At 46.4% G+C, this 136485-nt stretch overlaps 2 protein-coding genes across 7 annotated transcripts; both read right to left on the bottom strand.

Annotated features, from left to right (window-relative positions):
• Positions 1–1714: 1714 nt before the first annotated feature.
• Positions 1715–2107, bottom strand: LOC129469963 (large ribosomal subunit protein eL31-like). Its single transcript, XM_055257201.2, has one exon. It carries the CDS (start codon positions 2087–2089, stop codon positions 1715–1717), a length of 375 nt encoding a protein of 124 aa, XP_055113176.2. The 5' UTR covers positions 2090–2107.
• Positions 2108–15562: 13455 nt separating this feature from the next.
• Positions 15563–107438, bottom strand: PECAM1 (platelet and endothelial cell adhesion molecule 1). Of its 6 annotated transcripts, XM_063629351.1 has the most exons (18): positions 107340–107435; positions 92175–92386; positions 82811–82972; positions 82698–82724; positions 70023–70316; positions 67125–67430; positions 61609–61884; positions 58093–58341; positions 55078–55353; positions 51055–51342; positions 49881–49988; positions 48439–48466; positions 47335–47408; positions 45322–45375; positions 43203–43265; positions 35039–35095; positions 23066–23088; positions 15563–16901 (listed from the first exon to the last, which is right to left on the bottom strand). In XM_063629351.1, exons 3-18 carry the CDS (start codon positions 82872–82874, stop codon positions 16872–16874), a joined length of 2217 nt encoding a protein of 738 aa, XP_063485421.1. In that variant the 5' UTR covers positions 82875–82972; positions 92175–92386; positions 107340–107435; the 3' UTR covers positions 15563–16871. The 6 variants fall into 6 exon arrangements, with proteins under 6 accessions (XP_063485421.1, XP_055113172.2, XP_063485423.1 ...); XM_055257197.2 differs by lacking the exon at positions 92175–92386 and having other exon boundaries at positions 107340–107438; XM_063629353.1 differs by lacking the exons at positions 55078–55353; positions 92175–92386 and having other exon boundaries at positions 107340–107416.
• Positions 107439–136485: the final 29047 nt, after the last annotated feature.

Consider the following 136485-nt stretch of genomic DNA (forward strand, 5'->3'; position numbering starts at 1 on the left):
AGACAGAGTCTCTCTCTGTCGCCCAGGCTGGAGTGCAGTGGCAAGATCTTGGCTCATTGCAACCTCTGCCTCCCAGGTTCAAAAGCTTCTCCCGCCTCAGCCTCCCGAGTAGCTGTGATTACAGGCACTTGTCACCATGCCCGGCTAATTTTTGTATTTTTAGTAGAGATGGGGTTTCACCATGTTGGCCAGGCTGGTCTCGAACTCCTGACCTCAGGTGATCCACCCACCTCGGCTGCCTGAAGTGCTGGGATTACAGACATGAGCCACCGTGCCTGCCCTTGAATAGCTTTTTGAACAGATTGCATTTAGCGGTTCAGACCCTTTGGTCTCTTTTAATCTAGAGCAGTTTTTCAGACCATTTTGATCTTTTCTGACATGGATATTTTTGAAAAGTCCAAGCCAATTGTGTTAAAACTATAATTGCTTTATGCTATTTGAATTCTACACGTGATCTTGGTCCTAGAGATGTAAATTTTATCTATGCTGCCACCAGGTGGCGCACTTGGTAGGTCCTGGTCCTCAAAAACCCTTGTGAAACAGCAACTTGAGGCAAGCAAACTTGTTTCGTCTCAATCAACTAAGGCTGTTATTTGGTAAAATATATGATGTTGGCAGTGACCATATATTTATAAAGGCATGTGGTGTCTCTTCCATAACCTGGGGATCTTGCTAATTAGGATTATAGTTTGGTAGACCTGTAATGGGTCCCAAGATTCTACCTTTTTTTTTTTGAGACAGGGTCTCACTCTGCCACCCAGGCTGGAGTGCTGTGGCGTGATCACGGCTGACTGCAGCCTCAAACTCCTGCGCTCAAGCGATCCTCCCACCTCAGCCTCCCAAAGTGCTGGTATTACAGGCATGAGCCATTGTCCTGGCCAAGGTTCTGCATTTCTAACAATGGCCAAGTGATTGTGATGCTGCTGATTTGAAGACCATGCTTTGAGTAGCAGGGGTTTAGAACAAACCTATGAAGAACTATAATCTATTTACAATTAGTGGCTTCTATTCTTGAGACAAAGTCTCACTCTGTTGCCCAGGCTGGAGTGCAGTGGAGCCATTACGGCTCACTGCAGCCTTGACCCCTGAGGCTCAGGTGATCCTCCTGCTTCAGCCTCCTGATGAGTAGCTGGGACCACAAGCATGCACCACTACGCCTGACTAATTTAAAACATTTTTTTAAAGACAGGATCTCTGTATATTCCCCAGGCTGGTCTCGAACTCCTGGGCTCAAGGGATCCTCCCATCTTGACCTCCTAAAGTGCGTCGACCTCCCAAAGCGCTGGGATTACAGGCATGAGCCATCATGCCTGGCCACTATTTTATATATATATATATATATATATATTTAAACAATTTTGGCCCCCACAGTGGCTCATGCCTGTAATCCCAGCGCTTTGGGAGGTCAAGGCGGACAGATCACTTGAGGTCAGGAGTTTGAGGCCAGCCTGGCCAACGTGGCGAAACCCCATTTGTACTAAAAATACCAAAATTAGCTGGGCGTGGTGGTGCATGCCTGTAGTCTCAGCTACCAGGGAGGCTGAGGTAGGAGAATTGCTTGAACCCGGGAAGTGGGGGCTGCAGTGAGCCGAAATCACGCCACTGTGGTCCAGCCTGGGCGACAGAGGAAGATTCCATCTCAGAAAAACAAAAAAACAAAAAAACAACCGAAAACAATTTTATAACTTTATTTGGTATATTCGATGATTAGCAGTTAGTTCTCATTCACACCAACTGTAGATTTTTTTAAAGTGGTAACAGGTACACAGGCAACCGAAGTATAGAGCTTGTTTGGTAAATCTTTCTGTTCATTACATTTTCTGGACAACCGAACGTGGATACAGTATGAGACTTTCCTCATTCCTTTGGCCCAGACAGCTTTGTTGAGCCTGGTATCAAAGTGTGCATCTGAAGTTCCCATCTCCTTCATGGCAAGTTTCCAGAGCTCTTTGAGTGCCTGAGGGGCACGCTTCTTGAAGCCCACTCCATGAATGCATTTGTGAATGTCGATGGGGTATTCTTGGGTCACCATCTCGTTGATAGCAGAATGGCCCTTCTTCTTCTCATCACCCTTCTTTGCAGGAGCCATTCTGCCGGGCCCAAGTTGGAAAGGAAACTGGCCACTATTCTTATATCATAATCAGTAGTAAAGCTGGTGTCATCTTCCACTACTTCCCCTCTTCCTCTCTCTACTCCAGCCCCTTGGGCTTGCTTCTTTCCCAGAGGGCCTCGACCCTAGCTTCCCCTCTGCCTCGCATGCCATTCCCCCAGATATCCTTCTGCTTGACTAATTTCCTTGTCTCCTGCAGGTTCTTAGCTCAAATCTTTCTTTTTTGTTTGTTTTTTTGTTTTTGAAACAGGGTCTTGCTCTGTCGCCCAGGCTGGCATACAGTGGCGTGATCATGGCTCACTATAGCCTCGACCTCCTGGGCTCATTTGATCCTCCCAAGCCTCCATAGTAGCTGGGACTACAGGCATGCATCACCATGCCCAGCTAATTTTTGTAATTTTTGTAGAGACGGGGTTTCGCCATGTTGCCCAGGCTGATTTCGAACTCCTGAGCTTAAGCGATCCACCCACCTTGGCCTCTCAAAATGAAACTTCACTTTCTTGATGAGGCTCACCCAGACCTTGTTATTAAACGCTGCTGCCTCCCCCACCCCCTCACACCCTCCCTTAACTTGCTTGATTCTTTGTTTCCTCCAGCCTTCTCCACCTTCTCACATATCATATAATCTATCTCTTGCGTTTATTATGTATTTCTGTCTCCCCCTGCTAGAATCTAACTTCCACGAGGGAAGGGATCTTTGTCTGTCTGTTGTCTTCACTGATATATTCTGAGCACCTAGAACAGTGTCTGCACATAGTAGGTGCATAAGAAATACTTGCTGAATGAATGAAGCTTAATAGGACCTTCGAGATAACAGAGTCCAATCCCCTCATTTCATTGATGAAGAAAGGAGCCTTAGGTCTTTGGTCAAGATGAAGATTTGCCCAGGGTCACATAGACTGTGGGAATATTCTTCCTATTCTTCTAAATGAATATAATCTAAAAGCCGGACTTGTTTCTATCAGTTAATTTTCTAAGCTCTAATTTTATTTTATTTTTTAATTTGTGTTAGGTATTTTCCCCAAAGGATCTGAAGCAGTGGGCAAGATGAGAGGTAATATAGAATGGAACAGTTACGAGTCCAAATGGAAGAGATACCATCTAAAGGAAGAGGGAGTCAGCCTAACAGGCACTAGATCGTAGTTAATTACTCTAATGGGGGCAGAATTTGGCTCTGCGTCCTCTGGCAGCTGAGGTTAAACGGGAAGCACGTGGGACTCCACAACGTTCCTTGTCTGAGCTAAGGAAGACTGAGTGCTCCGCAGGGACTCACATCCAGGAGGAACCTGGTCCTGGAGAACCCTGTGTAATATCCCTTTGGCCCCACATTGGACAATGTTTACCAAAAAAACCCAAAGTCATGGTTGAAGAACATAGCGTTTTATCTGCAAAGACTAAGAGTATAATATTAAATCACATTATAGGCTGGGCATGGTGGCTCATGCCTGTAATCTCAGCACTTTGGGAAGCCAAGGCAGGTGGATCACTTGAGACCAGCCTGGCCAACATGGTGAAACCCTTCTCAGCTAAAATTACAAAAATTAGCCAGGCCTGGTGGCATGAGCCTGTAATCCCAGCTACCTGGGAGGCTGAGGCATGAGAATCGCTCGAATCCAGGAGGCGGACGTTGCAATGAGCCAAGATCACACCACTGAACCCTAGCCCGGGCGACAGAACGAGACCCTGTCACAAACAAACAAACAAACAAAACAAAACAAACAAACAAAAAAACACATTATAGTTCTTGTGGTTCAGGTGAATTATATTGTGATGATCCAACTGAAAATGAAGATGAAAACTAAAGAATCTAGAATAAACATGTCCAGGAATAACTTCTATAATTATCCACCAATGTCCCAAATCTTTGATAAACATTAAACCACAGGCAGCTCATGGTTTGGATTTGTTGACTACATCAACAAATGTTTATTGAGTTTCTACTATAAACCTTCTCCTCTTTCCTTTGCCGACTCTCTGCCTGGAACTCCCCAGGCCCAGCTATCTCTAAGGCAGAGGGGAAGAGCACAGAGACCAGATGGGAAGCCAGCTCTGTTTCTTCAAGTTACATAAAGTCTTTTTTGTGTTTCTGAGATAGAGTCTCGCTCTGTCACCCAGGCTAGAGTGCAGTGGCGTCATCTCGGCTCACTGCAACCTCTGCCTCCCGGGTTCAAGCGATTCTCCCCCTCTCAGCCTCCTGAGTAGCTGGGATTACAGGCGTGCACCATCACGCCCAGCTAATTTTTGTATTTTTAGTAGAGACGGGGTTTTGCCATGTGGGCCAAGCTGGTCTCAAACTCCTGACCTTAAGTGATCTGCCTGCCTTGGCCTCCCAAAGTGCTGGGATTACAGGCGTGAGCCACCATGCCCAGCCAAGTTGCATAAAGTCTTTGCCAGAGTTTATCATTAAACTCTGACTGCACATCCAGCAAATCCACCTTTTCTGGCCACTAGGATGTTGTCCTCCACTGCAGAGCAGGGACAACTACTGACTTCTACTGATGCCTTTTCAAAAACCTAGTTCTTTTACAGAGCCTCAGAACATCCTATGAATATTAACTAATATATTTTAATAAATGTCAATACAATTTTTCTTTTAGACCCTTTGTCTTTTATTATTATTATTTTTTCAATTTAAAGATTTTCTAGGGCATGTTTTTCTGTCTGGTACACCTGTTACAAGTAGAGGTCACCGTGGTCATCTTCAACTGTCACTCCCCACCAACCCCTCCACCCCACCTCACCTTGCCAAGTTCTGCCTCTGTCTGTCACATATGTGGCACACACATGAAATATTTTTTCTCCACCTGGCATTGGTTCTGCCACTTTGACAATCCTTGGCTGTGACAGGGCCCAGGGGCTTGAAGCTGCAACATATCAAGTGGCCTCAGCTACCAACTGAGAAACTTCCCCCTTGACAGGCATGACTAGAAAACCTGACTTCTCTGGGCAAAGCCTTGCACGCTCCAGGGACCATGTCTGTCTGGTTCTCTGATGTATCCCCTGTATTTAGCCTAGGATCTAGACCCTTCATAGGCACTTAAGAATTTCTTGCAAACAGGCCAGGTGCAGTGGCTCATGTCTGTGATCCCAGCACTTTGGGAGGCTGAAGCAGGTGGATCACTTGAGGTCAGGAGTTGGAGACTAGCCTGGCCAACACGGCGAAACCCTGTCTCTACTAAAAATACAAAAATTAGCTGGGCATGGTAGTGCATGCCTGTAATCCCAGGCTGGGTTCTGCTCCAGTCAAATCCCAGGCTTTTGCCTGAATGGCCTGGATTAGTCTGTTTCAACCACATGGATCAGTTGGTTCCATCTTGAAAAAAGGGACTGGACTGGGGCTGCCATGATCCTGCTGTGTGCAAAGCACTGTGGGAAGGGCTGCCATCTTTGAGGCCTGGGTAGGCTTATGGTAGGCTTTGCAGAAGAACTTTTAGTCTGTATCAGTTCTTTGGGGTATCTGCTTGCCTGGCATCTTCCACACAGCCATGGAATTGCAGAGCTTAGCATAAACCAGACACTTGCTGTTTGTTGAATAAACTCTGATAAGCAAAGGCGGCGTGTTCAACTATGTGGAGTCATGCTGTCTTAATTTTCACTTTTTGATTCAGCTATCACAGCCCATATGCCAACACCTCCACAAAACAGAGAGAAGCACCTGTGTTAGTCTTGGCACAAGATCGCTGCAAGGGCAGGATGGGGGCATCCTTGTTCTCCAGTGTGCTGTGCACATACGTGTGTGCATGTGTCTGACTGCATGGACATGTGTGTTTATGCACATGTCTACTTGTGTATACTCGGGGACTAAGGTCTTCACAGTCACATAACCTTAAGATGGTGATGTGAGGCCAGGCGTGGTGGCTCATGCCTATAATCCCAGCACTTTGGGAGGCCGAGGTGGGTGGATCATGAAGTCATGAGTTCAAGACCAGCCTGGCTAACATGGTAAAACCCCATCTCTACTAAAAATACAAAAATTAGCTGGGTGTGGTGGTGCGCACCTGTAATCCCAGCTGCTCAGGGGGCTGAGGCAGGAGAATCACTTGAACCTGGGAGGTGGAGCTTGCAGTGAGCCAAGATTGTGCCACTGCACTCCAGCCTGGGTGACAGAATGAGACTCCATCTTAAAAAACAAATAAACAAAAAAACTATTGCAAAGACCCTCGCAAAAGGACAAAAGTGTCCTTTTAGCACTGTAAGTTGGTAAAGAATATGCTCTCATGCCCTTGAGGACCTTTTGCAATGACTACAGGGTCTTCTAGATGTTGGATCCGCTTCCTGGGTAGATCTGTAACACTGGAAGGGGAAGCCTCCTATAAACATCTCACAGTCTAGCAACTTTCCCCTTGAGAGGCATGACCGGAAAACCTGACTTCTCTGAGCAAAGCCTTGCGAGCTCCAGGGACCACGTCTGTCTGGTTCTCTGATGTATCCCCTGTACATAGCATAGGATCTAGACCCTTAATAGGCACTTAAGAATTTCTTGCAAACAGGCCGGGCGTGGTGGCTCATGTCCGTAATCCCAGCACTCTGGGAGGCTGAAGCAGGTGGATCACAAGGTCAGGAGTTTGAGACCAGCCTGGCCAACATGGTGAAACGCTGTCTCTACTAAAAATACAAAAATTAGCTGGGTATGGTGGTGCATGCCTGTAATCCCAGCTACTCGGGAGGCTGAGGCAGGAGTAATCGCTTGAACCCGAGAGGCAGAGGTTGCAGTGAGCTGAGATTGCACTGCTGCACTCCAGCCTGGGCGACAGAGCGAGACTCTGTCAAACAACAAAACAAAAATTCTTGCAAATATACTCAATAAGGTGAGGCCACTGAGTGGCTGGTTAGGCTCACTCACCAGCTATGCTATCCATTCCTGCTTGCCAGCCTCAAAGAATATGATTAAAAGTTTTATATAGAGGGCATGACTTATCAACTCCAAACTTGGTTTTGCAACAAACATCACATTACGTCATTGTCATTAAATGAAAGAGAATCTGCCTCTGAGCTCCCCTTCTGCCAGACTGTTGGGAAAGTTAACGTTTGCCTCAACTGGAAAATCCCTTCTTCCTTCTAGGGTGGCACAAGAATCTGGAAGACTCCTGTGGTTCCTAGAAAACAGAGGAAGGGGAAGGGACTCTGGTTATGGTCACTGCTCAAGCTCCTTGAAGTCCAGGCTTCCAAGGTCCACAGAAGGCAGGCGGTCCACTGGCTCCTGGCCACATGAGGTGCATGGGATCTCTGCCAAGGCTGTAAGACCCAGGGCCTGGGGTCCAGCGTACCTGGGTACCCCAGGGCCTGTAGTCTAGCCTTCCTGGGTGCCCCAGGCATCAGCCATTTCCCTAAGAGACTCTCCATCACCTGGAGGCAGAGAGTGGATCCCTGCAGCTTTCTCCTTCTAGTTTTGGGGACACTTTATTATCTGCTGCTCCACCTCTGCCCCTTCCTGCTCTACAACCTCTCTTGGGGTGAGAACCACACAAACTGGGATTTCTAGAGGTGTGTGTGGCAGCAGGGACAGGAAGGAGCCCAGGGAGATTAAACAAATTAATTCTGCAAATGGCCCTGCCACAGGGGCCCAATGGAAGGACAGCCTGCCTCAAATCTAAATCATTGTGGTCATTCTCTAAATAATCAAAACCTCAAGTGTTTAATCTGCAAATGCCAAGGGTCTATTGAAATGACTGTAGTCAAGAGCTTCCTGATGAAAAGAACTTTTTATTTTTTTATTTTTATTTTTATTTTTTTTGAGACGGAGTCTTGCTCTGTTGCCCAGGCTGGAGTGCAGTGGTGCGATCTGGGCTCACTGCAACCTTCGCCTCCTGTGTTGAAGCGATTCTCCTGCCTCAGCTTCCTGAGTAGCTGGGATTACAGGTTCGCACCACCGTGCCTGGCTAATTTTTGTATTTTTAGTAGAGACAGGGTTTTACCATGTTGGTCAGACTGGTCTCAAACTCCTGACCTTGTGATCTGCCTGCCTTGGCCTCTCAAAGTGCTAGGATTACAGGCATGAGCCACCATGCCCAGCCTCTTTTTTATTTTTATTTTTTTGAGACAGAGTCTCACTCTGTTGCCCAGCCTGGAATGCAGTGGCGCCATCTTAACTCACTGCAACCTCCACCTCCTGGGTTCCAGCGATTCTCCTGCCTCAGCCCCCTAAGTAGCTATTACAGGCGTGCGCAACCACACCCCAGCTAATTTTTTTTATTTATTTTATTTTTTATTTTTAGTAGAGACAGGGTTTCACTATGTTGGTCAGGCTGGTCTCGAACTCCTGACTTCAAATGATCTGCCCGCCTCAGCCTCCCAAAGTGCTTTATTACAGGTGTGAGCCACCGTGCCCAGCCGAAAAGAACTTTTAAAATTTGCTATCTTTTTCATCTTAAACTAACCCTGCCAGAGACACCATCTGCAAACTGAGCTCGTCTTGGCCCAGGGACACACACTTTTAATCAATGGCTGGCGGTGTGATGGGCTTCTAGAGATGGTGTTAGGTTCCACTTTAAGGTCTGTCATTGAAAGGCACTGAAATCCACTCTTTTTCCTTTCCTAGAATCCAGTCCCAGACTCTGTAGAAGTCTTGGGAGGAGACTGGGAGATTTCCTCATGCTGCAAATTCTGGCCCAAACAACCCAGTCCCTGAGGAGGGTATGTTGGTGTACCAGAAACTGATGGAACAGCACCCGGCACCACGCCAGACCCTCCTGTGCCAAGAGGTTCCAGGAAAATGAGCATATCCCAGGATTGGGAGGAAGTAAGGCAGCAACTGGGGACTTTTTCCTAATGAGTCCAATAAATCCTTGGAAAAATAATCCACCAAGGGTCAAATATACATAGAAAACAACTTTGAAGGCTTTTGGATGCTTTTTTCCCTAAAAAGAGAGAAAAGTAAAAAATATTCCAGGCATTGGCTTTCAAAAACAAACAAAACACAAAACAAAACAAAACAAAAACCAAAAAACAAACAAACAAAACGAAGAACAACCCTGGGAATATAAAATTCTTCAAGATATGCAAGAAACATATAAACTTCAGGCCAGGTGCTGTGACACGCACTTGTAGTCCCAGCTGCTCAAGACGATTGTTTGAGCCCAGGAGTTTGAGGCTGTAGTGTGCTATGATCACACATATGAAGGGCTACTGCACTCCAGCCTGGGCAACAAAGTGAGACCTCGTCTCTAAAATAAATACAACTAAATTTTAAAAAGAGAAGTTTATACATTTTAGTTATGTATTCTGGCCAATTAATGGGAGGAAGACAAAGAGAAAAACTGAAATAGAGGAGAAAAAGAAGGGAAAGGAGGAAGCAGAGAAACAATGAGAGAGGAGAGTGAGGGAGAACTTTGAAGAAGGCCAGAGAAAGAAAACAACAGGCTGGGTGCGGTGACTCACGCCTGTAGTCCCGGCACTTTGTGAGGCTGAGGCGAGAGGATCACCTGAGGTCAGGAGTTCTAGACCAGCCTGGCCAATATGGCGAAACCCCATCTCTACTAAAATTAGCCACGCGTGGTGGCACACGCCTATAATCCCAGCTACTTGGGAGGCTGAGGCATGAGAATCACTTGAACCTGGGAGGCAGAGGTTGCAGTGAGCCGAGGTCGCGCTACTGCCCTCCAGCCTGGGAAACAGAGCAAGACTGTGTCTCAAAAAAATTTTTAAAAAAGGCCAGGCATGGTGGCTCATGCCTGTAATCCCAGCACGTTGGGAGGCTGAGGCAGTAGGATTGCTTGAGCTCAGGAGCTTGATACCAGCCTGGGCAACATAGTGAGACCTTATTTTCATATAATAAATAAATAAAATAGAAAAGAAAACAATAATATTTCAGAGATGCCGAGACACAAAGCACAAGAGAGCAGAGCACAGTGAGAGAACACTGGCCTGAGAAGGCTCAAAAGATGATGCTGAGAAGATGATGTTATCTGAAGGCAAATCACCATCTTTCTGCCTTCCGATTTACATGAGCATCTTAGAAACCTGGAAAGTCAGACTTACAAGGACCTGAGCTCGTCTAGTCCAATCCTTTCTGTACTGGGTTGAGTAGTGTCACCCCAAAATCATATCGGCTGGAACTTCAGAATGTGAGTTTATTTGGAGACGAGGTCTTTGTAGATAATGTTAGTGAAGATGGGGTTGCATTGGATTCGGGTAGGCCCTAAATCTGATAACTAGTGTCCTTTTTTTTTTTTTTTTTTTTTTTTGGAGACAGAGTCTCGCTCTATCCCCGAGGCTGGAGTGTGCAGTGGTGCAATCTTGGCTCACTGCAACCTCCACTTCCTGGGTTCAAGTGATTCCCCTGCCTCAGCCTCCTGAGTAGCTGGGATTACAGGTGTGTGCCACTACATCTGGCTAATTTTTTGTATTTTTAGTAGAGATGGGATTTCACCATGTTGGCCAGACTGGTCTTGAACTCCTGACTACAGGTGATCCACCTGCCTCAGCCTCCCAAAGTGCTAGGATTACAGGTGTGAGCCACCACACCCAGCTCTAGTGTCCTTCTCAGAAGGCCATGTGAAGGCACAGACACACATGTGAAAGAATGCCCTGTGATGACAGAGGCAGTGACTGGAGTAGTGTAGCTGCAACCCAGAAAATCTCAAGAATTGCCAGGAACCATCAGAGGCCAGGAGAGGCAGAGAAAGGGTCTTTCCTAGAGCCTTTAGAGGAGCATGGCATTGCTAACACCTTGATTTTGGACTTCAGGTGTCCAGAACTGTGCAACAATAGATTTCTGCTGTTTTTAGCCAGCTGGTTTGTGGTAATTTGTTATGGCATCCCTGGGAGATGACGAATACATTTTCTTTTGCAGGAGAGAAGCCCTAGGATGTGTGACACATCCAAGGTCATGTAATCGACTGGTGGCCAATCCCCTATTCCAATTTAGCTTTTATTTTTCTTTAAGAATTGTATTTGTGGCCGGGTGTGGTGGCTCATGCCTGTAATCCCAGCACTTTGGAAGGCCAGGGCGGGTGGACCACTTGAGGTTAGGAGTTTGACCAGCCTGACAAATATGGTGAAACCCCATCTCCACTAAAAAAATACAAAATTAGCTGGGTGTGGTGTCACAGGCCTGTAATCCTAGCTACTTGGGAGGCTGAGGCAGGAGAATTGCTTGAACCCGGGAGGCGGAGGTTGCAGTGAGCCAAGATGGTGCCACTGCACTCCAACCTGGGCAACAAGAGTGAAACTCAAAAACTAAACAAACAAAAAAGTTTATTTACTTTCCAGCATTATCATCCTTTCTGAATGTGGAAATAAGTTTTCTTTTCTATTGTCAAAGTTCATTTTGAAGAAATAATTCATTTCTTATTGAATTATGAAATATATATGAAGGGACAATTTGGGCTTTAGAAATACTTTGGACTCTGAAGTTTTTCAATAGATTTACTGCTGCTTCTTTGATATTCCAAAATATTCTCTTTTTTGTCTTTTTTTTTCTTTTTGTGGAGAATGGGATCTTGCTATATTGCCCAGGCAGGACTTAAACTCTTGGGCTCAAGCAGTCCTTCTGCCTCTGCCTCCCTAAGTGCTGGGATTACAGGCATGAGTCACTGCACCTGGTCTGGTATTCCAAAACATTCTAATAGCTTATTACTTTTGAGAGATGAGGGCTACCCCCTTCAAATGTTGAAATCACCATTTGTTTCCTTATTCTGAGCAATTTTCTGAAGGTAAGCCGAGTCTTGCTGGGGATATTGGATGTAAAACTGTCTTTAAAGTAGATCCTTTGGTAAGAAATGTATTGATCACTATTCAGGGGTTTTAACTGACATCAAATAATATGAAGCATATGTGAGTTTTTAATTACTTAGAAGTTCCTACCCCTTTTTTGGACCCTATCTCCCTTTAAGAAACTGATAAAAGGCCAGGCATGGTGACTCACACCTATAATCCCAGAACTTTGGGACGCTGAGGCAGGAGTTGTATCACTTGAGCCCAGGAGTTTGTGACCAGCCTGGGCAACATAGCAACACCCTCATCTCTACAAAAAAAATTAAAAATTAGCTGGGCGTGGTCGCGGGCATCTGTGGTCCCAGCTTTGGGAAGCTGAGACAGGAGGATTGCTTGAGCCTGGGAGGTCAAGGCTGCAGTGAGCCATGTTCAAACCAGTGCACTCCAGCCTGCGTGACAGAGCAAGACTCTATCTCAAAACAAACAAAGACATGGATAAAAGCTATGGATTCTCTCCCATAGAAAACTGCACACCCTCATAACCTTTTGCACCTACTCTTAGAGAATTCTCAGGCCCCACGCCTTACCCCGACTTCTGTTACCAGCGATGAATCCGATGGGTCTGCAGCAAACTCGATGCTTGCCTTCTCAAATACAGAACTCAGCTGAGGCGCAGAGGTGATTTTAAGTAGTTCTAAGGCACAGGGAGAGACCAAGGCAAGTTTTAGAGCAGAAGTGAGAGTTTATTAAAAAGTTTTAGAGCAGGAACAAAAAGAAGTACAGTATACTTGGGTCAGGCAGGCAACTTGAGAGATCTAAGTGCCCTGCCTGACCCTTAACTTGGGGTTTTATATGTTTGGCATGGTTCTGGGATTTACGTCTCATCTCCCCTGATGCTTCCCTTGGAGCAGGCTGTCCGCGTTATGTGGTGACCTGCCAGCACTGGGAAGGGGTCGCATGCACAGTGTGATTACTGAAGTTGCGCGCATGCTCACTTGAGGCATTTTTCCCCTTAACCAGTCGTGCCTTCCCAGAGGAAGGTCATATACTGGTTAAATTCCGCCATTTTGCCTCTCGGTGCTCATGCTCCAGCCTGCTTGCCCAGCTCCTGAGATCTTATTGGGAAGCAGCTGATCACCAGACCTGGGTGTTTTTTATCTATTGAGAGACTGTCCTTGCTTGGAGCTGGCTGCAACCAATTATTATTTTACAGAGACAGTTTAACAACCAACTGACCATCACCTGATGGTAGCCTGACATTCCTGTGGGGGTCCTCACCTGTCCTGCTCATGTTTGCCTAGCTCCCTACTCTAGCATTTCCACTCTGTGGACCCCAGGTTGAGATCCTCAGCAGGGAAGACTGTCCTCAAATAGCCTTCTGGGGAGACATCTTCCCGTTTACCTTTCCATTTGCCCCTGCGGTGTTAGGCAAAGGCTGAAGCTGGCCTCTGTGGCACGGGGTTTCTTCCCAACATGCTAATGACGCTGGTGGAGAGTCTTAAAAACAGCTGTGCTGGGGAGAGTTCTCGTTGTGTACCTTTCAGAGACCTTCTCCTTAAGACTCTCAAAGACAGTCAGGCCAGTGGGAGCCTGGCAGCAATTCTTAGGGGAGAGTGACAGCTTTTTGAGGAGGACTAATTGGCTTCTAGGGCTGGAGGCCACTTGGGTCTGACAGACTGCCCTGCTGCCATCCCTCCAGGGCACCCCCCCACTCCCTTGCCTCAGGGCCTTCCTGCACTTCTTCCTTTTGTCCTCAATGTTCTTCACCCCACCTTTTCCACTGTTACTCTCTGCCTATGGTCAAGGCTTTGGTGAGACCCACCTTCCTCTTAGACCTTCCTGGATCCCCCAAAGTCTGTGTTGGAAGCCCCTCCCATGTGCCCTTGTTTGAGCTTTTAATTTTCTACCATGATGCTTGTCACATTGCTTTGTAATTGGCTCTCTGTTCGTCTGCGTCTCTACTGGGTTGTAACTTCCAGGAGGACAGGTGCCATGTGACTCTTGTAATCTTCCCACCCCCAACACCCAGCACAGTGTCACGAACACAGAGCATGATGAGCACAAGCTTGCTGAGCAAACAGACAAATAACTGGATGCTTCTGTGCAGAGTTTCTCAACCTGGCCATTATTGGCATTTGGGACTTGATCATGCTTGGTCGTGGGAGACGGTTCTGTGCCCGTAGGATGTTTAGGAGCATCCTTGGTTTCTACCCACCAGATGCCAGGAGCACACCCACCCAGCTGTGACAACCAAAAATGTCTCCAGACATCATTCCAAAACCAACGGGAGACAAAATCTCCCGACAGTCGTTGCTTTAGTGAGTGAATGTTGACCTTAGCGTCGCTTCGCCTCTCTTGAGTCTAGGTCGGGGAGTGAGTTCAGTTAGCCAATCAGAGAACGCTGATGGGGCGACCAGTATATGCTCATGAAATGGGTGGCTGACCTCTTGGGGTCAGAAGAGGGAAAGTTCTACTGTGTGTTGGCTAAGGACCATTTTAAGTCCTTTAATGAACGATTACCACATGAGGACACAAGAGGGCGCTCTAACTAATGAGCTCCGCGGCCGAGAAAACTCCTGGAGTGGGTGCTCCTGGGATGCCTCAGGCTTAGACACCAGGGTTACCGCAGCTGCCTAGGAAGGCTGAAGCCAGCGTCCTGGATTCGGACAGACCTTTTAGCCATTAAATCCACTAAGAAAGATCCCTGCGCATGAAGTTTCCTCCTCGGAAATATAGGCAGAAGGGAAAGTAATTTTAAACTCATGTGTGCTCCACAGGTCGGGGGCGGTGGCTCATGCCTGCAATTCCAGCGCTTTGCAAGGCCAAGGAGGGAGGATCACTTGAGCCCAGGAGTTCGAGACCTGCCTGGGCACCATGGTGAAACCTCATCTCTGCAAAAAAATTTAAAAATTAGCCAGCTATGGCGGCACATGCCTCTGGTCCCAGCTACCCAGGAGGCTGAGATGGGAGGATCGCTTGAGCCCAGGGGTTCGAGGCTTCGGTAAGCCGTGATTGTGCCACTGCACTCCAGCCTGGGCAACAGAGCAAGCCCCTGTCTCAACAAAACAAAACAAAAAGTCAGTCGTGCTGCATAAGTAAGGCACCAAGAGTAGGAATGGGGTCTTTGCAGCTCCCGTGGCAATTGCGCTTTTCTGGTGGTGGCAAGGGACTAAGGAACTCCCTGGACACAAGGGCTCCAGTTGTCCCCAGATCATCAACAGAGACATGAAGGTCGTTAGAGGTCATCTGATCCTTTGACCTCAATCTGAGCCCACCAATCTGAAAACTTGGAAATTGTATGACATTTTCATGATACAGCTGTGTGTGTGTGTGTGTGTGTGTGTGTTGGGGAAAGGAACCAACAGCTTTCATCATATTGTCAAAAGAGTCTAGGCTGGGCATGGTGGCTCACGCCTGCAATCCCAGCCCTTTGGGAGGCCGAGGTGGGCAGATCACCAAAGGTCAGGAGTTCGAGACCAGCCTGGCCAACGTGGTGAAACCCCATCTCTACTAAAAATACAAAAATTAGCTGGGCATGGTGGCATGTGCCTGTAATCCCAGCTACTCAGGAGGCTGAGACAGGAGAATTGCTTGAACCCAGGAGGCGGAGGTTGCAGTGAGCTGAGATCGCGCCACTGCACTCCAGCCTGGGCGATAAGAGCGAATCTCAGTCTCAAAACAAAACAAAACAAAACAAAAACATAGACCTGCTTGGTTCTCTCTGTGACTTCAGAGGCCCAAGGAGTCCTCAGCACTATAGATGCATGTGGCCCCTCAGAAGACAGTATTTCACAGATCTGCAAAGAGTAAAGGTCAAATTTATTTAATACAACATCCACGAGGGTCCCTGCAGCTGTGTCACTGAGGCAAACAGGAAAAGTGATTTTGGTTAGGCGTGGTTTTCACCTGTGAAATTCCACAGCGCAATGACAGCAGCCTCTCTCCCACCCACTCAAGACACTGTCAGGAATGTCTTAAGACTTCAGAAGAACACTTCTTTAGCCATTTTTTTTTTTTTTTTTGAGATGGATTCTCACTCCGTCACTCAGGCTGGAGTGCAGTGGCACGATCTCCGCTCACTACAACCTCCCTTTCCTGGGTTCAAGCGATTATCCCACCTCAGCCTCTTGAGTAGCTGATACTACAGGCATGCGCCACCACACCTGGCTAATTTTTGTATTTTTAGTAGACACAGGGTTTCATCAGGCTAGTCTCAAACTCCTGACCTCAGGTGATCTGCCTGCCTCAGCCTCCTAAAGTGCTGGGATTACAGGCGTGAGCCACCTTGCCTGCCCTGGCAAGGAATAAATTTTTAAAAATTAGTAAGAAACATACACATTTCAAGTTTTCAATTAAGAATAATATTTGCTGTAGGCACCATCTTCCTGTCTTTCAGCCTTCAGCATGGTACAGGAAAAGAAAAAGAGTGTAGAAAAAAACAGTTTAAGAACATCTGTGCTTGTTCCACCTTCATTTTCTGTTTTGTGCGTTGCCTGAATAAACCGTGTCTTCAGGTTGGTATTTCAAAGGCAGTGCTCCCAAGTAGTTTGGTTTTCCCATTTGTGGAGGGCAAGGTCATAGAGGGGACAGGGGGAGGCTGTCTGGTCAGCACTGTGTATTTCCAAAGAACAAGGACTACCCAAAACTACAAGCCTTTGAAGGACCAAAGGAAAAGAGAAAAAAACAGCCTCTAACCAGGCCATGTGCTAGAAGTGATTGAGTACAAAAAAGAAAATTGGTTTCTGTGTATGAGGGTGTATGGAAAAGGTCTTTATCTCTGCACAAGACAAAATATTCAAGTTTCAGAATATCCCAATGGCCTGTTTGCCCTGGATCTCCTCTTCTGCTCTTCCAATTGCCAAGGATGCTCCAACTTGGTGGAAGGAGGGTATGTGGGAAATTCAACAGCCCCTCTGTATCTCTTTCTACCCAACATTAACTTAGCAGGATGGATTTAAGAACCGGCAGCTTAGCCTGAGGAATTGCTGTGTTCTGTGGGAGCAGGGCAGGTTCATAAATAAGTGCACAGAGCTCTTGAAATACAGGGATCGTCTGTTCTTCTCGGAACATGGATGTCCTTCCAGGGATGTGCATCTAGCCTCGCTGTCTAAGTTCCATCAAGGGAGCCTTCCGTTCTCTGTAGCGACAAGAAACAAGGCAAGTTATGATCACACCTCTCAAGATTGAAGATTGCCCTGGTGGAGAGACATGCAAAATGACAGCATTTCTCAAAGAAAATGCAAAGCAGGGCTGTCACGCACTGGTCCCCCACCCTGCAGGGTTCTCTCTGTGACTTCAGAGGCCCAAGGAGTCCTCAGCACTACGGATGCATGTGACCCCCGAGAAGACAACATTTCACAGATCCGCAAAGAGTAAAGGTCAAATTTACTTAATACAACACCCACCAGGGTTCCTGTACCTGTGTCACTGAGGCAAACAGGGAAAGTGATTTTGGTTAGGCGTGGTTCTCACCTCTGAAATTCCACAGCACAATGACTGCAGCCTCTTTCTCACCCACTCAAGACACTGTCAGGAATGTCTTAAGACCTCAGGAGACCACTTCTTTAGCGAGCAATTTTTTTTAGATGGATTCTCACTCTGTCACTCAGGCTGGAGTGCAGTGGTGCGATCTCTGCTCACTACACCCTCCCTCTCCTGGCTCCTGCCCATATGCATTTCTCCTTCTCTCCATGCCTGCTCTGTAGGGAATACAGCCTCTGTCCCTGCATACATGTTGGACATCAATCACATCAATCCACCAAGTAACTTCATCAAGCACCCATGTACACCCAGCACAGCGTCCCAAGGGTGCCCCACTTACCCACAGAAGAAGAAAGGAAACTTGGTAAGAGATCTGACTTCTAGCTCCAGTTCTGCCTCTAACTAACACAAGATGTACCCACTTGAGGCCTGTTTTTTAATTTTAAAAATGAAGAACTGAACTTAGATGGTCCAACTTAAATGTTTTAAAATGATATGATTCTACCTTAAAAACAGAATGAAATTCTGATATATTTCAACACAGAAAAACCTGAAAACGTTATGCTAAATGAAATAAGGCAGACATGAAAGGACAAATACATGATTCCACTTACGTGATGTACCTCGAATAGTCAAATTCATAGAGACAGAAAGTAGACAGTGGTTCCTAGGGGTTGCTGGAGGAGCAATGGGGAGTTAGTGTTTAATGAGTACAGTGTTTCAGTGGCTGCTCTGCCTATGGAGTAGCCATTCTTTTGTTTCTTTACTTCTCTAATAAACTTGCTTTCACTTAAAAAGAAAAAGAAAAAGCTCTGGAGATGGATAGTGGTGATGGTTGCACAGCAATGTGAACGGACCTAATGCAACTGAATTATACACTTTAAAATGGTTAAGTATACACTTGAAAATGGTAAATTTGCCGGGTGTGGTGGCTCACGCCTGTAATCCCAACACTTTGGGAGGCTGAGGAGGGTGGATCATGAGGTCAGGAGTTCAAGACTGGCCAACATAGTGAAACCCTGTCTCTACTGAAAAATACAAAAATTAGCCGGGCGTGGTGGCGTGTGCCTGTAGTCCCAGCCACTTGGGAGGCTGGGGCAGGAGAATGGCGTGAACCCGGGAGGCGGAGCTTGCAGTGAGCCGAGATCATGCCACTGCACTCCAACCTGGGCGACAGAGCAAGACTCTGTCTCAAAAAAAAAAAAAAAAAAAAAGAAAATGGTAAACTTAATATTATGTATATTTTATGACAATTAAAAAAAAGGATTCCTGGCTGGGCATGGTAGCTCATCCCTGTAATCCCAGCACTTTGGGAGGCCGAGGTGGGTGGATCCCCTGAGCTTAGGAGTTCCAGACCAGCCTGGGTAACATGGCGAAGCCCTGTCTCTATCAAAAATGCAAAGAATTAGGCATGCATGGTGGTGTGCACCTGTGGTCCCAGCTACTCAGCAGGCTGAGGTGGGAAGATCACGTGAGCCTGGGAGGTGGAGGTTGCAGTGAGCTGAAATAGCACCACTGCACTCCAGCCTGGGTGACAGAGTGAGACTTCATCTCAAAAAACACACAAACAAAAAACAAAAAACAAAAAAAAAACACCCACAAAAGGATTCCTGGATGCCTTCTGCCATCCTGTAGTGCTCTTTAACAGCTTCAAGTGGTATTTGTGTCACCTTCCACCTATCAGTGCCTGGACCCTTATCTGACCCATACACTGTTCTCTATGCTGGGGATGCAAGAAGCTGTCCCCAAGAATTTTATATTGTGTCAATTATTGATAAACAACACCACTATGAAGTAGAAGGTATAAGAGGTCTCAACAACCTGCAGAAGGGGTTCAGAGGCACTGAGAGGGCTCTGGGCTGGGCAGTGGGGGATGCACAGAAGCAAATCTGGAGTCAGCCTAAAGATTGGATTTTGACAAATGGAAGGAGCCCTTGGAGGGAAAAAGAGCAGGGCATGCTGGGAGATACCAGAGTAGAGGGGGCCCCTGGGCAACAGTGGGCCCTGAAGAGCAGGCAGCACCTAAGTCCACTATCCTGGACCCTCCATGTGCACAGGACACTCTGCTGCAGGTGGAACTCAGCAAGGCAGAAGCAGGAGATGGAGGATGACCCAGGGTCTTGGGACCTCCACAGCCAGCCTGGTTGGCTTCCTGAGGGTGAGCTGGGATAGTGTCTCCACTTTGTTTCAGCCCTGCTGGGTCTGAGGACCCTTGGGGAACAGGATGCAGGGCGAGGTGCCCCAACTAGAAAGCCAAGGCTCTGGCCCCTCCTCTGCCAGGAGAGCCCCATACAAGTGGGCCAAGCAAGCCGTGCTGGCCCCAGAGGCTGGAGGCCTGCCAGCGCTGGCAGCCACCCTGCCCTATTTCCTCTGCTCCGCCTGGATAGGGGAGACATGACTCTGCTATCCAGCTTTTCTGCGGGCCCCAGACCAAGTCCCTCCCCAGACACTTCCGCTCTCCCTCTGTGGGGGCAGCCAATGCGTGGGGCACCATTGCAGAACCAAAGCCACAGACAGGAAGGGCTGGGCCACAATCAACAGGGCCTTAGGGATTTTGAAGTAAAGGTTAACATGCTCACATCCAAGGCCTGGGCTTGCTGTGCTTAAATCAGAAGCCAGCCATCAGCCACCCAAGTGCAGTTGTGAAATCGCCCTGCCTTGTACCTGGAATATGGTGTGGTCTCCCTCAAAGGTCATTTTGATTTCAACACACCCTGGGATCTCTAGTTCCTGCTGCTTCTTTTTTTTTTTTTTGAGACGGAGTCTCACTCTGTCGCCCAGGCTGGAGTGCAGTGGCGCAATCTCGGCTCACTGCAAGCTCTGCCTCCCGGGTTCACGCCATTCTCCTGCCTCAACCTCTCCAAGTAGCTGGGACTACAGGCGCCCGCCACCACGCCCGGCCAATTTTTTTTGTATTGTTAGTAGAGACAGGGTTTCACCGTGGTCTCGATCTCCTGACCTCATGATCCGCCTGCCTCGGCCTCCCAAAGTGCTGGGATTACAAGCGTGAGCCACCGTGCCCGGCCTAGTTCCTGCTTCTACAAAGTGCTCCTATGGGCACTTGCAATAGACCAGGTCTGTGCCAGGTGCTCATTCAACCCTTGCAACAACCAAATGAGGGAGTTTATGATTCCCAGTTTACAGATGAGGAAGCAGAGGTCCTGAGAGGCCAAGAACTCTGTCCATGGTGACATGGCTAAGAAGCGGGAAGTCAAGTGTTAACGTGGGTCTCTTATTCCTAAGTCAAAGCCTGGCTTTGGTTGAATCCTATGCCTTGGGTAAGCAACTGCTACATTCTCCATATGTGGCAGGGTCATTTCATGGCCAAATCAAGTTAAGTCCCCCATCCACACCTACTATTGCCCAAGTGAGGGAAAGAGCTTGAAATCAACCAGCTTTTATATGGTGGTTTGCAGCTTGCAGCTTTTATATGGTGGTTGCAGTTGCTCATTTCATCCTTAAGAAAATCCTAGTAGGTTACTCTTATTATCTTCATCATCACCATCTCCACTTTATAGATAAGGAAGCTTGAGCTTGAGGAAGACAGGCTCACCCAAAAGACAGCTAAAAAGCTAGAGCTCCCCTCCCATCCCCTGATCCTAGCACCTGGGCAGTTTCCACTGTAGCCCAGCTGCCTCCTGGCCTCCAGGAAACGCGGAGGGGAGCTACAGCTGCCAATTGCCTTTCTTTCTGTAAGAAGGCAGGGTCCTCTCCAAGATCCCAAGACTCTCGCAGGTCCAGATTCACCCCTTTCATTTAAGTACAGGGTGTTCTCTTCCACGCTATCTGTCTGTGTCGGCCACACACACAGTTTATAAACAAGGTAAAAATGGCAGAGGAAAAATGAAGTCAGAATGTGCCATTGAAGCAAGTCAAACAATACCAAATTAGTCTTTGGCTACGTGGCTATCTCATTGTTAAGATATTTCCTCCAATGTTTTCAGAGGCAACGGCCATTAAACAACTGGGAATGATCGCCAGGTTTGATTTCAGGAAGGAAATCTCCTCCCATTTCCCCACTGGGCAATTCAATTAATTTTCTCCTGACCCACACCAGCCGATTATTAGGGAAGCTATACCTGCTTCTTTTATAAACAAAACCCATTTGCTTAAAGGTTCAAAATTCCTTTCCCAACGGCTGGAAACCCTGTGCTCCCACCAAATGATTCTATTCTTTTTTCTGGGGGGACAGGACCAGCCATGGGTGAGCTCTCAGAATCATCCTGGGAGCAGACTTTGAGGCCCAAGGGCCAGCTTCTGGGGAAAGTTCTGTCTGGCCTGGAGCTCCGAGCCTTTGTCCAGAGACACCCTTTGGATCCAAGACAAAGTAAATAAGTTGGTCCTACAGGGTGTTTTGGGTGGACCCAGCCATGTTTATCGCTCCGGGAGAACACATCTGTGTCCCGCACTGCCCAGGGAGCAAAGACCTCATTTTCCACTCTCGAAGCCATTATTGCTGGGACAGCAACTTCACATCTTGGAGGGAGTCTCTGTCGTGACAGAGGACTGGCCGCGGAGTATAGAGGCCTGGGCTCTATTCCTCACTCTATTAGCCATCCAGGTGAGCCCAGGCATGCTATGCTACCAATGCAGGCCTCAGTTTCCTCATCTGTAAATTGGGCTCCTTGTCCCAGTGACACGATAGTCTCTGATTTTAGGAGTCTGAGTGGGTTTTGGCTAGGAAAAAAAAACAACCATTCATTTCATTCCTCTTTTCCTTAAATTCATAGCTTTCTTCCATAAAAAGAATGTCAGTGGCTTCCTGTCTGTCAAAGGCATAATGAGCTGTTTTACAAGAGTCCAGACGTGGGCAAAACAAAGGAAGCCAGGGGCCCACTGGAAGAGCTACCAGAAATCTTGCTGAGAGTTCTTCCCAGACCTAAAAGAAGTTTATGCGGCAAATGCCTCATTTCTTAAGATATTAGGGGCCCGGTTAACTCCTGCATTGCTGGGTAGCTCACAAAAAGGTTGGGAGTGGAAGACACGTCTTTGCAAAAGTTGAACGTGGGCCTCTGCATCTTTCATAAACCCTCCCATCTGCCAAATAGCAGATTCCTAACTCTATTTCCTACAGAATGAAACTTCTTAGCAAGGCATGTAAGTCCTTTGGATTTAAGCCCTGTCTTATCTTTCTCCCATCACTTGTCACTGTCACACTCTTCTTTTCCCATCCCACACTGCTTGAAACTGGTCATCCCTCACCCTTGTGCTCCTGCTGATCTTTCTCCCTTGATGCTGCCATCACTCCATTCATTCTTCATGGCCCATTCCAGATGATTCCTTGGAGAAGTGGCCACTAGCTAGGTCTCTCTTCTGTGTTCCCATAGGCTCTGGCATAGCTCACTTTGCTTTATGATAAGTGATCACATGTCTGATTCCCTCATCAGGTGAACTGAGGTCAAGAACCTTGGGTGTCTCCTGCAGCTGATGGTCTGGTGTGTAGGGGGTAATTGGTATCGGCTAAATTGCTATGAGCTGTCAGCTGCTCCACTCCTCCAAGCATACACCCTAGATCTGCCTCACTTCCAGAGCCTAGACTCTGGCGTGAAATGAAATGTGTGTTTTGCTTTTTTGGCACTAAGCACCCTAGAGTCCCAATCCCTTCACATGTGGGCTGAGATGTAATGATGGAAATTGCAGGAGAGAATATTCGAAATCAGAACTGGCCAAGGCTAGTCAGAGAAGCCCAGGGCTTCTGGTCTGAAACAGACTAGGGAGTGGGGAAGAATCTGTGGGAATGCAGGACGTCGGTGAGTCTGGAAATATTTCACTGTTCAGTGGAGTACTTTTAAATATAATGTATATGAAATGTGTACTTACAGAGTATCTGCTTTCCACGGCATCTGCAAAACAAAGGATGACATGGCAGTGAGCAATGCAAACAACCCAGTTCAACTGCCCCAACAACATGACAGTGGCAGGAGCAGGTTGAGAAAAGAGGGAAGAGGCGAGAGCCAGGAGACATCAGCCGGCAGGTAGTCTTAGAGGTTTATGGCTCCTCTGTGCAAAAACAGCTTCCCCGGGACCCTTCTAGCTCCACATGACATGTATATGAAGTCCCTGGCACTTCATTTAAAATTTTCTTTTTTTTTCTTTTTTCTTTTTTTATTATTATTATTTTTTTTTTTGAGACAGAGTCTCGCTTTGTCGCTCAGGCTGGAGTGTGGTGGCGCCATCTTGGCTCACTGCAACCTCCGCCTCCGGGGTTTAAGCAATTCTCCTGCCTCAGCTGGCGCTATCTCGGCTCACTGCACCCTCTGCCTCCCGGATTCAAGGAATTCTCCTGCCTCAGCCTCCCAAGTCGCTGGGACTACAGGCGCACACCACCACGCCTGGCTAATTTTTTTTTTTTGTATTTTTAGTAGAAATGGAGTTTTGCCATGTTGGCCAGGGTGGTCTCGAACTCCTGGCCTCAGGTGATCTGCCAACCTTGGCCTCCCAAAGTGCTGGGATTACAGGTGTGAGTCACCACGTCTGGCCTCATTTAACATTTTAAACAGTTTTTTAAAAATGTAGTATCACGGCCGGGTGTGGTGGCTCATGCCTGTAATCCCAACAGTTGGGGAGGCTGAGATGAGTGGATCACCTGAGGCCAGGAGATCAGCCTGGTCAACATGATGAGATCCCATCTCTACTAAAAATACAAAATTAGCCAGGCATGGTGGTGGGCACCTGTAGTCCCAGTTACTCGGGAGGCCGAGGCAGGAGAATCACTTGAACCCAGGAGGCAGAGGTTGCAGTGAGCTGAGATCGCACACTTCACTCCAGCCTGGGCGACAGAGCAAGACTCCATCTCAAAAAAAAAAAAAAAAAAAAATTAGTAGCACGTATTTTTTTAAGAAAAAAATGAAAACTATGGAAAGTAGGAAGTATCAGATAAAAATGATCTCTGGCTTCATTCTCCAAACCCTGTTGATGCTTTTTTTTTTTCCTAGTCATTTTCCACTATGATTCGGCTTTTTTGGGGGTGGGGAGCAGTTATAATTATACAGTATATGCCATTTTATAACTTAACTTTTTCATATAACACGGCTTTATAAATTTTTCTGAAAACTTCTTAAGCATAATTGTCCAATTAGCTACTAAATAATTGTTAAATGGATGTGCAACTATTGACTTCACCAATTCCTTACTTTAAAAATGTAGGTGCTTTCCAAGTTTTTGCTCTTTTCAATAACACCACCCGTATCCTCTTTGGGAATAAAGCTATTTCTAGATTTCATACTATTTTGTCGATCACTTCCAAGAGCAGGCTCAACAGAGCAGGAGGCAGAAGCACTGCCAACGCTCTTAGCAGATCTGGGCAACTGTTTCCCCTTCCCCTCAGGAGTCTCCTCTCAACTGCCTGGGAGCCCACACTAGCTTCCTTTTTTTTTTTTTTTTTTTTGAGACAGAGTCTAGCTCTGTCACCCAGGCTGGAGTGCAGTGGCTCACTGCAACCTCCATTTCCTGGGTTCAAGTGATTCTCCTGCCTCAGCCTCCCAAGTAGCTGGGATTACAGATGCCCACCACGATAGCTGGATAATTTTTGTATTTTTAGTAGACATGAGGTTTAGCCATGTTGGCCAGGCTGGTCTCAAACTGCTGACCTCAGGTGATCCACTCACCTCAGTCTCCCAAAGTGCTGGGATTACAGGCGTGAGCCACCACACCCAGTCTCACACCACCTTCTTGGCAGGCAGCATGCTGTGTCTGCCTGGCCCTGCCAGTCTGCAGTTGTGCAAATGGTCCCAACCAGATGTCAGCAAGAGGACAGTGAGGGTGAGAAAAGCCAATGAGAGCAGGAAGCTCAGCATGAGTGGTGGGTGATCCCTGCCTGCATTCATTAGAGATGGTCTTTCCTATGAGAGGCAAGCGACGGGTATGGCTTGCCCTTCTGGAAAGGACCAGGACCCCACCCAATGGTCAGTGGCCCATATGTTGGGGCAGATCCCCAAACAGCCGACTGTGGACCCTGACTTGAAGACAGAGAAGTCATGGGGACCTCACTTGCTGCCTGGGGGAGACCCCAAGAGGAGATGTGGGCATTGGGGATGGTTGCTGTTCTCGAAGGTGGTGGAGGGAATGGTGGGAGGGCCATAAGTCCTCAGAATAATCGAGAAAAGCACGCCAAGGGGCCTCGGTATAGACCCAGCCCCAAGCTCACATACAGTTCCTCCTGGACCTCGGGCAGGCTCAGGGCCCATCTGTCGCAGCGGGGGTCACAACCCTTCTGTTTCTCTAATTTAGAAATATCCTGTTTCCCCAAGTCCACCTCACCCTAACACCCTGTCTTATCACAAGTCCACTGCCCCTCCCCCATAGAGGGAACAGAGCCAGAAGTTCCTCAGGGGCCCTTTTTCTGTCCTGGCTGGGCCAGAGGCTGGCGTCAACAGCCAAATGATGAGTCAGCCCAACGGTAATGTTGAGCCATTGTGTCAACTTCCATGCATTGAGTGAGGTTGGGGACAGCACCCCTAACGCAAATCTGACCTGCAAGGACCCAAAGGACCCCATGATTCCTGGACCCTCCTACTCCCCCAAGGGCTCCGGAACCTCTTTCCCAACAGGGAAAGAACCTCGAGTCGGCATTTTCTAAAGCAATCTGAAGACAAAATGCTAAAAACTCAAATACTGATGGAACACTCACTCCATGCACACTTGCAGTTCTTGTTTTTTCGGTAACAGAGCAATCATCACCAAAGTAGAATTGGAGGTAGCATCCATTTTTTCACGGGGATACTTTTTTCTCCATCTTGCACGCTGAAGTAGGAAATGCTTCCCTAGGGGCAGGGTTGGCAGTGCCCTCTGGCCTTACTGGCTCTGGGCCTCACAGGATGGGTGGGGACTGATCCTCAAGTGCTCTTCTCTTCCTTCCATGGGAGACTTGGCACAGAGGCCTCCTTTTCTTTGGTTCTTTCTCAGCCATTTCCTGTCACGGCTACTCTCGACCCAGCCACTGTTGGTATACTGGGTGGCAGGGGATGTGGTGAGGACCAGGGTTTCTGCCTCCTTAAGAAACACCCTGGAAGTCTGAATTCCAGGCAAATAGAAGGTAGAAGGTGGACTTGGTGCAGTGGCTCACGCCTGTCATCCCAGCACTTTGGGAGACCAAGGCTGGCGGATCACTTGTGGCCAGGAGTTCGAGACCAGCCTGGCCAACATGGTGAAATTCTGTCTCTACTAAAAATACAAAAATTAGCCGGGCGTGGTGGTGTGTGCCTCCAGTCCCAGCTACTTGGAAGGCTGAGGCGTGAGAATCACTTGAACCCAGGAGGCAAACGCTGCAGTGAACCAAGATCGTACTACTGCACTCCAGCCTGGGTGACAGAGCAAAACTTAGTCTCAAAAAACAAAAAACAGCAACAAAAAAGTAGAAGATGGACCACTGAGTGAGCAGATTCCGTGATGGGGAGGTGGGCCTCTGACTCAATATGCAGGGCTGGTGCCCAGAGCAAGACCCAGCACCCATCCAGAGCCACAGTAATCAGGTGGGATGTGCCTCAAGCTACCTCCCAAGACAGAGGGCAGGCAAGAGCTGGCATTGGAGAGGAAAACCAGCTCTCCTGTTGGAGGAGTTGCAGGAGGTGAATTCCTCTGGCCAGGGTTTCTCCATGGTGGCCCTGTTGAAATTTTGGGCTGGGTGGTGTTTTGTGGTGGGGAGGGGGCTGTCCTGTGCATTGTCACATGTTTAGCGGTATCCCTGGCCTCTCTCCACGAGACACAGTAGCATTCTCTTCTCTGTCCACCACGCTATGACAACCAGAAGTGTAGTACTTAGTGCCACTGAGTTGGACACTTAGAGTTAAAATGGTAAATTTTATGTGATATGTGTTTTACCACAATTTTAAGAAAAAAATTGTAAAAAGTATTAAAAAAGTGGGCCGGGCACTGTAATCCCAGCACTTTGGGAGGCTGAGGCGGGTGGATTGCTTAAGCTCAGGAGTTTAAGACCAGCCTGGCCAATGTGACAAAACCCCACCTCTACTAAAAATACAAAAATATTTTGCTGGGTGCAGTGGTGCATGCCTGTAGTCCCAGCTGAGTCAGACGGGCCTGCCTGGGGAGGCGGAGGTTGCAGTGAGCCAAGATTGCGCCACTGCACTCCAGCCTGGGTGACAGAGAGAGAGAGACCCTGTCTCAAAAAAAAAAAAAAAAAAAAGGTGGAAAAAAAGCATAATGTGGAATTCTACCGTGTATCTCTAGGCCACAGAAAGTCAATAGGGAAACTGAGACACACAGGATCCCTGCCAGTGCTGTGTTCATCCCCTAATGTGGGGAGGCAGCTGAGTGGAAGAGGCCTCATGATACAACAATTTAAAAAAAAAACAGCTGTGCTTAGAGCCAAAAGCCAAGACTGGAAAGACCAGGCAGCTCCCCGCTGTCTGCAAGCTTTCCCATCAAACTCCAGCCCCCTGGGCCAGCGCCCAGCTCTCTCTCCTCGGCCCTGGGGCTGCTCCTTGGAGGCAGGCCTGCCCCATGCCCTATTGCTTATCTAGGGGAGGGCTTATTTTGTATTACTCAGGGGGTGAAAGGGAGTTTAAGGGCCAGAACTGTGCCCTGTAAGCCATTTCCCAAAATAGGCAGCCCTGAAGTGCTGCAGGCTAGAAGATGACAGGGTACAAGAAGGGGAAAGGTCAGCAAAGACTCTGCTCTGCACCCAGCTGGCTCACTGATCTGTCCACAGACCTACCCCACACTGGGCCCCCTATTTTTTTTTTGAGACGGAGTCTCGCTCTGTTGCCCAGGCTGGAGTGCAGTGGTGCAATCTTGGCTCACTGCAAGCTCCGCCTCCCGGGTTCACACCATTCTCCTGCCTCAGCCTCCCCAATAGCTGGACTACAGGCGCCCGCCACCACGCCGAGCTAATTTTTTGTATTTTCAGTAGAGACGGAGTTTCACCATGTTAGCCAGGATGGTCTTGATCGCCTGACCTCGTGATCCGCCCGCCTTAGCCTCCCAAAGTGCTGGGATTACAGGCGTGAGCCACTGCACCCGGCCCTGGGCCCCCTGTTTTATTGGGGGTCACTCAATACCACCTTCCCTCCAATAAGCACAGTGTTTCTGGGTTTTACCTGCCCACCAACGCTGCAAGATCCCTCCAGGATTTCTGGAGGGTGAGAAAGACCCTACTCCTTCCAACAAGAAGCAGAGCCTTAGCGTGGCACAATCAGAAAGGAACATGCCGCATCAAGAGTGGTTCTCAAAGCCCGGGCCCCAGTGTGATGGCAGCAGCTGCATGTGGACACTTGTTAGAAATGCACGTTTTCGGCACCGCTCCAGACCTAGTGAATGGGAAATTCACAGGGAGTGGGGTGCTGCCGAACAATCGATGTTTTAATAAAGCCCGAGGACCAATGACCTGCATCCAGCCCATACCTCATCTCACAGAGAAGGTGACCAAGGTCTCGAGAGGCTCTACGACTTGCCTAGGGTCACCCAGGCCACAGTAGAATATTACTCTTAATGTCTAAAGTAGATAGGAGCTACTTAGGAGGCTGAGATGGGAGGATGCTTGAGGCCGGGGGACAGAGGTTGCAGTGAGCCAAGATCATGCCACTGCACTCCAGCCTGACTGACAGAGTCAGACACTGTCTGAAAAAAAAAAGTAGACAGAGTTCTCCAATTATGCCGATAACATGAAACCTAGACTAAGAAAGACGGAAAACAGAGAAGAATGCAGTCAATTGGTTTGGCAACAAACAATTGACAGCAATTGGTAACAAACCAATTGAGAGAAAAAAAGAGAGGGAACAGGAAGGCTTTGAAGAGCATGGCTTCAGCCAGGCCCCCTGGGTTCCATCCTTGCTCTGCCACTGGCTGTGGAACAAGGACAAGTTAGTTAACCTCTGGGCCCGTTTCCCCATCTGCAGAACAAGAATAATAATAGAACCCCCATCAACTGTTAGATGATCTTGAGGATTAAGGTAGGGCTCCAAGTGTCTCACACAGAGGGACTGCTCAATACATATTAGCTGTAACTGTGACCGAGGAGGAAGGGACCCTCCCAACCACAAGATAATTAGAATATAGGGAGAAAAAAATCAACATGGAACAAAAGAAATCTGCAGTCTATAGAGGTGGAATAATATTCAGAGGAAAGAGCTGCTGAAGAATTTGGCAATGATGAAGAATCTAGGGATGGTTATGATGATGTATAAGAAATGATCTGGCCGGGCGCGGTGTCTCACGCCTGTTATCCTAGCACTTTGGGAGACCGAGGATCACCTGAGGTCTGGAGTTTGAGATCAGCCTGGCCAATATAGTGAAACACCGTCTCTACTAAAAATACAAAAAAAATTAGCTGGGCGTGGTGGCAGTAGCTGTGGTCCCAGCTACTCAGGAGGCCGAGGCAGGAGGATCACTTGAACCCGGGAGCTGGAGGTTGCAGTGAGCTGCGATCGCGCCACTGCACTCCAGCCTGGGTGACAGAGCGAAGACCCTGTCTCAAAAAAAAAAAAAAAAAAGAAAAAAGAAAGAAAGAAATGATCCTTAACAGCTCTGGGATCTGGGGAAGACTTGAACAAAGAGAGGCTGAGGATGAATGTGAGAGAAGCCTAAGGGGGTGGGTTATTGCTGGCTGAAGGATCTGGCTCCTTGGAGAATCATCTGACTACCCCCAGGCAGAGAGGAGGGAATCTCTCTGATTTTACGTAGGGAGTGGAGGAAAAGAGATTACTTAGAGGATGGTTTCTATTAAGGAAGTCCCAGAGAATTTAGGAGAGAAAATTCCTCAGATGGATGCCTGCTCTTTAGCAAACCAGTAAAAGGAAAAGAAAGAAAGAAAAGCTGAGCATTCAGGTGGCACACGCCTGAATCCCAGCACTTTGGGAGGCCAAGGCGGGCGGATCACTTGAGCCCAGGAGTTGGACAACAGCCTGGGCAACATGGCAAATTAGCCGGGCATAGTGTTGCGTGCCTGTAATCCCAGTTTCTCCAGAGGTTGAGGCCGGAGGATCGCTTGAGCCCAGGAGGTGGAGGCTGCTGTGCACTGTGATCGTGCCACTGCACTCCAGCCTGGGTGACACAGTGAGACTCTGTCTTACAAAAAAGAAAGAAAAGAAAAGAAAGAAGGAAGGAGAGAGAGAGAGAGAAAGAAAGAGAGAAAGAAAAAGGAAAGACAAAAGGAAAGAAAAGGAAAATGGAAAGAAAGGAAGAAAAAGAAAGCAAGAGAAAGAAAGAAAGAAAGAGAGAGAAAGAAAGAAAAGAAAGAAAGAAAGGGAAAGAAAGAAAGAAAAAGAAAAGGAATCAGCCACGTCCTGCAGGCTCCTCTCCTCAAGGAAGCACTGACAAACAGGAAACCCCTTGGCTTCCAGGACCAGAGGCTTCCAGGTGGGTTGGAGGCACAGCTGCAGACAGCTGCAGGCCCCAAGGGCTATGACCTGTGCAAGACCCAGGGCTCTCTCTACCTTCACCCCTGGGCAGGTTAGAGACCTGGCAGGTTCCCTAATGGTCTGCCAGTTTAGAGACAAGGTTGTAGAGGGACAGAGCCCTGATTGACTCCAGGTGGCCCAGGTGGTGCTGTGCGAGGGTCCTGGTCTGGGAATCAGGGGACTGCTCTAGTAGTACCCTGGGCAAGACACTGAACTCTACAGGGCTCAAGTTCCTCCTGTGTTTTTAAACTGAAATTGATTAAGTGCTCACTCTGTGGCAGGGATAATACAGTGACTGTGGGGATAACCAGCACCATCTCCCATGATTCTATCTCATTTAACCCCATTTGCATTTAACAGTTGAAGAAACTGAGTCTCCGAGGGGTAAGACATCTTGATCACAGTCACTCAGCTGATTGGGGGCTGCCTCAGAACGGGGACTGGGATGTCTCCCAGGAAAGCCTGTGCTCTACACTGCTTCAAATCCTGCAAGAGTGGGTTCCACGATGCCTATGGTTTCTGCCTGAGGGGTCAGGTTCCAAAGCCTGGACTGAGTAATCTAGAACCAACCTGGAGACCCCGAGAGAACGCACTTGAACAGCCAGCTGCCCTAAAGCAGATGAAGGAAATCAGAATATGCCACAAAATATGCCCCTTTGGCATAAGGATTGTTTTGAGCTGGTTCAGATGTAGAAAGAAGTCTTCCCAGAGCTTGTTTATCTGACTAAAAGCAGAAACTACTTCTTCCTTTTTTTTTTTTGAGACAGATTAACAAGAGAAAAACAAAGAGGGTCTCTGTTTTTCTCTTGTTAATCTGTCTTGTGTAATTTGCAGGGCCCCAGTCAGAAAACCTAAGAGAGTAAAGGAAAAAAATTAAGTTTTTTGGAACCCACAGTCTCACTCTGTCACCCAGGCTGGAGGGCAGTGGCACAATCACAGTTCACTGCAGTCTCCACCTCCCAGGCTCAAGTGATCCTCCTGCCTCAGTCTCCTGAGCAGCTGGGACTACAGGCAGGCACCACTATGCCCAGCTAATTTTTGTTTTTATATTGGTTTTTTAATTTTTTTTTTTTAGAGATGGGGCCTCACTATGTTGCCCAAGCTGGTCTCAAATTCCTGGGCTCAAGTGATTCTCTCACCTCAGCCTTCCAAAGTGCTGAGATTATAGGCATGAACCACCATGCCCAGCCCTAAAAGCAGAAACTCCTAAGAAAAGATGCCTGCTGTAAATGTACCCATAAAATCTTTGTGGCCACTTGATTGACTTTCTCAGTTTGCACCCTGGGAAGCCAAAAACCATTTTTCCTTTGTCTTGTCATTTCTCTACAAATTTATTGCTCTTTGTTAAGATGCTTTATATATTTATATTTATTTTTATTTTTTTGAGATGGAGTTTCATTCTTGTTGCCCAGGCTGGAGTGCAATAGCATGATCTCGGCTCACTGCAACCTCTGCCTCCCAGGTTCAAGCAATTCTCCTGCCTCAGCCTCCCAAGGGGCTGGGGTTACAGGCACGTGCCACCATGCCTAGATAATTTTCTGTATTTTTAGTAGAGACGGGGTTTCACCATATTGGCCAGGCTGGTCTCCGACTCCTGACCTCAGGTGATCCACCTGCCTCAGCCTCCCAAAGTGCTGGGATTACAGGCACTGCGATCAGCCTAAGATGCTTTATAGACCCCAAGTGCTAACCGTCCCTTTGAGTTACTCATCATTGATGTTTCTCCTGTGTGATTTGCATTATGTATGTTAATAAACTCTGTTCTTCTCTTGTTAATCTGCTTGTCCAATTCTCAGGGCCCCAGTCGGAGCACTTAGGAGAGTAAAGGAAAAAAAGTTAAGTTTTTCCCTAGAATCCACACTAAGGTGCCCCTCACCACCTATAAAAGGGCCTCCAACCAGTAGCCTCAGATGACCACAGACCTCGCTGGAGGCCTCGAGGCAGAGGTGGTAAGGAGCTGGCGTCCTGCAGCGAGGATCCCTGCAGCTTCCACCTTCTATCACCTGACTTTCCCAAACTGAAGACAGTACACCTCAGAGATCAAGAGCGTGGAGTCCACTCCAGGGAGGAACGATTCTCAGGGGCTTGCTTGCTGAGTGATCTTGGGCAAGCGTCTTAACCTCTCTATGCCTTAGTATCCTCAACTGTAAAATGGGATTTGTGGTGAATCCCATTGACAAATCCCATTGAAAGAGACGATGTACTTAGACCACTTAGCACATACAGTAAGTGCTCAAATAGGAGATTTTGCGTAACCAAAGCAACTGAAAGTGAACTCTTCAGCACTGTCCAAGAAATCGAACAATCCCAGGGACCACCAAGAAAGCAGAAGGGGCGGTTTTGTACAATTGCACAATGGGAGCAACCTTGAACCCTACCTCACTTATAACTTCCCCTTACACTAGACAAATAGAGAACGCCTGTTTATTGTCAGATTTGCATTTTGTTAGCTCTGAATATATGGAGATTGTAAAATGAGGTACTTGAGCTAAAAATTCCCCAGAGAATTGGTTTTTCAAAAATTATTCAGGGTCAAGTTCCGCAAGGGGTTGAGTTTCTATTCTTCTTACAAATATACCAACTTTTAAAAGTGAATTAAGAAGTGATCACTATTTCAGACAAAAAGCAGGGTCTTCAGAGAATTGGATGGTTCTTCTAAAAAGTGCTTTTTGCCTGGCGCAGTGGCTCACACTTGTGATCCCAGCACTTCGGGAGGCCGAAGGGAGCGGACTGCTTGAGCTCAGGAACTCAAGACCAGTCTGGGCAACATGGTGAAACCTCATCTCTACCAAAAATACAAAAACTTAGCTGGGCATGGTGGTGTGTGTCTGTGGTTCCAGCTACTTGGGAGGCTCACTTAAGCCTTAGGGGCCGGGGGGTGTTGCACGGAGTTGTAGTCAGCTGAGATGGCACCGCTGTACTCCAATCTGGGTGACAGAGTGAGACTCCGTTTCAAACAAAAAAACAAAACAGAACACAAACAGTGCTTCTCAAATATTGGCAGCATCAGAAACATCTGAAGCTGGCTAAGTTCAGATTCCAGAGACTAGTTTTGTGGGTCTGGGCTGGGCCTGAGATTGCTGCTGCTGGTTTGCCGACTGTACTCGGGGGAGCCATCCTTTTATATTTATTTATTTATTTTGAATAAATAAATAAAGCACTTACTGAGTCCTTAATGAGCTACCGCGCCCAGCTGGAGTAGCCACCCTTTGCAGAAATGTCCTGGACCATTTTAATGATTCCCTTTCCAAGAACCCACTTAAATAGAGGTCTGCTGTACAAAGCGAGATACTCATACAGTCACTATTTCCCCCACAATGTTTATGTCTTTTGGATTGCTGACTTACTTTCAGAATTAAAAAATTGTCATTGTGTATTTCATTTCACCAGAATTGAATACAGTTATTATACCCCACCCCCCGAATAAAAGGACTTGTTGAGCTCCCCCAGTTCCGGGTCTGCTTAAGCTCTGGGCTCAGCTCTGGGAAAGCCCTTCCATGAGGAAGCAGTGGGTTGTCATGGGAAGTGAAGTGGGGCCAGCCGAACCAAAGGAAATAGAGCAGATCCGCAAACCCACACCCACTCCCAAAGTCAGTCTACTGTCAGAAAAGCTGAAGCTGCTGGGCGTGGTAGCTCACACTTGTAATCTCAGCACTTTGGGAAGCCGAGGTGTGCAGATTACCTGAGGTTGGGAGTTCACAACCAGCTTGACCAGCAGGGAGAAACCCCGTCTCTACTAAAAATACAAAATTAGCTGGGTGTGGTGGTGCATGCCTGTAATCCCAGCTACTCAGGAGGCTGAGGCAGGAGAATTGCTTGAACCCGGGAGGCGGAGGTTGCGGTGAGCCAAGATCGCCCCATTGCACTCCAGCCTGGGCATCAAGAGTGAAACTCTGTCTCAAAAAAAAAAAAAAAAAAAAAATTAGCTGAGCATGGTGGTGGGCGCCTGTAATCCCATCTACTTGGGAGGCTGAGGCAGGAGAATCACTTAAATCCAGGAAGTGGAGGTTGCAGTGAGTCAAGATTGCACCACTGCACACCAGCCTGAGTGACAGAGTGAGACTCCACATCAAAAAAAAAAAAAAAAAAAAGAGAAAAAAGAAAACAAGAAGAAAGGCTGAAGCTACTGGGGGTCTCCAAAGCAAAACACTCGACGTCCAAGACCTTGGGGAACCCCAGCCACCAGGGCCTGTGTGGGGAGCAGGTAAGGGTCACTGGCTGTAAGCACTCAAGAAGCGCTCATTGACTAAATGAATAGTAAATGTAACCCGAGGTGACTTTTTAAGGGTGGTGGGAGAGAGGGAGCCCACAGTGCTGGTGTAAGAGGTGGCACCCCTTTTTTGGCCTTCTTTGCTTCCTCTTTTCTCTGCCCACTCCCAAGGCCCCATCAGTGATGCTAGGGGGCATCCCCCAGGCTGGGGCACTGGGGAATGTCACTCACCAGGGACAGCTTTCCGGACTTCACTGTACACTGTCTCTGTGTCCTTCTTTCCTAGATCTGGAAAAAGAACCAGGCATAAGTTAGTAGCTGCCTCTGGGAACAGGGTCAGTCCACTGCAGTCATAGGAAAAGGTCTGAGGCTCTGCAGGCAAGGCTGTACCCCACCACTGCACCCCACCAGAACCAGGTCCAGAAGCACCCAGAGACCTTGTCATTTCTGATATTAGAAGATCCTGGCTGGGCACGGTGGCTCATGCCTGTAATCCCAGCACTTTGGAAGGGTGAGGTGGGAAGATCACTTGAGGTCAGGAGGTTGAGACCATCCTGGCCAACATGGCGAAACCCCGTCTCTACTAAAAATTCAAAGAATTAGCCGGGCATGGTGGTGCGTGCCTGTGATCCCAGCTACTTGAGGGCTAAGGGACAAGAATTGCTTGAACCCAAGATGCAGAGGTTGCTGTGAGCCAAGATTGCACCACTGCACTCCAGCCTGGGCAATAGAGTGAGACACCACCTCAAAAAAGAAGAAGAAGAGGAAGGTCTTGGTCTAACCAGCATCACTCCCAGTCTGGGAATAGGAGGTCAGCAGGCCATCGTGGAGCAGGGCCACATGTTCCAGACGAACCCTGGACCTGAGGGGCCACGGATGGAGGGGCCCCCAGCAAGGGCCTGCAGCCTCCAGCTTGGTGGCCCCGTTCCTCTTCCCCTGCCACCGTGACCCTTGTCCAGACACTCTGCCAGCTCCCTCAATGCAGGGTTGGGCTATGGCCTCCCAATCACCTGAGAGCCCAGACCCCGGGATCCAGAACCAGACCCCGAGGTGTGGGTTAGAGCCTGGGGGTTGTTAGTGACCCCAGGAATAGCCAGGACTGAGAACTCTTACAGGGCTAGACAGCTGGGCTGGCTGTTTTCACTGCTGGCTCCTGGGCCTCACTGCAGCCTCTGGTTGGATTGGCCTGGGGGGGTCCCTGGTGCTGGTTTTTTAGGATCTCTTCAGGGGCTCTAATATGCAGAAAGGGCTGAGATCCTCTGGGATAGACCCTCTCAGTACGGCAGCATGATGACTGACCCAGGGGGTGGTGTATACCTGGAGGAGACTCAAGGGTGCCCTTCCTGACATCTGTTTACCTTCCACTGGGGTATGGGCACAGGATGTGTACACAAAAATACACACACAGCGTATACACACGCACACTCATGCACACAATGTGTATATATGCTATGTACACCCTCATACAGTGTGTAGGGTGTGTCTACACACATTGTGTATACACATACAGCGTGTACATACACACTGTATGTACAAACATGCAAGCTGGGTATGCACACACTCATGCACACAGGGTGTGCACACACATACATACCGACCAACCCTGAGGAAACAGGATGGAACCTGGCCACTTCCCAGCTCCTGTCACCTGCACAGAGGCCCAGGAAGCCTCACTATAGATAAGAGCCTGATGTCGTGTGGGCCACTGTTCTCCTTTTACAGATGGGGAAAGGAAGCCCCAGATAGGGTAAGGGGCTTCCTGTGCCACGGTCAGTGCATTTCCCTCCTCAGAGTGGATGGCCAGGGTGTGACCCTGGACTCTACCTGCACTGAGATGCCCTTGTCTCACCATGCTCCAGGGACACCCCATTCTCACTTCCTGGCCCCACACACACTCCTCCACAGCCAGCACTGCCCTTTCTCCTTGCCCCATTTCCCCACGACCCTGGTGGAGCTTCACGCATGTACCAACACACCAACACTCACCCGCCCTCTGTGCCCTGGGAAGTTACAGGGCCCCCTGAGCTCCACAGCATGTTGGTGACATTTGTCCACAATACACTGACGTGACTTGTTCCCAAGTCCATCTCCCTGGCAGAGCCCAACCTCCTATGGGGTGACAGCTGGGGTCTTGGACATGTCCCATTCCTAGGCTTGCTCAGCTGCCTGGGGGCACCTGTCCAAGTTTGAAGTGACAATAATGGTGGTGGTTCCTGTGTCAGGAACCATTTGTGAGGAGAAAGCCTGGGGGAGGGTCAGATCCCTACAGTGGAACTTGGGGCATTTGGGGTGACTAGGGCCTTACACTGACTTCCCCAGGGCACCAAACAGGATTTGGAACTCAGAAGAGTGGCTGAGCTACCAGGGCACCCCACTGCTGGACAGCAGAGATGCCCACACACCCCTCACTCTCTTTCTGTGGCACCAGATGTGGCGGCCTCAAGGGAAGCTGTAGGGATCCCCAACCCTATTGGGGGATCCTCCACATCCCCAAGACACCCTCTGCTTGATGTCAGGCCTGGCCAAGTCACTCACTCAGCAGAATCCTAGACACCTAGTGTGAACCCCGCACTGTGGAAGAGGAAAGGTGATTGGGCCTGGCCCCAGCTTTCAGGAGCTCCAGGCTGTGAGGCAGACAGGTGCACAAACAACTCAGACACTGCAATAAATGCTAGCGAACACCATGTACCAGGTGCATAGTGTGTGTGGGGGGGTGGTCACGGCCAGCTCATCCTCTGACCCAGGCCCACAGTAGGGGCTGGGGCAGGTGGGGAATAAATGGAGGGAGAGGGCTTGGTGTTTGGGCCTGGGGGCCCAGACATCTTGTGAACCCCACGGTCCCCGGGTCCATGAGGGGCAGCTGGGAGACCTCTCTGATGGCCTTGGGGATGTGGTAACACTCGTATCAGCCAGGGCAGCAGGGGAGGCTTCTGCTTCTTGGTGGAGCTGCTAGAGTTGCAGCTGCCCCAGAATCTGCCCAGCTTAGTGACGGGTGGGCAGGCAGAGTTGCAGCTCATCACCACCTCCCCTCCCCACCCACTCCACAGCAGCAGCTGCCTGCTAATGAGTAAACCAGGCTGGCAGGCTGTTTGTCTCTGCTGTCAGGGATGTTTCCGGATGGGGCTTTATTTTGGCTTCTGTTTTTCTCTGTGTTAACAGAGAAGGAGATGGCTTCAACGTCATGGGGTTTTCCCAGCAATTAGTCTCAGAGCAAACATGCAGCAAACCAGGATTTACTGAGTTCCTTCCTGCCCCTCCTCCACCCCAAGTGACCACTTGGTCAGCTGCCACTAGGGTCAGAGCTGGATGTGGTTCCCATCCCCTCCTCCATAGGAGGAGGAAGTCTTGAGAGCAGGGAACTGGCTTGGTCAAGACCAGGTCAAATGTACTCACCACAGGCCTTGTACCCACAAAGCCCCTTTTCTTAACCTGGTAATACCTGGCTCTCCACCCACAGGAAGGCAGAGAGGGAACACCTGAGGCTCAGGCCCGACTTCCCACACTGCTCCTTAGCTGCCAAGGAGGAGGATGGGTCTAGAAAACTCAAATTGAATTCCCAAAAAGCTCTCCATTGCCCCCAATTGACCCTCCTTACGGGTCTACCTGGACCTCTGCAGCCCACACAGCGTTTGTGCAAATGGGGAAAGAGGGACCAGTTAGGTGATGGCACCCCTGCAGCTGCACAGCTTGGCAAGGAGGGCACATGCTGATCGCCTCTGCTTCACCCAATCCTGGGGGGGTCTTGATACCTTCTTATTTTTAAATTTTTTGTAGAAATGAGTTCTTGCTTTGTTGCCCAGGCTGGTCTTGAATGCCTGGCTCAAGTGATCCTCTCGCCTCTGCCTCCCAAAGTGCTGGGATTACAATACCTCCTTCTTGTCCCTTCAACCCTTCCCCACCTTTGAGCAAGAAAAAGAAAACCAGGGCCAGGTGCAGTGGCTCATGCTTGTAATCCCAGCACTTTGGGAGGCTGAGGTGGGCAGATCACTGAAGGTTAGGAGTTTGAGAGCAGCCTGGCCAACATGGTGAAACCCTGTCTCTATTAAAAACACAAAAATTAGCTGGGCGTGGTGGCAGGCACTTGTAATCCCAGCTACTTGGGAGGCTGAGGCAGGAGAATTGCTTGAACCAGGGAGGTGGAGGTTGTAGTGAGCTGAGATTGTGCCACTGCACTCCAGTCTGGGCAACACAGCGAGACCCTGTTACACACACATACACACACACACACACACACACACACACACACACACAGCAGCAGCAGCAGCAGCAGCAGCAGGCAGTAATTAGGTCTCCCATCCTGGCCATTCAATTCTTCATCTGGTGCTGTGATCTGACTCCAAGATATATCTAGAATAGAATCCATACATTGCCAGCACTGTGCCCGCCCATCCCTCTTGCCTGGTGATAACACACTAGTCTCTCTGCTTCTGTTTTTGCCCTCCTTCAATCTGTTTTCCATGCCAGCCACAAGGACTTTTTTTTTTTTTTTGAGATGGAGTATCACTCTATCACTGAGGTTGGAGTGCAGTGGCACAATCTCGGCTCACTGCAAGCTATGCCTCCTGGGTTCAAGCAATTCTCCTGCCTCAGCCTCCCAAGTAGCCAGGATTACAGGCACACGCCACCATGCCTGGCTAATTTTTGTATTTTTAGTAGAGACAGAGTTTCACCACGTTGGCCAGGCTGGTCTCGAACTCCAGACCTCAGGTGATCCGCCTGCCTCGGCCTCCCGAAGTGTTAGGATTACTGATGTGAGCCACTGCACCCAGCCAAGGACATTTTTTAAAGAAGAAAGTTGAAAGCTGTTACTTCCCTGTCTAAATCCTTCCAAAGGCTCTCGAATCCACTTAGAATAGAATGCAAAGAAATCCTCAGAGGCCCTGCATCCTCCCAGCTTCCTGTTCCTGCTTTCTGTCCTGCTGACTCTGCAGACGCAAGGGCCTCCTTTCAAATCTTGGATGAGTCAAGTTCTGAACCGCCTCACACTGCCCTTCCTATTTCCTGGGACTGCCCACCCCTCCCTCCTGGTGGGGCTGCCTTCTTTGCACCCTTCTGGCCCTGCTTAAATGTCACCCCTCAAAGAGGCCTCCTTGGGCCACCCAAGCCAGAAAAGGTGTCACCTTTTATGCCTTCTCATCGCACCCTGTTCTTCCCCTTCCAGGCACTTATGATAACTGACGCCACCCAGCCTTTGCTGCACTGTGTTCGTGGCTCTCTCTCAGGCTGTCCCCTCCACAAGGGAGGGTCTATATGTGCTTGTGCTGCCTGCATAGTGGTTGGTCCCTCATGGGCCTTAATCACAATTTGTTATCTCAACAAACCAATCACTTTACAATGAAATAAAGAGGAAGAGGCCAGGCCTGGTGGTTCACGCCTGTAATCCCAGCACTTTGGGAGGTCAAGGCGGGTGGATCACCTGAGGTCAGGAGTTCGAGACCAGCCTGGCCAACATGGTAAAACCCTGTCTCTACTAAAAATACAAAAATTAGCCGGGGATGGTGGTGGGTGCCTGTAACCCCAGCTACTCGGGAGGCTGAGGCAGGAGAATAGCTTGAATCTGGGAAGTGGAGGAAGCAGCGTGAAGAAATTGTGCCATTGCACTCCAGCCTGGGCAACAAGAGCAAGACTGTCTTAAAAAAAAAAAAAAAAAAAAAAAAAGAGGAAGAGAGTTTCAGGCCTGCCGCGTTCCCCACCCCTCTCAGGTCCAGTCTAGACTTGGAACTGAGTTGTGCAGATTGGGCAGTACACAACCCCCGGGGGCCATTCTGTTGGCAGGCTATGGGAATGTGCCCCAGTGGTGCAGCACACAGCCCAGCGGCTCTACAGGGCATCCCTGTAAGGAAAGTTCTGTGTATACACCTGCTGACACACAGCCCAGGCTCAAAAAGAGAACACAAGGAGAAGTCCAAGACTCCTCCCAGATCATGGAGCAAGGGGTGATTTCAGGACCCCATTGCCATGTGGTCTGTCTAGTGGCTGGTGCGGCCTGGAAAACTGCACGCATTCAGCCTGCACAGTCAGGAAAACTGCCCCAGGCCTGCCTGGCTAGGTGGATGCAGCCTGGGGTTAGCCTCAGAGGAAGGGAGACAGATGGCAATGATCCCAGGGAGCTTCCCAGCTGGGCAGGAAGGTTCTGAGACTGCTTCCTTTGAGCGTGCAGGAGCCACTGTTTCCTTTGAGCGTGCAGGAGTGTGCAGTGGCCCCCGGGGACTGTGTACTGCCCAATCTGGGTTAGCAAAGGAGGAGGAGGGTTAGGAGATGCATTTAAAATTTTTTTTTAGACGGAGTCTTGCTCTGCCACCAAGGCTAAAGAGCAGTGGCTTGATCCTGGCTCACTGCAACCTCTGCCTCCTGGGTTCAAGCGATTCTTCTGCCTCAGCCTCCCCAGTAGCTTGGATTACAGGCATGCGCCACCATGCCCGGCTAATTTTTGTATTTTAGTAGAGATGGGGTTTGACCATGTTGGCCAGGTTGGTCTCGAACTCCTGGCCTCAAGTGATCTGCCTGCCTTGGCCTCCCAAAGTACTAGGATTACAAGTGTGAGCCACCATGCCTGGCCAGGAGATGCATGTTTTTATGGTGCCCAAAACAAATGAGATTGATGTTCTAGCATTTGCTACGAAGCAGCCCACTCTGCATCCATTTCCCCAGCACAGAACCAGAGACAGGGAATTCCAGGCCAGCCTGCCCTTGAGAGAACCACAAACACAAAAACAAAACCCAAGGTGTAAAATCAGTACCACTGCTCACACGGAGAGGGATCTCGTGCTTTCAAAAGCCTTTACCTAAGTGTCCCTCTAAATGGCAAAGCACTCGATATCTTGAAACATGCATTTGATTTACACACATTCAGTCTGTACAAGCAACTTTAGGAACACACTGGGTTTGGCAAGGGGTCTACCTCTGGAAGGGACAAATTGCTCAATACTTCCTAATTCCTTGGCACTTAGTAAGTGCTCAATAAATCTTACCTATTATTAGTAGTATCATAACTAATAATGGTCGAAAATTGGCCAGGTGTGGTGGCTTCCACCTGTAATCCCAGCACTTTGGGAGACAAAAGTGGGCAGATTGCTTGAGCCCAGGAATTTGAGACCAGCCAGGGCAACATGGCAAAACCCTGTCTCTATTTTTCTTTAATTAATTTTTAAAATTTTTGAGGCAGAGTGTGGTGGCTCACACCTGTAACCCCAGCACTTTGGGAGGCTGAGGGGGGTGGATCATTTGAGGTCAGAAGTTCAAGTTCACGCTGGCCAACATGGTGAAACCCCATCTCTACTAAAAATACAAAAAAAAAAAAAATTAGCCAGCTGTGGTGGCGCACACCTGTAATCCCAGCTACTCAGGAAGCTGAAGCAGGAGAATCGCTTGAACCTGGAGGTAGAGGTTGCAGTGAGCCAAGATCGCGCAACTGCACTCCAGCCTGGGCACAGAGTGAGACTCCATCTCAACAAAGAAAAAAATATATATATATAATAAAAAATATATAAATAATATAAATACAAAAATATTATAGATAAAATATATAAAAATAAAAAATATAATATATAAATATTATAAAAATATATATTATATATACACAAAGAAAACATATATATTATATATAATATGTATATTTATATATTATATATATTATATATTAATACATAATATATAAATATATAATATATATTTATATATTATGTATTAATATATAATATATATTATATATTTATATATAATATATAATATATATTTATATGTTATATATAAATATTATTTATATATAATATTTATATATTATATATTATGTAATATATATATTATACATTATGTAATATATTTATATATTATATATTATGTAATATATTTATATATATTATATATATAAATATATATATTTTTTGAGATGGAGTCTCGCTCTGTCACCCAGGCTGGAATGCAGTGGCACAATCTCAGCTCACTGCAACCTCTGCTTTCCGGGTTCAAGTGATTCTCCTGCCTCAGCCTCCTGAGTAGCTGAGATTACAGGTGCGCACCACCAGAGCTGGCTAATTTTTGTATTTTTAGTAGAGAAGGGGTTTTACCATGTTGGTCAGGCTTGTCTCGAACTCCTGACCTCAGGTGATCCACCCACCTTGGCCTCCCAAAGTGCTAGGATTACAGGCGTGAGCCACCGTGCCTGGCCTTTTCTTTTTTTCTTTTAAATTATTGAGATTTTACGGCTCAGAGCCAGGGCCAGGGCCAGGGCCTTTGCTCCTTCCAGTCTTAGCAGGCCGGTAGGTCTGCTAATCACTTCCTTTGGAGTGACTGAGGGTGCACAGACTCTTCTTACTGAACACGGCACCCCCCCCACCCCTGGGGTTTACACCCAAGCCAAAGGCAATGCCTGGGGACTCACTCGAGTGGCACTTACCTTTGTGAGACTCGGCTGAGGACACTTGCACTTCCGTGTACTGCACGTCTGAGTTCAGAGGCTCTGCTCAAAGAAACCACAGCAGCTTGTTGTTTAGGTGGAATCTCTTGTGGGCACCTCAGATCGTAGAAGTAGACTTTCTTTTCTTTTCTTTTTTTTGTTTTGAAACAGAGTCTCACTCTGTCGCCCAGGCTGGAGTGCAGTGGTGCGATCTCAGCTAACTGCAACCTCCACCTCCCGGGTTCAAGTGATTCTTCTGCCTCAGCCTCCTGAGTAGCTGGGATTACAGGTGTGCACTACCATGCCCGGCTAATTTTTGTATTTTTAGTAGAGACAGGGTTAATTTTTGTATTTTTAGTAGAGACAGGGTTTCACCATATTGGCCAGGCTGGTTTTGAACTCCTGACCTCAAGTGATCCGCCCACCTCAGCCTCCCAAAGTGCTGGGATTACAGGCATAAGCCACTGCGCCTGGCTAGATTTTCATTCAGGTTATTAAAGTATTCTGTATTTTGAGGGGGTAGCCAGACACAGGCTTAATTCCATTCGGGATGAGGAAGGGAGTACAAACCCTGCACTGGTCCAGGAGGCAGATACAGGGCCTCGGGGCCCACGGTTTCCTCCCTGATTCCTCTGTTACCAGGATGTAGAGGGACCCTCTGGCCTAGGTGCCTGTTTCTACTGTGGGGGGACTTGGAACAGGTCAGTAGAGACAGAAAACAGCCCAGTATCAGCCCCAGCGGTTCTCCCAATTCAGTCTCACTCAAGATGCTGGAAGCCTTCTCTATAGCCACAGGCAAACAAAGCTACCTCCAAGACCGAGAGGATTTCGGGAAATGGGGAACGGGGTCACTAGCCTAAAAATAATTGGAGAGTATGAGGCGTACATGTGAATGAAATCACTCAGGGTACTAAGGTGAAAGCTAGAAAAGTAGTTTGTCTTCAAGTCAAAAATAACATTACTGTTTTGTTTTTAAAGCCTTAAAGAATAGGGATTCTCATCAGCCACTAAAACAACGATTCTGCAGTCAAAGATACATTTCAGGCTGGGTGTGGTGGCTCATGCCTGTAATCCCAGCACTTCAGGAGGCTGAGGCGGGCAGATCACCTGAGGTCAGGAGTTCGAGATCAGCCTGGCCAACATGGTGAACATCCACCAATACTAAAAATACAAAAATTAGCTGGGCATGGTGGCACACACCTGTAATCCCAGCTACTTGGGAGGCTGAGACACGAGAATGGCTTGAACCCGGGAGGCGGAGGCTGCAGTGAGCCAAGATTGTGCCACTGTACTCCAGCTTGGGCGACAGAGTAAGACTTTGTATCAAAAAAAAAAAAAAAAAAAGAGCCAGGCACAGTGGCTCACACCTGTAATTCCAGCATTTTGGGAGGCCAAGGCGGGCAGATAACAAGGTCAGGAGTTCGAGACCAGCCTGGCCAACACAGCGAAACCCTGTCTCTACTAAGAATACAAAAATTAGCCGGGTGTGGTGGCAGGCACCTGTAGTCCCAGTTACTTGGGAGGCTAAGACAGGAGAATCGCTTGAACCTGGGAGGTGGAGGTTGCAGTGAGCCGAGATCACACCACTGCACTCCAGCCTGGGTGACAGAGCGAGACTCTTGTCTCAAGAAAAACACAAAAAAAAGAAAGAAAGGAAGAGACCTTAACAGAATCCTTTCTCTTTGTTAGGAGCCTTAGCTCCCATGGCAGCAGCCCAGAGAGAAAGGAATTTTGAAAAATGATTTAGTCCAATCCCTTAGTGCTTCAGGCAGAAGAGAGTAATTTATTGTCCATTGTCTTTAAAAATCACCACCTCAATACTCAACAAAAAAGAGGTCCCACTGCCTTACCCAGTAGCCCATGATGAGTCAGGAAGTTGTGTTTTGGGTATAACCCAGTTCTTCCCTACTTTGATTTAGGTGACTTTCCCACTGAGGACACTAGACAGCATCTCTGGTGAAAGCAGCTAGCTACCTTCATTGACACATCGGCTGTGTACAGGGTCATTAAGAGAGGTGGGAAATTATCCACAGTCTTTCAAGTTTTAGTTTTCTTTTCCCATGAGTCTTTTTTTAATGTAAAAGTTGGTTCTAATAAAAACATGTAATTAGATAATTACCTTTATTATCATTTATTGGTTTCATTGCATGGTTTCCGACATCGTCATTGTGACCTGGTTGAAAAATAACAATTAGGGTGAGTGACATGGGAAATTCTAGTTTTCTAAAACCTTTTAAAAATTCAGTACCCCTAACAAAGTCAAGCCTGATTTATTCAGTGTAGTGACAACTAGCATTGTCTCTGGGTCCTGGGTCCCCTCGTTGGTCCTCCTGTGGGCTCCATTTGACCTGCTGTGTAGTCTTTTTCTTTCTTCTTTCTTTTTTTTTTTTTCTTTTTGAGACAATGTCTTGCTCTGTCACCCAGGCTGGAGTGCAGTGGTGCAATCCCGGCTCACTGCAGCCTCCTCCTCCCAGATTCCAGCGATTCTCCTAGTGTTGCTTTGTTGCACAGGCTGGTCTCCAACTCCTGGCCTCAAGTGATCCTCCCACCTCAGCCTCCCAAAGAGCTGGGATTATAGGCATGAACTACCATGCCTGGCCTAAATACAGTTTCTTTCTTTCTTTCTTTTTTGAGATAGAGTTTCGCTCTTGTCACTCAGGCTGGAGTGCAATGTTGCGATCTCAGGTCACTGCAACCTCCACCTCCCAGGTTCAAGGGATTCTCCTGCCTCAGCCTGCTGAGTAGCTGGGATTATAAGCATGTACCATCATGCCCAGCTAATTTTTTGTATTTTTAGTAGAAACAGGGTTACACCATGTTGGCCAGGGGGGTTTTGAACTGCTGACCTCAAGTGATGCACCTGCCTCGGCCTCCCAAAGTGTTGAGATTACAGGCATGAGCCACCGCGCCCAGCCTAGAATACAGTTTCTTAAACAATATATTTGCTCTTTTCTATTTACTGACACATTACTTTTATTACTACAGATATTTTATTTTCCTTTTTTAAAGTTTATGATTCAGTACTATATGAATTACTCAATTCTTAAAACATATTTCTCAAGCAAAATATGTCTCTGTAAAAAGTATATCCTAAAAATTTCTTATTTTGTGAGACACTTACAGAATTAGAAAAGAACATGAGCATTCTATGACCAAACCTGCTGATAAAGCAAGAAAAGTGGCTGGGCTCAGGGGCTCACACCTGTAACCCCAGCACTTTGGGAGGCCAAGGCAGAAGGATCTCTTAAGCCCAGGAGTCTGAAACCAGCATTGGTAGAGTGCCATCTCTACAAAAAATAAAAATTAGCTGGGCATGGTGGCACATGCCTGTGATCCCAGCTACTCAGGAGGCTGAGATGGGAGGATCACCTGAGCCTGGAAGGTAGAGGCTGCAGTGAGCTGAGATTGCACCACTGCACTCCAGCCTGGGAAGATCCTGTCTAAAAAAAAAAAGAAAGAAAAGAGGAAGAGTGTTCCAAATTTGGTCTGGGACAGGACTTTTTGTGATGTAATTATAGCCCCCTCTGGCAAGTAAGTAGCATCCCTGCTGAAATGCTTGAGCAATTTTCTGACTAACCTGGGATTAAGAACTCCTAGGACTGGCTACTCATTCAGCTGAACTGACCCTAAAGCTACTGATGAGCCTTGTGAATAGATATTTCTTAATTGGAACACTTTCTTTATGCCTCTACTGAGAGAATATTGAAATTGCTTTCCCTTTGTGGCAAATTTGAAGTACAACTGTCTTATGCTTGTAATAATTCCATCTGAGAAGATGTTTTACCAATGTTTTCATTTGATATCTGGTCTCTGTCTTGAAAATGGAGAATTATAATATTACGTTGGGGCAATGTTCAAAGTCTTTGAAGGTAAAAGGGCATTATGATTATTCTCTATCTTTCTTCTAAGGGGAGTTTGGAAGGTGGCGAAGTTAGAATAGAATGTGTTACCTTTCCTTTTACGTTTCTGTATATTACATGGCCCAGTGGCTGATGAGATGAAGCACCCTGTTGAAGCCAGGGTTTCTCTTCCAACTGTAATCCCACCACTTACATATTCTGCTTCTGAGAGGGCTAAGGAAGTATGCAGCAAGTTGGGGAAAATTAGCAATGGCAGGAGACCATGATTTTACCATAATGACTGTTAGCTTCCATACTGGGATCTGACATTTTCTCATTGTTGGAGTTCAGAAGTGGTACTGCTGGCCTTAAAATGAAATATAAAAAGGGAAAACAATATATAGATATATTTGTTGTTGTTGTTGTTCTAACCCCAAACCACCAAAGTAATCAAGGAAAGATCATGAGAAAACCAGGAAGAGTTTTACAAGGTAAGGAAAACTTTACTCTCTCATTTGGAAAACTAATATTTTTTGGCAGCTCCAAGGATTATGTGAAAAAACTGTTTTTTTGTTTGTTTGTTTGTTTGTTTGTTTTAAGACAGAGTCTTGCTCTTTCGCCCAGGCTGGAGTGCAGCGGTGCAATCTCCGGTCACTGCAGCCTCCACCTCCTGGGTTCAAGCGATTCTTGTGCCTAAGCCTCCCGAGTAGCTGGGATTACAGGCATGCACCACTATGCCCGGCTAATTTTTGTATTTTTAGTAGAGATGGGGTTTCGCTGGCTAGGCTGGTCTTGAACTCCTGACCTCAGGTGATCTGCCTGCCTCAGCCTCCCAAAGTGCTGGGATTACGGGCGCGAGCCACCATGCTTGGCATTGATAAAACTTTTTCCTATTAAAATAAACATCAGGACCAAAGTGCACATGAATACCAGGAGTCCTTCACAGGCTACTGCCAAGCCCCTGAATTCCTTATCCTGCGCTACTGTTTCTCTCTGGAACAGAGCAATCATTTCTATACTTTTGGATTTGGGATTTCAAGAACAGTAAAGTTAGTAAAACTATTTTTTAAAGGCCAACTCTATTCTGCCAAATTTAAAAAATTTTATCTACTACCATTATAATTTCATAAGGAAAGGGAGATTTCACAAATAATCATGTAGGAAGGACATGATCTCAGAATAAAAGCCATTCCTTCCCATGAAAGGACAACTGGCATTCTTCCACTGAGATACACACACACACACACACACACACACACAACTCACACCCAAGGAAGGCCTATGTTTTTCTGAGTTTGCCAAGAGCCACTGAAAACTTCCTAATGACCAGAATCTCCCTCCACAGAATGTCTACCGTGCTCACAGAGCAGCCGCCCCCTTCTTACAAATACACTCACCTGGACATTTCCACTGGCATCTGCTTGGCTTTAAAACAGAGAAAGAAAAACCAAAGTCAGTATATGGTACCCACATCCATACTACTATAATGGCCAAAACGCCAATTACTTTTGCACTAACCTAGTAGATAGAAAACACTTTTCTCTTTGTTTTACTCCTAGGAAGGTGTGAAGGAACACTCTTTTCAGCTACATTTGACTTCCCAGAAGATTGAATACCCAGAAAAAGAGAGAAAAGGAAGCCAAATATATTCACTCTTTTACAAAAGACAGAAAAGAAAGAGGTATTCTCTTGGTCTTATACCAAGATATTTCCTCAGAAACATGATATCTTGACTATTTTAGCCGGAAGTGATTTTTGTTAGTGAAATATGATGGAAAAAGAGACAATGATACAGGAACCAGATTAGTCAGATAAGCAGGCAGCTCTCTTCCTCTCTCTCTCTCTCTTTTTTTTTTTTTTTTTTGAGACAAAGTCTTGCTCTGTTGCCCAGGCTGGAGTGCAGTGGTGTGATCTGGACTCACTGCAACCTCTGCCTCCCAGGTGCAAGTGATTCTCCTGCCTCAGCCTCCCGAGTAGCTGCAATTACAGGCACCCATCACCACGTCTGGCCAATTTTTTGTATTTTTAGTAGAGGTGGGGGTTTCACCATGTTGTCCCGGCTAGTCTTGAACTCCTGACCTCAAGTGATCCACCTGTCTTGGCCCCCCAAAGTGCTAGAATTACAGGTGTGAGCCACTGTGCCTGACCACCCTCTTTGATTCCAGATAATTACAAAAAGTAAAGGCCAAATCAATCCCTGCGCTTGTAACTCGAAGCTGGCCTGAGATCAACGCCAGGGTGTGATCTATCTTCCTTGACGGGTGGCAGCTTTCCTGACAAAAACCAGGGCCCCTCCTCACCCCATCTGCCCCTCCCATCCTGGGCAGCAGCACCAGAGGCTCCAAAAGAACCTACCTTATCCCACAAAAAAATTTTTGCAAGATTTACTGATGCTCTGCCCTTTTCCTTGAGTCTTGGACAGCTGACTCTGATTCCTGGTTATCAGCAGTTGGTCCTGGCTGCTCAGCCGGGCTTACTTAGCTAACCCCAAGCATAGGGTAGAAGTCACAGCACAACTGCCAGGTTAATTACAAAGCATTCAATGTGTGTGTGCAACATGTGGGTGTTATGCGCATGTATATGTGTCTCCAAGACGCTTGCACCCCACTTTACGCGCATTAGAGGACTAGGTATGGATAAACCTACAGAAATGGCTTCTTCTAACCACACAAAGATGCAATTTCCCCCCAAATTTATCTTTTCTGTTTTGCCCAATGAGGAAAGTAATAGCTTTCATTTTTGCCTAGCTGAATCCAGGGGTCAGAAAAGCACCACGCATCCCTGGCTGGTTTCCTGGCAAGGACGACCAGTCAATATGGAAGGAAAGAACTATGCTCACCCTTGGCTTTCCTCAGAAAATAACATTTGGCCCCAATGATCAAGAGAGCAATGATCACTCCGATGACAACCACTGCAATAAGTCCTTTCTTCCATGGGGCAAGAACGACTGAAAACAAAACAAAACAAAATTTTTTTTTTGTATATAGGCTCTTCCTCTGCCAGGAAGAAATAATATCAGGCTTAAGCAACAAAAGTCAGACTGATTCTCACAGCTCTTGTAACTGGCAGCTTGCCTTAGCATCCATCTACCTCTGAGGGGTTCTGCACTCAGAGCTGGTGCAGAAATGATTGTTTCTGCTACAAATAGAGGTCAGCTGTGGTCCTCAAGGAGGGAACAAACCAGCTTTGCTGGGGTAGACTCTTTTTTTTTTTCTTTTTTGAAACAGGGTCTCACTCTGTCACCCAGGCTAGGGGCTGATGACAGCTCACTGCAGCCTCAACTTCCTGGGCTTGAGTAATCCTCCCACCTCAGCTTCCTGAGTAGCTGGGACTACAGGAGCACACCACCATACTCGGCTATTTTTTGTTGGTTTGATTTTTGAGGCAGAGTCTTGCTCTGTCACCCAGGCTGGAGTGCAGTGGGGCAATCTCTGCTTACTGCAACCTCTGCCTCCTGGGTTCAACTGATTCTCATGTCTCAGCCTCCCGAGTAGCTGGGATTACAGGTATGAGCCACTGCGTCCAGCCTACTTTTGTACTTTTTGTAGAGATGGGGTTTCACCATGTTGCCCAGGCTGGTCTCCAACTCCAGGGCTCAAGTGGAGTAGACTCCTTTTTGGCATGTGTGTTCAGCCCTCTTCCTTTCCAGGAAACCACCCCCACCCACAAAAGTGAGCTCTCCAATCATGTCTGTTCTGCATGACCCAATCCCCTTGGCCACCAGTGGTCTGTGGGTGGATGTTTGACCCAAGATGACTCAATGGTGAGTCTGCCAAGAATTTGTAATTGGAACAATGTGACATTCTCCCAATTCCTTATAATAATCAATTCCTCTTTTTTACTTAATTCGAGTGGGTTTCTGTCACTTGCAACCAAGAGCCTGGAGGACATTAGTCTCCTAGCCTTTAGTCACATGAGCTAAACTCCCCCCAACTCCCTCTTACAAGGGGTGTGTTTTCTGGTCTTGCCCTTGGGAGCCCACGGCACAGCTTGCTGTGGAGACCCTGACTCACCTCTGACTGTCAGTATTTTGCTTCTGGGGACACTGGAGGCGTGGTTGGCTCTGTTGAAGGCTATGCAGTAATACTCTCCCTCCTGTTCCTTGCTAGCCTTCGGCTTGGTCCAAAATGCCTGGGTGGCATTCGAGGTCATTTGATAGAAGGGTTTGCCCTCCTTTTCTCTGTAAAACTTATAGGTGATGGGACCAGATCCTTCATTCACCGCGCATTGCAGCACAATGTCCTCTCCGGACTCCACCACCTTACTTGACAGGATAGAAATCTGGACCTCATCCACCGGGGCTGAAAAGCAGGAAAAGGATTCACACTGAGCAAAGAAAGGCAGAGGAAGAGGAACATGAGACAGCCACTGCTCAACTTTTTTTTTTTCTCTGAGACAGAGTCCCACTCTTGTCACCCAGGCTGGAGTGCAGTGGTATAATCTTGGCTTACTGCAACCTCTGCCTCCTGGGTTCAAGCAAATCTCCTGCCTCAGCCTCCTGAGTAGCTGGAATGACAGGTGCACCCACCAGGCCCAGCTAAATTTTCGGATTTTTGTTGTTGTTGTTGTTGTTGTTGTTTTAGAGATGGGGTTTTGCCCTGTTGGCCAGGCTGGTCTTGAATTCCTGACCTCAAGTGATTTGCCCATCTCGGCCTTCCAAAATGCTGGGATTACAGGCATAAGCCACCATGCCAGGCCACAAACAATCTTGACCCACCGCCTTCTCTAGCTATCGGCCATTTTTTCTCCTTTTTCCTTTATGCTTTGACATCCTTATTTCCCACTTTCTTGTTACCCCTGAAATCTGACTGCACTCTTGTGTAGTCACAATCTTGTGACATTGCACTCTATCTCAAGTTTTGAAGAAACTGGGAAGGTCACTTGATTCCCCAACCAACGTCCCTGAGTCCCCTGCTGATTAAATTCAGTGGTGGATGCTCTTCCTCCAGGCTCCCAGCCTTGGGCTCTCCACACTTCACTGTTGCCCAGGTCTTACTTACTCAGCTTTTTCTGGGCTTCTGGGCTTCCTCGTGACTCTGATTCTCTTCCTTTCTTACCTGGCACCCTTTCTTATTCACTGGTTATTCTTTGTTTTGCCCGGAAGTATGAACATTTTGCAAAATTCAATCCTCAGTTTTCCATCCCCATTCTCCTCCTGGGTGATTTCACCTACACGCTGAGCTTCTGTCTCTGAGCCACTGACACCTAAACCTATGGCTCCAGTCCAGGTTACTTTCCTGAACTCCAAGTCTCCCTTTTCACCTGGGCATTTCCACCTGGAAGCCCAGCCAGCCTCACTCCCTGCAGGTCCAAGCAGAACTTGGCTACTTCCTGTATCCGCTTTTCCTAGCTCCATCCTCAACTACCAAAATTCGGATCCTAAATTGTCTTCCCAAGTAGACTTTCCTTCTAGTGTGAGAGCAGATGGTCAGCAGATGGTATTGTGACTTATGAGTCACTCTGCTATGAGTGCAGGCTGTGGTAAGACAATGGAAGAAGCCAAGCTCCGGGCCTGGGACACCAGTGGGCTCAAATCCCAGTCCCACCACCCACCAGCTATCTGCCCTAAGCCTCAGCTGCGTCATGATAAAATAACGACAATGCTGTTACTGGTCTTCTGTGGTTATTGTGAGTTTCCATTGGAGCAATTTACTATAGTACTTCACACAGGGATGGACACATGGTCAGTAAATGTGAGCCACTGATATTGACCCAGTTTAAACCAACAGCTTTACATGGGCTTCCACATTAGCCTCTAACGAACCATGAGGTCTGAAGTCCCCATGCCTGCTCCCTGACCCAGCCACCAGGTGGATCGGTCCGAGAACTCATTTGCATCCTGTCCTTCCTTCTGTCTTCTGGCTTTTCACTGCATGCAGGACAATTCCCTACTCCTGAGACTGGCACCTGACACCTTTCACACTTAGGCTCAGCCACTTTTTCAGCTCATATCCAGTGATTCTCCATTCCCAACCTCCAGCCTTTGTTTCCAGCCATCTGATTTGGCCACAGTCTTTTTTGTTGTTGCTGTTTTTTGAGATAGAGTCTCACTCTGTCACCCAGGCTGGAGTGCAGTGGCACGATCTTGGCTCACTGCAACCTCCGCCTCTTGGATTCAAGCGATTCTCCCGCCTCAGCCACCTGAGTAGCTGGGACTACAGACACCCACCACCATGCTGGGCTAATTTTTGTATTTTTAGTAGAGGCGGGGTTTCACCATGTTGGCCAAGCTAGTCTCAAACTCCTGGGCTCAAGTGATCCACCTGACTCAGCCTCCCAAAGTGCTGGGATTATAGGCATGAGCCACCGCACCTGGCCACGCACAGTCTTTTGAAGTGCCCCGTGGAACCTTTTGGCTCATGTGTTTGCTGTAAATGTTCAGCCATCTTCAGCCTTCTCTCCCACCCATTCTCAAGCCCTGGCACCTAGCCCAGCTCTTTCACTATGTTTACCCACTTAAGCTAGATGACGTCTGACACACCCTGAATTACTATCACCATCACTATAAGGATATAGTTCATGTGACAACCAAACATGACCGCTAACATTTTTTCTATGCTTATTTGTATTATGATTTAGATGTTTCTCCATCATTTAATTAGGAGAGCTTGTGTTTCTTATTACAGCATTGAAACAAAGACTATGTCTTCTTTTTTGTATGCCTCACACCTTTAGGTGCTTAGTCTATGTTAATGTTAATTTTTTTTTTTTTGAGATGTAGTCTTGCTCTGTTGCCCAGGCTGGAGTGCAGTGGAATGATATTGGCTCACTGCAGCCTCTGCCTCCCAGGTTCAAATGATTCTTGTGCCTCAGCCTCCCGAGTAGCTGGGATTAAAGGTGCCCACCACCACACCCAGCTAATTTTTTGTATTTTTAGTAGAGACAGGATTTCATCATGTTGGCCAGGCTGGTCTCGAATTCCTGATCTCAGGTGATCCGCCCACCTCAGCTTCCCAAAGCACTAGGATTACAGGTGTGAGCTACCTCACCTGGACTATGTTAATGTTAATTGAAAAGGTATGGCTACTATTAGACTATACATGAATAGAAGCAGGAATCCCTCTCTCCTATTCACATCCACCAGCAGCACATGTAGATAGGCAGTTACTAAACAAGAAGGACAAAGAGGAGGAAGCCTTATTAAACTTTTTACAACAGGATGCAAAATATCTAAGACATGCAAGCAATGGCACTCCTGAGGCCTTCTGAGAGGCATGAGATAGAGGCTTAAGGGAAACTGTCCACCGCCAAGACAATAGTATATTTCTCTTGAGTATGATGAGAATCCAAGGCAAATGTTAGTAATTCTCATGAGACCACAGCCTGTAACTCTCACTGCTGCAGATTTCACACAAGACAGGTTGCCCAGCTAGGAGTCACAACAGCAGAGTCCTGATCTACAATTCTCAGAACAGTGTATCTGAAAAGGAGAAAGTGCTAACGGAGTCCACATGCACAACTTCAGTGCTTCCTGCAGTCAGGACATTTTCATGCTTATCATATTTTAGCAGTTTGTTGAAAGGTTCTGGAAAGAGATTACATTGTCCTCATCAATAGCCCCCAAATATTTTCCAGCCTCCTTTACTGAACCTTGGCCCTGCTTTGGTGCATATCTAGTGTATGGACTTTGCATAAGCACCCACTACTTCTCTCTCTCCTTTTTTTTTCAGATGGAGTTTCGCTCTCGTTGCCCAGGCTGGAGTGCAATGGCACATCTTGGCTCAGTGCAACCTCTGCTTCCTGGGTTCAAGAGATTCTCCTGCCTCAGCCTCCCGAGTGGCTGGGATTACATGCGCACGCCACCACACCCAGCTAATTTTTGTATTTCTAGTAGAGATGGAGTTTCACCATGTTGGCCAGGCTGGTCTTGAACTCCTGGCCTCAATGATTCACCGGCCTTGGCCTCCTAAAGTGCTGGGATTACAGGCGTGAGCCACTGCACCTGGCCCCCTATTTCTCTTATTGTCCCCACAGTCCTTGGGCACGAACGAATGCCCCAAGCCCACATGATTTCTTCTCATAGCACAGCAACTTACCTATCACCTTCACCCTCAGAACCTCACTTAAAATTTCGGCGTGGGAATGGCAATTATCCGCAACACACTGGTATTCGACGTCTTCAGTGGGGTTGTCTTTGAATACCGCAGGATCACTTGAGTTCTTGGTACTACTCTCCAAAACTTTACTTGTTTTTAAAAGGCGATAAGAAATAGGCGAAGTTCCACTGATCGATTGGCAACTGACTTCAATGGTCTGTCCTTTTATGACCTCAAACTGGGCATCATAAGAAATCCTGGGCTGGGAGAGCATTTCTAGAACAGAGGGAGAAACAAGCCAAAAGGCACTGAAGGTAAAAGCAAAGCATCCAGCCCAAGAGGTTCCTTCTCCAAAGCCTGAGCTTTGCTTTCTATCCCTGCTGTAATTTCAAATGCCTGCCTGCCTTATTTACCTTTATAGGACACCTATGAGACTGACAGGCTGTGTGTGGGGGGGTGGGGGGGAGGGGGGGGTGGTGAGAAGGGAAAGGGAAAGAGAAGTACAATAAGCAAAACAGAGAATGACAGAAATTCAAGGAAAACATTACATCCCCAGAAATACATGTTTATATTTTACCATATCTCACATGCACATGCACACATAATATACTCTTCTTGTGTTGAGCAAAGACACAGAAAGCATAGAAAAAGTACAAGTAGCCAACAAAATGTGTGTGTATGTGTGGTGTGTGTGTGTGTATTTGAGACAGGGTCTCACTCTGTTACCCAGGCTGGAGTGCAATGGTGCAATCGCTGCTCACTACAATCTCCCAGAATCAAGCAATCCTCCTACCTCAGCCTCCCGAGTAGCTGGGACTATAGGTGCACACCACACCTGGCTAATTCTTTATTTTTTGTAGAGACAGGGTCTCACTATGTGCCCAGACTGGTCTTGAACTCCTGGACTCAAGTGATCCTCCCACATCAGCTGCCCAAAGTGCTGGGATGCTGGGATTATAAGTATGAGCCACCACACCTGACCGAGGAGATATGTGTGTGTGTGTGTGTGTGTGTGTTTTGAGACCGTCACCCAGGCTGGAGTGCAATGGCACAATCTCAGCTCACCACAACCTCCACCTCCTGGGTCCAAGGGATTCTCCTGCCTCAGCCTCCTGAGTAGCTGGGATTACAGGCATGTGCCACCACACCCGGCTAACTTTTGTATTTTTAGTAGAGAGGGGGTTTCACCATGTTGGCCAGGCTGATCTCAAACTCCTGACCTCAGGTGATCCACCCACCTTGGCCTCCCAAAGTGTTGGGATTACAGGTGTGAGCCACCAGGTCCAGCCAATATATACGTTTTTAAATTATTCTCAGACAGTCACGGTGGCTCATGCCTGTAATCCCAGCACTCTGGGAGGCCGAGGTGGGCAGATCACCTGAGGTCGGGACTTCAAGACCAGCCTGACCAACGTAGAGAAACCCCATCTCTACTGAAAATACAAAATTAGCTGGGCATGGTGGCGCATGCCTGTAATCCTAGCTACTCAGGAGGCTGAGGCAGGAGAATCGCTTGAACCCGGGAGGCGGAGGTTGCGGTGAGCCGAGATCATGTCATTGCACTCCAGCCTGGGCAACGAGCAAAACTCCGTCTCAAAAAAAAAAAAAAAAAAAGAAAAAGAAAAAAGAAAAATAAATCTTCTTAGTGCTATAGCCTCTTAACAGATAAGAATTATATTAGGTCATTATTTAGGCATTAGGTTATTTAAACCTTATACAATGAGATTTCCTCCTCCCAAGAACAAAAAATAAAATAAAACGTAATAACACACATTTGTCTCTTGCATTCCTGACTTTTGAGTTAGGTGGTTAGAGCATTAAAAATAGGCTAAAATCCTGGTTCAGTTGAAGCTATAATAAAATCTTAGCTGGATAAAACACAGCCACAGGTTAAATCAAAGGATTGTGACTGAATAATATAGTGACAGTGACAACTTGACTGGAGTTCTATAATCATCCAGAATCTCGCCACCCAAAGTGTGGTCCAGAGACCAACAGCATCCACATCACCAAAATGCTAGTTAGAGATGCAGAACCCGGCCCCATCTGGGCCTAAAATACTGAATCATAACCTGTATTTTAACCAGGTCTTGCATGCACATTCAGGCCTAAGAAGCCCAGCTCCTGGTGGTCAAATACCTACATTCTGTCCACTGGAAGTCTTACCCTTTTGGGTTAGCCAGGATACAGATTTAAAAAATAGAATTTTGATATTCTTGGCCGGGTGTGGTGGCTCACGCCTGTAATCCCAGGACTTTGGGAGGCCGAGGCAGGCAGATCAAGAGGTCAGGAGATCGAGACCATCCTGGCTAACACGATGAAACCCCGTCTCTACTAAAAATACAAAAAAATATTAACCAGGCGTGGTTGCGGGCGCCTGTAGTCTCAGCTACTTGGGAGGCTGAGGCAGGAGAATGGCGTGAACCCAGGAGGCAGAGCTTGCAGTGAGCCCAGATCGTGCCACTGCACTCCAGCCTGGGTGACAGAGTGAGACTGCATCTCAAAAAATAAATAAATAAATAAATAAATACAATAAAAATAAAAATACAAAAATTAGGCAGACATGGTGGCGGGCACCTGTAATCCAAGCTACCTGGGAGGCTGAGGCAGGAGATCGCTTGAACCTAGGACGCAGAGGTTGCAGTGAGCTATCGTGCCAATGCACTCCAGCCTGGGCGACAGAGTGAGACTCTGTCTCAAAAAAAAAAAAAAAAAAAAAAAAGTTTAACATTGACTGAGTAGTGTTTCCTTCCTGACCTCTTGGGTGGGTACTTGCTCCAAGAGGCAGAATCTTGCTAGAATCTTAGCAAGTCAGAGGCCACATCATCATCAGTGAATCAGTGTTCTGAGCAGGAATACCTCCTTGTTTCTTTGGCCTTTTGATTTCATCCTTCTCTCCTTCTAGTTCTTACCCTGCCTGAGTCTGCTCAGACCGGACAGGGCGGCAGCTGCAGATAAATTTCCTTTCTCCCATTCAACCCCGGATGTCCTCTGAGTCAGCAACGATATACTTACCACATACGACTATCTGGACTGTGTTGCTTTTCTTGACCACTTTGTCAATACCTGCAGTGCAGATATACGTCCCACTGTCCCACTTTGAGGCTATCTTGGTGAAATCTTGAGTCTGTGACACAATGGTATCTTCCTTCTGGATGGTGAAGTTGGCTGGAGGTGCTCCTGGGATGGAGCAGGACAGGTTCAGTCTTTCACCTTGGTCCAGACGTGTGAAGGAAGGTTCCAGTTCGGGCTTGGAAAATAGTTCTGAAAAACAGTGAGTGGGAATGGAGCGAGATGTGTCTGGCCACCACCCTAAAGCCCCTTCCTGGAGAGGCCCTTGGCTCAGGTGCTGTTGGCAGAACCAACTTCCAACTTCCAGCAAAAAGTTTTCCTTTGCTTCTCATATACCTAACGATCACCCCAGTAAGGAGCTAGGGTTCATTCTTTGCCTAGGATTCCAATGGCAGGTTTTCCTTTCTTGTTAATCCAATTTATTTCAATGATGAGGATTAGAAAAGTTTTGCAACTTGTGGCTGGGTGTGGTGGCTCACGCCTGTAATCCCAGCACTTTGGGAGGCAGAGGTGGGTGGATCACCCAAGGTCAGGAGACCAGCCTGGGCAACATGGTGAAATCCCATCTCTACTAAAAATATAAAATTAGCCAGCATGGTGGTGGGCGCCTGTAATCCCAGATACTCGGGAGGCTCAGGCAAGAGAATCCCTTGAACCCAGGAGACAGAGCTTGCAGTGAGCCGAGATCGCTCCACTGCACTCCAGCCTGGGCAACAAGAGTGAAACTCCATTTCAAAAAAAGAAACAAAAGAAAAGTTTTGCAGCTTTTAATGCAGCAAATAATGATTCATGCATTCACTCATGTATTTGTTCACTCACTCATTTCACCCCACAAGTATTTATTGCAGGTTCTCTCTGTGGCGGGCCCCTTGCTAGGCACTGAGAGATAGCAGTGAATAAGAAACAGTCTCTGACTTCAAAGCACTTACATTTAGTGGTTGATTCAGATGCATTGTTTGTCACAGAGCCCATAGAAAAAACACTGAACTGGCAGGGCGCGGTGGCTCCCACCTGTAATCCCAGCATTTTGGGAGGCCGAGGTGGGCGGATCACAAGGTCAGGAGTTCAAGACGAGCCTGGCCCACATGGCAAAACCCCGTCTCTACTAAAAATACAAAAATCATCTAGGTGTGGTGATGCGCACCTATAATCCCAGCTACTCAGGAGGCTGAGGCAGCAGAATCGCTTAAACCCGGGAGGCGGAGGTTGCAGTGAGACGAGATCGTGCCACTTCACTCCATCTTGGGCAACAAAAGCAAAACTCCATCTCAAAAAAAAGAAAAAAGACACTGAATCTAGTCTTGGGGAATCATGAAAAGGCCTCTTGGAGAAAGTTATCCAGGGAAAGTGTCTGAGACAGAATGTCTCAGTCCATCTGGGCTTCTACCACAAAATGCTGTAGACTGGTCTATTTATGTCTATGAATTCTTCATAGGCAAAATGGGGTCTTAGGTAGCTCTTTATCCCCAGTAAGTTGCCCAGCATACAGAAAATGCTCAATATGTGTTGAACTGGTACTTTTCTTTAATGAGATAATATAAATTGTATCAGTAAAAAAATACCATGAGCCATCAAAATATAAGTCATGATCAATAATTCAGTAAATTGCTAGCACACATTATAGACCAGCAGGACCCCACGTATATGCCAATATACCAGTTGGGTAGTTGGTAGCCTACCTATGGTGCTGGAGACTGTTGTTGACACTGCACACTCAATGCTTGACACATAGGAGGCTTTTAGTAAATAAGTGAACAAATGAATGAATGAACGTATGAATGCTGACACACGAGAACACCTTCACCGTGCAACCAAGAAGTGCCGACTGTCTCTGTCCCCTGAAACATTGTCATCCAACACTCATTCCTTCATCCAACAAATATGTATTGAATTCCAGTGTGTGCCAGGCACTGTTCTAGGTGTTAAGGATATAGCACTGAACATAATAATGCTCCTGTTCTCAGCGGGTTGCATTCTAGTGGCTGCATACACATAATAAAAAAGAAAGGTAGAGTATATTTTTGGTGCTAAGTACTTTAGAGGGAAATAAAGCCAGGTAAGGAGGGTTAGGAGTCTGAGGGAACTTTCAAGTTCATGGATTTGAAAGCCAAACAGGCCTGAGGGTGACTCTTGTTCTACCCCCTTGGTAACCCTGTAATCCTTGGTTGAGTTACTAACCTCACAGTCTCAGTTTCCACATCCATAAAGTGGGCATTCTTATGCCTATCTCCTAGAATTGTTATGAGCATGAAATGAAAATGTATATAAACCTGGACCAGCCCAGTGGCTCATGCCTATAATCCCAGCACTTTGGGGGGCCGAGGCAGGCAGATCACTTGAGGTCAGGAGTTTGAGACCAGCCTGGACAGCATGGTGAAGCCCCATCCCTACTAAAAATACAAAAAATTAGCAGGGCATGGTGGCGCACACCTGTAATCCCAGCTACTCGGGAGGCTGAGGCAGGAGAATTACTTGAACCTGGGAGGCAGAGGTTGCAGTGAGCCAAGATCGTGCCACTGCACTCCAGCCTGGGCAACAGAGTGACACTTTGTCTCAAAAAAGAAAAAAAAAAAGAAAAGAAAATGTATATAAACCCATCATACAATGTTCAACAAAGGGTAATTGTTGTCATTTCTTTTTTTTTTTTTTTTTTTTTTTTTTGAGACAGAGTCTCACTCTGTGGCCCAGGCTGGAGTTCAGTGGTGTGATCTCAGCTCACCGCAGCCTCTGCCTCCCGGGTTCAAGAGATTCTTGGGCCTCAGCCTCCCAAGTAGGTGAGATCACAGGCATGCTGCCATGCCCAGCTAATTTTTGTATTTTTAGTAGAGATGGGGTTTTATCATATTGGCCAGGCTGGTCTCGAACTCCTGGCCTCAAGTGATCTGCCCACCTTGGCCTCCCAAGTCCTGGGATTACAGATGTGAGCCACCATGCCCAGCCATGTTATCATTATTTTTGAGTTTACTAATGCTTTCTCATTTGTGGCTCTGTCATAGGACCCATGTCTGGGATCTAGCATAGTGTTTGTCACAGGGGATGGAGAAATATAACAGAGTAATGAAAACATTAACCAGTGTTCACAGTCAGTCTGTACAAGTCTCTCAGCTCATGCTTACAGTATGGTTATCTCATTAATCATTATAGTAGTCCTAAAAGGTGAGTGCTGTCATTATCGCCATCTCACAGAGCTGCAGCATGTTCAATAACTCACCCAAGGTCACAGAAGCAGTGAGCAGCAGGGTTGAGTTTTGGTGCCGGAGCCTGTACCCTCAACAAGCACCGTGGACTGTTAACTCGCTCTGCAGTGGCTTCTTCTCATGAGCACCAAAGCCCCACCTGAGCACATTCATTCAGATAAGCAGGGGCAGGAAATCAGCTCTCTTTGGCCATGCTGGATTGCAGCATGGTGGCCTCTTGAGCCCGCCATATGCCAGCACCCTTCCACAGCAGCAGCCCTACCTGTTATGTTGACGACGATGCTGCTGACCTTGGATATGCGGCTGGACTCCACTTTGCACGTGTAGTTGCCATTGTGCTCCACCATGGCCATGACTGAGTACACAGCCTCGTTGCCGTGTCTTCTGTGGGCCACAATCGCCTTGTCCTTCTGAATTATGATTTCTGGAAACTCCTGGGCCAGGTGAGTCACTTGAATGGTGCACTTAATGTGGAGCTGAGCTCCTTCCATGATCATTCCGGTGGGGCTGATGTGGAACTTGGGTGTAGAGAAGGATTCTGCAAGAGAGGAAGACAACCCGGTTGGACTCAGGTGCAAACCTGGGCAAGAGGAACCTCTTCTGCTCTTTTTGCTGCTTCCCCTTTTCAAACTTCTATTGTTCCTAACTAACTTTAAAAATTCAACCTTTCCTCTCTAGAACTTTTGCCTTGGCTGCTTTCATACTCCCTGCCTTCTCACTCACTCTTGCATCTTCAGGCTTCTTCACTGCAATTCTCTGGGTTTCTGAAGCTTCCCAAAGGCCAAACACCTTCTCTAGATCTCGCCTGCGGAATCTTCTTCAGATGACTTCAGAAATAACCACAGTATTTAGAAATGATCTTCCTCCTGCCCACTACGAATTTTCTAGGCTCTTCTCAGCACTTCATGGAAGCTTGGCATTTCAGCATGAAGATACTACAGCCTTCAAAAGTTCAGCTCTGTGAAACGTGCTGCTTCATGGAAATGCATATTTAAATAATCGCATGCCTCCAAAAAGGTGGCTTCTAGTCTTTTCTATTTCATTTTTTAAAATGCTGGCCATCACTCACTAAACTGATTTCATGACTCATGCAGTTTGAAAAACAATTTTTCCTGAGAGTGGGGCCTTACACCTGTAATCCTAACACTTAAGAAGCCCAGGAGTTCTAGAACAGCCTCTGGGCAACATAGTGAGACCCTATCTCTATTAAAAAAGAAAAATAGTTTTAATCAAGTATAGATCAGATACCAACCAGGGCATAGGATCTTCAGGGAAGTAGGGATAGGTCCTAGGCTTTTGTTTCCACTTACAACAAAAAAACAAGCCCAGGGCATAACTGGAATATACACACAGATTCCAACTGTGTAAAATATAGATTAGGGGTATTTTAAAAATGCTAATAGTGAATTTAGAGTAATCAAATACTTTAATATTCATTAGTGATTTTTAACATTATGAAGTCAATTCATAATAAGAAGTTATCATAAAATAATAGCCTGCCTTTTCAAGTAAAAGTAAAAAAGGGGAAGGCATCCTTTACATGCTTTAGGACTCTCAAATTTTAGGTCTTCTGGGGAACCTTAATAATAGCTGAAGGGTGTTTTTCTTTCACCCAAATCAACTCCAGATGCACCAGATATTTAAATGCAGGGGAAAACAAAATGAAACCACAGCACCGGAATAGAAAACATGGGTGTGTTTTTTTCCTTTAATAATCTTGACATGTGGAAGACCTTTAAGTATGAATCACAACACTGAGACGCCATAAAGAAACAAAACAGGTAAATTTGACTAAATGAAGATTAAAAACTTCAGCATGGAAAACTTATCATAAAACTCAAAGAAAAATGACAAACTAGAGAAAATACTTGCATAATATCACTGACAAATAGCTAATTAATTTATAAAAGGCTCAGCTGGGGGCAGTGGCTCACGCCTGCAACTCCAGCAGTTTGGGAGGCTGAGGCAGGAGAACTGCCTGAGCTAAGGAGTTTAAGACCAGCCTGGGAAACATGGTGAGACCCTCCATCTCAAAAAACATATTATAAAATATTTTTTAAAATAAAATAAAGGGGTCAGGCGCGGTGGTCCACACCTGTAATCCCAGCACTTTGAGAGGCTGAGGTGGGTGGATCACGAGGTCAGGAGTTTAAGACCAGCCTGGCCAAGATGGTGAAACCCCGTCTCTACTAAAAATACAAAAATCAGCTGGGCAAGGTGGCAGCCCCCTGTAATGCCAGATACTCGGGAGGCTGAGGCAGGAGAATCACTTGAACCTGGAGGGCAGAGAGAGGTTGCAGTGAGCCAAGATGGTGCCACTGCACTCCAGCCTGGGCGACAGAGTGAGACTCCATCTCAAAAATAAATAAATAAAAAAAAATAAAATAAAGGGCTTGAACAAATCCAACCAGGAACAATAAAAATGACTTTAGTCAAATTTACCTATCTTGTTTCTTTATGGCACCAGAGTTTTGTGATTCACAATAAAAATGACAAGGTGTATATGAATAGGCGGTTTATGGGAAAAAAATGTAATAGATGAATAAACAAACTCAACCTCACTAAAAACTAAAGAAATACAAATCACCACAACAATGATATATATCACTATACCTCAACTAGATTGTCAAAAATAATAAAACATTTAAATACTCTGTTAGGACCAGGCACAGTGGCTCACGCCTGCAATCCTAGCACTTTGGGAGGCCAAGATGGGAGGATCACTTGAGGCCAGGAGTTCGAGAACAGCCTGGTCAATATAGCAAGACCCTAATCTCTATTTAAAAAAGAAAGAAAGAAAGAAAGACTCTGTTGGTAAGGATGTGGGAAAACAAACACTAGCATCACTTCTGATGAAAATGTTCAACCATCTTGAAGAGCACTTTGGCAATATCTAGCACTTTGGCTATATCGAGCCAGGCACAGTCGGCCAAACCTTTTATAAATTAAAGGAATTAGCTCTTTGTCAAAAGTACTATGCAAATATTTTCTCCAGTTTGTCATTTGTCTTTTTATTTTACGATAAGTTTTTCATGCTGAAGTTTTTATTGTTGTTTTGAGATGGAGTCTCACTCAGTCACCCAGGCTGGAATACAGTGACACGGTGGCTCACTGCAACCTCCACCTCCCAGGTTCAAGTGATCCTCCTGCCTCAGCCTCCAGAGTAGCTGGGACTACAGGTGCCCACCACCACGCTTGGCTAATTTTTGTATTTTTAGTAGAGATGGGGTTTCACCATGCTGGCCAGGCTGGTCTCAAACTCCTGACTTCAGGTGATCCGTCTGCCTCGGCCTCCCAAAGTACTGGGATTACAGATGTGAGCCACCACGCCTAGCCTCATGCTGAAGTTTTTAACTGAAAATGCACAGGCCGGGTGTGGTGGCTCACGCCTGTAATCCCAGCACTTTGGGAGGCTGAGGCAGGCGGATGACCTGAGGTCGGGAGTCAAGACCAGCCTGACCAACATGGAGAAACCCCATCTCTACTAAAAATACAAAATTAGCCGGGCGTGGTAGCACATGCCTGTAATCCCAGCTACTTGGGAGGCTGAGGCAGGACAATTGCTTGAACCCGGGAGGCGGAGGTTGCGGTGAGCTGAGATTGCGCCACTGCACTCCAGCCTGGGCAACAAGAGCGAAACTCTGTTTCAAAAAAATACATAAATAAATAAATAAGAAAATGCACAAAACATCTGATTCAACAATTTGACTGCTAAGAATTAACCACATAAATAATAATAGTAAAACACTTGCCAAAGTACACAAGTTACAAGTACAAATATCTATACTGCAGGATTGTTGTAATAGCAAAAACTGAGAAAAATACCTAAATATCCATCAACAGAAGATGAGGTAAATCACTCGAACCCAGGAATTTGAGGGTTGCAGAGATGGCCCATCCCTACAGTCGAGTTCTGAGTTCTAAAATGAGATAGATCTATATTTCTTCATATGGACAAAAGTCCATAAGATTTTGTCTAGTTTTTAAAAAGCTGTAAAATAGTGTGATAGGTCCCCATCTTTTGTAAAAACAAAAGATGTTTTTTGGGCGCCTGTAGTCCCAGCTACTCGGAGAGGCTGAGGCAGGAGAATGGCGTGAACCCGGGAGGCGGAGGTTGCAGTGAGCCGAGATCGCGCCACTGCACTCCAGCCTGGGTGACAGAGCGAGACTCCGTCTCAAAAAAAAAAAAAAAAAAAAAAAAGATGTTTTTTGTTTTTTCTGTGTGTGTGTGTGTGTGTGTGTGTGGCTGGGTATGTGTATGATATGTAAATATATGTAGAAAAAGTCTAGAGGATCATGTATGATTTTCTCTAAGTAGAGGCATTATGAATGATTGTCACTTTATATACATACTTTATATCCTGCTCTTGTGTCTGAAAATTCTACCCAGAGCGCACATGATTTTATAATCAGATAATAGAACATACAGACACACATACACACAATGGGCAGGATAAAGTGGGATGCCAAGAGAAGGGGACCATTTATGACAAACTAAGTTTCCTACTTTGGAAATATTTGCAAATATCTACATGGGTGTGCCTTCCCCTGACTTCTCCCGGCTTGGCAAATGAGACCGGGTCCTGGGAGTGGCTGACTACCTGTCCTAGAGCCCTGTATGTCCTGGACACTCCCCAGCTTCCCTCTGCTGTTGCCTCCTTCTCTCCTGGGAGCATTTCCCAGGCCACCTCATTTGTTTGCTGTTTGTCTAACACAAATCTACGTTGAACAACAGGAGGCCAAGGCTGAGGACCTGGCCCCTCTTTCCTCCCGATCCCCTCCAAAACCAACTTCCTGGTGTCTGACCCTTGATGGCTTAAAGCAGTGGCTTCCAAACTACAGATCACATAATGCATCAGTGTAGTGCATCATGGCCAGTGTTTAAAGACTGAAATAGGCTGGGCACGGTGACTCACGCCTGTAATCCTAGCACTTTAGGAGGCCGAGGTGGGTGGATCATCTGAGGTTAGGAGTTTGAGACCAGCCTGGCCAACATGGTAAAACCCTGTCTGTACTAAAAATACAAATTTAGCCAGGCACGGTGGCATGCCCCTGTAATCCCAGCTACCCAGGAGGCTGAGGCAGGAGAATCGCTTGAACCTGGGAGGCGGAGGTTGCAGTGAGCTGAAATCATGCCACTGCACTCCAGCTCAGGCAACAGAGCAAGACCCTGTCTCAAAAACACACACAAGGTTGAGTGTGGTGGCTCACGCCTGTAATCCCAGCAGTTTGGGAGGCCAAGGCGGGTGGACCGCCTGACGTCAGAAATTTGAGACCAGCCTGGCCAACATGGCGAAACCCCATCTCTACTAAAAATACAAAAATTAGTCAGGCGTGGTGGTGCACGCCTGTAATCCCAGCTACTCTGGTGGCTGAGGCATAAGAATCGCTTGAACCCGGGAGGCAGAGGCTGCACTGAGCCGAGATCGCGCCACTGCACTCTAGCCTGGGCGACAGAGTGAGACTCTGTCTCAAAAAAAAAAAAAAAAAAAAGACAAAAATCCAAGCCAAACAAACAAAAAGCATCATGTATATTAAGAGTAAAGTGTTAAAAAAAAAAAAAAAAGAGTAAAGTGTTGTTGGTGAAACTCTTGTTTGAAAAATTGTATGCAATTTAGCTGTATCACAGTCAAAAAAGCTTGAAAAATACTGGCTTAAAATGATTAAGAACAGGTCTTAAGTCCTGAGAACAGCAGCCCCTTCCCAGTTCTGGGTCCTTTCTCCCCATACCAAACCAGAAACCACAAAGAACGATGAGAAAGGGAGCAGGACGCTGACCCGTCACGGTGACCAGTTCACTCTTGGTAGATTCTGAGGTCTGCACATGGATCCCAGAAACGATCCTAGCTTGACATCGGAAGGATAAAACGTGGTCCTGTTCCTCAATGGTGAATTCCAGCATCACAAAATTCTGGTCCCGAGAAGTCTTCTCTCTTTTTTGCTTGGCCGTTTTTTTATTTAGTTCAAGTTTTTCAATTGTGAAGTGTATTGGGGCCTTTTCCTCTGGGACAGAACAGTTGACTCTCACGACCCCGCCTTGGATGGCCTCTTTCTTGTCCAGTGTCACCCTGGGACTGGGCACTCCTATGGGGAAAGAGAAAGTCTGTCAGTATCAGACTGATTGAAAGACACAAGCCTCCCTCCACTAAGTGACTGTAGTTGACCCATGAGAGGGCTCTTTTTTGTTCTCTGAATACCCAGTGCGACCTACCAGGTAATAACTGAACAGGTATGTGCCCAGCACAGTACTAGGTACTTTGAAAAATGTAAAATCTGGAGGCCGAGGTGGGTGGATCTCTTGAGCCCAGGAGTTTGAGACCAGCCTGGGCAACACGGTGAAATGCTATCTCTACAAAAAAAAATTAAAAATTAGCCAGGGGTAGTTAGTGGTGCACACTGGTAGTCCCAGCTACTTGGGAGGCTGAGGTGGGAGAATCGCTTGAGCCCAGGAGGTTGAGGCGGCAGTGAGCAGTGATCCCACCACTGCACTCCAGCCTGGGCAACAGAGACCCTGTCTCAAAAAAGAGAAGAAAAGAAAGGAAAAAATATAAAATATGCTCAATGGGAGCTAAGCTATGAGGAAACAAAGGCATAAGAATGATACAATGGACTTTGGGGACTCAGGGGAAAGAGTGGGAGGGGGCGAGGGATAAAAGACTACACAATGGGTACGGTGTACACTGCTCGGGTGATGGGTGCACCAAAAGCACAGAAATCACCACTAATGCCATGCGAAGTGACTTACACCTGTAATCCCAACACTTTGGGAGGCTGAGGCAGGTGGATCACCTGAGGTCAGGAGTTTGAGACCAGCCTGGCCAACATGGCAAATCCCCGTCTCTACTAAAAATACAAAAAATTAGCCGGGCATAGTGGCAGGTGCCTGTAATCCCAGCTACTTGGGAGGCTGAGGCAGGAGAATTGCTTGAACTCCGAAGGCAGAGGTTGCAGTGAGCTGAGATCGCGCCACTGCACTCCAGCCTGGGCAACAGAGTGAGACTCTTGTCTCAAAAAAATAATAATAAAATAAATAAATCAAAAAATAAATAAATTAAAAAAATAAAATATGGTCAAGATGTACTTGGTGTTTTCAATGGTTTATAATCCTATTGGGAAGATGACACAATCAGATTCCCAACAGATGATGCTTAGAGGGGAAAGGTAGCCAGCATTTGTCAGTGTCACTGTGATTGTTGTTACCCTTTATTGAATGCAGCCACAGGCTAGGACTGACTTTAATTTATTCCATGAACATTTACTGAATGCCTACGATGAGCCAGATTCATTGTTCAAGATATAAGAATAAACCAAACACCATCTGTGTCTTTACAATTTCACTATCCAGAAGAGCAGATAGATGTGTAAGAAAGGATGGCAATACTGAGTGAAATAGGATATTTGTGGACCGGGCATGGTGGCTCACAGCTGTAATCCCAACACTCTGGGAGGCCAAGGTGGGTAAATCACTTGAAGTTAGGAGTTCGAGACCAGCCTGGCCAACATGGTAAAACCCCGTCTTTACTAAAAATACAAGAAATCAGCCAGGCACAGTGGCGCGTGCCTGTAATCCCAGTTTCTTGGGAGGCTGAGACAGGAGAATCGCTTGAACCCACGAGACAGAGGTTGCAGTGAGCCAAGGTGGCGCCGTTGCACTTTAGCCTGGGCGACAGAGGAAGACTCTGTCTCAAAATAAATAAATAAATTTCCATTTATTGGGAACTCACTAGGTGCTGGAAATTTTGCTAAGCACTCTCCCCACATGACACCTTTTAACCCTCTCAATAATTGCCTGAACTGGGTATCGTTGTTATCTTCCTTTTACTGGTGAGGATTTTGAAGTTTAGAGCTGTTAAGGGACTTGCCCAGATTGAAACCCAGGCAGAGTGACTGCAGAACACAGTGTCTTAACAACTGCTGTGGCCTTTATACACACAAATACCACTGAATGTAGAGAGAGCATCAGAGCTGTACTGAATGGCACCCTGGGGTAGATCAATTTTGTTCTGGAAAGAGAAGACATCATTGAGTTGAGTCTTGAAGAAGAAATTTTAATTTATGAGATGAGATGAAGAAGCATTTTGGGAGGCCAAGGCAGGTGGATCACTTGAGGTCAGGAGTTTGAGACCAGCCTGACCAACACAGTGAAACCCCATCTCTACTAAAAATACAAAATTAGCCAGGCGTGGTGGCGCACACCTGTAATTCCAACTACTTGGGGGGCTGAGGCAGAAGAATCACTTGAACCTGGGAGGCAGAGGTTGCAGTGAGCCAAGATCACACCACTGCACTCCAGACTGGATGACAGAGTGAGACTCCATCAGAGGGAGGAAGGAAGGAAGGAAGGAAGGAAGGAAGGAAGGAAGGAAGGAAGGAAGGGAGGGAGGGAGGGAGGGAGGGAGGGAGGGAGGGAGGGAGGGAGGGAGGGAGGGCCCAGCCTGAAGGAAGGAAGGAAGGAAGGAAGGAAGGAAGGAAGGAAGGAAGGAAGGGAGGGAGGGCCCGGCCTATTGGGAATATGTCTAGTGCTTACATTTTCAGGTAAGGAAAATGCCAGGCAGATGAATGAGAGGGTGATGGGTGGAGAGTTAAGTCCAGTGTCACTATTCATTCACAGCTGTTATTCACGCCACTGTGAGTTATGCTCCATCTGCTTGCCTGTGCTCAGTTCCAAGGACTCACCTTCCACCAACAGCTGGTACTCTGATGTGGTTTTCTCTTTGTTGTTCACAATCACAGTACATTTGTATGTCCCTGAGTCATAGATCCGGACCTCAGGAATAAAATAACTCTCTGTGCTCTTCATGGAGGAGATGTTGTAAAACAGCACGTCATCCTTATAGAACAGCATCTGGTGCTGAGGCTTGACGTGAGAGGTGGTGCTGACATCCGCGAAGCACTGCAGGGTCAGGTTCTTCCCATTTTGCACCGTCCAGTCCGGCAGGCTCTTCATGTCGACACTGTTGATTGTGAAAGCTAAATGCAAAGGGAAGGAAGGCAGACATACCTGTTATCTCAGAAACAACATCATCCCGTTGACCTTCACCACATCAGATGTGGTCTTATCCCATCTTATGCAGTATTGAGTCCAGGGGTCCTATATGCCTACAGGGCCAGGCTGATAGTAACTGTGCATAGTGGCTCAAGCAGGAGGCAGTTGGTACTAAGCTGCAACTTTTCCCACCAAGGCAACGGAACAGAGTATGACAAAGATGTGGAGCTAGGCATGGTGGCTCACGCCTATAATCCCAGCACTTTGGGAGACCAAGATGGGTGGATCACCTGAGGTCAGCAGTTAGAGACCAGCCTGGCCAACATGGTGAAACCCCCTCTCTACTAAAAATACAAAAATTAGCCAGGTGTGGTGGTGCAGGCCTGTAATCCTAGCTACTTGAGAGGCTGAGGCACAAGAATCACTTGAACCTGGGAGGCGGGGGTTGCAGTGAGGTGAGATCACACCACTGCACTCCAGCCTGGGCGACAGAGTGAGACTCTGTCTCAAAAGAAAGAAAGAAAAAAAAAGATGTAGGCATCCTGTAAGCTGCCACATCTTGGCCCCTGGAGGGAGTATAGGATTCAAGCAATCAAGTGTTCAAGTCCTGGCTCATCATTTACTGTGTGAACCTGGGCAGCTAACCTCTCTGAGCTCAGTGTCCTTACGTGTAGGATGGGGTAATCATATCTCATTAGGTCTTTGCAGGAAATGTACAGGAGAACAGCCAGAACGTCTCCTGTACAGTGCCCGATATACATTAAGTGCTTAATAAATGACCGCTACCTCCATTCCGAAACCAGATGGTCGTGCCCAGGCCCTCCTTCTCCACCCAGGCCTTACCGAATTAGCACAGTTCCAGCTGGCATTTTCTATCTGATGGGCTCTGAGGTTTCACCAGATGGTGAGGACTTGAAACCAATTTTTAGCCTGCTACTTGCATTTTCAGCCTCACCTGCTACCAAGAAGCAAAGACTACAGATTCCCCTCTGCCAACGACAGGAATCTCCAGTCAAGACCCAAAACAACCACAGTGCTCAACCAGCTATCCAATCTCTGCTAGGAACTAGGCTCTGGGTCAACTGGCCAATTGTGTCATTTCTGGCTGAAGTCCCCAGAACAGAATTGGCTTATATCCAGTAACCATAGGCTGTCAATAGAATTCAGCTAACTACAGATCACATATTGAGGCTCATTCACAGCAGCAGGCTGATGGAAGGGTGGATTGCTTAAAACTGGGTGCTTTCTAGCTATTGCCATGTTTTTGTCAGTTGGTTGGTTGTGGGCCACTGCCCTGAAAATTTTCCAGGCTAGAAGATCCTGAACCATGCCCATGGGTCAGGACTTGTGTCCAAACTTCAGAGCAGACCAGGGTGGCCTGCTTTTTGGAGATCATCCTGGCAATGCCTGTAGGTGCTTCTGCAGCCCACCTGTGGTCCTAGCTATACCCCTTGACATATCTCAAAGCACTCACTACCTTCCCTGTGGTTCTCTTTTCCAAGCACATGAATCTGGGTTTAATCAGCACCACAAAATATTCACTCTCCAAATTCCTGTCAGAAAACAACTTCAAACATCTCATGTTCTATACATGGCTTAAAAAATATGGATGAAGCTAGGTGCAGTGGCTCATGCCTGTAATCCCAGAATTTTGGGAGGCCGAGGCAGGAGGATCGCTTGAGCCCAGAAGTTTGAGACCAGCTTGGGCAACATGGCAAAACCATGACTCTACAAAAATACAAAAAAATCAGCCGGGCATGGTGGCATGTATCTGTAGTCCCAGCTACTCAGGAGGCTGAGGTGGGAGGATCACCTGAGCCTGGGAGGTAGAGGCTGAAGTGAGCCATGATCATGCCAGTGCACTCCAGCCTAGGTGACAGAGTGAGATCCTGTCTCAAAAAAAAAAGAAAAGAGGCCAGGCGCAGTGGCTCACGGCTGTAATCCCAGCACTTTGAGAGGCCAAGGTGGGTGAATCACCTGAGGTCAGGAGTTTGAGACCAGCCTGACCAACATGGTGAAACCCTGTCTCTACTAAAAATACAAAATTAGCTGGGTGTGGTGGCATGCCTGTAATCCCAGCTACTTAGGCTGAGGCAGGAGAGTCGCTTGAGCCCGGGAGGCAGAGGTTGCAGTGAGCTGAGATCGCACCATTGCACTCCAGCCTGGGCAACAAGAGGGAAACTCCATCTAAAAAAAATTAAATAAATAAAAAAAAAAAGAAAAAGTAATTGATCAATAGGGGATTTGGAAAAAAATGTACTGAAAGCCCATGACCATAAAACCAGGTGTTTTTCCCAAATCCCTACACGTGCCCCCAGAAATTTCTACCATGCCCATTCTCAAGGAAGCTACCTATCCAGCATTTGGACCTGGGATTGAAAGTAACTATGTCTGGTATGCTTTCTTAGCCCCCCATCTATCTCCATGAAGTATGAATAATGCGATCATGGAATTTTTTAAAATTTTTGAGTGAATGGAGCAGCCAAATGTTAAAAACTCTCAAAGACAGATGACATGATATGTGAAAACCTCAAAGAGTCTACAGACAAATTATTTGAAATAAATGTGAGTTTAGAAAGGTGGCTGGATAAGGCCAGGAATGGCAGCTCACACCTGTAATCCCAGCACTTTGGGAGGCCAGGAGTTCGAGATCAGCCTGGCTGACACGGTGAAACCCCATCTCTACCAAAAATACAAAAATTAGCCAGGCATGGTGGCATGCACCTGTAATCCCAGCTACTTGGGAGGCTGAGGCAGGAGAATCACTTGAACCTGGGAGGCAGAGGTTGCAGTAAGCTGAGATCACAACACTGCACTGAGCGACAGAATAAGACTGTCTGCAAAAACACAAACAAACAAACGAAAAAGAAAGGTGGCTAGATATAAGATTAATATTTTACAAGTCAGCATAGTGGTCATCTCCAGAGGGAGGGGCTATGGGGTAGGGAGAAGCACAGATGCAAGCTATTAAGAAATGGTCTTTTGGGATGTTGGTCTGGGATGCTGATGAGACATTGTCCCTAATTTCACAAAGTGTTCCAACCGCACCAGGAAACACTGTGTTTATGCTGAACAACTGATTCATTTCTATCTTGTGGATTCTGAGAATGTTCTAACGGACCTTGTTCCTCCTTTTGCTTTGATTGCTAACATACAGCCAAAATTTCACCTCTGCTTCTAGCAATCTTTGGGATGTGTTTTGTGCTAAATGGGCCATAGCTTTATTTCCCTGCCTTTATTTTCCTCTCATCCTGATTTCCTCATTAATTGTATCTTGTTGAACAACAATACATAATTTTTATAAGTGGTCCCAAGTCATTTTTTTGGAACAAGAAAATAGTTAGCTAGCTGGCCAGAGATACTGGCAGAACCTGTCCTTTCCCTCTCTTTTAACAAAGTTAGGCCTTTGTTGGGTAATTTAAAATTTAATCTTCAATTTTAAAATGAGTACCACAATTTGTGCCTGCTGCTATATTCTGAGCAATTAATTTAACAACAACAACAACAACAACAAAAATGGTGTCTGACCAGTCCATGAGATGAAACAAGATGATGGTTTAAATTGAAGTCATTTCCCACAGCGTTACTCTTTGGAACTCCCTTTTTTGTCTTTATGTGCAACTTACAAGCTCCTGATTTAAGGAGCCTGCTGGATGAGCTCTCGACACAAAATTTTCTTTGGACCAGCCGGGCACGGTGGCTTATGCCTGTAATCTCAGCACTTTGGGAGGCCGAGGCAGGTGGATCACTTGAGGTCAGGAGTTCAAGACCAGCCTGGCCAACATGGTGAAACCTCGTCTCTACCAAAAATACAAAATTAGCTGGGTGTGGTGGTGGGTGCCTGTAATCCCAGCTACTTGGGAGGCTGAGGCAGGAGAACTGCTTGAACCCGGGAGGCAGAAGTTGCAGTGAGCCAAGGTCATGCCATTGCACTCCAGCCTGGGAAATAAGAACAAAATTCCATCTCAAAAAAATCCTTTTTTTCTTTGGACCATATTGATTTCTCTGCACTCCTCAATTAATATAGTTCCCTCCCAACCACTCTCTTCCCTCTCAGAGACAGTTAGGTCTCCTCCCATTACATCTTCAGTATTTCCTCCTTCATTTTAAGCTATGCTGTGTATTCCAGTGACTCAACCAGGAGACACTAAAGAGCAGAAATCAAGTGCATGGAGCCAGACCTGGGCCAAATCTCATCTCTGCTACTAACAAAGCTGTGTGACCTTTGGCAAGTCCCTGAATTTCTCTGAGCCTCAGTTTGCTTACCCATACAATAGGCACAAGGAATGCAAGTATAAATGAGAACCTGAGTTTAAGTACTTAAAGTAGAGTTCCTGGCACCTATAAAGTGCTTGAGAAATGTTAGCTAGATTCTTCCAGTTACAGAAATAAAATCGACTCTTTTTTATTTTTTAATTTTAATTTTTTAGAGATGGGGTCTTACTATGTTGTCCAGGCTATTAAACTCCTGGCCTCAAGCAATCATCCTGCCTCAGCCTCCCCAGGTGCTGGGATTATAGGCATGAGCTGAAAATCGACTATTCAGAGCTTTAAAGTTGTGTCTCCACTCCATGTTTCTAGGGATTTTTTTTTTTTTTCAAATAAAAACCATATTTAAGGCTGGGCATGGTGGTTCATGCCTGTAATCCCAGAACTTTGGGAGGCTGAGGTGGGCAGATCACTTGAGGTAGGAGTTCGAGACCAGCCTCCTGGCTAACATGGTGAAACCCCATCTCTATTAAAGATACAAAAACTAGCCAGGCGTGGTGGCAGCCGCCTGTAATCCCATCTACTCGGGAGGCTGAGGCAGGAGAATCACTTGAACTTAGGAGGCGGATATTGCAGTGAGCCGAGATTGCACCACTGCACTCCAGCCTGGGCGACAAAGCTAGACTCCATCTCAAAAAAAAATAAATAAAATAAAAAGCATATTAAACATTTTCAGGTTAAAGTGACTTCTCCAGCCTCCCAGTTTTGCTCACTTCACTGCGTGCTCTCCACATGAGTCATTCTTCTGCTCTCCTGTTTACTGAACGAGCTGCCCATCCCTAGCTGGTTATGCCCTAGACCAGCAGACAGTGCTGGGTACAGAAGGGAGTCAGACATACCAGGTTTAAACCCCTGATCCCACAGTCCTTAGCTGGGTGATTTCGGGAGCTATTTAACCTCTCTGGGCCACCACGTCTCCGCCTACAAAGTAGGAACATGAATACCTGCCTTCTCTGGTATCTTTAACCTAAACAGTGACTGAGCCAAAGTGGCTGAGGGCACAGAAGGAGCCGTGTATATACTGCCCAGTGCCTGGCCCCTGGTTGACATTCTCTGCCTTCTTCCTTAGCACCATTCATAGCAAACATTTAAGGGGGTTTTTCTGTGCCAAGCACTGTCCCTCATATTGGGGATTCAGAGAACAGTGAGGCTGGCAGTGTCTGCCCTTGCAGAGCTCAGTCTGTACTCCACAGCTCTTCCTACTCTGGGCCTTCCAGCCTCAGCACAACCCTTGCCTGAGCCTCCTACTGACCAGTCCTAGTTCATTTGATTTTTATAAAAGCCCTCCCTTTTTAAAAAACAATTTTAAAGCAAATTTGGCTAACGCACCAAGCAGTGGTTTTTTCAGTAGGGATGGTACCCACTAGCATGGGGCACTTCCACCATCTTGTTTTTCTAAGCAACTCTAACACACATTATCTGCTCAAATAAACTCAGCCGGGCGTGCTGGCTCACACCTGTAATCCCAGCTCTTTGGGAGGCCTAGGTCGGTGGATCACCTGAGTTCAAGAGTTTGAGACCCACTGGCCAACATGGTGAAACCTCGCCTCTACTAAAAATACAAAAATTAGCGGGGCATGGTAGCAGGCACCTGTCATCCCAGCTACTCAGGAGGCTGAGGCAGGAGAATCACTTGAACCCAGGAGGTAGAGGTTGCAGTGAGCCAAGATCGCGTCATTGCACTCCAGCCTGGGCAATAGAGCAAAAACTCCATCTCAGAAAATAAATAAATTAACAATAAAGGAACTCAATGGATGCACTGGCAGGAACACCACATTCCCATGGCTAGCTTGAACAGACAAGGGAGAAGAGAGAGCAGGATGGAAAAAGGAAAAGCATTTTAGAAAATCTATCAAGATATGAGTCTCAGCTCTTCATCTTAACACAAATATCATTGACAAAACAACAAGAACAGTGGCCTAGTTTTTACCACCACAACCACCACCTCCCTTGCTGTAGCCGCCCTTCAAGATGCCCCCCCAATGATCCTTGCCCTCTGCTCATCACACTTACACGTGGTCGCCTCCCACGTTAACATCAACCAACAAAATACTCCATCAGGTAATAAAAGACAATGCAGCTTTTATCCTGGTCACTCTCTCTCCTGTCTGGGATCCCTCATTCTGGGGAAAGCCAGCAGTCATGGCATGAGCAGCCCTGTGGAAGGTCCCCAGGATGAGGAACTAAGGCCTCCAGCCCATAGCCACAGGAGTGAGCTTGGAAGCAGATTCCCCAGACTCAGTCAAGCCCTTCAGATAACCGCAACCCTGACCAACAATTTGTCTGCAATCTAATGAGACCCGGTGCCAGCACCACCCAACTCAGCCACTGCTGCATTCCTGACCCTCAGAAACTTCAGTATGATAAATCCGTGTTACCTTAAGCCAGTAAGTTTTAAGTAAATTGTTAAGGAGCAATAGGTAACAAATATACCATGCAACCAAACTTCAAAAGTCTCTACCTGATTCTTGTTTTGATAATATGGAAAACATTAACTTCTTTCTAAATAAACCAGCCAAGCACAGCCAAACTGAATTACTGCCTGTAGGTCTCACTATTTACACAGAGTGACTGTTCACAACCTGGGGGACACCGCCCCTGGGAGGTGCATGGGTGGGTAGGAGGCTCATCAACTACGTCCAATTGTGTGCAAATGTATGCTTTTTCTGGAGAGAGAGCCCACAGATTTCCTTACTGAACCCAAAAAGGTTCAGGATTACTGTGATGAAGAGTGGGGCTGTGGGACAGCCTAAAGAGGTCAGATCTTTTCAACCTGGGGAGATGAAGGTTGACGGAGAAGGATCCAAAGTTGGAAAGTCACCACGCAACAGCCAGTGACCACAGTGCCAAACCCCAACATGCTAAAAACAGTGGGACCTTGACCTCAAGGCCACTCATCAGTGGATGGTGGTGCTCCCTGGAAACATGCGGCACCATAAGTCAGCCAGCCACCTGGCCCTCAACCTGGAAATGACTCAGAGAGAAAGTGGAGGGTGCAGGAGAAGGAGGGGCTGCCCTCGTCAGGAAAATTACTGGAAGCCACGAAGCACAGAGTCCCTGATGAACTTCTGTGCTCATCAGAGAGCACACTGAGCCATCTTCCTACCCGAATCTCAAGCATCTCCAAGTTCAGTTCAAGTTCCCATCCATGAGACATGTCTCAAGCACCTGGGCCAGGTGCTGGGCTGACAGAGTAAATAAGAAATCATCCTTGCTGTCCCAAACAGCAAAGGTTGGTGGGGCCACATAGCTGGACTCCAGTGATACCAGTAAGCACCAAGAGGAAGGGCTGCCCAGGAGACGTCAAGGAGTCTGAAAGAAATGACCACTGAACTGAGCCTGCCAGGCCAAGGACAGGCAGTGGGGTGCTCCAGGTAGGAGAACAGCGTGTACCAGGACACAGGGGTGTGAGAAATCAGTGCATTCTGGGCATGGCCCATTACAGAAACCAGAGTGTGGAGCTAGAGAGGCCAGGTGGCTGGGTCTGTGGTGCCAGAATGGAGGGCCGGCCTGCTGTGCTGACAAGCTGGGCCCTGTCCTGAGGGTGTCAGGAGGGATGTGACAGCACCCGAGGCCAGTAAACAGCCTGGAAGTGGTTCAGGTGAAAGCTGATGAGGCCTGAGCTAGGCAGGTGCAGTGGGGATGAGGGAAGGATAGGCTGGGGATCTCTTGAGTGGACTCAACAGGACTTGTTTCTGGGGTGTTGAAAATGTTCTAGAATGAATCCCAGCACTTCGGGAGGCCAAGACAGGTGGTTCACTTAAGGTGAGGAGTTTGAGAACAGCCTGGCCAACATGGCAAAACCTCGTCTCTACTGAAAATACAAAAATTAGCCGGGCATGGTGGTGCATGCCTGTAATTGCAGCTACTCAAGAAAGGCAGGAGAATTGCTTGAATTTGGGAGGTGAAAGTTGCAGTGACCTGAGATCCAACCACTGCACTCCAGCCTGGGCAACAAGAGTGAGACTCTGTCTCAAAAAAAAAAAAAAAAAAAAAGGAAAGAAAAGAAAAGAAAAGAAAAAGAAAGAAAATGTTCTAGACCTAGACAATGGTGATGTTTGCACAACACTATGAATGTACTAAATGTCATTAATAATAAATGTTATATTATTTGTATTTTACCACAATTTAAAAAAAGATTTTGTTTGATTGGATATGGAGTTGAAAGAATGGAAGATAAACTTCCTGGATTAGATTCCCAGGCGGATGTGTGTGCCACCAAACTAAAATAGAAAATGCCACACGCAGCTGGGTGTGGTGGCTCATGTCTGTTATCCCAGCGCTTTGGGAGGCCAAGGCAGAAGGATTGCTTAAGTCCAGGAGTTCGAGACCAGCCTGGGCAACAGAATGAGACCCCAGTCTCTACAAAAACAAATAAACAAACAAACAAACAAAAACAGAAAAAGATAAGGAAGGAAGACAAAGTGATGGTGGTGCAGCTGCATGCAAGGGGCCAGTAGGAGGACCGGGAGGAGACATCAAAGGTTTGCCTGTGTTAACTGGAGGCTCAGGGCAGAGGCCAGGGCTGGATTGTGAAGGTGGGAGGAGTGTGGATTTAGGGGAGGGGGGAATGTGGAGGTGTTGAAAGGGGAGCTGGTCTCCAGGGAGGATAAGACCAGGAGCCTGCAGAGACCAGGACGGGGTTCAGACTCCAGGAAAAGACAAAGTAAGTCCAAAGGCAGCCCTGGGGGAGAAGGAGGAGGGTTTGTTAGAGAGGGAGGAGACAAAGCAGGGTAGAGGATGGAGAAGGTCAAGGAGGGAGGCTTTGGGGCACGATCAAAAGTCAAAGGCAGGAGAGGGGTACAGGGAGCCGAGGGCTGGACGCAGAGGTCCGTTGCATTTGGCATCAGGTGGTCCTTGGTGACCCCTCAGCAAGAGGAGACCCAACAGCCGGAGAAGTGGGGCCTGCGGCCAGGCTGCTGGGAGGTGAGGCGTGTCTGAGAGGTGAGGGGGGTAGGCACAGATTATAAACTAACTTTCAGAGAGGTTCAATTGAGAAAGGAAACTAGAAAGGCCAGATGAGGGGGGCACAAGATAAACAGTGGGGGTGGGTGTCTGCGTGTGATTTTTCTTTTTCCTAAAAAAAGAGTTCCCATTCACTGAGAGAACAGAGCCAGAAGCAGAAATAGAGATTCTAGAAGTGGTGGTAGGGGAGAGGGACATGAATGCACCTAGGCGTGGGGTCCTGGGAGTGAGGGAGGGTCTCAGCCTAGGTGCCTGGCTGGCCCCCATCAGCTGAGAAGCAGGGTGCATGCGTCCTCGAGGCCGGGAGGGAAGCGGAGAGGATAGGTGGGGAGGCTGATAAGCCCGCAGCCAGGCCCAGGAGGGAAGTTGAGGGAGTTCCCTCCAGATGACTGTTTACTAGGTGAAGATGGAGCAGCGGTCACCTCCTGAGGCCAGACAGCTGCAGTGATGTGCGGGGCTGGAAGGGAACAAAGAGGCCTGAGATGGAAGGAAGGGAAAGAGCTGAGGCTGTCCCAGGACGGTAGCCGCAGAGCGGGAGACGCAGAGCAAGCCTGCAGGCCACGCACTGCAAATGCTGGCCTTGGGGGGCCTAAGGAATGGAGACCTGGTTCCAGCTGCCGCCCTGCCCACCCCAAGTGTTCACCCTGCTCGCTCAGTGCCTTGTGGCCTCCGGGTCTGTTTCCTTGAGTGTAAAACAAGGCAGAGGCCTGAGGAGGCAGTGGGAGAGTCCTCCCTGTGCCACGTTCTGCAGTTCCAATGTCTTCCCTGAAGGTACAAAGAACATTCATTCTCTAGGAACCCAAAGGAGGAAGCAATTGACTTCCATGTGGGGTGGAGGGGGAGAGGGGAGAGCACCACAGTATTGGGAAACAGGATGTTGCAGGTAAGAAAAAGAGGGACCCCAAAGCGTGATTGTCTGCAGGGTAGGGTCTGGCCCAAAGGGTGTAGTCTGGGAGGGTACCAGGGCTGGAGTGGACAAAGGGAGAGTGGGTGGGGCAGGAGCCACAGTTGTAAAGGTGGGCCAGGACCATGTAGTAAACACCATTGTCATTTATCAATCACCGTGAGGCGTGGGCCAATAAATCACCTCCTTTTATGCAGTCTCAACCTTATACCCACTTCATGCCCACGAAGTTCTCTTATCATCCCCACGTTAGATTGGGAAAATAGCTCAAAGAGCTTAAGTAAAACTGGTCTAAAAGACTTGAGCCAGGCCTATGGCTCCAGACAAATGGTGCGGCTTCAGAGAGTGGAAGTTCCAGTCCCAGTGCCCGCCCAACTGCCTGTCTCATGGACAAATCAGTTATTTCTTTCTTTCTTTTTTTTTCTGAGACAAAGTCCCGCTCCGTTGCCCAGGCTGGAGTGCAGTGGCGCAATCCTGGCTCACCGAACCTCTGCCTCCTGGGTTCAAGCAATTCTCATGCCCCTGCCTCCCGAGTAGCTGGGATTACAGGCATGTGCCACCATGTCTAGCTAATTTTTTGTATTTTTAGTAGAGATGGGGTTTCACTATTTTGGCCAGGCTGGTTTTGAACTCCTGGCTTCAAGTGATTCGACCACCTTGGCCTCCCAAAGTGCTGGGATTACAGGTGTGAGCCAACATGGCTGGTAAAATCGGTTATTTCTGAGGCTCGGTGACACCATCAGTCCAGCAGGATAATTATGAAGATTATGGATATCCTGCCTCCGTGGGTTGCCATGGGGATCAAATGCCCAAGGAAGCACCGTACAGTTGAGCAGAGAAGCCTGGCAGAGTGGCTTTGCCAGTGGCCAACCAGCCCTCCCCAGCCTGGGGCCACTGCTCCAAGGCTTGACTCACCAGCTAGCCTTGCCCATGGACTTCACCTCCAAAGAGCTGTGCAATTTGCCTGCAACCCAGTCACCTCCATTCTTTGCTTATTGCAGTGACTTCTGACAAGGAAATAGCGTTCTGTGGGCTCTCCCTCTATTCACAGCCCCGGGACACTACTGAGCCCCCTCATTCATGTGGTCCCAGAAGAAGCAGAACAAAACCCTCTCATCTCAAGACAAAGGTTCAAAATTAGCTATAAAGTGGAAGATAAACCAGGCCTCAAAGATAGGCAGCACCCCCCTTCCCTTTGTGCAAGCACAAAATATTACAGATATACTTGTAGCCTCACAGGTGAATGGAAAATGAGCTCCAGTGTGTGATTTTTATCATTTAGGAGTAAAAAAAGTAGCAACAATTTAAACTAGGATCTGTCTTCATATGTCTAACAAATCAATTATATCTCATTTGCAAATAAAAACAGTTGGGGATAGGTTACAATATTCAAATAAGCCATTATGGTAAAACAACAAAAAACTAATTATGGAATTGTTCATTAAAAAAAAAAAAAATCACCTCCCCATCCCAAAAAATAGCAATGCACTGGAATCTAGAAAATGTGAGGCCGGGCATGGTGGCTCACACCTGTAATCCCAGCACTTTGGGAGGTGGAGGCCGGCGGATCACCTGAGGTCAGGAGTTTGAGACCAGCCTGGCCAACATGGTGAAACCCTGTTTCTACTAAAAATACAAAAATTAGCCGGGCCTGGTGGCATGCGCCTCTAATTCCAGCTACTTAGGAGGCTGAGATAGGAGAATCCTTGAACCCAGGAGGCAGAGGTTGCAGAGAGCCGGGATTGCACCACTGCACTCCAGCCTGGGTAACAGAGACTCTGTCTCAAAAAAAAAAGAAAAAAAGGAAAATGTGTGCTACTTATAATTGTGTTTTTTGCCATTTTTAAAAAAAGTAATGGCAAAAACCACAATTACTTTGCAACAACCTAATATATTTTTAGACTAGTCAAGAGTAGTAGTGAGAACAGAGAAAAGAACATGGAGTTTGATCTGTAACTGACTAAACAATTCATCAAGATAACCCACTACCTTCAGACCAGCCAAGGAAACATATGCTACTTCTAAAACACACTGACCAGAACTTGGCTTAGATCTAAGCCTTTCTAAAAATGTCCACATGGGATAAACTTTAGTTCTCAATTGGAATCTTTTCCTTAATTGTTAGAAGTATCAAACCCCAGCAATTTGACATGCGTTTTAGGCATCACAGAAGAGAAAGGAGGAAGCCAGGTAGAAACATCTGTTACAGTGGAAACATCAGACTTACAGTTTTCTTGACCCTCAAGGCTTGAACCTGCAAGAAACAGAAGAAACATGTTGATTCCAGAAGCTTCGATGCTCATGGAGTTAAAGTGATGTGGAAACAGAGTAAACACTCACAGAGCAGAAGGGTCAGCAGGACTCCAAGCCACATCGTGGCCCCTTGGGCCCACCTCGGCTGCATCCTGAGAGTGAAGACTGCACACACAGTTAGTTCTGCCTTCGGGCCATGACTCGCTCAGCAGAAGGCACTGCCCACAAGTCACCGTTGAGAAACCCGCCCTGTGAAAAGCAGAAACCCCTCTGGTCACTTCTCCCGGCGCCTGCAGAGAGACCGGCTGTGGCGCTGGTCAGGTAATGGCAGCCATGGCTGGAAACCGGGAACAATGGGGCCTGGGCTGGCCTGATATCTCCTCAGGAAATGACCGGCCTTCCTGAGGGGCCACCGAACGCAGCCGCTTTGTTTAGTTTCTTTAGGGAAAAAACAAGGCACAAGTGACATTTGCCTCGGCGTTCTTGACCCTCCCTCTGTCTCGCCTGAGTTTGGGGGCCCTTCTCACGGCACGGTGAGGCGATTCCTCCCTGCCTCCAGCCTCCACCCAAAGGGCTGCTCTCCCAGGACATCCAGAAAGATCTCTCTGCTTTTCCGGTCCTCCCCTTCCCCCATCAAAGAGGGCTTTTCCCACACAGCATAAGTCTGGGCCCCCTGCCTTTCTTGGGCTGACTTTTCCCCAAAATTGCATATTTGTCAAAGAGACCTGCTGCTGGGGCAGGGTGAGCTTGGAACGCAGTGGAACTGAGGCGGGAGAACAGCAGAGGAAGAAGGGGGGAAAGAGGACCCTGGGGCGTAGGCTAGCTTAAGCAATAGCAAAAGCAAAAGATGTAAGATAGTAGAAGAACATACGAAATAAGGGAGTAAGCAGTAAGAATAGAATTAATGGCTGGACGCAGTGGCTCATGCCTGTAATCCCAGCATTTTGGGAGGCCAAGGCGGGCAGATCATGAGGTTAGGGGTTTGAGACCAGCCTGACCAACATGGTGAAACTCCACCTCTACTAAAAAAAAAAAAAAAAAAAAATATACAAAAATTAGCCAGGCGTGGTGGTGTGTGCCTGTAATCCCAGCTACTCAGGAGGCTGAGGCAGAAGAATCGCTTGAACCTGGGAGGCAGAGCAGTGAGCTGAGATTGCACCATTGAACTCCAGCCTGGGCAACAGAGTGAGACTCCATCTCAAAAAAAAAAAAAAAAAAGAATAGAATTAACTTCTTCCATGCCAATAAGGAGTGACATGTTAACCCAATATCGTACCCTTTAGAAGATGGCTTCAAGCCTAAAAATACACTATTCCTACTCCATCAAGCCTCAAAATATGTTATTCCTACTCCTTTTAAAAGATACCTTGTAGCTTTAAGATTGACCTTTGGGGCCAGAAGTCATGGCTCATGCCTGTAATCCCAGCACTTTGAGAGGCCAAGGCGGGAGGATTGCCTGAGGTCAGGAGTTTCAGACCAGCCTGGCCAACATGGTGAAACCTTGTCTCCAATAAAAATACAAAAATTAGCCAGGCGCAGTGGCACACGCCTATAATCCCACCTACCCGAGAGGCTGAGGCAGGAGAATCACTTGAACCTGGGAGGTGGAGGTTGCAGTGAGCCGAGATCAAACCACTGCACTCCAGCCTGGGGTGACAGAGCAAGACTTTGTCTCAAAAAAAAAAAAAAAAAGAAAAGATTGGCCTTTGGACTTTTCATTGGGTAATAGATATTTTGATGGTAGAAAATACTTGAATGTGGCTGAGCACGGTGGCTCATGCCTGTAATCCTAGCACTTTGGGAGGCCAAGGCGGGCGGATGACTTGGGGTCAGGAGTTCAAGACCAACCTGGCCAACAGGGAGAAACCTGTCTCTACTAAAAATACAAAAATTAGCCTTAGCCGGGCATGAAGGCGTGCACCTGTAATCCCAGCTACTCAGGAGGCTGAGGCAGGAGAACTCAGAAGGCGGAGGTTGCAGTGAGCCGAGATTGCACCACTACACTCCAGCCTAGGCAACAGAAGTGAAACTGCACCTCAAAAAAAAAAAAATAAAGAAAAGAAACTACTAGAATCTGACCTTTGCATCAGTTTCTAAAAATCTGACTTGTTAGAGTCAAAAGTTATGAGATGCTTTGGAAAAGAAGCAAACCATGTGGATATTAATAAGACATCAAAATCTCTCAGACTGTCTTAATATTTTATGGTGTTTCTTTATAGTCTGTAATTTATTTATTTTATTTATTTATTTATTTTTTTGAGACAGAGTCTCACTCTGTCGCCCAGGCTGGAGTGCAGTGGCGCCATCTTGGCTCACTGCAAGCTCTGCCTCCCGGGTTCATGCCATTCTCCTACCTCAGCCTCCCGAGTAGCTGGGACTACAGGTGCCCGCCACCACGCCCAGCTAATTTTTTTTGTATTTTTAGTAGAGATGAGGTTTCACCATGTTAGCCAGGATGGTCTCGATCTCCTCGATCTCCTGACCTCGTGATCCGCCCGCCTCGGCCTCCCAAAGTGCTGGGATTACAGGCGTGAGCCACTGTGCCCGGCCTATAGTCTGTAGTTTAAAACATCAATCAAATATTGCCACAGAAAGTAATATAATACATAAGGGAGTAAGCAGTAAGTTGGGAAATGGAAGGTAAGAGAAGTAAGTTGGAAGGACTTCCAGTAGCTATTCGGTCACAAAAAATAAAAGTAAAGATGGGCAATTTGGTCAGAAGAGGTAAAGTGGGGGTAAACAAGGTTGAACAACTAGCTTACAAGAAATAAAGTAGGGTTAAGGCACAATGAGAGAAAGGCAAGTGATGTTAAGCAAGTGAGGAAAAACATGTAAAAGGCCATGAAATATAACAAACTGGCGCTGATAACCACTCACAGGTCAGCCCACTCACCCCTCTCTGAGAGTGTCGCTGTGCTTAATAAATCATTTGCTGCTTTGCTATTTGTACGTGTGTCATGTCCAGTTCTTTGTTCATGGCACCAACGGCCTGGAGCTGCGCGGCACCATCTGGTAACAGAACTAGAAAGCTCTCCCCGGCCTTTGGTGTGGATGACGTACGCAGCTCTATGAGAGGCCCCTCTCCAGCCAGCACCCCTAAACAAATGCGTACTCTACTAGGCCACTATGCGGGAGCTTTCTAAGATATACATCTTTTTTGCTGGGCATGTGGCTCATGCCTGTAATCCCAGCACTTTGGGAGGCCAAGGCAGGTGGATCACCTGAGGTCAGGAGTTCGAGACCAGCCTGACCAACATGGAGAAACCCGTCCTTACTAAAAATACAAAAATTAATCGGGTGTGGTGGCTCATGCCTGTAATCCCAGCTACTCAGTAGGCTGAGGCAGGAGAATCGCTTGAACCTGGGAGGTGGAGGTTGCGGTGAGCCGAGATCACGCCATTTTACTCCAACCTGGGCAACAAGAGTGAAACACTGTCTCAAAAAAAAAAAGAAGATATACATCATTTCCTTTCGCTTCTCTGTTTGAGACCGGAAAAAGTCAATTTACAGCCTGCCATGTACAGCCTTTGCTTACCTTTCAAGCCTCGTCTCTCACCACTTCCTTCCTCGCACCTATATTATGGCTGCTAGAATTTCTAGTTCCCAGCACTCTTCATCTGTCTGTGCCTTTGTCGGGGCTGCTTCCATACTTGGAATGCCCTCCCCACTTCTTTCCAAGCAAATTCCTACCCATCCTTCCTAACTCAGTTCAGGAATCCATTTCTCCAGAATTTTTCCTTGTCTTCCCCAGACTGAGCTGCCCTTCCTCTGCAACCCCCTCACCTCCCTGGTTTTCCCTCTGTCAGACACTCTTTTTTTTTTTTTTTTTTGAGACAGAGTCTTGCTCTGTCGCCCAGGCTGGAGTGCAGTGGCGTGATCTTGGCTCACCGCAACCTCCACCTCACAGGTTCAGGCGATTCTCCTACCTCAGCCTCCCGAGTAGCTAGAATTACAGGCATGCGCCACCATGCCCGGATAATTTTTGTATTTTTAGTAGAGACGGGGTTTCACCATGTTAGCCAGGCTGGTCTTGAACTCCTGACCTCAGGAGATCACCCATCTTGGCCTCCCAAAGTGCTGGGATCACAGGTGTGAGCCACCAGGCCCAGATGTCGGACCCTTTTTTTTTTTTTTTTGAGATGGAGTCTCGCTCTGTTGCCCAGGCAACTGCACTCCAGTGCAGGGGCGCGATCTTGGCTCACTGCAAGCTCTGCCTCTAGGGTTCACACCATTCTCCTGCCTCAGCCTCCCAAGTAGCTGGGACTACAGGAGCCCCCCACCACGCCTGGCTAATTTTTTGTGTTTTTAGTAGAGACGGGGTTTCACCGTGTTAGCCAGGATGGTCTCCATCTCCTGACCTCGTTATCCACCCGCCTCGGCCTCCCAAAGTGCTGGGATTACAGGCATGAGCCATTGCGCCCAGCTGGACACTTTTATTACACGATGTGTCATAATGGCTTGTCCTCCCCCAAATGGACTGCAATCTCCTTGATGACAGGGGCAGTGCCTGGAACCTAGTAGATGATGAAAAACCATTAGTGCAATGGATGATTGTCTATATGGATGAAGACAAGCTACTGTATTGTCTGAATCAGATGATCACTGCCTTGAGGGTGCCATGTTGTTTCTGAAATGCCACACTCTAGGACTTCCCCATGGTAAAGCTAAGACAGATACAAACTGGCCACAATCGAAACCAGATTCCTTTACCTCAGGGCAAGAACCAAGAAGTAATGGCTTCCAGCTAGAAAACAGTTCCTCTCTGACCTGCGGTTCAGTGGAAGTTTTGATAAGAGCCTTGAACAGCAATACACACTTTACCCATTTATTTCTAAAGAAACGTTTTCCGTTGTGTTATTTGCTGTTCTGTGCTCCCCATTCCCCACTATAAGCTATCTTCTTTGGCAGTCTACTGGAAATTACCCTCACCCATCTACCAAATTTTGATGTTGGAACAAACATGGAAACACCATGGTTTTTTTTTTTTTTTTTGAGACGGAGTCTCACTCTGTCACCCAAGCTAGAGTGCAGTGGTGCGATCTCGGCTCACTGCAAGCTCCGCCTCCTGGGTTCACGCCATTCTCCTGTCTCAGCCTCCCAAGTAGCTGGGACTACAGGCGCCTGCCACCATGCCCGGCTAATTTTTGTATTTTTAGTAGAGACGGTGTTTCACCATGTTAGCCAGGATGGTCTTGATCTCCTGACCTCGTGATCCGCCCACCTTGGCCTCCCAAAGTGCTGGGATTACAGGCGTGAGCCACCGCGCCCCACCAACACCATGATTAATAAAATAAATTTTGGCTTCAATGGTAACTTTTCAATATTGCAAAGTAAGCACCTTTTGCAGAGCGACATTCAAATGATAGTGATAAATGCAAAGACCCCAGACCCCGCGCCTCCAAGTTCCAAAGTAAATTTCTAAAATGTGGCAATTGCTTCATAAATGATTCTAATATTTTCAGGATACCATGATAAAATAAAGCTTTATTTCAAAAATAAATGTTTTTTTTTTTAGAAAATTGAAAAATTGTATCCCATAATTCACACTATGTACCGGAATATATTCCAAATGGACCAATGATATGAATGTACAAATAAACCCATAAAAGTTCTAGAAGAGGCCAGGCGCAGTGGCTGGTGCTTGTAATCCCAGCCCTTTGGGAGGCCGAGGTAGGCAGATCACCTGAGGTCAGGAGTTCAAGGCCAGCCTGGCCCACATATAGTGAAACCCCGTCTCTACTAAAAAATACAAAAATTAGCTAGGCGTAGTGGCACATGCCTGTAGTCCCAGCTACTTGGGAAGCTGAGGCAGGAGAATCACTTGAACCTGGGAGGCAGAGGTTGCAATGAGCCAAGATTGTGCCACTGCACTTCAGCCTGGGCAACAGAGCAAGACTCTGTCTCGCAAAAAAAAAGGACGGGCGCGATGGCTCACGCCTGTAATCCCAGCACTTTGGGAGGCCGAGGCGGGTGGATCATGAGGTCAGGAGATCGAGACCATCCTGGCTAACATAGTGAAACACCGTCTCTACTAAAAATACAAAAAAAAAAACTTAGCTGGGCGCGGTGGTGGGCACCTGTAGTCCCAGCTACTCTTGAGGCTGAGGCAGGAGAATGGCGTGAACCCGGGAGGCGGAGCTTGCAGTGAGCCAAGATAGCGCCACTGCATCCAGCCTGGGCGACAGAGCGAGATCCTGTCTCAAAAAAAAAAAAAAAAAGAGTTCTAGAAGAAAACACAAAAGAAGAAAAGAAGTCCTTACAACCTTGAATGGCAGAGGCTGGTTTAACTAAAACTTAAAATCCAGAAGCCATAAAATTGATTGATAAATTGTACTTTATGAAAAAAAAAAAAGTTCTGCTTTGCCAAAAAAAAAAAAAATTAGTCAGGAGAAAAACTACTAACTGGAAAAAATGTTTGCAACTCACATCATGGACAAAGAGCTAACCTCCCTAGTATGTGAAGAACACTCATAAATTAAGAAGAAAAATATTGGGAGTCTGTCTAAGCTACTCTGGCTTGGGAGGCTGCCTGATTAAAAGAAAGAAAATAAAATAGAAGAAGAAAAAGAAAAGACCAACAATCCAATAGAAAAATAGGCAAAGAATATGAACAGATAGTTTCCATAATGTAAGAAAAGGTATCTGAAATTGGAAATAGGCAAAAATGATTACTGCATGCCTGTCCAGGGTTTACTTGACTCTGTAAGGTTATTACTGTTTATTTGACTTGCTATTTACAGTAGACTAGGATACTTTACAATCAGTAGGGGAGGGTAAACATTAACTTGTAGAAAGTCAGTAAGGATGCAAAGGATTCTTACTATCTGTGACAGAGGGGTGGGTGGCAGAAACTGAGCAGTTGGAGACTTTTCTTTGTAACGCTTTCTGTACTTTTGTTTTTTAAATCATGTGACTGTATTACCCTTCACTTTTTTTTTTTTTTTTTTTGAGATGGAGTCTTGTGCTGTTGCCCAGGCTGTTGTGCAGTGGCACGATCTCAGCTCACTGCAACCTCCACCTCCAAGGTTCAAGTGATTCTCATGCCTCAGCCTCCCGAGTAGCTGGGACTACAGGCATGTGCCACCATGTCCAGCTAATTTTCGTATTTTTAGTAGAGATGGGGTTTCACCATTTTGGCCAGACTGGTCTTGAACTCCTGACCTCAGGCAATCCACCCACCTTGGTCTCCCAAACTGCTGGGATTACAGGCGGGAGCCACCATGCCCAGCAGTATTACCTTTAAAATTTTAATTAAGAAATTGAATTTCTGTTCAGCTTTATGAAGTATTACATAATTGACATACAATAAGCTGCAAATGTTTAAAGTATACACTTAGAAAAGTGTTGACATGTGTATACCGATGAAACAACCTCTACAATCAAGGAAGTAGACACATCCACCACCCCCAAAAGGTTCCTGTGCCTTTTGTCTCCCTCGCCCTCTGCACCCTCCCCACTGCGAGGATTGATCTGCTTTCTGATTAGTTTGCTTGTTCTGGAACTTTGTAAAGATTCATACAGTATGTACCTTTTATTATTATTATCATTATCTTTGGTGTGTCTTTTTTCTTTTTCTTTCTTTTTTTTTTTTTTTGAGATGGAGTCTCTCTCTGTCGCCCAGGCTGGAGCACAGTGGCACAATCTCGGCTCACTGCAACCTCCACCTCCCAGGTTCAAGCAATTCTCTGCCTTAGCCTCCGGAGTAGCTGGGATTACAGGCACCTGCCACCACGCCCGGCTAATTTTTGTATTTTTAGTAGAGATGGGGTTTCACCATCTTGGCCAGGCTGGTCTTGAACTCCTGACCTCGTGATCCATCTGCCTCAGCCTCCCAAAGTGCTGGGATTACAGGCGTGAGCCACTGCGCCCAGCCTGGTCTATCTTCTTTTGATCAGTGTAATTATTTTGAGATTCCTCCATGTTGTCATGTTGGTGGGTCTATCAATATTTCATTCCTTTTTACTGCTGAGTAGCAGTCCATTGTATGAATACACCACAGTTTATTTATTCACCTATTATTTTTTCTTTCTTTCTTTTTTTTTTAGAGACAAGTTTTTTCTTGTTACCCAGGCTGGTCTTGACCTCCTGGCCTCAAGCCATCCTCCTGCCTGAGCTTCCCCAAACCCTGGGATTACAGGCATGAGCTACTGCACCTAGCCTCTCCATTCATCTACTGATGGACATTTAGGCTGTTTCCAATCTTGCACTGTTACAGATAAAGCTGCTATGAACAAACCTTTGTATGGACATATATTTTTATTTCTCTTTGGTAAATACCTAGGAATGAAGCAGCTGGATTATACGATAGGTGTATGGATGTTTAATATTTTAAGAAACTGTTTTCCCAACTGGTTATGCCATTTTGCATTCCCATCAGCAGTGTGTGAGTCCCAGTTGCTCCACACCCTCACCAACACTTGGCAGGCCTTTAATTTTAGCCATTCTAGTGGGAGGTGTAGTAATATCTTATTATGGTTTCAATATGCATTTTCTTATTGACTAACACTATCGAGCATGTTTTCACATGCTTATTTGTCGTCTATGTATCAGTTAGCGTCTTTTTTTTTTTTTTGATACAGGGTCTTGCTCTATGGCCCAGGCTGGAGTGCAGTGCCGCGATCTCGGCTTGCTGCAAACTCTGCCTCCTGGGTTCAAGCAACTCTCCTGCCTCAGCCTCCCGAGTAGCTGGGGTCACAGGTGTGCACCACCATGCCCAGATAATTTTTGTATTTTTAGTAGAGACGGGGTGTCACCACGTTGGCCAGGCTGGTCTCAAACTCCTGACCATAAGCAATCTGCCCACCTCAACTTCCCAAAGTGCTGAGATTACAGACATGAACCACCGCACCCAGCCAAAATCTTTTTTTTTTTTTTTTTTTTTGAGACAGGGTCTCACTCTGTCTCCTAGGCTGGAGTGCAGTGGCACAATCATGGCTCATAGCAGCCTCAAACTCCTGGGCTCAAGCAATCCTCCCACCTCAGCCTCCCAAGTAGCTGGGACTACAGGTGTGCACCACCACACACAGCTAATTTTTTACTTTTTGTAGAGACAGGGTCTTGCCCAGGCTGGTCTCCAGCTTCTTGTCTCAAAAGATCCTCCAGCCTCAGCCTCCCAAAGTGCTGGGATTATAGGTATGAGCCACTATGCCTGTCCTTGCCTTTTTCAATATAGTAAATTGAATGGGTTTTTATTCGTTTGTGGTCCTCTCCTTTCTCCCCGCTTCTTCCCCTTGACCTTGGTGGATTCCTTGATTGGGTTGGGGCAAAGGTTCCCACACTGCTTTGGCTTCTTGATAACTGATTAAGAGACTGACTCCTACATAACCAAGGGACCCCAGGAATTCCCACCAGGCTTAACAAACTCACCCAGGACCCTGTTTCTCCCATGGTGTTGTTCGCTTCTTCTCAGCCAAGCAGAATTGAAGGAGGACAGACACACAGTCATTCCTACCTGCAGTGCTCCTGCCTTCAAATACCAGGGAAGTAACGCAGATCCGAAACACAGCGACACGTTAACTGCACAAAAAAAGCTGTCTGCTGGAATAAACTTCAGGAAGTGGTTTTTCTCAGCAGCTGGAGGTGCGGTGGGAGGAGGAAGGCAGAGGCAGGTGGGCAACAGACATGTCAGAGGGTTATCAGCACCAGGCACAGCAGGCCAACCACCTATTTCATAACAATGGTGATCGGAAATGAGATTCACCAGCCATTCCATTTCCCCCACCTGTAGCCACAGATCTCATTAGTCTTGGAGAGTTGATGAGCCAGACTCAACAGCCCCCATCCACTGGGTTTGGGACACACCCCAGCCTGGGAGTGAACGTGCACTAACGCATAAATCAGAAGACTGGGGTTCCTGTCTGTTCTCTGCAGTTCAATAGCTTAAATGCTCTGAGGCTCATGTTCCTCACCTATATAATGGGAATAATGTGCCCATCTACCCACTGAATAGGCTTGTTAGGAAGATCAAACAAGAGCTAGCCTTTGAAAGCACATTTAACCAGCAGAGCACAATAAGAACATAGTAACAACAAAAAAATATAAAAAATAGCTGGGTACGGCTCTGCATGCCTGTGGTCCCAACTACTCATGAAGCTGAGGTGGGAGCGACGCTTGAGCCAGGAGTTTGAGGCTGCAGTGAGCCACGATCACGCCACTGTACTCCATCCTGGGCAACAGGGCAAGACTGTGTCTCAAAAAGTAATAATAATTAATTAAAGTTTTTAAAGAAACAATAGTTATGATTGAACAATAATAACGACAGTTGTTGGTCTGGTTTGGCTGGGCCTGCCACATCTGAATCGCTGCTCTGGAACTCAGCTGACTTAGTGAACCCAAGCGGCAGCACCCAGTGCCTTTTCTTCCACACCCACCATGTGCTGCCCTCACCACCCCAGTCTGGCCTCTCACAAAGGTGGGCAGCTGGGCAAAAGGGAGGCAGGCAGGGACATTGTGGAGGAGTCTGTGCTATTCCATCCCCTGCAGGAGGCCCCCTCCAGTTACAAGGGACATGGTTGTTTTGTTTTTGGGGTTTTTTTGAGACAGGTTCTTGTTCTGTTGCACATGCTGGAGCGCAGAGGTGTGATCACAGCTCACTGCAACCTCTACCTCCCAGGTTCAAGCCATCCTCCCACCTCAGCCTCTTGAGTAGCTGGGACTATAGGCATGCACCACCACATCCGGCTAATTTTGGTAATTTTTGTAGGGATGGGTCTCGCCACATTGCCCAGGCTGGTCTCCAACTCCTGAGCTCAAGCGATTTGCACGCCTTGGCCTCCCAAAGTGCTGGGATTATAGGCATGAGCCACCACACCTGGCTGACATGGTTGTATTATGACTCACAACCATAGGCATTTTTGCCTTTGTAGACCTCTTCCTCCATAAAAAAAAAATTATATTTTGAAACTGTACTGGTATAAATAAGAATATATTCATATTATATATTTAAAAATTTCTTTTACCTAGACAGTATTTTTATTCTTCTGATGACTGTACCTTCTAGACCTAATGAAGAAGGGCCTGACAACAGATCAGGCACACAACAGCCCAAGGGGTTAAGGGACCTACTGTCTTCCACCCTGAGTGGCCTGGCCGCTGACCTGGGAAGAGGACCACCATGTCCCAGGCACTGAAGCCAAAACAGGTATTTGTGCATTCTGTTTTCAAAACCACAAAAGCACAAGCAACAAAATAACAAAAATAGATAAATTGGACTTTATTAAAATTAAAAATGTTTTTATTGCAAAGGATAGCATTAGGAAAGTGAAAGGTAATTCACAGAATGGGAGAAAATATTTGGAAATCATATATCTGATAAGGGTCTAGGATCTTGAATATATAAAGAACTATTACAACTCAACGACAAAAACACAACCATTTTATAGAACTGGCAAAGGGGCCAGGCGTGGTGGCTCACGCCTGTAATCCCAGCACTTGGGGAGCCTGAGGCAGGAGGATCACTTAAGGTCAGGAGTTCCAAGACCAGCCCGGCCAATACGGTGAAACCCCATCTCAGCTAAAAATACAAAAAATTAGCTGGGCGGTGGCACACGCCTGTAATCCCAGATACTCAGGAGCTCAGGAGGCTGAGGCAGGAGAATCGCTTGTTCCCAGGAGGCAGAGGTTGCAGTGAGCCGAGATTGCGTCACTGCACTCTAGCCTGGGCAATAGAGTGAATGAGACTCCATCTTAAAAAAAAAAAAAAAAGGATTTGAGCAGATTATTTCCCCTAAGAAGATAAAAAAAAAAATGACCCCAAGCACATGAAAAGATGCTCAACATCATTAGTCATTAGGGAATTGCAAATCAAAACTACAATGAGATACCACTTCATACCCACTAGGATAACTATAACCAAAAGGACAGACAATAAGTATTGACGAGGATGTAGAGAAACAGGAATGCCCATATGCTACTATGGCACTGTAAAATGATACAGCCACTTTGAAAATAGTTGGCAGGTCCCCAAAATTAAAAATAGAGTTACCATGTGATCCAGCAGCAATTCAACTCTTGGGGCTATAGTCAAGAGAGCTGCAAACACGTCCACACAAAAACATGTACACAAATGTTTATAGGGTCGGGCGCAGTGGCTTACGCCTGTAATCCCAGCACTTTGGGAGGCTGAGGCGGGTGGATCACGAGTCGGGAGATCGAGGTCATCCTGGCTAACACGGTGAAATCCCGTCTCTACTAAAAATACAAAAAATTAGCCGGGCGTGGTGGCGGGCACCTGTAGTCCCAGCTACTTGGAGAGGCTGAGGCAGGAGAATGGCGTGAACCCGGGAGGCGGAGCTTGCAGTGAGCCGAGATTGCGCCACTGCACTCCAGCCTGGGGCAACAGAGCGAGACTCCGTCTCAAAAAAAAAAAAAAAAACCAAATGTTTATAGAAGCAGTATTCACAATCACCAAAATGTAGAAACAACACAAACATTCATCAACTGATGAATGAGTAAACAAAATGTGTTATAGCCATATAATGGAATATTATTTGGCAATAAAAAGAATAGAGTACTGGGCAGGGCATGGTGGCTTAGGCCGGTAATCCCAGCACTTTGGGAGCCTGAGGCTGGAGAATTGCTTAAAGCCAGGAGTTTGAGACTAGCCTGGGCAACATAGCCAGACCCTGGCTCTACCAAAAACAAATTTTTTTTTTTTCATCTCCCACCAACCTCCCTCAAAAAAATTTTAAAAATCAGCCTGGTGTGGTGGTGTGCCCTGTAGTCCCAGCTACTCTGGAGGCTGAGATGGGAGGCTTGTTTGAGCTCAGGACTTTGAGGCTACAGTGAGCTAGGATTGCACCACTGCACTCTGGCCCAAGTCATAATGTGAGACTCTGTCTCTAAACAACAACAACAAAAGGAATGAAATACTGATACATGCTACACTATAGATGAACTTTAAAGATGTGCTAAATGGAAGAAGCTACACATGAAAGGCCACATATTATATAATTCCATTTCTATGTGATGTCCAGAATAGGCAAATCCATGGAGATGGAAAGTAGTTTGGTTGGCTAGGGCTGGGGGATTAGGCAAGATAGCTAAAGAATACAGGTTTCTTTTTGGGATAATGAAAATGTTCTAAAATTGATTGGGGTGATGGTTGCACAACTCTGAATATATGAAACACCATTGAATTGCACGCTTTAAATAGGTAAATGGTATGGCATGTGAACTATATCTCAATGAAGCTGTTATTTAAAAAATCTTAGAGGGTATGTTTTCATTTCCTGTGGCTACAGTGACAAATACCCACACATTTCCTGGCTTAAAACAACAGAAACTTACTCTTTCCCCATTCTGGATCTAGAGTAAGTATGAATGGACCAAAATCAAGCTGCCAGCAGGGCTACACTCCCAGCAGAGGCTCTATGGGAGGAGAATCTGTTCCTAGCCTCGTACAGGAGCAGATTGGTGGCTGCTGGCATTCCTTGGTCTGTGGGTGCATCACTCCAGTCTTCAAGGCCAGCATCTTCAAATCTCTGCTCAATCTTCACATCACCTCTCTTCTGTGTGTCTAATCTCCCTTATTTATTTATTTATTTATTTGAGATGGGGTCTCACCCTGTTTCCAAGGCTGGAGTGCAGTGGTTCAATCACGACTCACTGCAGCCTTGACCACAGCAATTCTCTCACCTCAGCCTCCTGAGTAGCTGGGACCACAGGCACGCACCACCATGCCTAGATAATTTTTTAATTATTTGTAAAGATGAGGTCTTGCTATGTTTCCCAGGTTGGTCTTGAACTTTTGAGCTCAAGGGATCCTCCTGCCTGGGCTTCCCAAAGTGCTGGGATTATAGGCGTAAACCAGTGTGCCCCGCCTCCCTCTGCCTCTCTGGTAAAGTCACTTGTGATTGCATTTGGAGCCCATCCAGATAATCTCCCCCTCTCAAAACTGTTAACTTAATCACATCTGCAAATCCCATTTTCCCACGTGTTACAAACTGAATGTTTGCGTCCCCGTGACAATTCACATGTTGGAACCTAATCCCCAATGTGATAGTATTTGGAGGTGGAGCCTTTGGAGGTGATTATATCATGAGGGTGGAGCCCTCATGAATGGGACTGGTGCCCTTATGAAAGGGACCATAAAGAAATCCCTAGGCCAGGTGTGGTGGCTCATGCCTGTAATCCCAGCACTTTGGGTGGCCAAGGCTGGCAGATCGACTTGAGGCCACGAGTTTGAGACCAGCCTGGCCAACGTGGCAAAATCCTATCTCTACTAAAAATACAAAAATTAGCTGGCATGGTGGCGCACCTGTAGCCTCGGTTACTTGGGAGGCTGAGGCACGAGAATCACTTGAACCCGGGAGGCAGAGGTTGTGGTCAGCCGAGATCGCGCCACTGCACTCCAGCCTGGGTGACGGGGCAAGACTCCTTCTCAAAACAGAAAAGAAAAAAAAAGCAAGAAAAGAATTCCCTAGTCCTTTCCATCATGTGAGGACACAGTAGAGAGACAGCCATCTATAAATGAGGAAGTAGGCCTCACCAGACACCAGACGCTGGAGCTGCTGGAGCTTTGATGCTGGACTTCCCAAACTCCAGAACTGAGAGAAACACATTTTTGTTTTTTGTTTTTTGTTTTTTTTGAGATGGAGTCTCATTCTTGTCGCCCAGGCTGGAGTGCAATGGCACAATTTCAGCTCACTGAAACCTCCGCCTCCCGGGTTCAAGCGATTCTCCTGCCTCAGCCGGCTGAGTAACTGGGATTACAGGCATGAGCCACCATGCCTGGCTAATTTTGTAATTTTAGTAGAGATGGGGTTTCTCCATGTTGGTCAGGCTGATCGCAAACTCCCGACCTCAGGTGATCCACCCGCCTCAGCCTCCCAAAGTGCTGGGATTACAGGCGTGAGCCACCGCGCCCGGCCCATTTTTGTTGTTTCTAAGGCACCCAGTCCAAACAAACTAAGACACCATACAGGGCAACGTTCACAGCTTCCAGGGGTCAGGGCCTGACATCCTTGGGGGCCATCAGCAGCCTACCACAGGGGTATCATGACCCATATTACAGATGGGGAGCTGAGGGCCAGAAGGTGAAACATCAACCAAGTTCCTAGCACCACATCTGCCTGCCTGTGTCTGCCTGGCTTGCTACAAGGCTTCTATGACTGACCTTTTACAGCACCTTTCTGGGCAGAAGGCTCAGACCCAGTTCCTGACCTGACACACACGAGTCATGAGACCAGAGCCAGCTTCATGGATGTGTGACCCGTGCTGTCACAGGGGCCCTGTGCTCAGAAGCTGCCATGCTTGGTTTGAGGCCTTGCTGTTGCCACCTTGAAATTCTCGATAATTTTGAATTTTCATTTGCACTAGACCCACAAATTATGTAACTGGTCCTACATGTTACACCGAGCAAGAAAAGGGAGAGTTGAGATGAGGTGCGTAGAAGCTGCCCTGCCCACGGCCTCCCCTCAGACCTGAACAGTACCTGACACCCCGATCCTGCACAGCCCAAATAATTGCATTGTTTTTATATGAAGGAAGAACTAGACTTTTTTCTACTTTTGGTGGAAATTATAGGGAGGTATATTTCAGCCAGAACTGTGCAACACAGCAGGTAAGGAAAGTTTTGCAAATATTTTAAAAGGCCAGATGAGACCGGGCATGGTGGCTCACGTCTGTAATCCCAGCACTTTGGGAGGCCAAAGCGGGTGGATCACTTGAGGTCAGGAGTCTGAGACCAACTTGGCCAACATGGTGAAACCCCGTCTATACTAAAAATACAAAAATTAGCCAGTCGTGGTGGTATGCGCCTGTAGTCCCAGCTACTCAGAGGGCTGAGGCAAGAGAATCGAATAAGCCTGGGAGGCGGCAGTTGCAGTGAGCCGAGATTGCACCACTGCACTCCAGCCTGGGCCACAGAGTGAGACTCTGTCAAAAAAAGAAAAAAAAAAAAGACAGCTGAGAGACAGGGAGGTGATTCCTAAAGCTGCGGAGTCTCCTCTGGGCCCACCTGAGGCAAACTCAGCCTCCACCAAGAGGCAAGTTTTGTGTCAGTTCCCAAGAACTCCAGAAGCCATGTGGGCCACTCCTTCTTCCTCTAGGGGGAAATCGTAGCTGTCAAATGTCTCTTCATCTTATTAATAAAGCTAACAAGGGGCCAAGTATTTGTCAAAACCAATGCCAGGGGTCAGAGCAGTGTCCCACTGATTGCTACAGCTGAAGACAAAGGAAAAGGAAGGAAGACTGTCATCGTCAAAGTGGTTGCCATTGCAAAGGTGGCTAGGTGGCCTCTGTCACTGTGGGCTGGGATCATAGCTCTGGCCTGATGCTAAAAAGGACCATGAAACTGTTCATGGAGTGCACAAATGACTGCCCAGACAACATAAAAAAACAGCATCTGGCCAGGTATGGTGGCTCACACCTGTAATCCCAACACTTTGGGAGGCTGAGGCGGCCGGATAACTTGAGATCAGGAGTTCGAGACCAGCCTGACCAACATGGTGAAACCCCATGTCTACTAAAAATACAAAAATTAGCCGTGCATGGTGGCACAAGCCTGTAGTCGCAGCTATTCAGGAGGCTGAATCACTTGAACCCAGGAGGTGGAGGTTGCAGTGAGCCAAGATTGCACCACTGCACTCCAGCCTGGGTGACAGAGGGAGACTCCGTCTCAAAAAAAAAAAAAAAAAAGTGTCTGTGTCCCCACTGTGGAAACCTAAGCAGATTGGCTGGACAAACTTTAGAATGACAGAGACCCCAAAAACAAAAAGAAAAGCAAAATGCAGCCTAGTCTGTATCCCCAGGGGTGGTGGGGTCATCTGGGGACAACAGAAGGATGAAGGCCCAGGATGAGGCAGAAAGGAGCTGATCTAGGGGTGAAGGAAACAGGGCAAGACTGACTGGTTGACTTTGGGAGGGGTGGCAGGGACATTGGGGCCACTACCAGGACTCTGAGGGAGACACAAGTTTTTCGTGGGTTTTTCTCTGTGCAGTGTGGTGTAAGTCTGCCCTCACATCTCCCTTCCAGCAACCTTCAAGCAACCTCTAGTAGAGATTTGAAGTGGGGTTTCTTTCTTTTCTTTTTCCTTTTTTTTTTTTTTTGAGATAGGGTCTGGATCTGTCGCCCAGGCTGGAGTGCAGTGGCACAATCTTGGCTCACTGCAACCTCCACCTCCCAGGTTTAGGCGATTCTCGTGCCTCAGCCTCCCGAGTAGCTGAGATTACAGGCATACGCCACCATGCCCAGCTAATTTTTTGTATTTTTAGTAGAGATGGGGTTTTGCCATGTTGACCAGGCTGGTCTCGAACTCCTGACCTCAAGTGATCCGCCCACCTTGGCCTCCCAAAGTGCTGGGATTACAGGCCTGAGCCACTGGCCCCGGCCTTAGAGTGGGGTTTCTGTTCTCATTTGACTGTGTCATGGTTCTGAGACGAGTCCTCAGGTGAGAAAGCAATGGGCCCGGCTTCCTTGGGCTCCTCAGCCATGGCCCTCCCAGACCCCACCATGCCTGGAGGACCCAGCATGGGCCACAGACATGCACCTTCATTCTCACAAGTTCACCCGAGAGGAGGAGGGAGGAAAAGCCAAGGACACCCAAAAGGCAGATTAGAGAAAGAAGTCGCCCTGTGTCCACAAAGAGCTCCCCTCCCCTGGCCCTGTGCCCTTCACTCTCTATTGGTCAAGGTTTTGCTGGACTGTTTCCAGTGTTTGAGCCTGAATCCACCACGCTGGGGCTCCCTGGCGCACTAATCCGGTGTTCAAAGAAGGGAAGGGCTGTGTGGCCCTGAACCTGTGCCTACATAGCAGAAAGAATTCCAGCCTTTCCTTATCAGACATAAAGTGGATCTACAAAGGGTCACATTAGAGAGTTTTCCTTTTTAAATGACTCTACTAATGTTCTGAGGTAGGCGGCGGGACTTGACTCCAAAGGTAGGGCTTGGACACTGGACCAAATTGAAGACTAGCTAAACAGGGACTGAGAGAAAGCAGCTTTCCATAAGACACACCCACCAGTGTGCCATGTCAGTTTACTATTGCCATGACAACACTGGGAGTTACCACCCCTTTCCATGGCAATGACCTGATGACCCAGAAGTTACCACCCTTTTCCTGGAAATTTCTGTATAGTTTGGCCCTTAATTTGCATATAACTAGATGGGCACACATATGATGCAGAACTGCCCTGAGCTGGTGCTCTGGGCACACTGCCTACAGGGTAGCCCTGCTCCACAAGGAGCAGTCCGTCTGCTGCTGCTGTGCACTACCACTTCAATAAAAGTTGCTGTCTAACACCACCGGCTCCCCTAGCTTGCACTTGAATTCTTTCCTGGGCAAAGCCAAGAACCCTGCCAGGCTAAGCCCCAATTCTGGAGTTCACCTGCCCCGCATCAGTTCCACGTAGCACAGTTTCATTAGTTTGGCCTTGAGGGGCCAAGATCAATCCTGCTTTGCACCACCCACCATGAAAGGGAGCAGGAGCTGGCGGGGTGCAGTGGCTCATAACTGTAATCCCAGCACTTTGGGAGGCCAACGCGGGAGGATCACCTGAGGTCAGGAGTTTGAGACCAGCTTGGTCCAACATGGTGAAACGCCATCTCTACTAAAATTACAAAAATTAGCCAGGCATGGTGGCAGGCACCTGTAATCCCAGCTACTAGGGAGGCTGAGGCAGGAGAATCACTTGAACCTGGGAGGCAGAGGTTGCAGTGAGACAAGATCACACCACTACACTCCAGCCTGGGTGACAGAGCGAGACTCCATCTCAAAAAAAAAAAAAGAAGAAGAAGAAAAGAAAAAAGAAAGGGAGGAGGAGCTGCCGTGGAAGAGGTTTGTGGACTTCTGAACTCATGCAAGCCAAGTCTACCAAGCCTCAGCTCACCAGCCTGTAGATTGCTCCTCATAAGGCCACTGTGGGCCTCAATATCATAAAATTCTATAGGGATATGGGTAACATTAAGTATTGTCCTTTGACCTCATATCAAATGAACAAGCATCAGGAAAAATTGTGAAAAGGTTTGAAATAGGCCTAAAAGATTCCTGGGTGTCTTCAACAAAAAGTAGAGGCAATCTAGCGCATTCTTCCAGCTTATCTGACTCTATGAGGTATCTGTGTCTTTCATTGTCTTTGAGATATTTTATAATTTTCCAGATTGTCCGGAGAAATGCAAATTGTGTCCAGTGGGGATGATGCAGTTCATAATTCCCCTAATGATATTGAGCAATTGTGCATCTTTTGTTTTGAGGCGAAGTTTCACTCTTGTTGTCCAGGCTGGAGTGCAATGGCACGATCTCGGCTCACTGCAACCTCCGCCTCCTGGGTTCAAGTGATTCTCATGCCTCAGCCTCCGGAGTAGCTGGGAGTACAGGCATGCGCCACCATGCCCGGCTAATTTGTATTTTTTGGTAGAGACGGGGTTTCTCCATGTTGGTCAGGCTGGTCTCAAACTCCTGACCTCAGGTGATCCACCTGCCTCAGCCTCCGAAAGTGCTGGGATTACAGCCGTAAGCCACTGCACCCGGCCAATTTTACATCTTTTAAGCCAATTCATTTTCGCATCCCTGATGGTAGATATCTGTGTATCTAATGATCAATTGGTCAATCAATCTGATCATTTATACATATCCCCTTTGAATCTCCTTTGAGTAAGTTACAGCATTTCACTGGTTCACTCATTAATTGATAAGTTAAATAAAATATTTGACACATGTTCATTTTATATTTGTGTGACAGTTATGATTTTACTCCTAAAAATTTTAAGACTCCACTATGGAGCTTTTATTTAAATAATAATAACTAATATTTATTGAGTGCTTACATACTTCTCACGTTTCCTTTAATCCTATGAGTCAGTTACTGTTATTACCCTCCTTTTACAAGAGAGAAACAAGACTCTCAGAGAGGTTAGTACTCTTGTCCACGATCCTGCAGCTGAAGTGGTGATGCTGGCTGCCTGCCTTCAGCCCTGAGCCCTAATTCCTCACACAGGGCCTCTAGAAGAAAAACATTTCAGGGCCCGGTGCAGTGGCTCACACCTGTAATCCTAGCACTTTGAGAGGCCAAGGCAGGTGGATCGCCTGAGGTCAGGAGTTTGAGACTAGCCTGGCTAACATGATGAAACCCCATCTCTACTAAAAATACAAAAAATTAGCTGAGCATGGTGGTGCATGCCTGTAATCCCAGCTACTCGGGAGGCTGAAGCAGGAGATTGAACCTGGGAGGCAGAGGTGAACCGAGATCACACTATTGCACACAAGCCTGGGTGACAGAGTAAGACTCTGTCTCAAAAAAAAAAAAAAGAAAGAAAAACATATCAGGACTTCTTGAAATGTTCCACAATAGAAAAATCTTTGGTCTAGAACAAAGGTGGAAGGGATCAAAGTCTGAAACAATTGAAATACACTGAATGTAACATATGTATTCACCAAGGTTATTCAAGGATGTAATCCTTCACCTTGTTCTATACAACTGTCTCCATGTTTCCTGTTTCTTTACAGCTTCATTACCTGATTAAACACAATTAAAATAAATAGATACATAAAAATCAAAAAGGCAGCCAAGTTGGGGTATGAGAATATGCACAGGAAATGGTGCTTCTAGACAGAAATGAGATTCATGTGATTTAGGACCATGTCAGGAGCCTGTGTAAACATTCGTAATACTCAGAATGTGAGAACACATCTGGGCTTGTGGATGGATACCTCCCAAATGTCAAGGACTTGCTTTAATTAGAGCTTTTAAAAAATGGACCAGTTGCAGCCAGCACTATGGCTCGTGACTGTAATCCCAGCATTTTGGGCAGCTGATGTGGGAGGATCACTTGAGCCCAGGAGTTCGAGACCCTCCTGGACAACATAGTGAGACCCCCATCTCTACATAAATTTTGTTTTTTAATTAGCCAGGCATGGGGGTACATGCCTGTGGTCCCAGCTACTTGGGAGGCTGAGGTGGGAGGATTGCTTGAGTCAGGAGATGGATGTTACTGTGAGCCATGATTGGGCCATGGCACTCCATCCTGAGTGACAGAGTGAGACCCTGTCTCAAAAACAAAACAAACAAATAAACAAAAACCAGAAAACTTGGTTGTGATGGTATACTGTAGTTTTGCAAAATGTTACCATTAGGGGAAACTGGTACATATCTCTGTATTATTTACTGCAAATGCATGCAAATGTACCATTATCCCAATAAAAATATTTCTATTTAAAAAATAGGGCTGGATGCAATGGCTCACACCTGTAATCCCAGCACTTTGGGAGGTCGAGGCAAGAGGATCACTTGAGTTCAGGAGTTGGAGACCAGCCTTGCCAAAATGGTGAAACCCTGTCTCTACTAAAAATGCAAAACTTAGCCAGGCGTGGTGGCACATGCCTGTGGTCCCAGCTACTCAGGAGGCTGAGGCAGGAGAATTCACTTGAACCCGGGAGGTGGAGGTTGCAGTGAGCCGAGATCGCGCCACTGCACTCCAGCCCGGGCGATAGAGCGAGACTCAGTCTCAAAAAAACAAAACAAAACAAAACAAAACAAAACAAAAAAACTTGAATTTTCACATTGCTCTTTCGAATGTGGAAGGAACTTGGAAATTTTCTCCGAGGGTGAGAGGGAGCAAATATGCTCCCAACAAGGGGAAATTCTAAACGGAAAACAAACAGGAAAATTTTGCACCTAGAAAAGATCTTGTATATTCAGGGAGGTAAAGGGGATTTCTGCAAATTATTGTGAGATGCATTGACAAGCCTCAGCTCCTAAACGAAATGTTTTCCTCCCAGGTCGTTTGAAGGCCGGTTTCCCCAGAAAACTACTCTTAGATGAACCTCTCTAAGAGAGAGATGAGCAAGTAGGAGGTGCTCTTAGCTCCCTCTCTCCCATCCCCCATAGGATGAGGCCTACAGAGGAATCCCTTAGGTCAACTTACAGAGAAGGACCCTGAGGCCTTGAGGTTGGCCATGTCTTGTCTGTGTGGCCAGCAAGGGGACTGCTGGGCCTGGCAGTGTCTCAGGACTTCCTGGCCAGGGAGCTTCGTTTGTTGTCTCTGGAATCCCCCCTTGCCCTGTGTCCTTGAGTCTAGGACCTGGCACAGGTATATGTGATGCCATGCCCAGGGTGCTCTAATCCAGGCACTGGACTCTAAGGAATGGTTACTGAGGGCCAGACCCAGTCTGGCAGAGCCAGCTCTCACCAGGCCTGTGCAGTGGGTGAGCATATGTGATGGGAGGACATATGCAGTGGGTGGGCATATGTAGTGAGTTGGTATATGCAGTGGATGGGCATATGCAGTGAGTGGGTATATGCAATGGATAGGCATATGCAGGGAGTGGGCATATGCAGTGAGTGGGCATATGCAGTGGATGGGCATATGCAGTGAGTGGGCATATGCAGTGGATGGGCATATGCAGTGAGTGGGTATATGCAGTGGGTGGGCATATGCAGTGGATGGGTATATGCAGTGGATAGGCATGTGTAATGGGCAGGCATGTGCGATGGGTGGGCATATGCAGGGGTTGGGCATATGCAGGGGTTGGGTATATGCAGTGGATAGGCACATGCACTGGGTGGGAATGTCATGGGTGGGCATATGTCATGGGTGGGCACATGCAATGGATAGGCATATGTCATGGGTGGGCATATGCGGTGAGTGGGTATATGCAGTGGGTGGGCATGTGCAGTGGGTGGGCATATGCAGTGGGTGGGTATATGCAGTGGGTGGGCATATGCAATGGGTGGGCATATGTGATGGGTGGGCATATGCAGTGAGTGGGTATATGCAGTGGGTAGGTATATGCAGTGAGTGGGCAAATGCAGTGGGTGGGCGCATGTCATGGGTGGGCATATGCAGGGCTGGGCACCTACAGCAAGTGGGTTGTCACGGGAGACTTTGCCCACACTAAGAGACTCTGAGTTTCAGTTTTCCGCCTCCTAACCTGATGCTACTTGCTACTGCCTGTAAATCCATTTTTAACCCCCAGCTAGGGAAGCTGAAGTAAGAGGAACAGTAGGGCCACCAGCTCAGCCCGGTGACTGCATTGTTCTCCCCTGACATTGTTCTTAGGCCGACTCTGCTTACCCAGAAGGCCCCCGTGACCCCTGGGGAATTTGATGAGATTGTTTTTCCCAAGACTGGGATCTTCAGGTGTGAGCTGCAGTTCTTGGGCCACGTAGGTTACTGTGGCATTTCTGCGGCAGGAAAGAGGAAGGAACTTCTGATCTGTGCGGCAACGGCATCAACAATGTGCACCCCCACCAGCCGGCAGCGCGAAGAGGAAAGGAGCTCAGTTTCCATAGTGATAAATCACCAGGAAGGGAGCCCGGAGGGAGCAGTAAGACTTCTCCCTTCCCCTGGCTCCCTGCAAACGCATTCCCAACGCCAGAGTCAGTTAGCCGCCTGGCGCCTCTCCACACTGAGCCCGCAGAACCGCAGGTAGAGGAGGACAGAAGGGACTCTGCCAGATGGAAAACAAATTCCCAGCTCCTCTTCAATGTGTCAGTAAGGCATGGGTGCCCGAGCGGATGCGTAAGGGCCCAGGGCTGTGCCACACCTGGGTGGCCACCACATGTGAAGCTCTCGAGGCCTGCCACCTACATTATTCCATTCCATTCTCTTATATTACGCCCTACACACGACTGTGTTCTATTAAATGAGCCCACAGCACAGGTGCTATTAGCCCTTTTATCACAGAAGAACAAACAGGCCTTGCGAGGGAGAGAGATGCACCACAGACAATTCACCAAGTTAACAACAGCTCCTGAAGGTCTCAAGGCTCTCTTTTGAGATTCTTTCTCTTGCCAAAATCAGACTATTTTCCCCAAAGAAAACATTTGAGTTTTTTTGAAATGCTCTGGGAAGGCACTTATCCCAAACCTCATCAGCCACTCTTTATGCAGGCCACGGTCTCTTGCCTGTAACCCTTGCACGTGCTGTTCCTTCTGCTTGAAATGCTGTTCCCTGCTTCCTTGGTCAGCTAACTCTTCAGGGGACTTGTCTCATCCCTTCTTCCCAGTAGCTCAGATGCCTTGCTTTCTGGGCTCCCACAGAACTTACACCATACTGTGAAGCAGCACATAGTAATAGTAGGAGAAAAGGCTCTTCTAGGCCCAGACTAGCAGTGTGACCTCAGGGGATTTGCTTAACCTCTCTGAGCCTTGATTTCTTCATAGGCAAGATGGAGAGAACACGAGCATCTGACTCACAGTGTGTCTGTGAGGACTGGACATTAACATATGTAAAGCGCTTAGAAAATGCTTGCCTGTGGTTAATGCTCTAGAAACATTAGTCACTAAAGAATTAAGTTCTTAAAGCAAGAGCCATTCTTCATGGATATCTCTAGATCTAGAGGCTTAGGCCCAACTGGGTGTGGAGCAAACGTCACTCTGGATTCGTGGGAGACTATTTTCCAGCTACCGTTTAGGCAACAGGCACGGTGCTAGGCACCTTGATTCATAATATTTAATTTAGTTAAGTCATTCCAGGACTGGTCCCAGGCAGCCAAGGACCAGCATTTTGTCAGTGTAGCCTGCAGCATTCTTGAATGGCCCCTCTGATCACCTGATATCCCCTCCAGACTTCCTGCCTTGCCCAGGCCTGAAAAGAGTCCCCACACTCCTCAGCCTTGCCACAACAGGGGTTACCCATGTGGTCTGTAAACACCAAGAGATTTAAATAATGGACATACCTGCATCCCAGGGGCCACTCAGACGGCAAAAGACAAACCCCACCTTGGGCAGCCACTCTCCTCCGTGGTTTCGCTTGAAAAAATGAAACGAAACTCTTCATGCAAATACTCGGGTGCTAAACAGTTATGTAACAGCCAAGTTTCTCCACTTAAAAATACAGTCTTCTCCAAATCTATAGAGACAGGATGCCGACCAGAGGTTGCCTGGGACTTGGAGAGGGATCGGAGGATGATCGCCATTGGGCAAGAGGGAACTTTTGGGGGTGAAGAAAATGTGCTCAACTGGATTGTGGTGATGCTTGTACAACTCTGTCTTCACAAATTGTAGGGTTCCCGAATTTAGTCAATAAAAATACAGGATGCCCATTTAAATTTCAGATAAGCAACAAATACTATTTTTAATATAAGTATGTCTCAGATGGGACATCCTTGCATATTGCATGGGATATACTTACACTAAGAAAGCATTTGCTGGGCCGGGCGCAGTGGCTCATGCCTGTAATCCCAGGACTTTGGGAGGCTGAGGCGGGTGGATCACCTGAGGTCAGGAGTTCAAGACCAGCCTGCCCAACATGGAGAAACCCCGTCTCTACTAAAAATACAAAATTAGCTGGGCGTGGTGGCACATGCCTGCAATCCCAGCTACTCGGGAGGCTGAGGCACAAGAATCATTTGAACCCGGGAGGCGGAGGTTGCAGTGGGCCGAGATCGTGCCATTGCACTCCAGCCTGGGCAACAAGAGCGAAACTCCATCTAAAAAAAAAAAAAAATGAAAAAAGAAAAGAAAAGAAAAGAAAATATTTGCTGTTTACTGGCGTGATCTTGGCTCACTGCAGCCTCTGCCTCCCTGGTTCAAGCAATTCTCCTGCCTCAGTCTCCCAAGTAGTTGGAATTACAGGTGCACGATTTCGGCTCACTGCAGCCTCCACCTCCCTGGTTCAAGCGATTCTCCTGCCTCAGTCTCCCAAGTAGTTGGAATTACAGGTATGCAACACAACACCCAGCTAATTTTTGTATTTTTAGTAGGGGCCAGGGTTTCACCACTTTGGCCAGGCTGGTCTCAAACTCCTGACCTCAAGTGATCTGCCTGCCTAGGCCTCCCAAAGTGCTGGGATTACAGGCGTGAGTCACTGCGCCCAGCAGGGATGGAGTTTTATCAACCTAGCAAGGTTGTCCCTTATCTACTGAGGACTTTAATTAATCAAATATACATATAAATATAAATAGAAAAATCATTGACTACTTAGTCGATGCTATTTTGGATAAAATATTCCCAATAATGAGATTTATAAAATACAAAAAATGAAGGGGCCAGGAGTGGTGGCTCATGCCTATAATCACAACACTTTGGGAGGCAGAGGCAGGAGGATCACATGAGCCCAGGAGTTTGAGACCAGCCTGGGCAGCATAGTGAGACTCCATCACTAAAGCAAACAGACAAACAAAACAAAACAAAACAAAACAAAACAATCAGCTGGGCTTGGTGGTGCATGCCTGTAGTCCCAGCTATTAGGGAGGCTGAGTTGGGAGGATGAGGCCCCGGATTTCAAGGCTGTAGCAAGCCATGGTTGTGCCACTGTACTCTAGCCTGGGCGACAGAGCGAGACCCTACATCATAAAAATAATGGAGGGGTTGTTGATGGTGAAAAGGTAGGACTGCCAGCCTGCTCAGAATTATGGAACATTTTAAAGTAGCCAAAAACATTTTTCTCTGTGATAATCAAGGTATCGGGGTGAATTTCTGCAGGACTAAAAGAAACAACATGCATTTGATGGTATTTTTCATCTAAGGACTAAATTCTTTTAACGAGCACCTCATTTGGTTTACCCTCTATAGGCTTGAAATAGTAGGGTATTTCTGAAGGGAACTTCAACTTTCTTGTTTGTTTGTTTGTTTGTCTGTTTGTTTGTTTGTTTGAGACAGGGTCTTGCTCTGTAGCCCAGGCTGGAGTGCAGTCGTGTGATCTCGGCTCACTGTACTCACTGTAACCTTCATCTCCCAGGCTCAGGTAATCCTCCCACCTCAGCCTCCTGTGTAGATGAGACTACAGGTGCGCGCCACCACACTTGGCTAATTTTTTGTATTTATTGTAGAGACAAGGTCTTACTATATTGCTCAGGCTAGTCTTGAATTCCTGGGCTCACGCGATCCTTCCTCACTGGCCTCCCAAAGTGCTGGGATCACAGGAGTGAGCCGCTGTGCCTGGCCTCAACTTTTTTTTCTTTAATTTCAAGTGACTCAAAAGAAAAACAAGCAAAAATAAAAATAAAGTGTTAAGGTATAAACAGTTAATGGGCAGTCAGTTCCTTCTCTAGCTCTTTTGAAATTACAGACACTTGACAATGACGCCATCTAGTGGAAGATTAGCAGGTCAGACGAAAACCCATCTATTTGTAATTTATCAGCTGCAGCTTCTCCTAACCGCCTTTTTTTTTTTTTTTTTTTTTTTTTTGAGACAGAGCAACCTCCACCCCCTGGGTTCAAGTGATTCTCATGCCTCAGCCTCCTGAGTACCTGGGATTACAGGGGTGCACCACCATGCCTGGCTAATTTTTTTTATTTTTAGTAGAGACGGGGTTTTACCATGTTGCCCAGGCTGGTCTCAAACTCCTGGCCTCAAGTCAATCCACCCGCCTCGGCTTCCCAAAGTGCTGGGATTACAGGCGAGAGCCACTGCCCCTGGCCACCCTAAACACCTTTAAAATAGCTTTGGACACTCCCATTGCTTATTTCACTTTTACATTGTTATTTCTAATACAGACATACTATTGATATTTAAAAGTATATAAAATATGTAATACAGAAATAGTACATTGAAAATATATAAAATAGGCTAGGCATGGTGTCTCATGCCTGGAATCCCAGCATTCTGGGAGGCCAAGGAGGGAGGATCGCTTGAGTTCAGGAGACCAGCCTGGGCAACACGGCAAGACCTCGTCTCCACAAATAAAAAAAAATTAGCCAGGTGCGATGATGAAGCATGCCTGCAGTCCCAGCTACTGGGGAGGCTGAGGCAGGAGGATCAGCTGAGCCCCGGAGATCGAGGTTACAGTGCTCACTGCAAGTTTTTTGCCCCCCAAAAAACTTGAGTTTCAGCCCAAACACCATTCCCATTGAGTAGCAAGCAACTTTGAGCAAATATCTCAGCTTCTCCCCCTGTAAATTCCAACAGTAAGGCTCTTCCAGCACTATGTACAAACAAGTATTTTCAGCCTATCTACAAAGAGACAGACTACCTTTATAGTTACGGTTTCCTTTTTATTTATTTATTTTTTTTGACAGGGTCTTGTTCTGTTGCCCAGGCTGCAGTGCAGTGGTGTGATCACTTGAGCCCGGGGGCTCAAGCACTCCTCCTGCCTCAGCCTCCCCAGTAGCTGGGACCACAGGCACGCCCCACCATATCTGACTAGTTTTTAAATTATTTGTAGAGATGAGGACTTGCCATGTTGACCAGGCTGGGTTTTTTCATGTGTGAAACAGAACACGTCACAGGGTCATTATGAGGATGGAGTCAGCTGGCCCATCTAATGAACTGACCTTTAACCAGGAGGTACTCAGTAAGTGCTAGATTCTTCTCTTTGGAACTTGAAAGACCAGAGGACAGCCCAGCAAACTCAGAGAAGCAGGAAAGACCATTCATAGGATGTTGTTCCTGGGTGCTGACGCCCCACAATTGGGGCTAGTCCACTCCTGGAATGGCCAGCAAAACTCACTTATTCACAGCTGTGGGCTGACAGAGCAAGAATCAGGAGAAACAGATGGGTTTCGTCTGACCTGCTAATCTTCCACTAGATGGCGTCATTGTCAGGTGTCTGTAATTTGAAATGAGCTAGGAAGGAACTGACTGCCCATTAACTGTTTATGCCTTAACACTTTATTTTTATTTTTGCTTGTTTTTCTTTTGAGTCACTTGAAATTAAATAAAGAAAGTTGAGGCCAGGCGCAGTGGCTCACTCCTGTAATCCCAGCACTTTGGGAGGCCAGTGTGGGAGGATTGCGTGAGCCCAGGAATCCAAGACCAGCCTGAGCAATATAGTGAGACCTTGACTCTACAATAAATACAAAAAATCAGCCAGGTGTGGTGGCGTGCACCTGTAGTCTCATCTATACAGGAGGCTGAGGTGGTAGGATTACCTGAGCCTGGGAGATAGAGGTTACAGTGAGCCGAGATCACACGACTGCACTCCAGCCTGGGCTACAGAGCAAGACCCTGTTTCAGACAAACAAACAAGCAAAACAAACAAACAAGAAACAAGTTCACCCAGGTCAGCTGATGTAGTCTTCCCAGAATCCTCAGCACCCCCTCGCCTGAAGGGGGTCTGGAGGTCCACTGGCATCACTTTGGAACCTAGGGAGTGCAGCATTCTCCCAGGTGGCAGCCCAGGCCATTCCGGATACAAGACAGCAAAACAGAGTCACCAGAGCCCTTACTCGTCCCCTGCCCCTACAAGGAAACCCAAAGCCTTCCTTCCTTCCTTGTGCTCAGCCTGTGGTAAACACCCAGATTTTCTGGAATCGTCTTCTCTCCACTAACAAAATCTTGACAAATCATCTCTTAGGATAGGTCACTTCTGCAGGCAGCTAAGGGCCTACCCACATCCTTATTGGCTTTGGTTTAAAAGGGTAATTTCAGCTGGGCGTGGTGGTGCACGCCTGTAATCCCAGCATTTTGGGAGGCTGAGGTGGGAGGATCGCTTGAGCTCAGGAGTTCAAGACCAGCCTGGGAAATATAGCAAGACCTCATCTCTACTAAAATAAAAAAAAAAAAAAAAAAAAAAAAAATCAGCCAGGCATGGTGGCAAGTACGCGTAATCCCAGCTACTTGGGGAAGCGAGGCGGGAGCTTGATCCTTTAACCCTGTGACCGTGTCGGGGTACTTTCTCTTGGCTTCTGCCATCTGAAGGGTGGGAATTTTGGAGGTTCACATCATATTCAGCTCTAAAAATTAACTTGAGCAGCTAAAAGCCTTTGCAAGCTCAAAATTGACTGCTTTAGTCTCCTTCTGGGAAGAGTACTAGAAATTGCCCAGCACCCTAGCTCAGTGGCTAAGGCCTTATCTTTTTTTCCACAGTGGTGGCCTTGGTTCAATTCCCGGCTTAGGGAATAAGTGCTTTCTGGTTTGCTATCTGTGTGACTTTTGCCAGTTATTAATTATCTTCTGCTCCAGGAACAACTTCTGACTTGCCATCTTGAATTTTCCTTTCTCTGAGCTACATTTGGCGATTCTAGATCTTGTAACAACTGCTTACCACCTCTTTGAAAATACCACACACACTGAGCACAGTGGCTCACGCCTGTAATCCCAGCACTTTAAAAGGAGGCCGAGGCAGGTGGATCCCCTGAGGTCAGAAATTTGAGACCAGCCTGGCCAACATGACGAAACCCTGTCTCTACCAAAAATACAAAAATTAACTGGGCATGGTGGCGCGTGCCTGTAATCCCAGCTACTAGGGGGGCTGACGTAAGAGGATAGCTTGAGCCTGGGAGACAGAGGTTGCAGTGAGCTGAGATCGTGCGTGCCACTGCACTCTCGCCTGGGCAACAGACCAAGACTCCAACTCAAAAAACAGAACAAAACGAAACAAAACAAAAAAATGCACATCCATGGTTAAGTCGTAATCCTAGTTAAGTCTTATTGGTTTCACCTGGAAGGTTACCTTTGGTAAAGTCCAAAACCAGGAATATCGGCTATTTGTCCTGGCTAGAGTGGTAATAAGAGATTTGGTTAAAAGTCAGGCTCTGCTCTGTTTTGCATTGTGTTACCTGATGTTTTTTACTTTTAGGGTATGAGAAATTACATTAGGAGAGAGCTTTTAGCCTTAATGTGTAATAACTACATAGGAAATATACTTCAAGGGATGGCTAATGGCAGTTATAGGGGAGTACTCAGTTCTTTGCGTGTTTGGATCAGAGAAGCATGCTCCTGACCACCTAGAAGGTATGGAAACATACCCACCCACCCCCACTGAGAGATAAGACTCCTATAAGGGATAGCCTGATTCCCTTTATTTAGGGATCCAAGCCTGCTTATTAGTCCCTAGAAACTGCATACTTTCCTGGCCCTGTTCCTTAAAAGGCTCCACCCTAAAGCCAGTAATTAACTTAGGTCTTTTTTGAGACAGAGTCTTGTTCTGTCACCCAGGCTGGAGTGCAATAGCACGATCTCAGCTCACTGCAACCTCCGCCTCCTGGGTTCAAGCGATTCTCCTACCTCAGCCTCCCGAATAGCTGGGATTACAGGTGTGCACCACCACGTCTGGCTAATTTTTGTATTTTTACAAAATTAGAGACGGGGTTTTGCCATGTTTTCCAGGCTGGTCTGGAACTCCTGACCTCAGGTGATCTGCCCACCTCAGCCTCCCAAAGTGCTGGGATTACAGGTGTGAGCCACCGCACCTGGCCTTAACTTACGTCTTTAAAGAACTCCCCATGTGTAAGATTTTCCTGGCCGTCTTGAAACCACCTTTGCAAAATTATGACTGAGACCATGAAAAAGATCTAACTTAATTGACTCCATTTTGCTTCTAACCTCCAATCTGTCCTTGTCCTTTCCTAGACAGGCTGAACTAACTTTGGGAGAAACTTGGTGTATAGTTTAAAACAAAGATAAGTTGGGTGCAGTGGTGGCTGGGTGAGGTGGCTCACGCCTGTAATCCCAGCACTTTGGGAGGCTGAGGCGGGTGGATCACCTGAGGTTAGGAGTTCGAACCAGCCTGACCAATATGGTGAAACCCTGTCTCTACTAAAAATACAAAAATTAGCTGGGTGTGGTGGCGGGCACCTGTAGTCCCAGCTACTCGGGAGGCTGACACAGGACAATTGCTTGAACCTGGGAGGTGGAGGTTGCAGTGAGCTGAGATCCCGCCACTGCACTCCAGCCTAGGCAACAGAGCGAAGACTCCATCTCAAAAACAAACAAACAAACAAACAAAGACAATAACAGCCCTTTCCCAAAGCAGACCTCCTTCTTGCCTGGGGACTAGATTGCCTTTGTAGGACTAACATTAGCCACAAGGTTAGAAATTATGATTTAAGAGTCATGCAGCTGGAGGCTGCAAGATTCTGACCCTCCCTAAACTGCTCCTAAGATCAGTGCTTGAGGTATTTTGCAGACCCTCCTCTTGATGGGTCAGCTGGCACCACCCAGGTCAATAAACTGACTCATCTGATCTTGTGGCCCCCACCCAGGAACTCAGTGCAAGAAGACAACTTCCACTCCCTATGGATTTCATTCCTGACCAATCAGCACTCCTGGCTTCCTGGCTTCCCCCTACCCACCAAGTTGCCCTTAAAAACTGTGCTCCCTGAATGCTTGGGGAGACTGATTTGAGTAATAATAAAACTCTGGTCTCCCGCAAAGCCGGCCCTGTGTGAATTACTCTTTCTCTATTGCAATTCTCCTGTCTTAATAAATCAGTCTGTCTAGGCAGTGGGCAAGGTGAACCCACTGAGCCGTTACAGTCTTAACTGCGGTTATTCGTACACTTTTCCTTGGTTTGAGTAAAAGATAGATTTGTTACTGGAAAGGGGTCTCAATCTAGACCTCAAGAGAGGATTCTTGGATCTCACACAAGAGGTAATTCAGGGTGAGTCCACGGAGTAAAGAGAAAGCAAGTTTTTATTAGAAAAGTAAAGAAACAAAACAATGGTTACTCCGTAGGCAGTGCAGCTGCGATGGCTGCTGGTTGGCTATTTTTAGAAATTTCTTAATTGTATGCTAAACAAGGGATGGATTATTCATGAGCTTTCTGGGAAAGGGGCAAGGAATTCCTGGAACTGAGGATTTATCTTCCTTCTAGACCATATAGGTTAACTTCCAGACATTGCCATGGCATTTGTAAACTCTCATGGCACTGGCAGGAGTGTCTTTTAGCATGCTAATGCATTATAATGAGCATATAATGAGCAGTGAGGACAGCCAGAGGTAGCTTTCCTCACCATCTTGGTTTTGGTGGGTTTTGGCAGCTTCTTACTACATCCTGTTTTATCAGCTGGGTCTTTGTGACCTGTATCTTGTGCTGATCTTCTGTCCTGTGACTAAGAATGTCTAATCTGGGAGTGCAGCCCAGCAGGTCTCAGCCTCATTTTACCCAGCCCCTATTCAAGAGGGAGTTGCTCTGGTTCGAATGCCTCTGAAACATTTGCTAAATGCTTTAATACCATAAACTGCTTTAACTTTTTCTTTTCTTTTTTTTTTGAGACTGGAGTCTCGCTCTGTCGCCCAGGCTGGAGTGCAGTGGCTCTATCTTGGCTCACTGCAGCTTCCACTTCCTGGGTTCAAGCAATTCTCCTGCCTCAGCCTCCTGAGTAGCTGGAACTACAGGTATGTGCCACTACGCCTGGCTAATTTTTGTATTTTTTTAGTAGACTCAGGGTTTCACCATGTTGGCCAGGACGTTTCTTTAATTTGATAATTGTTCAACTTACCTACTTTGGAGACATTAGATTCTGAATAAGCCCCATTAGATTCTAGATAATGCCTAAACTCCTAGGAATGCAGCCCAGCAGGTCTCGGCCTCAGTTTACCCAACTCCTACTCAAGATGGAGTCATTCTTGTTCCAATGCCTCTGACACACTCTCCCTCCCTTTTACAAGGAGACTTTTCATCCTAAGTGTTGTAGAGCGATGAGGATCCATCATCTGTAATTTCTTTAGGAGAAATAAGGGTGATGACATTCCTGCCTAACTATTAGGTTCTCTTGTATTCAGGGTAGAGAGAAGCTTAATCAGAGAGCGTCGGTATGGTCAGGACCATTCATAACTCTGAGTTCTGACAAAAGGTGACATTTAGAAGATTAGTAAGTGTTCAATTTAAGAAATTATCTAAAGTAAACTAAATAAGGAGGCTTTCCACGAACTAGACAACTGTTGGAACCAAGCTGATATGGAGTCGCTAGCCAATTCCATCTGTCCCAGAATTAGATATTGATCCAGATTTTTTGTTGTTGTTGTTGTTGAGACGGAGTCTGGCTCTGTCGCCCATGCTGGAGTGCCATGGCGTGATCTCGGCTCACTGCAAGCTCTGCCTTCCAGGTTCTGGCCATTCTCCTGCCTCAGCCTCCCAAGTAGCTGGGACTACAGGTGCCCGCCACCACACCCCGGCTAATTTTTCTATTTTTAGTAGAGACGGGGTTTCACTGTGTTAGCCAGGATGGTCTCGATCTCCTGACCTTGTGATCTGCCAGCCTCGGCCTCCCAAAGTGCTGGGATTACAGGCGTGAGCCACCATGCCCAGCCAATCCAGATTTTTATATTACTCATTATTCTCTTTTCCTGAGCAGCAGCCAGAAATCACTGGTTGGTTCACAGGAATAAGCAGGGTCAGTTTAAATTGCAGAAAAAACTAAAAAGATTTTTTGGCTTTTTATTAGTTCAGTCTATGCAGTTAGTTTCTGTTTTGCTCAATGCTTATAGACTCATTTTCCAAGATAGTCTTGGAAGCTCTTTCCTCTCCATTTTAATAGCACACTTTCCAAAGTTATGAGAAACTTGCATTTAAGAGTACTTGTCAGAGTTCTATAGCGGATTATAAGCCGCCTTTTGAAGAGGATCAAAACAAGATAATTGTCTGTAGATGATGTGAAAGGAAAATAAATCTCGGGACTCTGAAATCACTAAGTAAAAAGGAAAAGTCACGCTGGGAACTGCATCAGGGAAACCTGCCTCCCATTCTTAAATAAGATGGATACAAAGATTAAAAAAAAAAAAAAAAAGCCATATACCTCCCTTACAATTTGCCCACAAGTAAATTCCTTGTGGGTCTCAAGATCTTTACCTTAGAACCATTCTGTTGAATTTCACCCTGGCAATGTAAATTGATAGCTTATTTTCACAGGTGCAGGACAAAGAATAGAACTCAAAGTCATTCCTCTGCTCACCTGAGACAAATGCATATCTGACTGCTTCCTCTGCCCTACTGTTTACATTATCATATGTAAAAATGCAGATTCACTGAGCCAGACAATGGCATAAGTGATTATTCATCTACTCCCCTGCCTTATGTAAACTGTGTATTCAGTGAAAGTCTGAGCGAAGACTCAGAAAGATGCAATCATTTGTCTCTTATCTACCCAGACATTTAAAAAATTTCTTCCTCTTCTCCCAATATCCATCCTTCCCTTTTTAAATATTGAAGCCCTCAAAATCTTTGGAGAATGGCACAGTTTCCCAGGTGCATGTCTTTAACCTTGGCAAAATAAACTTTGTAAATTGATTGAGACCTGTCTCAGATACTTTTAGTTAACAATGACAAAAAGTTTAGGGCAGTCGCGGTTGAAGACACAATTGACTAGGAAATTTCATTATTTCTGTGGCATACAACAGTTTTACATAACAGTTATAATTACTGATAGCATACAATAGGTCATGTCAGAATTACAGGAGTTTCCCATAATTTTGGAGCATACATCAATAACACATTCATACAAATAAAATCCAAAGAAAGCCAAACACTGTTTTATGTTTGACAATGCTTCCTGTATGATTTTAATATACCGAATAAGCCAAATATTTCATTTTGAACTTATGGAACTTAACATCTAAAAGGATTAATCAGGTCAGAAAAAGACATAATTTAGAATTTGATTTTGGAAAGTTTGTCAAATATCAAAGATTTTAAACACTTGATATTATAAAATAAAATCCCAGGTCACCATAAGTCATTTATTTAGCCAAATTGATAACTCAAAGATTTTTAAAAGGCAAAAACCTTTACTCATTGATAGCAGGAAGACAGCTTTCCAAACAACGTCTCTTTTTTCTCCCTTCTTTTTCCTGTAGCATATTTAAAAGCAAAGAAAAATCTTTCATTGTCTTTTAATATTATGTGAAAATGTTGTTCAAGAGAGAAAGCTAAATTTCACTTTTGCATTAATGTACTATTAATGTCAAACCCAATTATTAATAAAACCTTATAGACAAATCTATCCAATCTTAATGTTTCACCAGAGGTAAGATTCTCATAAACCTTTTACAAGATTTTTCCTTTCTTTTTTTTTTTTTTAAAGAACAGATGTTCCAAGGAAAACTGTTGTGCTTTTATTTCAATGTTTGATTTATTGAAAAAAACTGAATAATACCCCCTTTAACTTTAGCCAATATGTTCACACATAGAATTTCTTTTATGAGATTAACCTTTCACAACCATCCACAACTTGCTCAAACCTCAGCTTTATCCTATTTAAATTTTGCAGTCTTTTTTTTTTTTCCTTTTTCTTTTTGAGACAGAATTGCTTCGTTGCCCAGCCTGGAGTGCAATGGTGTGATCTCGGCTCACTGCAAACTCTGTGTCCTGGATTCAAGAGATTCTCGTGCCTCAGCCTCCCGAGTAGCTGGGATTATAGGCCTGTGCCACCACGCTTGGCTAATTTTTGTATTTTTAGTAGAGACATGGTTTTGCCATGTTGCCCAGGCTGGTCTTGAACTCCTGGACTCAAAAGATCAAGTAACCTGCCTCAGCCTCTCAAAGTGTTGGGATTTCTAGGTGTGAGCCGCTGTGCCCGGCCAAAACAATCCTTTAACCCTCTAAACTAGGCCAAAAAATCCACATTCCCATGCCTTCTTGTAATTGTTTGCCAAAAACATTGTACTTTCCTTATACACCTTGTGTGCATATGTCCCAGTGTTAACTCTTAGCAACTTTTATTTTTGGTGAAAAACTTGGCAAGTACCGGGTGTGGAGCCTAGGACAGCAGGCAGTAGTGCAGATAAGGTGTGACTGTTTCCAGCATAGCGAGGGGCATGGCTACCCTCGTATATCCCCAGGCCTTCCCTAGACTCCAATGGCTCCAAAAGTCATAAAAGCAGTTTATGTAGGCCGGGCGCGGTGGCTCACGCTTGTAATCCCAGCACTTTGGGAGGCCGAGGCGGGCGGATCACGAGGTCAGGAGATCGAGACCACGGTGAAACCCCGTCTCTACTAAAAAATACAAAAAATTAGCCGGGTGTGGTGGCGGGCGCCTGTAGTCCCAGCTACTCGGAGAGGCTGAGGCAGGAGAATGGCGTGAACCCGGGAGGCAGAGCTTGCAGTGAGCCGAGATTGCGCCACTGCACTCCAGCCTGGGCGACAGAGCGAGACTCCGCCTCAAAAAAAAGCAGTTTATGTAAACACAGTATCTGACCTGCCTAACTTACACCAAATGTTTAAATTTTGAAGACATTTTTATTTTACCAATAATCTTTAAAACTATCTTTATCTCCCAAAGATTATTTAAGTCATGTGAACTAAAAGGCATTAACATTTCTACTTTTCTGAGAAATATTTGATTTAAGTGCTCATTTTTCTTTAAACCAATTAATTAGAGATCTTTTATGTAAACATTATACACACGACACATATAAATATGCACACAGACAGAAGAAGAGCTTTTTTTTTTTAAGACAGAGTCTCACTCCATCACCTAGGCTGGAGTGCAGTGCCATGATCTTGACTCACTACAGCCTCGACCTCCCAGGTTCAAGCAATTCTCGTGCCTCAGCTTCCCGAGTAGCTGGGATTACTGGCACCCGCCACCACGCCTGGCTAATTTTTGTATTTTTAGTAGAGATGGGGTTTTGCCATGTTGCCCAGGCTGGTCTCAAACTCCTGTCCTCAATTGATCCACCCACCTCGGCCTCCCAAGTGCTGGGATTACAGGTATGAGCCACTTGGCCCAGTTTTTAAGTGTTTTAACTGGATTACTAGCTTCGGGTTGGAGCCCTTTGAGGAACAGGGCCAGGAAAGCATGCAGCTTCCAAGAAGATGGGTCTCTGATCCAAACACGGAAAGAGCCGCGTATGCCCCGTAGCTGCCATTAGCTATCCCTAAAAGTATATTTTCCACCAAGTTATTACATACCGAGACTAAAAGCTCTCCGGGTGAAACCAATGAGCCTTAACTAAAGTTATGACTTAATCATGGGCATAGGAGGTATTTTCAAAGAGGTGGTGAGCAGTTTTTATAAGATCTGGAATCTCCAAAGGTAGCTCTGAGAAAGGAAAATTCAAGACAGGAAATCTGATGGGCCGGCTTGAATAGTGGGCTTATAAGGGTCCCAAGTCCACATTCTATCCTGTGGTATCCCTCTCTTCATGACAGAACAACACAGAAAGATAAATTCATGACACAAGGTACACCAGATTCACTACAGCCTAAGACTAGCCTCACAAATCATTTTTTCTATTAATCAAAACCTTGCAGAGGAGACAGACACTATTTTTTTAACCATTTATTCAACCAGTTTGCACACAGAGAGAGGCCAGAAGCTTGAATGGTAAGACATTTTTAAATTTTTTTTTAGACAGGGTATCTCTCTGTCACCTAGCCTGGAGTGCAGTGGCAAGATCTCTGCTCACTGCAACCTCCGCCTCCCAGGTCCAAGTGATCCTCCCACCTCAGCCCTCCGAGTAGCTGGGACTACAGGCATATACCACCACACCCAACTAATTTTTATAGTTTTGTTTTTGTAGAGATAGGGGTTTCACCATGTTGCCCAGGCTGGTCTTGAACTCCCAACCTCAGGTGATCCTCCCACCTCAGCCTCCCAAAGTGCTGGGATTACAGGCATGAGTCACTGCATCTGGTCTCTGACTGGTAAGAAATTCTTACCCTTTTGCCAGCATGCCAAGTTTCTGCGTTCCCTTTCTTTGTATGACTTCGATGGCCCTGCTTGCTGTGCCATAGCTATGGGGGCCAAGCCATGTGACAAAAGAGAATCATCTTTTACTGTTTCATGGAACCATAAGCAAAAGCCTCTCAATTTTGCAAGATGCTGCCCAACAGGCTGCATGGAGAAATCAAATTAACATTTTTTCATTCTGGCTGGAGCAAAATACACATGACAAAACAGCCACCCTGCTGAGCACCAAATATCAGCCTGGCAAGGCTCAAACTTGCCCCTGTTGGCCCCTGTCATCTTTGATCTACTCAAAGTGGGGTGGAAGGACCTCCAAACCAGGAGTTTCAATATGTGGTCTCTGGGCAAGATGGAAGAGTGGACAGTCACCCTGAGTGACAGAAAAGATAGAAAAGGGAAAGGAAAGAAAGACAGAGAGAGGAAAGTGGAGGGAGAAAAGCATTGCCTGTGGCAGAGAAAGGGAGATGAGAAGCACCGGGTGGCCATGGAAAGATCCACCATCACAGCAACACTGAAACAAAAGTTCAGGCAACTGCTTGTCAGTAATGAAGGGATCTTTTTCAGGAGTCCCATCAGCTCTCAATTTTCCCCTTTGATGGAGGAAAAAAACCCGCAGTTACCAGCAAAGAACGCAAGGTGGATTAATCCAAAGAGGATAGCTGTTAGCATCCCATAGTGCCAAATCCATTTTTTTTTTTTTTTTTTTGAGACAGTCTCACTCTGTTGCCCAGGCTGGAGTACAGTGGCACCATCTCGGCTCACTGCAACCTCCACCTCCCGGGTTCAAGTGATTCTCCTACCTCAGCCTTCCCAGTAGCTGGGATTACAGGTGCACACCACCACGCCCAGCTAATTTTTGTATTTTTAGTAGAGATGGGATTTCGTGATGTTGGCCAGGCTGGTCTCGAACTCCTGACCTCAAGTGATCTACCTGCCTCAGCCTCCCAAAGTACTGGGATTACAGGAGTGAGCCACCGCACTCGGCTGCTAGATCCATTTTTAACTAAGAGGGGCCTTACTGAGGGGGACCTCTAATCCCCTATGTCATAGTGGGGAATCTAGCCCTTCGAAGTTGGGCTTCTAACCCAAATTTTTGTCCCTTAACCAGGATAAAAGGTACCCACTACTTACCCAAAGTCGGCCAATTAGTGCTGCACAGATGATTTTCCTTTGTTGGATCTCACACAAGAAAGAATTCAGGGTGTGTCCACAGAGTACAGTGAAAGTGAGTTTTTTAGAGAAGTAAAGAAACAGAAGAATGGTTACTCAAGAGGCGTAGCCGCCCGGAGTGCTGCTATTGGCTGTTTTCATGGTTGTTTCTTGATCGTATGCTAAACAACGGATGGATTATTCATGAGTTTTCTGGAAAAGGGGAAGGAATTCTTGAAACTGAGGCAGTCTATATAACTTTCAGACGTTGCCATGGTATTGTCAACTGTCATGGCACTGGTGGGAGTGTCTTTTAGCATGCTAATCCATTATAATGAACATATAATGAGCAATGAAGACATTCCGGAGGTCACTTTACTTGCCATCTTGGTTTTGGCAAGTTTTGACTGGTTTCTTTATTGCATCCTGTTTTATCACTTGGGTCTTTGTGACCTAGGATATCTTGTGCGGATCTCCTGTTCTGTGACTAAGAATGCCTAACCTGGGAATGCAGTCCGGAAGGTCTCAGCCTCATTTTACCCAGCTCCTGTTCAAAAGAATAGTTGCTCTGGTTCCAGCACCTCTGACACATTTGCTAGACGGTTTAATGTCATAAATTGCTTATTTAATGTGATAATTGTTCAACTTACCTGCTTTGGAGCAAGGGGCTGAGGAAGTGGAGTTAGCTATGCCCCCTAGCTATGCTGAGAAGAGCCAGACCTTATCTGCACTTCTTAGCAGGTGTTCTAGTCTCCACACCTGGTACATAAATAAAATCTCTTACTTGCTAGGTTTTTCACCAAGAATAAAAGTAACTAAGAGGTAATATTGTAACATACGTAATTGAGTGTACAGGAGAAACAGTTTCACATGCAAGGTATGTAAGGAAAGTAGAATGTGTCTTTGGTAAAGAAGATATGGGAATGTAGGTTTTTTGGCCTAATTTAGAGAGTTAAAGGATTGTTTTGATAGGATAAAGCTAAGGTTTTGAGTAAGTTGTGAAAGGTTTATGAAAGATTAATCTTATAAAACAAATTCTACGTGTGAACATATTGGCTAAAGTTAAAGGGATATTATTCCATTTTTCCATAAATTGAACATTGAAATAAAACCACAACAGGGTTTTCTTAGGGCATTGATTTGATCCTTCTTTTTTTGACACAGAGTCTCTCTCTGTTGCCCAGGCTGGAATACAGTGGTACAATCTGGGATCACTACAACCTCCATCGCCCAGGTTCAAGCGATTCTCATGCCTCAGCCTCCCAAGCAGCTGGGATTACAAGTGTGTACCACCATGCCCAGCTAGTTTTTGTATTTTTAGTAGAGACGGGGTTTCACCATGTTGGCCAGGCTGGTCTCAAACTCCAGATATCAAGTGATCCGCCCACCTCAGTCTCCCAAAGTGCTGGGATTACAGGCATGAGCCATCGCGCCTGGCTGATTTGATCTTTAACAGAAAATTGTAAAGGGTTATAAAATGTTTATGAGAATCTTACCTTATGGTCAAACTAAATGAAATTAAATAAATTTGTCTATAGCTTTTATTAAGAATTGGGTTTGACATTAATAGTACACTAATGCAAAGGTGAAATTTGGCTTTCTCTCTTGAACAAAACTTTCATGTAATATTAAAAGATAATGAAAGATTTTTGCTTGCTTTTTGAATAAACTACAGGAAAAAGAAGGGAAATTAAAAAGACTTTTTTTTTTTTTGGAAAGCTACCTCTTCCTCTATCAATAAGTAAAGGTTTTTGTCTTTTTAAAATCTTTGAGTTATCATTTTGGCTAAATAAATGACTTATGTTGACCTAGGATTTTATTTTATAATGTCAGTATTTTAAATCTTTGATATTTGACAAACTTTCCAAAATCAAATTCTAAATTATGTCTTTTTCTGACTTGATTAATCCTTTTAGATATTAATTCCTATAAAATCCAAAATTAACATATTTGGACCAGGTACAGTGGCTCATGCCTGTAATCCCAGCAATTTGGGAGGCCAAGGCCAGTGGATCACTCCAGGCCAGTAGTTTGAGACCAGCCTGGCCAACATGGCAAAACCCCATCTCTACTAAAAATACAAAAATTAGCCAGTCATGGTGGTGTGTGCTTATAGTCCCAGATACTCAGGAGGCTGAGGCACAAGAATCACTTGAACATGGGAGGTGAAGATTGCAATGAGCCGGGATTATGTACTGCATTCCAGCCTGGGGCACAGAGTGAGACTGCGTCACTGCACTCCAGCCTGGGGACAGAGTGAGACTGTCTCAAAAAAGCAAAACAAAACAAAACATGTTTGACCTATGTGGTATATTAAAATCATACTGGAGGCATTGTCAAATATGAAATGGTGTTTGGCTTTCTTTGGGATTTATTTGTGTAAGTATGTTATTGATACATAGTGCAAAATTATGGGAAACTCCTATAGTTTTGATATGAGTTAGTGTAAGTTATCAGTAATAATTATAATTTTTATGTAAAATTGTTGTATACCACAGAAGTCACCAAATTTCCTTGTCAATTATGTCTTTGAATGTGGCTCCCCTAAGACCTTTTGTCATTCACAGACAATTATTGTCTTGTTTTGATCCCGTTCAAAAGATGTTTTATAATTAGCTATAGGACTCTGACTCTTAAATCCAGGTCTCTGCTAAGTTTTGAAAGTGTGCCATTAAAGTAGAGGGGAGAAATTTCCAAGACTCTCTTGGAAAAGTAATGTGTTCATAAATATCAAACAAAACAAGAATTAATTGCATAGACTAAATTAAAAAAAGACCAAAATAATCTTCTTATGACTTTTTGCTTCAAACATTGCTGATCCTTTCTGTTTTGTTTTTCAGAGTCAAGAAAACTCTTCTTTTGAATTATTTACAGCTTTTAACAATTGAGTAAAGTATACTCCGATGATCAAAATTTGGAGCATATTTCTTTCTCTCTACCTGATTTTTCCGAATCTGGAAACTATTTGTGAGTATTCATGAATGTTTTTTGTTTGGTTGGTTGGTTTTTTGTCTGTTTGTTTCTCTCTCATCCAGGCCGAAGTTCAGTGGCATGATCACAATCATCACAGCTCACTACAGCCTCAGCCTCACAGGCTCAAGTGATCCACTCACCTCAACCTCCCAAGTATCTGGAGCTACAATTGTGTGTCACCACAACCAGCTAATTTTTTTTTTTTTTTTGTAGAGATGAGGTCTCACTATGTTGGCCAAGCTGGTCTCAAACTCCTGGGCACAAGTGATCCTCCCACATCAGCCTCCCAAAGTGCTGGGATTGCAGGTGTGAGCCACCACATCTGGCCTAGTATTCTTAACTTATGGCAATATAGCTATTTGCATAAGTGCAATAAGAATCTGTTTTTCTTTTGTATCAGGTTATTTTATCTGGCATGCTTTCAAATAGACTGCTTTAAGGAATCAAAGCTGACATATCGAGCCAATAAAAGCCCCTTAGGAAAACTGCCATCATACCTTGTCTACACAATCCCTGTACAGGGTTTCTGACCTGTGGCAAGTAAAGAATGTCACTTTCTGACAGGCCCAGAAGCCTCAAGTTATCTTGGGACCTCAAGAAGAGAGAAATTTACCAACTCATATAGGTATTTGCAGGCACAGATTAATCAGTGGCTGGGCTCAAGGCCTTAAAAACTCTAATCTAAGAGTCCTTATAGAACAAAGTTACATCAAAGCCAGTTTTATTTTTCTATTATTATTATTATTATTATTATTATTTTGAGAAGGAGTTTTGCTCTTGTTGTCCAGGCTGGAGTGCAATGGCATGATCTCTGCCCACCGCAACCTCCACCTCCTGGGTTCAATCGATTCTCCTGCCTCAGTTTTCTGAGTAGCTGGGATTACAGGCATGCACCACCATGCCCAGCTAATTTTGTATTTTTAGTAGAGATAGGGTTTCTCCATGTTGGTCAGGCTGGTCTTGAACTCCCGACCTCAGGTGATTCGGCTGCCTCAGCCTCCCAAAGTGCTGGGATTACAGGCATGAGCCACCGTGCCTGGCAATCAAAGCCAAATTTAGAAGAAGCCTATATAGCAAATAATTATTCTTGCTGCACATTATGTGAGTAATATGCCAAGTATCATAAGACTAAAGCTTGTTTTGCAAACAAATCAGTCATATCATGATTTGTTTTAATTTAATAAAAATGGGAGATGAGAGAGAGAAAAAATTATGTATCAAAAACTATGGTATACCTTGATATGGTTTGGCTGTGTCCCCACCCAAATCTCATCTTGAATTCCCACACGTTGTGGGAGGGACCTGGTGTGAGGGAATTGAATCATGGGGGCAGGCCTTTCCCATGCTGTTCTCATGATAGTGAATAAGTCTCATGAAAGCTGATGGTTTTATAAGGGGGAGTTTCCCTGCACAAGCTCTCTCTTTGCCTGCTGCCATTCATGTAAGATGTGACTTGCTGATCCTTGCCTTCCATCATGATTGTGAGGCCTTTCCAGCTGTGTGGAACTGTAAGTCCATTAAACCTCACTTTCTTTTGTAAATTGTCCAGTCTCAGCTATGTCCTTATCAGCAGTGTGAAAATGGACTAATACATATCTGTTATTAGAGTCTGGTCTCATCCATTGTTTTTGAGTTTTTCTGCTTTTTAAATTTTAGTTTTTGAGGTAGAATCTCGCTTTGTCACCCAGGCTGGAGTGCAGCAACATGATCTCAGCAAACTGCAACCTCCACCTCCTGGGTTCAAGTGATTCTCATGCCTTGACCTCCCCAGTAGCTGGGATTACAGACAGCCACCACCATACCCAGGTAATTTTTGTATTTTTAGTACAGATGGGGTTTCACCATGTTGGCTACTCTGGTCTTGAACTCTTGACCTCAAGTGATCCACCTTCCTCAGCCTCCCAAAGTGTTAGAATTACAGGCATGAGCCATTGCACCCGACCTTTTCTGCTATTTAGACTGATCCTGATTATTTTTGTGAACCAACCAGTGATCTCTGTCTGCTGCTCAGCAGAAACAGGAGGAATAGGCAATGTAAAAATTTGGATCAGGTTTATAATTCTGGGCATGTATTGGGATTGGCTAACAGCTCTGTATCAGCTTGGTTCCAACAATTGCCCAGTTCATGGAAAGCCTTCCTATTTAGTTTACTTGGAATTATTTTATCTATTTTGTTTTACTATTATGGAATATATGGCTGTTGTACTCTTTGTGTAGGAATGCAGGATAAACTTACTCAACATTTTCTTTTTTTTTTTTTGAGATGGAGTTTTACTCTTGTTGCTCAGGCTGGAGTGCAATGGTGCAATCTTGGCTCACCGTAACCTCCGCCTCCCATGTTCAAGCAATTCTCCTGCCTCAGCCTCTTGAGCAGCTGGGATTACAGACATATGCCACCACACCTGGCTAATTTTGTATTTTCAGTAGAGATGGGGTTTCTCTGTGTTGGTGAGGCTGGTCTTGAACTCCTGACCTCAGGTGATCCGCCTGCCTTGGCCTCCCAAAGCGCTGGGATTACAAGCATGAGCCACTGTGCCTGGCCAACATTTTCTTAAATTGAACACTTATTAATCTTCCAGATACCACCTTTTTGTCAGAACTCAGAGTTATGAATGGCCCTCACCATACTAATGCTTTCTGACTAAGCTCTTCTCTACCCTGAATAAAAGAGACCCTAATAGTTAGGCAGGAATATCACCACCCCTATTCAGCCCAAAGAAGTTACTGATGATGGATCTTCATCCCTTTACTCCACTTAGTCCCCTTGTAAAAAGGAGGGAGAAATGTGTCAGAGGTGTTGGAACAAGAGCGACTCCATCTTGAACAGGGGCTAAGTAAAATAAGGCTGAGGCATGCTGGGCTGCATTCCCAGGAGGTTGTGGATTCTTAGTCACAGGATGAGATAGGAGGTTGGCACAAGATACAGGTCACAAAGAACCCACTGATAAAACAGGATGCAGTAAAGAAACCAGCCCAAACCCATTAAATCCAAGATGGCAACAAAAGTGACCTCTGGCCATCCTCACTGTTCATTATGCTAATATAATGCATTAGCATGCTAAAAGACACTCCCACCAGCACCATGACAGTATACAAATGCCATGGTAATGTCTAGAAGTTACCCTATGTGGTCTAAAATGGGGAGGAACCATTAGTTCTGGGAATTCCTCACCACTTTCCCAGAAAACTTAGGAATAATCCACCCCTTGTTTAGCATATGATCAAGAAATAACCATAAAAATAGCCAACCAGCAGCCCTCAGGGCTGCTCTGCCTATGGAGCAGCCATTCTTTTGCTTCTTTACTTCTCTAATAAACTTGGGTTCTCTCTACTCTGTGGACATGCCCTGAATTCTTTCTTGTGTGAGATCCAAGAACCCTTTCTTGGGGTCTGGATCAGAACCCCTTTCTGGAAACACTGTAAATAACATCACTATTGTAAAACCTACAATTGGTGTTTTGGAGATCTTTCATACTGACCCCACCTGGACCCATGACTCATGAGTCAGCTGATCCTGTGGCTCCACACAGAGGTGGACTCAACTCATGAAGACTGTTTTCCACACCCCTGTGATTTCATCCTCAACCAATCAGTAACACCCATTCCCGAGCCCCCTGCCCACCAAATTTTCCACAAAACCCTTAGCATCATAGCCTCCAGGGACATTGATTTGAGTAATAAATTTCATTTCCCATGTGGTATGGCTGACCTCACGCTGAGTAAACTCTCTTTTTGCAATGCTGTCATCTCAGTGAATTGAGTTTTGTTTGTGTAGCAGGCAAGAAGAACTCATCAGGCAATTACACCTTCACCAGATGGTATTTATTAAAGTTTTGTGGAAGAATAAAGTTAAACCAATTAATTAGATAATTTTTGTTATTAAGAACTATTAGATATTTTATATCTAATATTTTACTATTAGATATAAATATCTATATAGATATAGAATATATAGAACTATTAGATATTATATATATATAGTATATTAGTCCATTTTCACACTGTTATAAAGGACTACTTAAGACTGGGTAATTTATAAACATAAGAGGTTTAGGCTGGGCAAGGTGGCTCACACTTGTAATCCCAGCACTTTGGGAGTCCGAGGCAGGTGGATCACCTGAGGTCAGGAGTTTGAGACCAGCCTCACTCACATGGTGAAACCCCCTCTCTACTAAAAATACAAAAATTAGCTGGGCGTGGTGGTGGGCACCTGTAATCCCAGCTACTCAGGAGGCTGAGGCAGGAGAATCACTTCAACCCAGGAGGTGGAGGTTGCAGTGAGCTGAGATCATGCCATTGCACTCCAGCTTGGGCAACAGAGTGAGACTTCGTCTCAAAAAAAAAAAAAAAAAAAAGAAAAAAAAGAAAGGACTACTTGAGACTGGGTAATTTATGAAGAAAGAAGTTTAACTGAGTCACAGTTTTGCATGGCTGGGGAAGCCTCAGGAAACTTATGATCGTGCCAGAAGACAAAGGGGAAGCAAGCACCTTCTTCACAAGGTGGCAGGAGAGAGAGAGGCAGGGGGAACTACCACACTGCCACACACTTTTAAACCATTAGATCTCATGAGAACTCACTATCACAAGAACAGCATGGGGGAACCACCCCCACGATCGAATCACCTCCCACCAGATCCCTCCTTCAACACTTGGGGATTACAATTCAAGATGAGATTTGGGTGGGGACACAGAGCCAAATCATATCATTGGGTATATAAAATTTTCAAACAGCATCATCATTCGAGCTAGAACATTCTTGTTTTTGTTTGTTTGTTTGTTTGTTTGTTTTGAGACGGAGTCTTGCTCTGTTGCCCAGGCTGGAGTGCAGTGGCGCAATCTTGGCTCACTGCAAACTCTGCCTCCCGGGTTCACGCCATTCTCCTGCCTCAGCCTCCCAAGTAGCTGGGACTACAGGTGCCCACCACCACGCCCGGCTAATTTTTTTGTATTTTTAGTAGAGACAGGGTTTCACCATGTTAGCCAGGATGGTCTCGATATCCTGACCTCATGATCCACCTGCCTTGGCCTCCCAAAGTGCTGGGATTACAGGCGTGAGCCACCGTGCCCAGCAAGCTAGAAAATTTTTAAATTTTGTAATTGTTATTGTTCATCAGGGTTGAGGATTTAACGCCATAAATAATACTATTAGTATGAAGAGAAATTCCCTTTTTATGGAGACCATACATTACCCAGTGGCCATCGATTTGAAAGAATTTATTGGATAAGTTCAAGGCCCATGTTAAGTCATGCCAGGATTCAAAAGACCACACCATCCACTTCTTTTTCCTTTCTGTTCTCTTTTTTTTTTTTTTTTTGAGACAGAGTTTCACTATTGTAGCCCAGGCTGGCGTGCAGTGGCGCAATCTCAGCTCACTGCAACCTCCACCTCCCGTCTTCAAGCAATTCTGCCTCAGCCTCTCAAGTAGGTGGGATTATAGGCATGCGCCACCACACCCGGCTAGTTTTGTATGTTTAGTAGACACAGGTTTTCTCCATGTTGGTGAGGCTGGTCTCGACTCCTGACCTCAGGTGATCTGCCTGCCTCGGCCTCCCAGTGTGCTGGGATTAAGACCCTGCCATCCATTTCTAAACATCAACAAAACCTTGCAAAATATGAGAATGGTGTGATTAACGATTTGTATGAAAACTTCTCTCTCGATAAGTATAAGTGGTTTTGTAATATAGGTCAGTTTAGCTGGAGACAAAGTGGGGCAGTGGTGAAATCTATTTTTAAAACTTTTATTTATGTATTGAGTTATATATTTATGTTCTCCTACTGATTGTTGTTGTTGTTGTTTTTTAATAGAGACAGAGTCTTGTTTTGTTGCCCAGGCTGGTCTAAAAATCCTGGCTTCAAGGAATCCTCCAGCCTCAGCCTGCCAAAGGGGTGGGATTACAGGCCTGAGCCACCTTGCCTGGACAGTACATATCTTTTATAATACTTCTGCACTGCTCATCAGAAGTTTGTGAGGATTAAATGAGATTATCAGTATGAAGCTCTTAGCACAGCAAAAAGGAATATAGCAACTTTATTGTGTGTTACTATATTTACTATCAGTCTTATCAATATGGTAAATTACTGCAGACCACAATAACATGGATTTGGCATGATTTTGAGAAATGTGTCAGGTCTATGGGGAAAATGTTTTCTTTTTCAGTTTAAGACTTCACCTCTGGTTTATTATGCCACTTTTTTTTTGTAGTTGTTGTTGTTTTTGTTTTGGTTTTTTAAGACAGTGTCTTGCTCTGTTGCCCAGGCTGGAGTGCAGTGACACAATCACAGCTCACTGCAGCCCTGACTTGTCAGGCTCAAGCAATCCTCCTGCCGTGGTCTCCCAAGTAGCTGGGACTACAGGCACGTGCCACCAAGCCCAGTTAATTTTTTCAATTTTCTTTTTAGAGATGGGGTCTCACTCTACTACCCAGGCTGATCTCAAACTCCTGGGCTCAAACGATACTCCTGCCTCCTACTCAGGCTCCCAAAGTGCTTGGATTACAGGCATGAACCCCCACACCCAGCTGATTAATATTATTCCATTTTTGACAAATCTGTCTTCCAGGGCCTTGCTAAAGCGCTCCTAGCAATGTTTGCTAACAGCTGTAAGCGGTATTTCCCTTGGTTTCCTCTGTCATCTTTGGATCACATCTGCGGTCAGCAAGCTTCCTGCTTGCAGCAGAGAATTCTAGACATGTCAGCTGTTCTGAAAGGTCCCCAGTCCTCCCAGGCACGATGGATCTCAGGGGCCCCATCCCTCCCTCTGCCCAGGCAAGCATGGAGGACACGCTGGTGGGGAAAGTGTCTTAACCGTCAGGCTTACAAAACCTCCAATTCCCTTTAGCAGAAATTCTAGCACTGACAGTTATTCCATCAGAGATTAAACTCATAGGGTTCTTTCTATCCTCGCTTCTCTGGTGAGAGAAATTGCCACTGATGTCACAGTATGAAAAGCACCATGTCATCTCTTTTAGATGGGAAGTGCCTGAGAAGTAATTTTTACTGTAAGAGGGAATAAAGGCCTTTTGTGAACTGAGGGTTACAGATGATTTGCTACCTGGCAATGGTGGACAGGTAGGGAGGAAGTGGGATGAGGGCAGCAGGTCCCTGATGGTGGCAGGGTGTGGCTCCTGGGGTGGCTGACCACCAGGAGGTGGGGCCTGGGGAGCCTGGAGTGAGTCAACGCTGGGGTGGGGAGGATGTCCTAGGAGAATCTGGACGTGGGCAGGGAACTGGCTTCCCTACAGAGATGACACCTGTCTTTGTTTTTGTTTGTTTGTTTGTTTGAGACAGGGTCTCACTCTGTCATCCAGGCTGGAATGGAATGGCGTGATCTCAGCTCACTGCAACCTCTGCCTCCCAGGTTCAAGTGATTCTCATGCCTCAGCCTCCCAAGTAGCTGGGATTACAGGCGCGCACCACGCCCAGCTAATTTTTTGTATTATTTGTAGAGGTGGGGTTTCACCATGTTGGCCAGGCTGATCTCAAACTCCTGATCTCAGGTGATTCACCCACCTCGGCCTCCCAAAGTACTGGGATTACAGGCGTGAGCCACCTCACCTGGCCTGATGACACCTGTCTACAGGAAAGTGTAGGACTTACCTACAGGGTTAACCCTGTGTGGAGACAAGAATCAGTAACCCAGGCGACCCTGCCTGATCATAGCTCCTTTCTCTTGGGAAGCCCCTCCCATCATTTCCCACCTCCCACTTCAGACCGGTGAGACTGGAATATGTGGCATTACTTTGTGTACACTTCATAGAGCCAGGAGAATTCTGGATCCTGTAGAAGTGAACCAACCACCAGCTACTCCACATTGTAATTTAGAGATTCTGTGACCTCAAGTCAAGAAAGTTCTGATCGTGGGCACTGGGCAGACAGAGACATGGAAAAGAATTGGGAGCCCAGGCTATGACTTCAGACAGATGAGGGAGTTTTGTTTGTTTTATTTTTATTTACTTATTCTTTATTTTTATTTTTTGAGACAGGGTCTCGCTCAGCTGCCCAGGCTGGAGTGCAGTGGCAAGTCATAGCTCACTGCACCCTCAACCTCCCAGACTCGAGTGATCCTCCTGCTTCAGTTTCCTGAGTAGCTGGGACTACAGGCGCACACCACCACACCTGGCTAATTTTTATTTTTAGTAGAGACAAGGTCTCAGTATGTTCCCCAGGCTAGTCTTAAACTCCTGAGCTCAAGTGATTCTCCCGTCTTGGCCTCCCAAAGGGCTGGGATTACAGGTGTGAGCCACCGTACCCGACCCACACGGGGTTTGAATCCCAGCCATGCTACTTCCTAGCTGATTTTCCCCAAATGTATAACGGGGACAATAACCCTCTAGAGAATTACAGGAGATCATGAGGAAAAAGCATTTCACACAAGGCCTAGTCAATACACAACAGCTACCACTATGACTATGAACCGAAATTCATGATAAACTGCTTCTAACAATGCGTGCTATCCTCAACAAAGAATGTATGCAGGGGAGGGGGTGCTAAAGACATTCCTGGGGGCAAGGACAATAAGTGGAAATGAATTATATTCATGCCTATTGGATATTTTCTTTGGATTCTGTATGCTGTTTCAATTTTTATAGTTTTTTTTCTTAAGGGAAAAAAATACATTTTTTTCTTAAGGAAATAGACACTGGCCAGGCGTGATGGCTCATGCCTATAATCCCAGCAATTTGGGAGGCCGAGGCAGGGGGATCACCTGAGGTCAGGAGTTCCAAACCAGCCTGGCCAACATGGTGAAACCCCATCTCTACTAAAAATAAGAAATTAGCCAGGCATGGTAGCGCATGCCTGTAATCCCAGCTACTCGGGAGGCTGAGGCAGGAGAATCACTTGAACTGGGGAGGCGGGGAGGTGGAGGTTGCAGTAGGCCAAGATTACACTATTGCACTCCAGCCTGGGTGACAAAAGTGAAACTGTGTCTCAAAAAAAAAAAAAAAAAAACGGGCGACAAAAGTGAAAAAAAAAAATAGACACTGTTGTTGCAACCTATGGGTTGCCTGAGGGCAAGTGTGGGTTCTTTTGAGGAAAGTATAAGTCTTTTGAGGAAAGGATCTTGTTTTTACCTTCCATGTAAAAGTTACTTTATCTTTCTCAATACCTCGGTGGTTTTGAACCCAAGCCTCTGGGAAATGTCCCAACCTCCTGTCCTCACTCAGTGCACCATACTACCAGGCTTAGAGGAGGCTCTTTTTCCTTATGGAGGACCAAGGAAAGGTGTTGTCAAGGTCTGCCATTATCCCATCTTTCCTCCTTCTCCATAATAGGAATATTCGTGCGGAAAGAAATAATTGAAAGAGGAGCGGCCAGGCGCGGTGGCTCATGCCTGTAATCCCAGCACTTTGGGAGGCCGAGGAGGGTGGATCACCTGAGGAGTTTGAGACAAGCCTGGCCAACGTGGTGAAACCCCGTCTCTACTAAAAATACAAAAATTAGCCGGGCGTGGTGGCAGGCACCTGTAGTCCCAGCTACTTGGGAGGCTGAGGCAGGAGAATTGCTTGAACCCAGGAGGCGGAGGTTACAGTGAGCCAAGATCATGCCATTGCACTCTAGCTTGGGGGACAAGAGCAAGATTTCATCTCAAAAAAAAAAAAAAAAAAAAAAGAAAGAGGAGCTAGAATAAGAAAATAAAAGCTGGAGAGGATGTGGAGAAATAGGAGCGCTTTTACACTGTTGGTGGGAGTGTAAATTAGTTCAACCATCGTGGAAGACAGTGTGGCGATTCCTCAAGGATCTAGAACTAGAATTACCATTTGACTCAGCAATCCCATTACTGGGTATATACCCAAAGGATTATAAATCATGCTACTATAAAGACATATGCACACGTATGTTTATTTCGGCACTATTCACAATAGCAAAGACTTGGAACCCACCCAAATGTCCATCAAAGATAGACTGGATTAAAAAACGTGGCACATATACACCATGGAATACTATGCAGCCATAAAAAAGGATGAGTTCATGTCCTTTTCAGGGACATGGATGAAGCTGGAAACCATCATTCTCAGCAAACTATCACAAGGACAGAAAACCAAACACCGCATGTTCTCACTCATAGGTGGGAATTGAACAATGAGAACACTTGGACACAGGGCGGGAAACATCACACATCAGGGCCTGTGGGGGGGTGGGGGGTTAGGGAGGGATAGCATTAGGAGAAATACCTAATGTAAATGATGAGTTGATGGGTGCAGCAAACCAACATGACACATGTATACCTATGTATCGAACCTGCACATTGTGCACATGTACCCTAGAACTTAAAGTATAATAATAAAAAAATAAAAATAACATTCTACTCTCCAGATGTAGCTATTGTTAACATTTTGAGAAAATATCCTTCCAGATAGTTTTTCTCTTTCTTTCTTCCTTTCCTTTCTTTTCCTTTTCTCTTTTAATTTAGAGACAAAGTCTCATTATGAGTCTCCCAAAGTGCTGGGAATACAGGCATGAGCCACTGTGCCCAGCCTCCAGATAGTTTTTCTGTGTATATAAATTATGCACTTTCTTATTTAGAAAAATGATTTATGTTATTACAACTGTTAATAATACCTTTTCTCTTTTCTTAAGTACATTGTGATTATCTCACCACATCATGAAATGTTCTTCTACATCACCATTAAAAATTCTTTTTTTTTTTTTTTTTTTTTTTGAGGCAGCGTCTTTCAAAAGTGCAGTTCTGAATCAAGGCAGCCTTGGGGTCTTGTTATTATGGCGAGCCCTCCAGTGCCAGGAGAACTGAGGTAGGACTAAACTCAGATCAGCCTTTGAAATAGAATGTGTGAGGCCAGGTGTGGTGGCTCTTGCCTGTAATCTCAGCACTTTGGGAGAATGAGGTGGGTAGATCACTTGAGATCAGGAATTTGAGACCAGCCTGGTCAACACGGTGAAACCTCGTCTCTAGTAAAAATAAAAAAATTTATCTGGGCGTGGTGGCAAGTGCCTGTAATCCCAGCTACTTGGGAACCTGGGAACCGCGGAGGTTGCAGTGGCCCCAGATGGCGCCACTGCAGCTATTACTCAAATTTGAAAATACTAGAAGTTGCCAATATATTTTTTTTTCATTGCCAGACTTGTCTGCAATTTGTACTGGATCTGATAGAGAAACCATTTCCATGGGTCTATACAAAAACGTGGAGCCGGGGGTAGTGGTTCACGCCTGTAATCCCAAAACTTTGGGAGGCCGAGGCAGGCAGATCACCTGAGGTCAGCAGTTCAAGACCAGCCTGGCCAATGGGGTGAAATCCCACCTCTACTAAAAATACACAATTTAGCCAGGCGTGGTGGCACGCACCTGTAATCCCAGTTACTTGGGAGGCTGAGGCAGGAGAATCCCTTGAACCCAGGAGGTAGAGGTTGCAGTGAGCTGAGATAGCACGACTGAACTCCAGCCTGGGCAA

Source organism: Symphalangus syndactylus, chromosome 20 (assembly GCF_028878055.3).
Source record: "Symphalangus syndactylus isolate Jambi chromosome 20, NHGRI_mSymSyn1-v2.1_pri, whole genome shotgun sequence".
Classification (NCBI taxonomy): Eukaryota; Metazoa; Chordata; class Mammalia; order Primates; family Hylobatidae; genus Symphalangus; species Symphalangus syndactylus.

Excerpts from the sequence above, each read along its gene's own strand:
- LOC129469963 (XM_055257201.2), bottom strand. The coding sequence starts at position 2,089 with ATGGCTCCTGCAAAGAAGGGTGATGAGAAGAAGAAGGGCCATTCTGCT.
- PECAM1 (XM_055257197.2), bottom strand. The coding sequence starts at position 82,874 with ATGCAGCCGAGGTGGGCCCAAGGGGCCACGATGTGGCTTGGAGTCCTG. Across the intron at positions 49,989-51,054 it reads CAAAATACTGACAGTCAGAG|TCGTTCTTGCCCCATGGAAG; the intron begins GTGAGTCAGGGT and ends TTTTGTTTTCAG. Across the intron at positions 35,096-43,202 it reads CTCAGCCGAGTCTCACAAAG|ATCTAGGAAAGAAGGACACA; the intron begins GTAAGTGCCACT and ends TTCTTTTTCCAG.